The sequence below is a fragment of the Fistularia commersonii genome, chromosome 29, assembly GCF_037954325.1.
Source record: "Fistularia commersonii isolate RoL2024-O1a breed Wild chromosome 29, RoL_Fcom_v1.0, whole genome shotgun sequence".
NCBI classification, from domain to species: Eukaryota; Metazoa; Chordata; class Actinopteri; order Syngnathiformes; family Fistulariidae; genus Fistularia; species Fistularia commersonii.
This window is the reverse complement of record NC_141312.1, coordinates 6345455-6486651: the sequence shown is the minus strand read 5'-3', so window position 1 is coordinate 6486651 and position 141197 is coordinate 6345455. Positions and strand designations below refer to the sequence as shown.

Genomic DNA, 141197 nt, shown 5'->3' with positions numbered 1-141197 from the left:
GCGTATTTGTGCATGGGGGCTTCTGTCCACCAGCCCTGCATAATCTCAATCATCACATGTCTAGTTTGTCAGTGGCAGCAGACACATGGGGGCATGCAAACACCCACCCACACACACACACACACACACAAACTCACTCTCACGCACTTAGACACACACACTTTAGACTTCAGAGGTCAGCCTTGGTCCAGGGTCGGGTGTGTGGGTGTACGTGGACAAACGTGGAATCTGGTGATTGTTTTGGTGATTGTGACAGCAGTGTGCGTCTGTGTGTGTGTGTGTGTGTGTGTGTGTGTGTGTGTGTGTGTGTGTGTGTGTGTGTGTGTGTGTGTGTTTGTAGATATATCACACTGCTTTGCTGAATACTGCAAATGTTAGCTTGTAGCTGTAGCTATGTAGGCTATCACCTACAGGTTGGCCAGAAAACTAATTCTAATTCTAAGTGCTTCATCTTGATCTTAACAATCTAGACCAGGGGTCCCCAAACCAGACCGGTACCAGTCTGCAAATCATTTGATACCAGTCTGCAGAGAGAATCTTTCTTGGTACAAATTGTTGTTTTTTCATTAGACCTTCCAGATCTCTTTTGTGAAAATTGATTGTTTCTACCTTCGCCTTACTGTCGCACTTAACTTTGTCGTGCCATTTCACACACAGCTACCACAGGCTAGCCCTTGAAGAAAATGAACCAGAAACAAAAGTCGCTTGAGAGCATTTTCAGGAGGAAACGAGCAAACGATGAGGAGAAGCGTCGCAGACTAGCCAGCAAAAAGAAAGCTGCATTTAAAAGAAAATATCAAAAGTCCTACCTATAAAAAGATATCAAGTGGAATCCCTGCATTCAGATTAAATATTGTGAACTGACAAAACATTTTTATGCATAAAACTGGTCCCTGGTACAAAAAAGGTCGGAGACCACTGATCTAAACGATATCTGCAGGATGATACACTGAGTCGTCACGGTAACGTGTAGCGCGTTCCCAAGCTACACCGAGCCCTTCATCGATCCTGTTTCTTTTCTGCATTTTAGCCGTATCGATTAATAGGACGTTGCCTGTCGCCCAGCATCCCAGACCTCACAAGTATAGCTAAAACCCCTCGTGTTCCGAATACTGCAGGACGAGGAGGCATAAATTCAAAATACAAATTCTTGGCATGTAAGATTACACACACCTGGCTTGACGGTGAGTTCCTCTACTCTTCCGCTGTCAGATTCATGATCCAGATGTTTGTCCCTGTAATGTAAATCATGACATTTCTAGGGGGAGGGATAGGAGTGAGGATGAGGTTAGGGTTACACCAGTAGTGGTGAGGGTTAAAGCAAGTCTCCAGGAAATGATTGTAAATCAGCGTAATGTCCTCTGAAGTGGAGTGATGGAAACATGACTGTGTGTTTGCCTGCACATGTGTCCTTGTCGAGGGGTCTAATTGTAACTGGACCCAAAGAATGAAGTTTTTCAGAGTTCCTGTTATGACTCCCGCCGGGGTTCGGAAACTCATCTCCCACACAGTAACCCAAACAACAGAGAGCTGCGCAGTTCATGACGGAAAAACGAAATAATAAAACTCTACTTAAAAGTTAAGGGCTCTTTTTTTTTCTCATGGCAGATATGTTGACATGTCAAAGCGAAAAAGAAAAAAAAAAAAAAAAAAAAAACACGCACACACACATACTAGAATTATTTCCCACCGGCTCGCTGTCAAACATTTATCACTTACTAGGGAGCTGAAAAAGCACCATTGATTGGAACAGGCCTTCTCATGACAAAAAAATAATGCCGTCTTTTTCCAGAAACACTCGGTCTGATTATTCAGTCGGTAAAAAAACAAAGTCAGACAAATATACTCAAAAAAAAAAAAAAAAAAAAAAAAAGATATATTTTTATATGTGTCTTTGATAGGGAGAGATATGAGAGGGGGAACCCTGCCTGTGAACAAACTCTGCAGGGATGGAACATGAAATAATAAAGTGATAGCAGGTTTTCAAGGATGTGTTGCAAATGCAGTTTTTTCTTCTTTCCCTTTTACTCTCCGACTTTCTGATAAGTCAATACGGCCCCGTCTCTCTTGTTTGAACAGCCTCTGCCGCTGGTCGTCCAGTTTTCCATCCGGGGCCGCCGAACGTCAGGATGCAGAATAACCGCGCTCAGACCTCACACGCAGCCATTTTTTTCATCTTTATTTTTTAAATCAACAATCAAATTAATAACCACATCTCGTCTTGGTAGTACACAAGGGTTATCGCTTCATCAATTACCGAAACATAAACACATCCCATCTTTCTGTGGCTCAGCTATTAAACAAATGCCCACTCTTAATGGATAGCAAATCTGTACTAATTCCATCATCTTCAGTCACCCCCGACCCCTGTGCTCCTTTTTTTTTTTCTTTTTGTGGAGCATACATTCACACACACACACACACACACACACACACACTCATACACACACACACACTCCCTCATGAGATCTCGGAGAACGATTCAAAGCTGTAAAGATTGTCAGAATGAGTTTACGCCTGAAAACCAACGAGCTTCGTTTTCGGCTCGTCTTTGCGAAACTGAGAGGCGCCTTCACATGTTAAACAAGAGGTATATTTAGGTGTGTGTGTGTGTGTGTGTGTGTGTGTGTGTGTGTGTGTGTCAGCGGGTGTTATAGACTCTTCACATCACCAGTTCAGATGGGGGAAAAGCACATACAGTACTTTGTGAAGGAGTGGGATTGTGTGTTTTACATAATGCCATAGTTTTGTGTGCATGTCTGCTGTCAGAGAGGAAGGTGAAATGGGTTAAAAAAAATAATGATCGCATGTGTTCTTATGAAACACTTCAGTCGTACAATCAAATATATCTCCCATTCACTCTTTGCCTTTTGAAATTACAATATTTTGAGCTGTGTGCTACGATAAATGACTGACAAGGCGTTATTTTGCACAAACTTAACTGAAATAATTAGGAATGACTGGAACCCGCAGGAATGACAGGACACGATCTAATATCAGTGTGTTGAATAACACAGAGAACGGCATTTTGAAGGGAAAGAAATCCAGTGGGAAAGGAGAACGGGGGGGAAAACCCTGCGCGGGGGCAGCCGCCCACTCAGGAGGCTGAGGCCAAAATCACTTACAGTCAATTATTCGCTTCTTCAGTTTGCTTTATTTGGACAATGAAAATGTGAATGTCAGTTTGCCTGGCTCTCTCACTCTCTCTCTCTCTCTCACACACACACACACACACAATGTGCCTCGCACAAAATGAATTACATCAATCCTGTGATAGTTATTTATTTATTTTTTCATTTCTTCAGGGAAACAAAAAAAAAATCTATTAAAGCCATCAGATAGCCTCGGAGCTTCCCGCCTGCAACCAAATATAACTCTAAATAATATAAACGTCTAAATAGACGGCAAACAGGAGATTCACAACGTTTGGGAACAATTAATTATATTTTTTTATTCATTCATTTTTCTTTTTAAACCTGAGCAAAGGTCACAAGCGGGGCAAATCCCAACAAGGAGTCTGTTACGTAGTCGTGACGTTGTCTTCGCCTCGGAATCGGAAGGATGTGACGGTAAAACAAACGTGAGAATAATGATGACGATGGCTTAACCTGGAAAATGCCTCGTTTCAGAAAAAACAGGCAGTGTTTATAGTTTTATAGAAACGGAATGATGAGGTTGCAGGGGTTGTCTTGTGAGAGAGAGAGAGAGGCAGTCTTATAAAGTTTTAATATTGCACCAGTCCTGCCTGAAAACAAACAGAGATCCAAATACCAGACTGTCTGTGTCAGGCCTTTTCTGAGACTCTGAGCCAAATGGTAATGGCAGGTCTTTATAGCGGATTAATGTTTTTTTTAGTCGTTGAAAATGACCGCGTTCAAATCAGCATGTTCCAGCTTCTCCGAACGAGTTGACTTTGTGTTTTGTTTCTAGTTCGCTCTTCAACATAAACTGACTGAGAGACGACCGTATCCCGATTTGCTCATTTTGCCATTAGATAATTTATCATTCAAACGGCGGCTTGATGTCTCGTTCCAGATAAGGAGACTCGATGTGAACCGATATCGGTTTGATACGAAAAAAAACACAAACTACATCGTCGGCGGGTTTTAACCCGTAAATCCCATCTGCAGTAATACGTCATATTCACCCGCGGTGCATCAGCGATACACACAATCTCCTCGGCACTTTCAACCATCTACGGAGCGTCTGGCCTTCGCTCAACCTGCCTTTTGGACCACACAAACACACACAACCCCAGCTACCCTCCATCCCCCTCCATCCCCGCGATAACAGTTCACCCAACTCACGGGTGGCAGCGGCGTTTTACTATAATGCAGTTGTGGCTTGTGTTCCCTACTTAGCTCAGGTTAAAACAACACTGCAAATGACTTCAGCGTGTTCTACACATGCTAACGCTGGATGGGCTGGGCTGTATCTGATACAGAAGACTGGCAGGCTGTCAGTGTGTTTGTGTGTGTGTGTGTGTGTGTGTGTGTGTGTGTGTGTGTTGTTACAGTACCCCTGCACGATTGTGTATATTGCGCTGTTCCTAATTGTTTGGCAGTTTGCTGTAATGGCTGCGATGGTTATCGGGGGGAGGGGGGTTCCAGGTCAAGTCGGATAAAGATCACGGTTGCCAGGTTGGTCCCGAGGCCACAGGACGTGGTCTTATCTCCAGGGTCTCTCCTGCCCTTATTATGTAGCCTCCAGTGAGTGACAATAAGCACTTAATGGAGCGAGTCTAGTGGAGCTGCTCAGATTAGTTCGTTCCCAAGACGCTGACATTTTAAGACAAGGGAGGAAAAAAAAAAGGTTTTCAGATTTTTCCAAAAACAGGATTGAGTTTGAGCGGATCTCCAACAATACAGTAGACTTTGTCGTTGAATCACAGGATACCAAGAACATCTGAGGGCGACTAATCCCAGATAGGAAGTATAACCCTACACAGGTAACCTGGTGAGGCTATTTTTAGCATCATCCTCCATATTTTGGTCTACTTCCTGTTTCACCTGCATTATCTTATGTGGTGTGAATGACAGGTCATCCATATCACGACACTTCTTCCATCTAGAGAGAGTTATGGAAAGAGAGAGGTTTTTTTTTTTTTTTTTGTCACAAATATTTTGTTTGTTCTAGAAAAAAAAGTAAAAATAGCCCCGCATGAATCTATAGTTACCAAAATGCTGAATATCAGAAGGGAAATCACCGGTGACACATTCCTGATCCGCGCGTCAGATCACCGAGGCAGAGCGGCCCCCGCGGCGACATTCTTAAACCTTCGACCCCTTTTCCCACCCGCCGGAGCGCTAAGTGCAAACACACCACATCCACGCAGACACGGGGAGGATTAAACGCGACCGCCTAATGGTTTCCATAATGTGTTCATCAGTCTGCGGCCTGCAGGGAACGATTGGGAAGACATACTGTTGAACTTGGAGAGTGACTTTGGGCGAAGATCAGGTGCTGGGCGAAGTTCAGGGGCAGCTGCAGCTGCTCATTTGCGGCCACCCAGGACAAGTGCGTGTGTGAATGTGTGTGTGTGTGTGTGTGTGTGTGTGTGTATTGTGCGCTGGTGAGTGAGGCAGCGGGACAGCTGCGGAGGTCTATTCATAGTGCGCCGAGACTGATGTCTCATTCCTGCTCTGAGATCCCGCCATCATTCACTTCTAACATCATCATTCTGGCGTCACCGATGCTCATCGGGAGGAGGAGCCTCGGACACCCGGGAGGAGAGGACGAGTTTACAACTTTACATGACTGTTATTACGCAGATAATAAGCATGCCGTCTTATTAACCAGCGATGTTGGATGAGGCAGTCTGGGGCAAAATCAACAACAAAGTTTTTTTTTTCTGGTGTATGAAAATACACCAGAAATGTATACCTGAGCGCAGGTGAATTTTTATATTCCCAGCAGATAGAGACGCGGGTGTTTATTCATTTGTAGTCCGTCCAATGTTCTCTCCGCTCCTCCCTCCTCCGAATCCCCGCCGACTCCACAGAGAAATATCAGGCTCATTAACGCTCCCCTTTCTGCTCGGCTGGTCTGTGTGTTAATGAAGGTTTCGCCGCTTTGGTTGCTCGTTGATTCCGTCGGCTCCCTGTTTTTTTTTTTTTGTTTTTTTGGTTTTGTTTCGGGAATAATGGTGGAGTCCTTTGTTTGTTTGTTTGTTTGTTTTTGGGGAGCGGGGCAGACGGGCAGCTCCTGACAGAAAGCATATTGCGGAGATGGCACGACTGGAGAGAAGGTTCTAGTCTAAGGGTCGGCAATCTTTACCACTCAAAGAACCGTTTGGACCCGTTTCTGCAAAGTAAAGAAAACAGTGGTTGCCACACAAATTCAAAATGAATTAACACGACATCTAACTTTTTTTTTTTTTGCCTTTATCCAATGGATAAACAAAACATGTGTTGCATTTTTTTAAATCAATGAACAACTGCAGAGAAACCGAAATTGAATTTCTGCATGCAACGATGCATTTTGAGCTCTGAAAAAAGATTTTGGATTGAAGGTTACTTTTAACCGAAATACTCAATGTCTATTTGAGACCTTCTTGTATTTATGAAAAAAAGCTGAACTTAAATTATCCACCGGCAGCAAACCAAAAATGCCGTCCTCTCTATGTCTGCTGTCATCCTTTCACTGGCGCGTGCAGTCGCTTATTAAGAGCGACCAAAATATTCTATCATGTTTTATTTAGATGTCACAAAATCGCCATAATCTTCAAATTTAAAATTACATTTCAAAAATGAACATACTAAAATAAAATACATTTTTATTAAATATTTGTTTATTATTTCAAAACCCAGGGAGCCAGCATGCAGCTCGTTGAAAGAGAGTCTGATCAGTGTTGCACCTATTGATCGATCTATCGATTTATCGATCTATCTAGCTATCTAGCTATCTATCCAGCTGGCTCAATCCATCTACCCTTTTTTTCAAGTGTCTGTCTATCTGATGTCACCTATACATCTAAATACTTAGAAGATTTGGAAAAGATATGTGTAAAACTATCATCTCACACCAACTCACATGTAAAGACTAATTTTTTGTGCTTTAAGTGGCAGCCAATTTTAGACTGGGCTGAGACTGAGATTTTACCAAGACCGTGGATTTTATAGCTAAAGACTTTGAAAAGATCTGGAAAGGACTTGTGGAAAACTACAACTAGATTCTATCAGCACTTTTTCACCACCATGCAAGGTTTTCACCGTGTATTTTCAGAGCCTCTGTTATTTCAGAATCAGAATAAACTTTATTTATTCCCGAAGGGCATTTGGAGGGCACATGGGGTAGCAGCATCAAGTTATGAACATCAAAATAAAGTATTGTGCAAATTGTGACATTAGTAAGAGACTGTGAGCTAAGCTGCGCTCTGCATTCATATAATAAATATATCATGAGCCGCATTTACTGGTTTTCAGAGTGGCTCTGGGGACAAAGGCTGGGATTTGCAGGCGGGGCAGCGAAGTCTGTGACCTGAGGGGAGCCACTCGCAGGCCGGGTGGAAGATGTGGGGCAGATCCGAGAGGATCCTTTTGCCTGTTTTTAAAATTTGGCTATCATGGAAGCGGGAGAGAGGTCTGAGGGGTTGGCCGATTATTTTGGCGCAGACCAAGGCGGCGCGCTTCAGGGGATTACGGTCGTATTTGGTGTTGGGATGGAACCAACAGGTGAAGGAAAGGGTCATTACACTCTCAATAAAGGCATCGTACAATGTGGTTCAGTCCATCGCTTTTCCTTCTCCGCTCGATTATGATACATTGGAAAGTTGACGTCATGCAACACGGGCTGTTCGGCCCACAGCTCTTCTGGATGCTGATCAGGACGTCCTTCTCCGTTAGCGTTTTTGCGTTCATCCGTATCGCCAACAAATACCGCCATCGCCGCCAATACTGCTCTGGCCATTGTTTGTCTACCAGGTTTCCTGTTTCTGGTTGTTGATTGTGTTACAGCACAATAAAGACTCAAAGACTTGCGATAATATGTTTGATATTGTCGTAAACTCAAGACTCGGTAAAGGATTATCTAAGATTACCGCCTCGCACTTAACGGCCGAAATTATGGGACACGTTGCGACTCCAGTAAGACTTGCAGAGTTCCTTCTTACTTTCAGTTTGATATAAAATCATAAGCCCAGCATAACTTTCTATATTAGTTTCCAGTATATATCTATCCCGGGCCTCATAATCTTTACCAAAGGGTACACACACACTCGCTCACACACACACATACACACACATTTGCCACTCTCACTCACGGTCTCACACACAAACACACACAACTCACGGCCCTCGGAATTGTCTATGTTTCCATAAGAACAAAACCGCTCATTAGTTCCAACACACATGTACACACACACACACTCACACACACACACGCATGCGTACACAAAACAAGCCACAACTTGCCCATCAGACACACATTTAACGGTGACGCCTCGGGGGACAGCCGGAAGGTAGCCGGAGGGTAAAAAACAGAGAGCGAAAAAAAAAAAAAAAAGATGGAAGGAAAAAAAAAGACAAATGCAAACATCTGAGGTCACATGCCCGCCGGGGCTGCCGTCCTCACTCTGATTGAAATTGATTTAAGTTTTGCAACATCAATGATTAGTTTTAACTTTAAATCTCCCCGTGCTGTGCATGCACGCCACGACTCCGTGCCCCAGACCGGCGCCGGCCGCTGCGTTGCGTTGGTTCCCGCCGGCCTCACGTCTCTTGACAGGCGTCCTCCCGTGGACCGGAGCCGCGGTCCGCATTTGGACGACTGCTTCCCATTTCCTCCCATGAATATGGATGTCGGTCGGCGGAATCCAGTAAATCTGGACTCTCGTGTAGCTAAACAGGCACTTTTGGGTCAAAACGGAAACTCTGAATGTTGAGTCACACGGCTCTCTGCTTCTGTTTGATCGGAATGAAATGTTACGCAGCTGATATTATTTTTCTTACCTCTTTCAGAGGTAAAACTAGTGCATCACTAGTCGTGTTTTGTTAGTAGTGACGTGCGGTGAGGTTCATGGCTGTTGAGGCACTGACTTCATCACAATCAGATTTACAAACATATGAACCTTATTCGCCATTTGATTGGCTGCAGTTAACGAGATAAATGTTTAAAATCTCATATCAGCTTACTTCACCCATACAAACTGTAGCATACAAAAAAGCACATTTAATTTAAAAAATATTTAAACAGTAAATGTGAAAAGTTTTGCATAAAATCTTTTTTGAATCTAGAACTGCTGAAGGTAAATGAAAATGACCATTATAGTGAAAATCACTGATAAATATAACAATTTTTTTTTTTTTTTGCATTTTACATTTTTTTCTTTCCAAGATTGACAAGTGAGGCACAGCCTCTCCTGCCTCCCCTGACTGCACATCACTGTTTGTTTTTAAAGTGAACAAAAATGCGTGTTTTGTCGTGTTCACCTCACACCAAAAAAAGTCCCCGGTTCGATTCTGACAAGGGGTCTGCATGTTCTACCCCTCGTCGGTGTGAGTTTCCCCTGGGTTCTCAAGTTTCCTCCTTCCAAAAACATGCAAGAGGTTTAGTGAAAACAATAAATAGCCATAAATTTGAGTGAGAAGGGGAATGGTTGTAGACCTCTATATCAGCGGTCCCCAATCCCCGGGTTGCGGGGCGGCGCTGGTCCATGAGTTTGGTACTGCACAGAAAGAATAAATAACTTACATTATTTCCATTTTATTTATTATGCGACTCTGAACAATGTTTTAGTTTAAAAAAAGACCCGATTCTCTCCCTTATATCCGTCTGACTCGCTCTTGACATATGTCAAGATGGGTGTCTCGGTCACGTGATACACTAAAGCTTGCAAAAACTTGCAAAATGTTAAAAAAACAGATGTCTTTGGAAATTTTTTTTTTTTTTTTTGCAAAGGAAAAAAGGCCCAGTGAGGAGACAGAAGAAGAGGCTTTGACCACTCAGAAAAAGAAAGCTGCATTTAACAGACAATACAAGGAGACCTACTTAAAATATGGATTTATCGTGTCAGATGATAAACTAAGCCCGCTCTGCATAATATACGGCGACCGGTTCTCCAATTAAGCAGAGACCAAACATTCTGCATTAAAAAGCAAGCCTTTGGAGTATTTTGAATGAAAAAATCTGGAAATGTATATTTTTATTTATATATAAATATATAAATATTCCAGCTTTTTTATATATATATATAAAAGTTAGGGGATCGCTGCTCTAGATGATGAATGAATGAAGTAGTGAATGGTTCTATGTCTCTATATAACATGAATGAGAGGGTGAACCACACCTCGTGCACAATGAGGCTGCAACCCTCAGTGCAGGATAAGCAGTAAAGATAATGAATGAGTGAGTGATTGTGTGCATTCCCTGGAGAGATGTTATACTGCATAAATGTGTCTCTATGAAGTGGGTTCATTTAAAACGGTATCCTTCTTACTACATTTTTACTGTGCAATAAGTTACTCGCCGTCTGTACTGTTTTTAGTACGTCTATGCAAGCCGCCTCCCATACTGTTGTGCTGTCGCATTGTCTGGTGTTACCGTCAGTTATTGTTATCGCTAACCGCCTGGTGTGAAGGGAGTGGACGAAAACAGAATTTCATTGCATTGTCTCAATCACCACATTCTTGCAACGTGCATGACAATATAAATTTTGAATCTTGAATGAATGGTTGCATGTCTCTATACGACGTGAATGAGAGGGTGAACCACACCTTACGCCTAATAGAGAAAGACGCCAGCCGCCTACAACCAGGATAAGTGTGAAAGATAATGAATGAATGATTGTGTGAATTCCCTTAGGAGATGTTATACCGCATTAAAAGGAATAATATGAAACTGCAGAGTTGAAATGAACTTTAGTGATGTGTGTTGATACAGCAGTCGAATAGTCGTGACAAGTTTTCAGCGCTAATTTTTAGCTCTTAGCCAGAAGCTAAGCTATGTCTCTCGACTTTCTCAACTCGCATTGTGTCGTCTCTGAAGTTGTTCTCATTTAGCTCGATATTCTACCTTTTTTTTTTTCTTTTTTTTCTTCCCTTCCCATCCCGGGGACGTGACTGGAGACTGCAGGGGCCGCGCGGCAGGGAGCGGGGGGGGGGGGGGGGGGGGGGGGGGGCGAGGGGGGTTACGCGTTCCCCATTGTCAAACAAGCAAGCGGAGGAGACAGGGAAAAAGTGCGAAAAAGTTGGAAACACCTCTGACATGTGAACACACTCGCGGGCTGAGGTGAGTAACCACGGCTTGCATTAGCGGAGTCGCACAGCTGGGAGCTCATACTGTAAAAAAAAAAAAAAAAAAAAACTGCAGACGAAATCCTTGCCGCAATAACATGCAAGTTGCACATAGTAAGAAAAAAAACAAATATACTCTGTTATGCAGTTATTACACAGTAACACAAGCGTCATTACACAGCCTGAGACAAAGCAAACTATTTTTGCCCTGCAAGAACAACACAGGATCCGACACTTTGTAGCATTCTGTTCGAAGACAAAGTCTAAACAAGCTGTATAATTATGGGCTCATTTTGAGACAAACAACCAATGTCTGTGTGTTTTTACATCTGTGCACATGTGTGTCTGTGTGTGTTTGCGTTTGTGTGTGTTTGTGTGCGATAACACAAGTACACGCTCTTTCAGGGGAAGAGATGAGAGGAAGCGGATGAAAGATTTTCTGTCTTATTTGGCAGATGACAAATAAATGACAGTACACATACTCATGTATACAAACGTGTAAATCCCCAACACACACACACACACACGTGTGTAGACACACACATACACTCCAAACATATTTGTTTGAAAAGTGACAGAAGTCTTTCACCGGCAGTAGCACACTCACAGCTGTCATTTTAGTGTTTCTCATCAGTACATCACCCACACTCGCACCAAAAAAACAATAAAAACAAAAAAAAAAAAAAATGTTTCACACGCAGGCTCGCGCCAACACGCCCAGACGGCACTAACACACACCGCTAAGAGGAATATCATGATTGGGACGCGAGGGCCTCACAGCAGCCGCCGGTGTGTGTCTCTACAAAACAAACTGCCTTTTTAGTTTTGATGAAGACCCAGCAGCAGGCGCTAATAAATACAAACACAAATATGATGGATGAAGGCTCGACGCCACTACGGGGTAATATTAGCATCAACAACTGTCACTTCCTGTCTCTCTGGGGAAAAAAAAAAAAAGACACCATCGACTTAGATTTGATTTTTTTTTTTTTTATAACTTTTTATTGTAAATATCATATACAAATCTCATACGTCAACTGTGTTTATCGCCACTGAGGGATGTTTATTCCTGAGCGAGGACGACGGCATCTCGTTTTGAAAGTCCGTCGGCGTTTCAAGATTAATTACGACTTAAAACCGCCTTTTCGCAGCCACGCCGTCTTCGGCGTTTGAAATTTGTTGGACAATCTCTTTTGATCACTTTGAAATTCCTGCCTCGGCTCCCCTTCCCCTCCCCCCGCCGGCGAGGCGTGGACGGATTAATCAGTGCTTTCGGCCTTAATCACGTCGAGCTTTTGTTTTTCTAAACATAGAAAAACATCGACTTCCTCTCGTAGATTTGTATCCACAGGGGGAAACTCACATTCGTCCGGTAAGAAAAATTCAAAATGGACCTCGTTTTATTTGTTTCTTTAATTCGGATCGGTTTCAGCTTCATCAGATTCACACCTTTTATAAAAATATCCAGAATGGAAAATCCAGGCGCTTAAAATGATCTCTCTGTTAAATGTTTCGCTGGAATCGCTGTTTTTTTTTTTTAATGGTTTTAAAATCCCATTTAATTAGCCATTTTTACTGAAATTATTTAAGAAAAAATGCACTGAATATGTTGAATTAGAGTGAACGATTAAATGGTTTGCCCATGATTTCACTTGCAACTTTCCCATCAGTACCTGCGTGGGTTTTCTTTTTCCACCGCTCGTCCACCATTTCAAGTTTCCCGTTGTGACGACGGAGCCTCGTGTTTCACGAAGCAATTATTTTGATCTTACTTTTTCGAGAAAAAAAAAAAAAAAAAACGTGTAAATCAGCATCAGCCTCGGCGGCGGTAACGGCCTTTATTATTTTATTTTTTTTTCCTGAAAGCGGCAGTTGAAAGGGAAAAGCGAGCTCATTAGAATCTCCACTCGAGCATCCGATGAATCGACCGCTGTCTGTTTTCATCACCGGAGTTTATACACTTTAAAGTAAAATTACGAGAGATTTAAAGACAGGAGGGGCCTTTTCCTCGCATCTGGGAGAGCGACTCCGGCGTTATTTCTAATTTGCTCCTGTTTAATAAGGTTTTCCTCGCCGCCTTTCGAGAGACGCATCCTGCTTTTATCGAATGTCTCCTGCTAAAGTGTCAAATCAGAGGAAGGTGTCAGAAGAAGGTGATGGACAAAGCCATACTGCCCCCTGTTGCGTCAGACGAATCATAGCAGGCCGATGTGCCTGATCCCGGGAGTTGACCTTTACCTCCATGCGGTTAGATGCTAGTATCTCATTAGAGAATTAAAATAAGACTTTTTTCTCTTGAGTACCCCAGTGGTTATTTTCTGTCCCGTTTACCTGGAGTTCGCTCACGCCTTTGCCGACCCCGTTTCAGGCCTCTTTTTTTTTTCTTTTTCTTTTTTTTTTTTTTGTTTTTCGCCATATCTCTGCTTTGTTTTCTCGTCGTGTTACGCGCGTCTCAACCGGGGCGGGTAACGTCCCGCCGACACGAGGAGGAGGGGGGGGGGGGGTAGACGCTCGGCACGGAAAACGAGGTGAGAGGAGAGAGACGGGCGATGGCGGCCCGTGACGGATGAGCGAGGGAAGGGATCCGAATGACGAGATTGATGGCGCGGCGGAGGGAGGGGAGCGGGAAGAGAGTCGAAGCTGGCAACAAATATGAGTGATAGGTTGAAAGAGGAGATGAAAAAGCGGAAGGAAGGTTCATCTCTCTCTCTCCCCCTCATCCTCTCCGTCTCGTTCTCTTTTTCTTTCCGTCTTGGCCGGTTGTCAACTCAGTAGGAGTCAGACTACCATCTGTCTATCGGAGAGGAGTGAACTGCCCTCCACCTACTTATTCTCCTCCTCCCCTCCTTTTCCTCCTCCTCCTCTTCACTATCCTCCTTATCACCCCCCATTTTTCTTCCTCTGCCTCTCACGATGAAACCTTTCTTTCAGACGAAGTGTGAGAGAAAGAGAAGCAGACACAGCCAGCCGAAAGACAGGATGCTAATATGCTAATATACTAATCCAGCTTTGCACTTGTATCCTATCTGAGTTGTTTGAAAGTGTATGTGTGTGTGTGTGTGTGTGTGTGTGTGTGTAGGTGTGTGTGTTCACGCGTAGATACGTGCGTGCATGTGTGTGTGGCGAGGCCAGGCCCCTGGGTAATAAAACAATACAAAGAGAGCTTTAGGCCTGCTGGGCCTGCAACAGCACTTGAATACCAAATCAGCCTGCAGAGATCACTTGGGGGAAAGTGTAGTGTGTGTGTGTGTGTGTGTGTGTGGTGTATGTGTGTGTGTGTGTGTGTGCGTGTGTGTGTGTGCGCACACGTGTATCTGTAGGAGTGAGACAGATAGGAGAAAGAAGCCTTGTTTTTCCAGTGGTGACCGTTGTTTAGTAACTCCTGCTTCTAAAAGTAGCAGAGTAACTTTGCAACAGTTCTGGGCACAGATGGAAGAAGTTCTAAAAAAAGTAAGATTGATGATGGTGGGGGGATGATGGGGGGGGCAATAAAAGCAAACAGGGGGTTATAAAAAGCCGTGGAGGGTATGGTATCGTGGACTGAACAGTTCAGATGCTATTTCTACCGGTTTCACTTCTCTGTTGTGGGACACACACACACATATGTGTGCGCTGATTCATACACCTGTCTTTTTTTTTTTCACAACACCCTTGTCTGTCAGCTACCCTTCGCCTTAATGGATCATACACACACACACACACACACACACAAAATTACTACTGATTAATCTCCCACTTAACATCTGAACCCGATCTGGCGGTAAACACACACGTACACGCTACTTAACATTCTGGCCTCGCCCAGGTGTCGCCTGCTTTCTCAGGTGCCCAACGTGGTGCTTCGGGACTGCGGGGCAGGCCCGGTGAGACCGCCGCTGTCTGAAGAGGAGAGGGAAGGTGTGTGAGTGTGTGTGAGAGAGAGGGAAATCTAGAGAGAGGAAGATGAGAGTATGCCAGTGCCAGCCTCCTGTGGGACTATCATCCAAACCACGTCCTCAAGGGAGCCCTGACACTTCAGGAGTGGCACTACAGTCAGGCGGCAACCTCCGGCGAGGGGCCCCCAGAGGGACGCTCGGAGAGATTGCGGCGGCCCGACTGGGAACGATGAGGCTCAATTATCTTCATAGCCTCAAAGGGAGGATGCACTGATGCGCTGAGGGATTGATAAAGGCATTAGCAGCCGTAACGAAGGGGGGACGGATCAAAAACCAACCAGACGTCTCAAAATCGACGGAGGATTCGCCTCAAACGCGTCCAAATTAATCGCGTCTTAATCCGGGCAACAAGTGTTGTGCTTTCCTTGTGAGTGTGACAGAGCGCGACGCGGACGAGCCTCTCGTCGGCGAGATCAGAACAAGCGTCCAGGCCAGGGGTGGCGTTTTCTAGTTTTTGCCGTTTTCAGGAAAACCTGCTAGGGAGGTGGTGGCTTACGCCAGCAGGTGAGACAAAATCCTCAAGTCTACTTGTTTAGAAAAGTCTAAATAAATAGCGGTCTGTGAAGGGAAACTGCAACAGCGCAATAAGCTGCAAATTTAATTTCATTTTCAGTCAATATGATTATAAAGCTGGATATTTTTCGGATGAAGACCATCAACCACCAAAAAAAAACCCAACTTTTTTTTAATCCAGGAGCATAAAAATGTTCTGTTACAAAGAATTTCTCAAAAACAATAAACCCCCCAAAAAATGTAATGCAACAGATGTTGCTCCTCCAATGTAAATAGAGTTTACAAAGTCAGTGGAGAAGTACTTAAATGGTCTTCTATGTGTTGTCTGAGTGAAAGTGGACGTGTGTGTGTGTGTGTGTGTGTGTGTGTGTGTGTGCGTGCGTGCCAGAAGCCCTGATAAGGGTTTTCGATCAGGGAGCAGCAAAAAGTATCACTTGTTGCAAAACTCGCGATGAAAACGAACATAAATCCCAAGATCATAGTGAAGCAAAGGGTGTTTAAACATCAAGAGGTGAAGTTTTTATATATATATATATATATATATATATATATATATATATATATATATATATATATATAATTCATAATTGTCACAGTAGTTTTAAGAACAAGCATGATCTGCAAGCCAAAGATAAAGAACTGCTGGGGGAGTTTGATATCTAAAAAGAGAAAGTGAAATGACGAGCAGCGAAAAAAAAAGAAAAGCGTGCGTCACAAAAATATCAGATCAAGGTCGGTCGCGAGCTGAGGGGAAAGGCGGTGATGGAGAAAGACGGAGCGAAGGTTTGCGTCAAAGGGACAAGCGAGCGGCTAAAGAGAGGGATGGGTACTAATTATTTCCACAGCATTGATGTGAACACTCTGTGGAGCTGATGCTCTCATACTGGAAACATTAGGTGTACATGGCGGACCCCCGGGAGGCTCAAGGGAGCCGTGGCGGTGTGACATGTCGCTCGGTAGACGAGCTCGACTTGTTTCAACTCATCCGGCTGAGTCGATTAGAATTTTGATTTTTACGGACCGCGGGGCGCGCACGTGGCTGTGCGATGGGGTTTTTAATCCCACTATTCTCTCTAAGGTTTTCAACTGTCATCCCCGGGGTCGGATCAAAAGTTACAAAAAGGTTAAAAGCAGAAGTGGTCTGAAACTTATCCGGTACTCGCTAATCGTCCGCCGTCAAGCAGAAATTGGTTTTGTCCGAGCTCTACCTTGAAGACAGGGTGAGAAGCTCGGCCGTCCAGGAGGGTTTCGGAGTCGAACCGCTACTCCGGGATCCGTCCTGAACGCATCCATATTGAGGCACCGGACGGATGGGTGGAATCTGTCGTTTCTTTTGTAAACCATTCTGATCTATTCAAAATTTCTGCGATGAGCTATTTAGTCCGGGATCGCCAGACAAAACATTAGCTAATCCTCTTTTACGTCGTGCGTCTTCAAGCCTGGATCCCAAACTCGTGAGCGAGGCTGAGGGTAGGAGCAGTAAAGTCAAAAGAATTGAGAAATTCAATGATCCAATTGGTAAAGTCGTGAATCACCTTACTGTACATACATCTGTCCTTGTTGCAGCAACTCCCTTCCAACTTGGAGGCAGCTTTCCACCATTTTTTGGCACAAAACCACGTCCTCTGAATCATGGGTTCCAACCCTCATCTTGACCGCATTTCACTTTACTGCAAAAACCAACCAAGGCCTGCTGGAGGTCACGATGCGATGACAGAATTACGTCATCGCATCCGAGACTCCGGCACATGACACTCTACCTATAGCTCTGAAAACACTTGATTTACCTTCTCCAGTTTCCAGGTTGCATTTGATGTCTGATCCTACCCTTTACATCACAAGGCTTTGGAAAAGACTCAAGAAAAACTCATGTCACACCTGCTCATATCTAAAGGCAAGATTTTAATTGCAGCCCAGTCTCATATTGAGATTTTACAGAGACTGTGAATCTTACCGCGTCTATATTTACAAACTACAACTAGATTCTTTCAGCAATTTTTTTTTCCAGCATGCAATGCTTCTTAATGTATTTTCAGAGCCTCTGCTATTTCACTCCATTCGGTCGTGATATATTGGAGAGTTGACATTGTACACGCTGAGCTGTTTTGCCTACAGCTCAACCATCCGCTCCTCTTTCTGGACGCTCCATACTGATCGGGACATCCACCGTCATCACCTTTCATCTGTACCAGCAATAAATACATTCTCTGCTGACGTTAACATCGTAAGCCCAAGACTAGGAAAAGACTGACCCAAAGCAGCTCAGATCACCACCTTATACTCACCGATCGAGATGACAGGATGCGCCGCGACTCCAGTAAAACTCCTAAAATTTCTCCTGACTTTCAGTTTTTACTCCATGAATACCTTTAGGTGTAAAGCTTAGCATCAATGTATCTTAAACTGTGTTAGCAAGCTTGTTAGCATCTCTGAGCTAATATAGCTATAAGCATACTGCAGGCTACCACTGTAAAAATGCCCTGGTGGATACCTCAGGGGTCTTTTCTGGGACCACTGAAAATCTCTCTATCTCAATTATCAGGGGTTATGTAAGCTAAAGCATATTCAATTTGCAAATGCCAAACTCTTGAATACATAAAAACATAAAAAAAGAGCATATAGCTCCCTGTAAACTTTAGGAGTAATTTCACGATTTTATTGAGTACTTTTATGGGACTCGGTGGATTCATGCCCTAATACATTTCAGATCTTTTGTTACCTTATGTGCCTGCTCATAATATGAGGATCTGCTGCTAGGATTAACTATTCCACACACTAGATTGCGCTCCATGTAAAATTCTAGAACGTCGTCTCTGAAAAGATCAGAGCAGCCAAAATGCTCCGATAAAAACATACTTTATATGTTGTAAACAACCCGGAATAAGGTTTGGGGTCTGACTGCTCCATTTTCTGATCCATTTTCTGTTGTGTCACCACTGTTTTTATTATTGAGTGCTCAGTTTACAGCACAATTCAGTATATAGACACATCTTTATTTATTTTATTGTTTTGATTGTTTTGAAAGTCACGAGTTTTATACAAATAAAGATTTATTATTACCATGAGTTGGTGTTTAAGCGGTAATAGGAGTATTGCTATGATTATTGGTATTGAATTATTGTTATGTAATTAGATAGGATGGTCCTCGTGTGTGTGTGTGTATGTGTGTGTTTGTGTGTGTGTGTGTGTGTGTCTGTGTGTGTGTGTGTGAGTGTGATTATATAGGATGTTCCTAATTTTTTCGGGATCTGGTTGGTTTTGTGTTTTTTTTGTGTGCAGGCGCTCACGTGCATAGGTGTGTGTGTGTAACATAAGTAAGAGGTTTGAGCTTATATCTATATTTTGTGTCTTTTAATATCATTATGGGCATCTTCCTTTAGCATCAGAATTATATTTCACATTAAACTTTGACACATTATTCCATTCGTGTACGCGCAATGACTGTTTCAAACGAGACAAAAGAAAAATAAATAGATGGGAAAAAGAAAAAAAATCCCCTATTTTGCAAGGGGTAAGTCTTTTTCTGTTTGATTGCCGGAGTTTCACACAGCACATTCCTGACAATAGAAAAGTTGTGTAACTGAAATATAACTTGAATCCAAGTTCCAAGTTGTTTTCTTAACCTTAAGTGTTTTTAAACATAAACCTAACCGGCACTCCACAACTCAATCATCATTATGTCCGAGTATTATTTATTTTATTTTGGAAGGCGTTTTTTCTTACAGAACTGAAACAGATGTGACCTACAGCATCTCATTTTTGAAACAGAAAACTTAATTCAACTACCACAAACATGAACAGTTTAAACAAGGGGTATAAAGTGTGTGTGTGTGTGTGTGTGTGTAGTCCACTAATGAGATATTGACTCCATTGTGACTGTTGTACATTGTTGATTCCACTTATTTATTTATGAGCATTTGATGTGTGGGTTCAGCTGAGTTCCTGCAAACACACACACCCCGGTGCTCCCCCCATTGTTGTCGGTCCGCTGTGAATGAGCGGAGACGGTGACACACAGAGATCAATACGCAGCATCAACTCGGGATTGTCTTCAGCGCTATTTTCATTTGGAAATCACACAGCCGGTGTTTATTTCCAACTCAACGTTCCTCGTTTCGGTACGACTGATGCCGGCAATGTTCCCCTTAACTTGCAGCGCCTTACACCCGACTGCAAACACACACAAATACACACACACACACATACGCACAACACAACTTGTCCCGGCCCTCTCGCACTTCGCTCTCTCCCGGCTGCGTCAGCAGCAGCAGCAGCCAGCTTCACTTGGCTCTTTGTGTCTCCTTCATATCATCTTGTTAAAAATTAAAGTGATTCCATCTTTCTCTCTCTCTCATGCTAATCTGTTCCCTGTTGGACTAGTATGCAGATGAGACGCAAATACAGCGCAGTGTGATGAATAGTGATGAGCCGACACACACACGCACACACACCTGAGCGGGCTTGGAATGCCCTGTGGTTTACCTATCTGACTGTCAATCAAAGCGGTGACCAAGTGAAAGAACATTTTGTGCGCGCGTGTGTGTGTGTGTGTGTGTGTGTGTGTGTGTGAGAGATGATTGTACATGTATTTTGGAAATGAATATTGAATGAAACACGATACGCACTGTTTTTTTTTCTCTCAAGTGTTTCACACATTGTGAAAGACCCCCTTTTGATTTCGATTTGAGTTTTTGCATTTTTTTTTGTTGTTTTTTTTTTTTTTCATTTTCCCAACCGGTTTAATGTTCTCACTCATGAGGGGGTAAAATCTTAAATAATGAATCCTCGCGGTTAATTGAAAAGCCGGGGCTATTCAACGAGAAAAGCTGTTTGGGCTGGCGCCGGACAAAAAGGGGCCCCTTCCTCCTTCCCCCCGTGGGGGATTGCAGGGCCGCGTAAAGGAACATGGAACCGCTCCCTCTCTCATTCGCACCTACAGGCAATTTAGAGCCTTCAATTAACCTTTGGGACTGCGGGAGGAAACCACCGGAGCACCGGAGGGGGGAGGTTCCAGGCAGAACATTCAAATCCCACATACGCAGGCCAGAGTGGGAATCAAATCAGGGGAGCGCTAGCAGGCCACGCTTTGTAGCCCTGCCCCTCCTGCTTTTAAGGAAAGGTAGCGGTGACGGCTTATTTATTATTCTGCAATAAGTGTATCTTAGAAAGCATACCTGTTAGGCACAGCGATGCATCTGCAGACCCCGTGTAGCAGCGTCCCCCGGTCTGCCTGCCGTGATCGCGTGTCCTCCCACATATCTTCGCTCTCCGCTTCCGCGCCGGCTCCTCATAAGGCCGGAGCTTTATGCGCCATGATTACACTTAATAAAAAGACTATTAGCATCAAATCTTGATCGCGGTTATCATCGGTTACCTCCGGTAAGGTTTAAAGACCATTAACTGCTAATTCGCAGAAGTGACGTAATGCAGATGTAGAAATGTTCGTCGCGGTTCGGGCCGTGGCGCGGGATCCTCCCCGAGCTCGAGGTTTAGATTTGCAAGCGGAGCAAGCGGGGGGAGAGACAACGCCGTGATCGGACGCAGTTCGCAAACAAATCATCTCCGCTCGGCTCGACACCTGCAGGAATACATCAGTCATTGACAGCTGTTGGGCCGACAACAACCGACTGGAAACTTTTTTAACATTCTGGAAAACTATTGAAGATGAATGTATATATGTATATATATATGTGTGTGTATGTATGTATGCATTTTTTCTCCTTTTGACTTTTTGACTTTGCACTCCCCACTGCATTTTCACAGCACAGGGGAGCCCGATGTACTATAACAAGATGTTTAAATATTCTGGCCTATATGAAAATCTGTTCCCCATGTTTTCTCTCCAAACATTCACTCTCTCGCTGAGTATCTCCGACCAGGGACCGGGACTTCCCCTTTGTCCCTCTGCTAGATGTATGGTTTCCTGTGCCAGTGACCCAAGTTTGAATCGAGTCTATTCCACACATAGAGAGACAGGAAACAGAAGTAAAAGGAAACCCATACTGGGTCAGCATGTGCCAAAGTTTGTGATATTTAATTTTCTGTGATAGGAAAATCTTATTTATTTTCCACCAACATAGTGTGCGTGATATGTGCATTATACAGTGAACTGGCGCTGACTTTACACAATGTACTTACAGGATATTCGCTATGACAGCATGTGAAACACAAGCATATTAAATGTGTGCAATGCGGGCTAAAGAGTAATTTCGGTGAAACAGAAGATGACACAGGGGTTGTGTGAGTAATGAGCACGTATTAGTAACCTAGCATTTGCCGTGGGATATAATATTTGAGTCCTTGAACAGGACTGCCTCTGGGGATACCCGGAACGAAAAGTGACAGATATGTAAAATATAGTAAAACAATCCTGTATACCACCGAACAGTAGAGAAAGAGGAAACTCGGCGTTTTGTTGAAATGAACCTCCGAGATCAACAACTGGTCCGGGCTAACGGATCAAGGGTCAGGACTGTCTCAGAAAATTAGAATATTGTGATATCTTCTGTAAACCAATCAAAAAAACAAAAAATTACTTTTTCATGATATTCTAATATTTTGAGATAGGATTTTTGAGTTTTCTTTAGATGTAAGCCATAATCAGCAATATCAAAATAATAAAAAGCTTCCAATATTTCAGTTGATTTGTAATGAATCCAGACTGTATGACATTTTTGTTTTTGTAATTGCATTACAGAAGATAAAGAACATTATCACAATATTCCAATTTTCTGAGACAGTCCTGTGCTTGAAACATCAAGGCTTATAATAGACTGGAGGGAAAAAAAATACAGTTTGCAGAGCATCTTACACAAACACGTCAGACAGCAGATGTTTATAGATATTCCAACTGACTAAACTTGAAGACCCTGTTTGTTGACCTGTTCGCATGAATCGGTGCCAGGATATCCTCCCAGGATACCAGCTCCGCGCCCGCCATCCCAGCTTGTTTGTCTTGTCACAATACACAAAGGTGTAAAGCTATGCTGGTCTTCAATGTGAAGGTAAAATCTGTTGATTAATTGGAGCCCCTTCTTTAGCTTGGAGAGGGAAAATGTTGATGTTGTAGAATCTTGGAAAATATACCGTATGTGTCCACGTCAAATTGTGCTCAAAAGCCGAAGCTGATGGCGGACAAATTCTGACTTTAGTAGTTCAACATGATTTTAAATATTTTTTCAATTTCTATAGATTAGAAGCAAAACGAAGTGTGATCTTTATGATTTTAATACGCTCAACCTCAGCTTCTTCTGGTGTGTTCTGTTTCGACTAACTTGAAAAAGCAAGGCGTGTGTGTGAATGTTGGTCATGTCAAAATCCTTGGGGGTGTAACGGTCTTCGCTTTCGGCCTCGGCCGTCATCATATTGAATGGCATGTTTCCACACTTTAACTACGGCGTCAGATCACAGAAGCAATCTGGCTTCCAGTCTGGCTATAATCCTAAACAGACATATCAATACAATACACACACACACACACACACACAAACACACGCAGCTGCAGTGTAGGCTGTTTCCTGTATACAGTTTTTAAGTGTGTCCACATTACTGTTCCATCTGCGCAGGCATTTCCTGCGTGACCTTGAAATCAGGCCCTCACCCGCCTCCATTAGCACACACACACACACACACACACACACACACACACATTCACACTCTCCCTCTCTCTACACACAGTGCAGTTTGAAGAAAACACATCCTTTTTCGTATACAACGCATGTGCCAATATCCAAACGCAAATCACCCCATATATTCCCCGTAAATAATAAAAAGCCGCCATTAGCTGTGAAAGATAAATACCTCACACCTGTAATTATCGGTAACAAAGACTTAAGATTCTACGGGGGGAGAAAAAAAAATCATTGCGTTGTTTCCCTGATTATAACCCCTAAATACAGCGAGAAGTCCAGAAACTTTTACAAGCGCTCAGAGACCGTCTTAACTCACCCCGGGGAAGCGTGATGTCATCAATCAGTAACTCGGTGTTGAGCGGTGGCCAGCCTTCCCCAAACTGGCCACATGTTTTTATTCAGCGGGAAAGTTATAGCAGAAAAGGTTAGGTCACAGATAGTTTACAATAATATTATTCATGTAAAGGAAAGTGGAAACGATCTCTGCATGTGACTTCACTCTGTTTACACAAGCATGCCCCGAATACATTGATATCACCAGCCAGTAAAGCGAACCACACACACACACACACACACACACACACATGTACACACACGCACACACACATGCACGCATTTGCTTGCACAACACGTACACGCGCGCCGCTTTAAGCATTAATTGCACGAACTGGATTTCATAAGGTGATGGAAAGGAACCAAGCCAGAGTCTGACAATTAGCAAGGAGTTAGAAAAAAAAAAAAAAAAAAAAAACAAAAGCCTGAGGGGGGAAGTTTTAAAACAGAGGAGACATAATGAGGGTCGGAGTTATGATTCCAACTCACAGGAGGAACAGAGACACTGTTGTAGTTTAATGAAAATAAATAAATAAATTAATAAATAAATAAAATCCAAAAGCCAAAGAGTAACTGCTGTTGGATTGAAACTGTGCTCACAGTTTCCACAGACTTGATAAGAGGACCTATATTTGTATCATTTTTAATATCAATAATAATAACAATTTGATATAGTTACACAGATGTCACCATATTGTGCAATAGTTATTCATGCATTGATTTGGTTGCCTATTTTTTCCAAAATAAAACCCAGTCTGGGCAAGATCATGTCTCTGTGTGCCGGAACGCAAATTTCTCAGTCGTGGTTAAAGAAAATTAATCTAATTTCCATCTGAAAAAAAAAAAAAAGACACGTAAACGTACACAACTTCCCGAACTTCCCATGGGAGTTCGCGGCAGATAGCAGGAGGGAGGGAGAGACGCGGTCACGACTAAAGAACAACATTCACACGACTGTATCAAGACAGCCGACACTGTGCATCCCCAAAAATCCCATCATTTTCCCTTCCTGCTTTAGCTCATTTTTTAGCTCGCCGCCATCCCCATTGTGCAGGAAAGTTAATAACTCTGACGATTAAAATGTGTTTGGAGTCTGTTGTCATGTCATAAACTAGAAATCAGTGTTTTTCTCCAAAAAAAGAGTTATGTTCTGAAAGCCTGAAACATAATTCTTAAGGCCTGCTGGTGCTAAGGTCACCCTGAGAGGTCGCGGCCCGCCTCGGCAATCCCCCTCCCCGCCTTTCCCTCTGCTGGCCAGTCCCCAAGCCGCTGCTTCCCTCGCTTCAGAGGTATCCGCATCCGCGTCCGCGACTAATCGAGTCACCAGGCACGCATCCCACTAAAACGTCCGCCGCTAAGTGAGGGAGTGAGCGTCCTGACATTAGGTTTTCTGGCGCGCCGCCAGCACCGTGGGAAAAAAGACGAACCCAGAACCGAATACCAGGTCAAATTAGTAGCCATATATAGATAGATGTTTACAGCGAGAGCTCAAGGAGAGTGAAGACGCGGCGAAACGAACAATATCGGGCCTGTATTAGAGATGATGGAGTGCATTGGCATTAAAAACGGATCCGAAAATATACTCACAAATGGGCCCCATTAACCAAAGAGGTTGTTGTGTAACTGTTCTGAGTTTACACATAACTGCCACTGTCCAGCCGGAGTTTTTTTTTTTTTTTTTTTTTTAACCTTCGCCTTTGACACTGCCCACTTTTAGCTGGCAGACCTGTAAGGTCATCAAATATGAGACTATCTCAGAAACATCCACAAAAAAATAAAATAAAAAAAATGGGAGGGAATAGGGCAGCACTGACTTGCTTTGGTCAGACTGTTGCCAAATGCTGCGAAGCCTCTGGGTTGGCGTTAGGAGCCGAGATCAATGTCGGGGTGAGGGTAGGGTTATGGTTTTCAAAGAAAACAAGGTTTTTGATTTCGCAATATAGTGCCAACTTAATGCTAGAATTTTACTCTAGAAGACTCATAGTATAGCAAGCGGGGGTCGGGATGGTGCGGTTGGGTTTATATTTCCAAGCAGGAGTCACTACGTGGAAGAGGAAATATTATTGGCCTATATGTTTTTTTTTATATAAAACACCCTTTAATTATATCCTCACATATGAGAGCGTCAAACTGTATGAAATACGGGACCATGTCTTTTTCAACAATGCACACATTAATATAAACACACCCATTTCCATAAAAGATTAACCTTATGTCATTTTCCCAGTAGACCGAAGCATCTGCAGCAAATCAGCCTCGCCTTCCTCTCACCTCCATCTTTTTCCTATCAGTCTCCCGCTCAGCTTCTTCCTCCATTTTTTTTTAAGTCTTTCTGTTATTAGCAGCAAGTGGCCAAAAACATGCTTCCTCACTTTCTCACGTCCAAATGCACGGCGACCAGTCCCTCCACCGTGTGTTCGCGTCCGTTCAGGTGTTCGGCCGAGTTTAAGCTCATCCGTCACACCGATACCATAAACTGCCCAAAAGAAGAGAAACCATTTTTTTTTTCCTTGATACAAGCAAATCCGTTGTCTTTTGTGTCCTTGAAAAACATTTGTCCATGCGGATGCCAAACACACAGATGTTGAGTTATTTCTCTGCATTCTATCAAACTGTTAATTGAATTTAGCAAGTATAAAACAGATGCTTTCGGGTCTGACGCGCAGGATTGATGTGTATCACTAGTGTGTGCGATGTGTGTTATGTGGTAAATGAATTAATTGATCAGAAGTAATAGTTGGCCAGCCCGTCGTCTAGCAACTCAATTTTCAATTACACTGCACTCTGAGTGAATCAAAAAGACATTTTATGCACCGAAATACTTGAGTTTTGAGTTCACACAGAAAAGTAGCGGCTTGTTTGACTTTCGCATGTACTTAATAGAGTGGACCTGTGTATGCAATGCAGCGGATACATCTACACACAGGAATTTCCCATGGCTGATCATCATCTACAGTCACCCACTCCCCATCTCAACCAAAAGAAAAACAAATCAAACAATTCACAGTTTCCCATTATTCTCTGTCTGTCAGCATATGGTTCCAATCAGCTTTGTGTTCGTGCATGCATGTGTGTGTGTGTATGTGTGTGTGCGTGTATGTGTGTGTGTGTGTGTGTGTGTGTGTGTGTGTGTGAGAGAGAGAGAGAGAGAGAGAGAGAGAGAGAGAGAGAGAGAGAGAGAGAGAGAGAGAGAGAGAGAGAGAGAGAGAGGGAGAGACACCATGTGAATGTTTTTATTTTCCATATGTTTTTTTCTCAGATACTGAGCTCTTTGTCCACACTCTTTCTCCATCTCTTTGGCTCCTCCTTCCTCTCACGCCCTCAGCATCTCCCATCTCTCTCTCCCTCTGCCCACTTGTTTGACTCAAGTTTAAACTCCACTCTCTCTCTCTCTCTCTCTCACTCACTCTCTCTCTTTCTCTCTCCCTGTTTCACTATTTTAGACTTGCTTTTCTTGGCTGTAAGTCAGACCTCAAGCAGACCTCGAGGTCTTTTTCCCAAGCGATCTGCAGGATGGACTCCAGGGGAACACATACACAACGCACGCACACACACACACACACGCACCACACACACACACACAGACACATCTCTCCCTTCACATGCTCGATCCATTTCCGCCACCGTCCCTGCTTTCATTCCATATTGCTCCCTGTCTGCACGTCTTTGTTGAGTCACACAATATGTTTGCATTTACTTAAACACTGAAACACAATCATTTTTCTGAACATAATGTTCATATGTTGTCATCTTGGCTCAGATAAACTGGATCTACCTAATACACCCATCACTACGTCACATGCTGAGATGGTGTCGTAACGCTTTTTCTGTCCATGATGGTCTCAAAAAGATTAAGGATGGCACACCTGGTTAAAACTGCAGGACATTTGTTTTTGTTTTATTTTTTTTCAATTTCAATATGAACGCATTGGAGATGCCAATCACATACCGCATCTCCTCGGTGGTTGGATGGAATTATTTAAAAATTAATTGTAACCAGAGTTAAAAGAAGAACATTCTGCACTTCATTTGCAAAGTCACAACGGATGCATTTGAGACCAACAGTCACAGGATTAAAAAAGTTATAATAAGAATATGGTTACAACTACATCATGTTTGGAGGTTCAGGCAACTAAAAACTGGCTTAGATAATGTAAAAGATATGGTATGTAGGGTATATATAGATATGGTAATATGTCATATTTAATGTATGTGCCTGAGCTGTTGCAGGGGGGGAATCAGCGTAAAGGCTAACGGTTTTGCATAATACCAGACTTCAGGATGAAAATATGACTTTCTGTTCTTTTTGTAAGGCAAAGGCAAAAACTTAATATATGCAGTAACAACCATGTAACTGCTAGCGCTTTCAAAGCTCATGTGACAACAGTAGAATTACAGCACTATCTAGTGGTGAGTCTGCAATGAGTGCAGTTCCAAAATTTCTAGGGTCTACCAGAAAACACATTGCAATTTCCAGTATGTCATCAGAGTTTGATTATTTTTAATGTGTCACAAGAATGCAATTTGAAATGCAAAATGATATTGACTCTATATACCATGTCATTGTCCAAACATTGACATGGTAATCTGAAATAACGTTCACATCAGGTGCAGGAAAATGGCAGTTACTTAATTGTAAAGAATGATTGTGTGTCAAAGCAAGATTTTAAATCCTGGCACGAATATAAAATGAAATGAAACTAAATTAGATTACATTAAAATAATTCAAATATGAATGTGAACTGAAAGTTCAGTGGCATCCATGAATCAGCAAACTTTTATTTTGAGTCCTTGATCCAGAATTTAAAAAAAAGAAAAATTGGGACATTTCTTTCTTATAATAATTATTATTATTCTATAATTGTCAGCAAGAAATTGTGGATAGTACATTTATATCAAGAAAGGTTGAAATAATCTGTATTACTTCTTATAATGGTGATTGTATGTGTAAACAATGGAAACTGTCTTCATCTTCTGCGAATTATGTCATAAATTACATTTGTTAAGAAGAAACAAGATGGATCAACATCAAAACAGGAAGAATTGATACCTAAAATATTCTTTTTGACAGTTTCCATCACAGATCACAGAATAAAACATACAACTCCCATAAAATTCAGTGTTTGCTTCCCTGGATAAATGAATGTTTTTTAAATACATATATAATGTATTATGTATATAATCAGAATCAATAATTAGGGCTATTTTGAAAATATGTTGTATCTCCAGAGCATCTAACTTAATATAATTTAATTTTTCCTACCCACATCTCCTACTGTACACCTGTTATTTCTATAACCAGTCCCTGGACAAGACATTTATTTTATATCTTGTTTTTTTTTTTTTTTTAATCCTATTGTACATATTGCACACAGTCTTTGTTCATTTGTATCTACATCCTTTATTTGCATGTTCTTTCTATTATTGCTATGTGCATACTTTCTACGCTGTAATGCTGCTGTGAAAATTGAATTTCCCCGTCGTGGAATCAATAGTCTATATTATATTATATTATAATATTACTTTACACTCGATTATAAATGGCTAAATTTGCACAAAACGTTGTAGTTCTCCAATGCGCAAGCGGCAGTGACGCAGGCGCAGATCGTTTCCGTAGCAACTGTCGCCGGTCCGTTAACCGCAGCGGCCGCTGTTACTAGCGCTCGTCGCGGAGCGAGGCGAGGGGGGGGGTTCCGTCCGTCGGCAACCGGATACGGCCTCTGTCCGCGGGACGTAGAGAGACGCCGGAGGGGGGGGGCGACCCAGTATCAAGGCGGCGAGCCTGGCGAGGCCCACCGGGAGATGCTGAACATGTGGAAAGTCAGAGAGCTGGTGGACAAAGCGTGAGTACCCGCGCAGCAGGTGTAGCCGCCTAGCCGTTCCGCCGGGCGGCTAGGCGGCTACAGCCCGCCGGCATCCGCCGCTGCCGGGCGGGCGGGCGGAGAGGACACTGTCCGTGACGTCACGCCCGTAGCCCCCTCAGCTGTTAGCTGAGGGGGCTAACTAGCTGGCTAGCCGCCAGTCCCCGAACACCACTCATTTTTTTTTTGCACGAATGCGCGTCGAAATTTGGCTGCTCCCGTTGGACTCGGAGCGCGCCGGGCGTGCCGCGGAGGTGCAGTGCAAACCCTCACCGGGTTGCGAGCGCTTCCCCTCGCGGTACGAATGCACCCCGATTAGCTAAATTCCACTAGCACTGCTAAGCCCGGATCGGTTGTTATCAATGGAACTTAACGTCTGCACGGATAGTACCGCTGCAAAATCACTCCCTGACCCGCTCTGGGGATGCCTCATCCGACTCAAACCTACGCATTTCCATCTCCACGTAGAATCCGCTCATTATTTTGGCGAATCGCAGACGAATAGTAAGATTTCCACACGTTAGCTAACGTTTTCAGCGCCCCTCCACACAAGGCCCGTGACCCCTCCGTGGTAAGGGCAGGTCGACATCAAGCAAGCACAACAAACCCCTGCGGGATGCTTTGTGTCGGATGCTCAGCCAGCAGACGTTATATTCAATATAAAAATGTAATACAGCGCAATAATACATGACTGAATAACTGTGCGCTGTAAATATCGCAGGAAAAATATCCCTTGAAGAGGAGTATCAGCCTCTCTGTGCAACCCATCTCCGCAGGCCGGGGTATATGAATAACAGCTGCCCTAAAACGTACAATTTATTTATAATACTAAGGATTCACTCCTGTCCCTCTTTAATATTTGAGATTTTATTACATTATTCTAATCCCAAAACAATATTAGGACAACGATCCTTGAAAAGTATCCTCCATGCAAGATATATTTGTGCAACTCTTACCTGCACCACATTGGAACCAGATTGGACTGAATATCGACCCCAATGGTGATGACAAAAAAATCAATTTTGCATGTAAGCGGTCAAATATAAAACATATAGGGACTTTGGCAGTTATGGAACACAAGAAAATTGGTTAATTGGTCATTTCCTGACAAAACCCTATAATCAAATCTATTTTTAATCAAAAAGTCACAGTTCGAGTGCTTGACACGTAAAAGACTGTCACACTCACTCTGAGTTTGACTCTTGAAGTTTACACAGGATTCATCTGTTTGAAGTGTCATCTATATTGTTGGTGCACTGACAAAATAGCTAGAAATTATTGTTGTCAAAGGAAAAAAGGAGTAACAGGAAGCAGCTGAAACCAACCCCCATCAGCTGGGGGTTTTGCCTGGCCAGGCTTGATGAAACACAATTATTCATCTACCTTGACATTCCCCTTGCTAGGAACACTGGCTTTTTGGCTTTTTTTTCCCCGTGGAGAGGAAGATCCAATATTGTGCTCTTGCCGTCTGTCTCTATTCACAGGCGGTATCTGCAAAGTACAGGCTAACCTTTTTCCTCCTCTCTCTGTAAGAAAAGACAAAAAGACCATTTGAATTGAATAAGAGGACCAAGGATTAAAAAGAGGGAGGAAAACAGAAGTCAAACACAAAAATAAAGAGGAGGAGACAGAAATTTAAGACAGGCTGATGTGAGGAGATGGGGGGACTAATGATCTGCTGGTGAAGCTAGTGGAGGATAGGCTGGTGGAGGATAGACCGGTGACCAAGAGGGGTTTACCATGCTAAAACAAGCACAGCTGTATCCGAGTCCACAACAAACAAAGGCAGCCGGAGGCAGACATTGCACACTGGGAAGTTCGACTTCTGCTGCGCACACACACACACACACACGGCACTGACCTCATACTTCTCATTGATATGTGCCACATGCTTCACTATTGTGACATGTTCTGATGGTGTTATTAGCCACAGTCGCTCACAGTGCAAGTGTGGTATGTGCCTCATGGTCCAAGCATTACTTCTGGTCTGTAACTATATGGTTGTGATCACATTTTGTTTTTAAAAGGGGAAACCGCAATAGTTTCAACACTTCCATGCGTAGGCGTGAGCTTCACACACCCTAAAAAACTAAACTAGCTTTCAGGCCTTGGAAAATGAGAGGAAGTAATGTTTAAACTTTCCATTATAAATTTACAAGATCATACATGCGGATGGTTTAAAATGGTTGATTAATTAACAAAATAAACTGAAATATGCGCTAAAGTGATGAAGAAGTTGAAAATCCTTGAGGCTTTGGAAGAAATTGCTTTTTGTGAAGGGAATCTTTCTGCATCCACAGCACCAATGTGGTTATGAACTACTCAGAGATCGAGTCGAAGGTGAGAGAGGCCACCAATGACGACCCCTGGGGTCCTTCCGGACAGCTGATGGGAGAAATCGCAAAGTGAGTGCGTGACACAATCACACTTACTTTATGTGCAAGTAAGGTGTGGGTTATTGCGTTGACTTTTGACAGCTAGTGTTTCACTCATCCATTCAGGACAAACAAAGTAAAGCACATCTGGAGATGATCAGCAAAAGAGACCTAATTCTGTTTTGGCCTCATAAAAGTATGTGTTTTTTTCCATCCATCCATCCATCTTCCCCCGCTTATCCGGAGTCGGGTCGCGGGGGCAGCAACCGGAGCAGAGAGGCCCAGACCTCCCTCTCCCCCGCCACATGGTTCAGCTCCTCTGGGGGGGACCCCAAGGCATTCCCAGACCAGCTTGGAGACATAGTCTCTCCAGCGTGTCCTGGGTCTTGCCCGTGGTCTCCTCCGAGATGGACGTGCCTGGAATACGTCCGCCGGAAGGCGTCCAGGAGGCATCCTGACCAGACACCCGAGCTACCTCATCTGACTCCTCTTTATGTGGAGGAGCAGCGGCTCTACTCCGAGCTCCTCCCGGATGGCCGAACTTCTCACCCTATCTCTAAGGGAAAGTTAGGCCACCCTGCGGAGGAAACTCATTTCGGCCGCTTGCATGTGTTTTTTTTAATTTATGTCTATTATTGTTTGTTTTTTTTCCATAGATCTACCTTCATGTATGAGCAGTTCCCAGAAGTGATGAACATGCTGTGGACCAGAATGCTGAAAGACAACAAGAAGAACTGGAGACGAGTCTACAAGGTGTGGTGGTGCTCCCTAAGTGCTTAATTGACCATCGGATGTTCAACAAACCGATAATTCCGGCCCGAGCAAGATAAGTTCAGTCTTGTTCCTGGTGGGCTGTGTGATTTTTACCAGTGAAAATGCCCCTTTTTCAATATAATTGTGGGAAATTTGATTCTTGAGTTTCACAGTTCTAACTTACAAATGAAGACGGCAGGTTTCATGTCTACAAAGAAATTGTAAAATTATTCAGTCACATGGCTATAGGAAACCTGTGGATGTCTTAAGGACTCCAGTTTTTTCGATGGCAACCACAAAAGTTTTAACAGAAACATAAAAACATTTAGACAGTGGTATTAGTTCAGGAGCGAAAAATCACTAGCCCTGTAGAGCAGAGCAATAGTTCCATTAATATTATTTGAGGAAGTACCTCACTGAGTAATGTGTTCCTTTTTTCCTCTAATGCTTTGAGATTCTTTCTCCCACAGCAACATCTGTCTTTCTCTTTGTGACAGGCTCTACTGCTGCTGGCCTACCTCATCAGGAACGGATCCGAAAGAGTTGTAACCAGTGCCAGGGAACATATTTACGACCTGCGATCGCTAGAAAACTACCACTTCATCGGTGAGTGGACTAATGGGAGAGAGTCGTGTTACGGCAGCCTGGCTTTTTTTTCTTAAGGATTTCTAATATCTGTTCAAACTGGGCAATGTTTGAAGTAGGCATTAACCATTCAAAACAATTTGGTGAGTGAACACGAGTGAGTCACGGGGCTGTCAAACAAAGGCATGAGTGCAAGTGTGTGTTGCGCCTCGACAGACGAGAACGGCAAGGATCAGGGCATCAACGTGCGTCAAAAAGTGAAAGAGATGGTGGAGTTCATCCAGGATGACGACCGGCTGAGGGAAGAGAGGAAGAAAGCCAAGAAGAACAAAGATAAATACATCGGTGTGTCTTCTGACAGCATGGGGGGAGGAAGCTACAAAAACTGTAAGTATGTCACTACCTACCCTGAATCGAAATGATAAACTGATCCTGCCTCTCCAAATCGGAAAGGTTTCCATCTTGTCAGGCAAGGAAATATTGCATACCAAGCATGTGGCTTTGTGCATAAAAATGAAAAATTTGAATTGATTGCATTTAGCAAATGCATTTAAAATGTTTTATGTGCTGATTCATCTTCAAATTTCCCTGCAGTTAAAGTCGTTATCTTGTTAATAAAGCCCAGGGAAAAGGGCAAGCCTTCCCTTAAGGCATGGGGATTCCTGCAGGAAAAAACTGCCCGTTTGTCCAGAAAGTTCTCCTATATAAGTTTAGAAGCCGGTCTTGCTGTTTTGATCATGAACATGTTTTAACAGAAGATTTCTCCTTCCTTTTACCTCCTCTGTCTTCCTGGTCGCCTCTGTCATTATCCCAGCAGCTAATGAGTTGGATCGCAGTAAGTGGGACGAGGACTGGGATAAGAGCAGAGGCGCGTTTCCCTTTAGCGAGAAGCTCGGAGAGATCAGCGACAAAATTGGAAGCACCATCGACGACACGCTGAATAAGTTCAGAAAGAAGGAGCGAGACGACTCCCCGGACAGAGTCAGGTAAAGCAACTGTTTTATTGAGTCTATGATTGAAGGCTTTTATTTATCCTCTACTATATGCAGTACATTGTAAGTCCTCCAAAATCTGAAAGTATCCCGACAACATTTCCATGGCAGCTATTTGGTGTTTGCAATTTTTACTGGATTTTAGACATTCGAATCGTATCCTGGTTGAGTTTTGACATTTTGATTTGCATGGCTTACGGTCAGATGATGCGTTAGTGTTTTTGACAGTACAGATCTTGATGTGGTCTTTATGTGATTTACTCCTCTCATGGCTTTTGGTTTCTGAACCACATGATTAAAATATTTCATCACCCTGTTCTGTGTTTTTTTCATTACATAACACCGTGGCAAAGATGCAGACACAAATGTGCATATAAATGTCAAATAATGAACGACAACAAAATGTGGCATTTAATACGGCCTTCATATGGTTACCATAGTGACAACGAGGAGGACCGAGCATCAAGGAACGGTAGGCAGGATACCCTCGAGTTCAAAGATGAAGAGGAAACCGTCACAACAAAGAGCATCCAGATCACGCAGGCAACAGAAACCACAACCACCACCACCAGGAAACGCAGTGGGGCATCGAGCAGCAAGACGCTGGATCTGGGAGCTGCAGCCCACTACACGGGAGACAGCAGTCCGGAGGAGAAGGTAGTCACACACGCACACACAAACACCTGGAAACTTGAAGTAGTTTACCAGCAGAGTGTAACTTGCTTGTCTCTGCTCCTGTTTCAAGTCATCTGCCAGGCAGTCTTCCAGTGGCGGCTTAGCCGACCTGCTAGTGATTGACACCTCATCCAATCAGAGCACTTCCACAGGTACCCGCCGACTATCGAAACATTTCTCAGAAATGGGATAATGGTAATAGTAAAGTACACAAACAGAAGATCATTAAATTGAAAATGTAAAGCACAGGCAAGTCACGAAAGGAAAGTAAAACTATTAAGAGGCTAATCTATATATTTTTAAAAGACTTTTTTTCTAAAACAAATCACCAACTCAGCGCCTCTTGGCTGTTCTAATATTCAAGATGAGCTACTGCCAAGACCACAGTTACCTTTCAGTTTCCAACTGCAAACGCAGAATTGGAAAGATATCAATTGAAAGAGCGGAAGTAGTAGACAGCGACTCATTAATTCCGCTGTAAAAGCCTTGGAGCATCCAGGGAATACTTTATAAGTCTAAATGAGATATTTAAAAACAAGGATACAGGTAGTGTTTTTGTGTGTGTGTGTGTGTGCGTGTGTGTGTTCATAGACATTTGGCTACATTTTGAACCAGCTGAATACTGAAAAGTCTGGTCAGGAGTAAGTTACTGTGGTCTAAACGGTACTGTATATACCTGTACTGTTTATAAGTTCAGTGATTTGTTAGTTGGAAGGGTTTGACATTTGCCTCAATATATCACCTTTTTGGTAAAAAGGGGGGCAGCAGAGTGAGTAAACTCCTTCATGAAGAGGTCACTTTGATTAATAAAATCTTCAGCTTTGTCAGAGCTGAGATGGCAGAAACTTTGTGATATCCAGGTTATAACAGAGGTTTGGCAATCATGAACAAAAGAGAAGACGATCGAGGTCCTTTATCGAGCACCAGCTGGACGTCATCGCCATATATGAGTTATATGAGTGGAAACGTGTATTGAAAATAAAAAATTAAAAAGGTCACAGTCGACCCTTGAGGAACCCGTGAAAACGAAAGGGAGATGTGACAGTTTGAAAGCCATGTCTGAAAAGACCCTTCTCACTCATTTGCATTTTGCAGGCGCTAATTCAGACCTTATTGGGGGTTTTGCTGATTTCTCCTCTCCGGCTGCGTCAGCCAGCCTCCCAACCTCCACTGGTAAGCACACCGGTTTTTCGATTAGTTATTCAGACCATTCTTGTTTATCGAGGATGTGACTGAAGTGAATATATCAGTCATGACTAAACCCGCTAAACTTCTCCTGCGGGCAGCTGCTGCATCATCCAATGGGAATGGCGAATTTGGCGACTGGAGCGCTTTTGCCAATCCACCTTCTTCATCGAGTTCGGGCACCCACCAGCCGGTCACCGATCTGTTCAGCAACATCCAGGCACCGTCGGTCCCGACATCTTCTCCTGCCCCCGTCCCACCCTCTGCCGAGCTCTTCGACCTCATGGGTGGAGTCAACCATCAACTTAATAATCAGCATGCGACCCTGAGCGCCTCTCAGAGCTTGACTTTCTCCCTGGGGGGAGCCGTACCGGGAACATCGGGTTCCAACATGCCGCTCTCTCGCTCCCAGCAGGTGGGTGGTGTGCAAGTCGACAGGCGGCAGAGATTTCATTAAACCCGATGAAAACCTGGAGAGTTATCTCTGAGTCACACCGGTACAAACACTGATCCTGAAACTTGAAATACATCAATACCATTCAACTTTAATGTAATAGAGGCTGCACACAACTTGAAGAAAATGTTTTTTTCATAGTATTATATAGGAGTTGAGTCACCCTTTGCTCAGTGTGATTCATAGATGCATTCTGTATTTCACTTTTTGTAATAATTGCGTCGTGCGTTTTGCCCCAGAGTTTGGCAGGCATATCTCAGCCAGCGGGACAAAAGCAGAAGCTCGGGATGGGGGGACAAGCGTCGCTTGGGTCGACCTGGTCCGACCCCTCGGTGAACATCAGCCTGGACTTCTTATCTGCAGGCCTCAACCCCACTAAGTCACCACCTACACTCAATAATATCATCCAGCAACAAGGTAAGCTGTTCATTTCCAATTTTTAAGAATGAGTCGATGGAAATGAGACATCCCAACATTGTTTGCAATTGACTTATCTTGCCATTATCAGGAGGGCCCTCCGATACCCTCCGATAAATAAAAAGCAATCAGAGTGGTCACATCTTGCCTTGTCCGTCTGGATTTTGCAGGAGTGCCTCCTGTCAATCTGTTGGCTCAGAACTTTGGTGGACTAAACCTCACCTCCCCTCCCCATGTGACAACCATCAGACCGCCAGCCAATCCCATGATGGCCAACAACACCATAACAATGGGAACGCCTGCATCAATGACAACTGGCATTACGTCTTCATTGGCTGGGGGGATGCCACCCTCAATGACCACGGGGACCATGGGAATGAGTGGAATGCCTGTAAAGCAAAGCATTGTGGGAATGAACATGAGCATGAATATAGGCATGGCCTCCCCCATGATGATGGGTGGAATGACTGGCATGGCGGTGCCAGGGGTCGGAATGGGCCTCGCACACTCCGTCAACCCCGGCTTGGTCCCGCCCAAACAAGATGCCTTTGCTAACTTCGGCAATTTCGGGAAATGAAGGAACGTAAACATTTGTGTGTTCAGTGTGAGTGTGCATGTCTGAAATCATGAGTAAGAACCACTGGCAGACTGTTCTACTTGAAGACAATTTTTGCATGTATCTTCTCTCTCTGTCCCTGCTCTTATCGGTGAGCCGGTACCAGTGACCCTCCTGGTCGATTGACACTGTTTAGACCCAGGGGAGAGCAACCGCAGTTGAGGGGAGGGAGGCGTCATCAAATCATACCCTACTTCAAATTCCCTCTCGATTGAAAAGGTCACCACTAAATGTCTTCTCAGATTGAAATTGCATCCCTTCTTTCATTCTCCGTCCCCGCCTGAAATGCGTTCTCGTTTCATTTGAATTCATTTAAACGTTTGAACCCCACACAGTATTGCAAGAGAGCTCTTGCCACGGTTGTGTCTGGAGAATTCAGTTGTCCGGCAGACATCAAGGTCGACATATGTGGTGATGACATGTCATCATCCCATGTCAGGGAGGTTTTGGATTTCTTTTTCAATTTATATACCTTTTTGTTTAGATGGCTTGTAGCAGTTATCAATAGATGGACACAAAGTAGGACTTCTCAGGACCAGCATCCATCAATTACCCCGAACGCTTGCGATGGAAACATTAGTTCTTATTTGAATTGCATCAAATTCCACGGCGCAGAAATGAGCAGTTCAGTGCAAGTATTTTAATTTCTCTCCACGTCCCATTTGCCACTCAGTCACATCAAACATTCTCTTCAGCGCAGTAAACCCTAAGAAAGTATCTCGGCATCATGGTTTTTACGCATAGATTGTTTATGTTGGAGGAGAGGGTAAACGCTTTCAACTCAACCAACCATCATGATCATTTAATTTCCCCCATCTTGAAGGCAGCACCTCACAGCAGATTATTGGAGACAATCCAGAAATTATCTTTTAATCAAAAAGGGGCTGCATCCCCAGCTTACATGGCGCAACATTGAACAAGCAAATTATTCCACCCAACCCCAGGACTTAAGACATGGATCATATTAACTGGATGATTGGACAGATTTTTAGTTGAGTTGTAATAAATGACTTACATGGCTCATTGAGACCGATTCAAAGCGTTTGGAGGTCTTGAATGGTGTGTGTGTGTCTATGTGTGTCTGTGTGTGTGCGTGGATGACAGAGCGAAGTGATAGTCAAGGAGTGTGTGTTGCTTTGTTTAATGGGTATAGTTTACTTTGTTTGACGTGCAAACACAACTAAGCAGAGCCTTTTGTCATTTTCCTGTGGCACTGCACTCCAAATGACCAAATCTTTATTTTGTTACTCTCAGAGAGATGATTCCATTGCTATTAGTTTAATATTTTTTATTAGTTATAAGGTTATGTTCATATGGGAGAGCTACTAATAACATTATTTAGTTGACAAAATCCTTTTTTTTTGTCTCTTTTTTTTTTTTTTTGCACAGCTAGTTTCTTTTGATTGTTCTCTATATTTTCTGTACGTCATTCTGAAATAAATTAACTTATAACATAAAAGATCTTTGTTTGTCCTTTTACCGAGGTGTGTCACATCTGATCCTCAACCAGGTTGTTGCAGACCTTGTCTTCTGTCTTTGGCTTAGATTTGAAGTACAGCGGAGACCTCGCTGTGCATTATATTGCAATGCATCTCCAAAACTCAGGTGGCTGTTCAACTTAGACACAGTTATTTTGTTTTTTCTTCCTGTTTGAAGCACAATTGTCTGACATTTGTAATTGGACTAAACATTAATTTGGAAAAACAAATAGACTGTATGTATGTCTGTGTCAGTACATTTTTCTTCTCAGTGCAAGAATAGTTCAAATGATTTCAATTACAAATAGTTTACCGCTTTAAAATTCCCGTTAATGAGAAAATGTTCTCATGCATTCCTATTTTTTGTGGGGAGGTAACATAATTTACAGCAAAACTGCAGTCAACCCAAACCCTCCCCCAAATTATTATGGGACAACCAACAGATACTGAGAGACAGCTCAGGATATTGACCTGAACATCTGCCTCGGGACCACATTTTAATGAAGTGATCATTGCTTGCCTGCAATGTTTTGAAACACTATTTTGTTTATTTCACCAAGGGGATTCTCATAAAATATATTCCCTCCCTCCGGGAGAGAGATGATGCAAATCTTGTCAGCTTTAAAATCAGTTTCGCAATGCAATTCACCCACACAGGTATTTCACTGAAAACAGTATCTTCAGTAGTTTAACCCACAGTTTTTGGATTCCCTTAACCGACACATGAATAGAACTACAACGTTGTAACAGCTCTCATATATTACATCTGCACGGAATTTCAAAACATTTAATTAAGGTCAAACACGGTTCACCTACAGAAATATTAAAAAGAAGTATATCAAGAATGCACTTGACATTTGAATTACATTAAACATCTGAAATATCAGTAAATATCCGTGCCCCTACCTTGTACTATCAATCTGTTACTTTTGAGGGTGAGTGTGTGTAACTGACACATGCTTTTAATTTGGTCTCCCATAACCAAATAAAGATAATTATAATACATGTTCACTGTTGATTTATTTGATCATTAATTAACTCTATCATCCACATACCCACAAATATTTAATTGTTCATTATATAATTTATAGACTACAACTTCATATTCCAGTAGGATATTGTGCAAAAACATTGTCATCTTTGTTCTGATTTCTCTTGACAGCTACTTATATCTGGCATAACTTAAATTCTTAGATAAAATTGGTTCAGAATGTCCAAAGAGAGCAAATGAAACTATGTTGCATCTGACATGCGACATGGGTGCTCAAGTACCACCAAAATCAAATTTAGACTGTAATTACCTCAATAGGACAGCAGTTTTTCAGTAATGTCTTTCTATTTGTATGCATGACTGCTCAAAAACAAGGCCAAACGGCATTGCATTTGTGAAAGTCTGGAGAAAGCACAAGAGAATTTAATATCACTAACTGCTTAATAACTGCTGCTCTTCTTCTTAACGTGATTCACTTAAACACTTGATTATGATGGATTGAATTGCAAAAAAAAGAAAAAATATTTTGTCAATGGACATTTGATGAATTCATATATAATTGTTACATTCTCTGTGGTAGAGATCAACAGATACAATTGAGATACAATTTGATAACATAATTGATAACATGAAGTAAAACTACTGCACTTGCCATCCCAGTTCTCCTGTTAAAATGTATAGATTAATTATAATATAGAAACGTAAATCTTTAGCTATCTGCCAGTTTATTTAAAAAATAATGAATAAATTAATTACTTTTATAAAGCGACCTCATATCTTAGCAGTGTTTTCAGTCTAACCTATTGGCATCACTTTGCATGCTGACCGAACAAAGGCATCGTGACAAATATTTGCCCGAACTGACCAATGACCCCCATGGGCAACCCTCTCAGTGAAGCGCTTGTCCAATCAAAACTCTGATAATGCAGTCTGCACTGTGATTGACAATGCGTCTCATCGAATCGCTGAGCTTAAAACTACTTTGGGGCGTTTCCAGGAAGACACCCGCTACATGTTCCTGTAATGGCGGACCAGACAGAGAGCGAAACTATCGGTTTCAGCGACAACAGGTCAGATAACAACGAATATGTTTGTTTGACTGAATATCAGATCGATGCGAAACAGAGCACACGCTGTTGCTTCATCCAAAGTTCAACAGCGTTGTGTTTGGACGGGGGAGTGTTATAAATATTAGAATTACTTGTGAATGTAGCCATGCTAGCTAACTAGCGTTTAGCTAAGTAATTAGCCTATGTTGCCAAGCGGTTTGCTGCTCTCCGTTCATGGCACGCGGCAAACAGTCGCTGCCAATAAAACCCAAACCAGACTTCTCCCCCAGACTTTCGGACCAAATAAGTCACTACACACTGAAAATGCATTTATCGTATTTCTCGTTAATGCGAAACTGCTAGCTAACTTCATGCCTTTTACGGCACTTTACTTAGTCTGGGCAGAGGTTGCAAATGCCTGTCTAGCTCCGATCTTAATGGGCCACTGAGGCAGAGGAGTGGTAATTGTTATTTGGATCGATCTCCGTGTCATTATACAACAGTTGATATTCAAGATCATCTCTAAACGTGATATAGTGTTTATGTAAATTACTTCATTAAAATTCCCATGTGCAGCTCATTCATCTGATGTGATTACGTCCTGCTGTCTAATCAGCATAGTCGTGCATATTATGCAGTGCATGTATCCTGTATGCAATTCATTGTGGACGTATTTACTTCCAACTATGTGTATTTGTTTGAGACGTGTGTGTGTGTGTGTGTATATGTGTGTGTGTGTGCCTGCAAGCGAGCTGCGTGATGCTGAGTGTGAGGTGTATGCAACCCTAACACAGACTAGAGGTGCGCCTAAATTTCGTCCATATTTACATGATATGATCACAAAAGATCTGTTCTATTGTGCTACACTAAAGCAATGTAATAGCAAAAGTAATGCTCGTCAAGACGCTGTGAAGGAGTTCAACTTTCAGTGATGTGTCCTTTGTGCTAAAGCGGTCTTTTTCAGAATGTATATGGGGGAAATTGTTATCACATTTGTGATTTTGTATAATATGCAAGTAATGTTGGGGTACAGATATGACAATATGGTGGCCCATTACTTCTCAAATAAATTGTTTATAACCCGATAATGTGATTCAATATTCATTTCTACCATTACTTGACTTGTAGAGTAGTTTGGGAGTATGTTATAATGCCACTATAGATGGTTATAGTAATGGTTAGTGGTCAGAGCTTGTAATATCATACTTCTTTGTATTCCTAGAATGGCACAGCAGGCCGTGAGGTTTCGTGGCCCTGTGCCTGCCCCTGCACCTGCACCTGCTCAGACTCCTGTATTACGAGGCCCACCACCTCTACTAAGGCCACCGCCACCGCCTTTCGGAATGATGAGAGGACCCCCGCCACGACCCCCGTTTGCACGTCCACCTTTTGACCCTAACATGCCTCCCATTCCACCACCAGGGGGGATGCCACCACCCATTGGACCTCCCCACCTACAGGTGACTTTTACAATCATGCATATTGTGGCGAGCTGGCATTTAGCAATGCAACAATCGGAGTGCAGAATGAATTCCTCTTTAGAAGATGGCTCTAATTTAACAGACCACGAACAGTGGAAACCCAGGGGGTGTCTCTCTCAGCGTAAACAGTTAGCCTGAAGGTGCACTCCCCCATTATGGTAACTAACGGCGCAGGTTAGTGTCCCACATCGAACACAACATTTTACAGTCATTCAACCATGGAGTTGTTAAACATAGAATGACTATAACTGCCAGTTAGCAAAGGTAAAAACCTAGTTTGTAAAGAAGTCTTACTACAAACTTAAGACCTCTGAACTAACTGAGCACTTCGAGTTGGAAAATTACTTATTTGTCAATTATTTGCATAATTGTAATAATAGAACTCTTAGATTGCTACATGAATACATTGGCGGACTTGATAGTTTAAGACACAAGTCAAAATATAGTCCAAAAGTATAGTACAAACTCCAGAGAATTACCTGATATATATACATCCATGCTTCAGCTCACATTTGTTCTGCCGTCAGATAAATCCTTTCCCTTTAAAAACACAGTGCAATTTTTGGCCAAATTAAATATTTCCATTTGTTTGAAGATAACCTTGTCATTTTATATTGAGTTATTGTGTTTCTCAATTATTTTGCCTCATACCATGGGGCATTTTACTGCATATAATCTGCCATCAGGATCTTGGCTGTTTCATTGTCTTGATTTAATTTTATGTCCAGCCTCAAGAGTGATACTGAAGGAACTTGGACGTTAATGGAACCATTACAAGCTAGAAAAGTTGTCCTGTCCATTAGCAACTTCAGTACTCCAGCATCTCCAAGCACTGTTCAGAGAGGCTGTCCGGATAATTAATTGGATAACAGTGAGAATGATTGTCCAGCCTGCACACTCCTGTTCTTTGCTTCTGCTACACTGTTAAGTCATGTCGAGAGATGCAAGGATCAGGGTATGCTTGAGTCAATTTGAGCAGACTCCTTTTTGCTCATGCCCTGAACCAAGATCAGACAGTCAGTGTAGTCATTGTTTGCATAAACACAGATAGTATTAAAGATTCAAATGAGGACTGCAATAAAATCAAGTGAGGGAATATCAGTGCAATAGTGCACTATACTATTGTGAGATACTGTGCAACTTGTGAATAATACATGAATCTCTTTATTTGTATTCAGAGGGTTCATTCAGTGCACCCGGGTTTTTTTTTTCCCTCAAGTGAAAGAGGACATTTTTGGTTTGTTTGGTTCCTTACCTCAAAATTCAATATTCATCTTCTTTGTCGGCAGAGACCCCCATTCCTTCCCCCTCCCATTGGGAACCTCCCACCTCCTCCAGGAATGCTGTTTCCTCCCGGTATGCCACCGGTTCCTGCATCAGGGAGTCCAGCGCTCAATCCCGCAGAGGAAATCTGGGTGGAGAACAAGACACCAGAGGGGAAGGTAAGCTGGGAGTTGCCTATAAGCAAGTATCAGGGTTTCACACCCTAGAAAACTATGTAATAGGAATATTAAGTGACCGAGACATGGAAAAATGTTAAAGGGCCCGTCATTTCATTTGAAAAGAATCCTAGTTGGCGTCGACTTTTAGAGGAAAAGAGAAATAGTGCCAGTAGAGGGCTATTTCCCCTTGCATTTTTGATGTCTGCAATTATTACTATATTGCACTGAAGAGTCTAGTCAGCTGTTATTCATGTTGCTTTGCATTCCTTAAAACCCATATTATTAGGGTGAACCTTGACAATACAGACTGGTAAATAGACTCTTGTGTGAACCCTTCGCAGGCTTATTATTACAACGCCCGGACCAGAGAGTCTTCGTGGAGTAAACCGGAGGGTGTGAAAATCATCCAGCAGTCTGAACTCAACCCGCTCCTTGTTGCCGGAGGTGGGCCCGCAGGGACGGGTACAAGTGCTGGCGTGACAGCAGCTGCCAGCTCAAGCAGTGTTAACACTACAGCAAGCACAGCGGCGGTGGCCTCCCCGACTCACGCCGTGTCCACAACCCCTTCCCGCACACTCTCCTCAAGTCCAGACTCCACTACTACCCTGTCTCCTTCTGTGACAATGGCAGGTTGGTACACGTCCATATCTTAGTTAAACAATAACTTGCACAGGCATACATGTCCAGAGTAGTTAAACCAAAATGTATCTGTCTCCAAAAGCCTCTGTTGTAGCAGACCTGACACCTGTTGCAACAGTTACCTCAACTGTTGCTGTGTCCCCAGTCACTGTGGTCACGGTTTCCACGGTGCCATCACCGGTCACAGCAGTGCAGACAGTGCCACTGCTCCCCGCTGCCCTGCCTCACAGTGTGGCCCAGCCCACCGCCGCCATACCCGCCTTTCCTCCTGTCATGGTGCCCCCTTTCAGAGTGCCACTGCCAGGCATGCACATTCCTCTACCAGGTAAGGAGCTGATGTTTTTGATCCTGCAGCTTATATACTTTGGCCTGACATAAGGGATGTTGATTTTGGTGCTGAAGAACTTGGTAGATCTCACAAACCCACAGATTCCTACTTTTACTGACTAGCACAATTGCTTAGATTCTCACTCTTACATATTCATACCTGCCCATATTGTGGGCACTCACTCAAAACCTGCCCATGTAGAGGGCACTCATTCAAAACCCCAAATTTCATTCTTAGTCTAACATTTAAAGTGGGAATGCAGTTTGGACAATTGGATTTGTGTGAAGGGCAGGCTGGAATTGTGGGGGGGCTAAGTGCAGCCAACGGGCTCCTGTTATTAGAGGAACAACAACATTAAAAGGATCATCTCCTAAAGAGGGGGGGGGGGGGGATTAGAGATAAAATATTTTTGCTACTCTTTTTTTCAGGACTTTAATGAAGGCCACACACTAACAATCTCCAGTGTGATATTTTGAATTTATATGTATGCAAAATGTCGCAAATGATGGTGACTGTCCTTTCTGTTGGTTGTCAAGGCATTTTTCCGTCATTCATAATTTGCTTGTCATGATTTAGGTCCTTGTTACAAAGAAGCTGATCTGGTTTGTGATTTTTCTTTGTATTTTGTTCTTTCTGGACAATGGTTCGAGTTAAATGGTTAAGACTTGTGTGTTCAACTGCCAAATTTCAGTTGGAGAGTTTCTTGATTGATTCGGTGGTTTAGTTTTGACTCATTCGTGTATCCTTTTTTTTACCATTCACTTTAAAAAAAACAATTACAATTGTTGTAATTATGATAATCACTGCATATTTTCCTAATGGCCTCAAAAACATAATCTGATTTTAGTTTTGACACCATTGAAACATGGTGCTTATTTTAGCAGGGTTCCCATGCCTCCTCTGGGGATACGCAGAAAATTAGGAGACCAAGAGGTAATAGTAAATTTGGTATTCTCCAGTAACATTTAAACTTTGCCTGACATCATCTCCCAATTCTCCAAAATGAGACTGCATCTCTATCTGAAAGGCCCAACTTACGCAATGGTGTGTCTTTATCACAATATTGGTGTTACATTATAAAATAGCTAATTTTTTTTCAAGGAATTCCATTATCTTGTTATTTTTAAATAAATCATTTTAAATAAATGTTTTTTTTTGTTGTTGTTTTTTTGTTTGTTTTTTTGTTTTTCCATAAAGAAAGTATCTTTCTTTTAATCAGAGTACATGATTATCCACTAGACCACTGCTTGAAATACCACTTTTGTGGCACAATAGAAAGTCTCACCTTCTGTGATGAAGTTTGGGTCTAAGTCCTGTCTCTTATATGAGCAGATTCTGGCTTGGGTGCAATAACAGTGCACTATAAAAAAACTACATATTTTGGGGAAAAATAATGTCAAAATTCTGATCAATAATTTTCTTGTCTTTATCCCGCTATCAGCCAAACACAGATGACTCATTAAAATAAATGCCATTTTGTATTGACAAGTCCTTGCTATTTTTTTCAATTTTCTTCCCCATTCAATGTAAATCCCCCCACCCCCAAAATCACAGTATAAGTCATACGTAAATTTCAAGTTTATGCATGACTTACCAAGCAGGTAGAATCTTTAAAAATGTCAAAAATCTTTCAAATGTTTAAAATCATCCAGAAATAACCTCAAAATTAACCAAACACATGAAATTAGGGGAAAAACAGAAACTTAGAAGACCTTACACTGAGAGGAAATTAGCAAGCAATCGCAAGCTAATGACAAAGACAAATGTGGGGAAAAACATGACAAACGTTTTGAATCATTGATTTAAAAAGTTCATTCAGTGGTGCATGAATTCTGACTTCAGAAGCTATTCTTAAACATTTAAATAAGGGGAATTCCATCCCCGATCACAGAAGGGCCACACTCATCAAAGGTCTTGTGTATCTCACATGTGAGTCCGCCTTGCTGTAGCAGATTTCACACTAAAAATGTGGATCTGCCGGGGGAAATGATCATCAGCAGGAAGTGGGAACCCTGTCTAAATGGATTACCAGGTGTCTTGAGTATCAGCCAAGACTTGAGTATCTGTCTGGTCCCCAGGAGCAGAATGCAATGCGCAAACGTGAGGGTGTGTATGTCCGAGTGGGACGGTACGCACAAACGCTCACAAATGGTAGCTGATGTCCAGTGTCCTGCTGTATTCAACCAGATGCTTGCTTGTCCGTTGTTCTTGCAGGTGTAGCAATGATGCAGATAGTAGGTGCACCGTGTGTAAAGACAGGCCCCAGCGCTAACGGTAAACACTCAACCGCTCGCCTTTCAAACCTAGATGGCATGGTAGTGAATGATGTCTACATGAGTCATATGGTATACATGGGAACTCTCAGAAGTGGCATGGTGTTGAATGCTGTGAACATTATCCATCCGGTGTACATTGTGGTTTTCCTTCTTTTTTTTTTTTTTTTACATTTTTTTTCTTCTGTTTTTTTTTTTTATTTCTGCAGATCAAAATATGATATGCAGTTTTTACCCGGAAGCACATAGATAGCTTCAGCTTGGTGTGTCTTTTGGTTTTGCTGAAACTGCAGAAGTTTGCAGAACTTTTTTGTTGTTGTTTTTTTCTCTAACTTTATTCAGGAGATATATTATAATGGAAACATAATGGAAATACTAGGACAACTATTCCTTGTTGAAATTTTCAATATATTGTTGTTTGGCTGCTGTTTTTAAGAACTGTTGCGTAAAGCTTTCTATCTGATGTCTGTGACGGGTGTAGGGTAAAACTGAAGGTCGGGACGTTTGTGATTTTGGCAGAGGTAATGTGGAGACTGAAGTAGATAAAGTTAGAAAAGTTGGAAAACTCCAGTATTTCTAGATTATACTCAGTGATTATACTCACTTCATTTAGAAGTGCTGAGAGGCACATTGTTCATCCATACAGCCATTACTAGTAAATGTATTAATTATAATGTCTTTAAATTGAGCTGTCCCTCTCCCTGATGTTGATTTGGCTGTTCAGTTTCCACTTTTATGTATATATGGCATTAGAATGTGATAGAAAAAGTGATTCAGTTGCAGGCACAGAGATATTTTTGAGAGAAAAAAATCGAATTCCTATCATTTGGACGACTTGCTGAGTTGGTGTGGGCCACACTGAAGTTCCCCGAGGTATAAGAACAGGTGGATTCCGCCTGCTCTTGAAGTAACAACATCTGTGCTCCTAGGCAGGCTGCAGGGTTTTAGTTGGGGATCCGCCCGTTACTGATGCTGCCCGAATACCTGGCACCTCAGAATGGTGGAAAGCGGTCCGTCTCACTTCCCACCCCTTGCGCCTGGCTCCGGGATCCATGTTTACCACTGTGTCCTCTCTGCGGAGACAGAGGCAGGAACACCCTCACTCAGCCTCCTCTGCCAGGTCCTTTAGAGCCTTCTTCTGCTTGGAGCCTGTGATGCCAAGGGACTTGAGGAGCCATTTAGGGGATGGCCCAGTGTAGACTCTACATCCCCCCCCTGGGTAGGTGAAAGCTCTTCCCCCAGCTTGTGTCCATACAGGTGCCAACTGCGTGTTCTGGGCGTTTTTTTTTTTCCTCTCAAACCCCGTCTCTATTCCACACGGACACTCCTTTCAGTCACGAGGACTGTTATAGTAGGGGGGGCTGCCCAAAGGACAAGGTTAGGCCTGTAAGGAGTTTGTGGTGATCTCATTGGAGACTTTCAACCGTGGGGTCAGGGTCAGCTGCCATGTTCCACTTGACTGCAAATGACAGGAAGGTCCACTCTAAGGTGGCTGGTTTGTTGACTTGGTGTAGTTACCTTGTAGTGTTTCTCCTCAATTTTCACTACCTAAGGGGCGACAAGGTGTTTCCTGTCCTTCTTTGCTGCTTATTGTGATACATGATGCGTGGCTTTCCATCTAAGACCTGTTTTTATCGTCTTTTTCTTCTGACTGTGGTAATCCAATAATCTCCTGGCGTTTCGGACAATTGATGTCGTGTTCTACTGTCTGTGCCGCGCTTTGCTCGACTCCTGTGTGGCCTTGGGGTTCGGTGTCTCAGTGTTTTGGTTTAAACACGAGCCTCACTTCCTGTTTCTTAGGGCTCGGCTGTTGGAGCTCAGCAAGAGTTAAAGGATGTTTCTCCCCAAGAAGTGCCACATTAGTCGCTGGCCCTTGTGTCCAATTTAAGGCTGTTGTTGAGGTGATGTTGAACAGTTTCAGAGGCCACAATAGATGCTTATATAAAGACACAGCAGACCTTGAAATTCCCTGTAAGGCCGCATTGATAGATCAAACCATATACAAGCTGGGATGTTATGACATTATTACCTTGTCTAAGAAGAATTTGCAGAAATAACATTCATTTATTTATGAAACAGCAGAAAGCCCACAGAGAAATGGCAAACACCACACCCCATCTGTTATTTTTTTTCTCTCCTTGTCCTTCTAGTTTATCGCTGTAGCTGTATCTTACCCACAGGCGCTTATTTACACGCGTGTGTTTATCTTGACAGAAATTTACAACTTGAAAATGTTTAGCAATTCAAATCTGGCTCAACCATCACTTGTACTCTAAGCTGTACCCTTGTATTCAGATCACTCGGCACACGTGTGATAGCGAGGTGCAAGCATGGCCTCATACTTGTGACTTGACAGCTGCATCTTCACTCGGACTTGAGTTAAAAAAAAAAAAGGCAAATAAACTTGAACAGGACCTACAGAACCATCCCTTTGTCCAACCCATGGAGTCAGTGAGGTGGGGTTAGGGTAGCTGAATACGCCAAGGCAAAGAAAATAAGGGAGGAGGATCACTTGCCGAGCAGAAAAGGTGAAACAAAGGAATCATACTTGTGGTGTGAAGTGTCCTTCGCCATCTGGACTAGTAGTCAAGTTGTAGCTTGTGTCGGGGGAAGTTGAAGGTTGACCCCTGACAGGACATCTGTCTTCGTGTTGTCTTGGCCAGAATTTCCTTCAGCGGTTGTTTGTAGGGATTCTATCACCGCGGCACAGTCAGAGTTCTATGTTGTGGTCTGGTTGTCGATTTGTGTGGCATGATTGTGTATGTGTGCGTAGTCACTGCTTCGTTTGTGTATGTGGCCTCCTGTCTGTCGTCAATCAGTTGTGTTTGATTGAGGCGCCTCCAGAGTTGTTTGTCACAAAATGATTCTATTCCTTTTAGTCCATTCATCTGATATTCAGCCCATCTGGATGAGCAGGCAAAAACCGAGTCAGTATTCTTTTAGCAGCCAAGCTCCTCTACACGATTTCAATCCTGCTTCACCTGGGAAGTCAGAATTGTAAAGTCCACCTGTCCCACTATTAGCAGCTGAGACATAAAATGACAACTGCCAGTCATGGTTTGCCTCCTTTCCTCAATGACAGGTATGCTTCCTGGTATGGGCCCGCCTCTGGTTTCCATGATGCACCCACAGCTGACTCTCTCAGCGGCCCCAGCCTCGATGGCCGGCTCATTGCAGCTACCTGAATGGTCAGAATACAAAACGGCCGATGGGAAAACATATTATTACAACAACCGGACGCTGGAATCCACTTGGGAGAAACCGCAGGCGCTGTTGGAGAGAGGTAGGGGCGTGTGTGCATATGTGTGTGTGTCTGTGTATCTGTTTATTTTTTCGCACATGTAAGTTCTCAACTTGGGATCAGTCGCTGTTTTGACACAGATAGAGAAGTTATTCTCTCATAACAACTGAATATTTGATAATGCCAGGATAGTTGACTTGCTTTGGTTGCTGGGTCTATTCCGAGTAGTTCACGTGTGTGTGTTCTTCCTCAGAAAAAGAAGCAGAAAAGGCCAAGGAGCGTCTGACGCTGGAAGAGGCAGAGGCAATGGAGATGGAGGACGAAGATAAAGCAGAAAACATGATGAATGAGAAGGAGGTGTGGGAAAAGTGGTTCTCAGCTCTAAACTATGTCGTTGTAATGAACTTTGAAGTATAATTTATAATTACACAGAATGCATTTGTGCTGTCACACTTTAAGATATACATGGATAGCATTGTTTTTTCAGAATCAGAAAAAAAAAGTTATACCAAAGGGGTAATTGGGGCAAAGTAACCAAAAAAAACATTTTGATTTGTTTTTGTTTTTTTTAGTAGAGGTATCTAATAATATTGATGAGAAACTTTTTTTTTCTTTTGAAGGAGCATAAAGAAGAGGAAATGACCGAAGAAGAAAAAGCAGCACAGAAAGCCAGACCAATTGCAACCAACCCGATTCCAGGCACACCATGGTATGCAAAACACACCACAACCTTGAACCGCTCTTCTCTTCCCACTTTCAGGCAATGAATCGTGTCTTTTTGTTGTGTTTTTGACATGGAACAGACCTGCATCAGAGAAATGGATTGTGCATACTGATGAAATTGCATAATTTTTTTGGCTAATTGACTTAATTGCCTGGAGTGCCACTCCTTCAAAGTGGAATAGCAAAGCCATGGCCATTTTACATTAAGTCATGTTGTTTATTTTCTTTACCCTCTTAGAAATCTGATTAAATTAGAGCATTTATAACACCTCATCTGAATTCCGGAGCCAATAAAATAATGAGATTTGAAAAATATATAATATATATTTTTCTAATTTTTTTTCTGCCTTCAGGTTTCAATGTATCAGCATGATATATGTATATCTTCCTGTGAAATAATCTGTAGTTTCCCTGCAGATGTATCAGTCTTTATTACAAAATCAAAAATGTTCATGGTCTAGACTGCAGCAATTAACAATCAATTGCATGTCAGTGTTTTTAATACAGCAGTAGCCCTGCAACCCTATTGCCTATAGGCTCGGCCGTTCACCAGTAATGCCCCGGCCTGCCAATGGAGCGCTGTCTGCAATGGTCAAATCAACAACAAAATATGGATTCCGCAATTGTGTTTGCAGCTAGCAAGCTAACTGCTTCTACTCCAGGGCTGATTATCACAGCTGAGATGATGTGCTTTTGCTGGTTATCATTTATAAATTATTGTATTAATTTACCAGCGCATAACAAACATCACATTGACCAGCACTCAAAATTCCAGGCGGCTTCTATCCCCCGCTCTGCTCGATTCTAAATCTGGACCTGTCGATGGATGTGTCTGTCTGTTTGTCTACCAGGTGTGTGGTGTGGACGGGTGACGACCGCGTGTTCTTTTACAACCCAACGACACGGCTGTCAATGTGGGACCGGCCTGAGGAGCTGGTCGGTCGCGCTGACGTTGACAAGCACATTCAGGAGCCACCGCACAAGAGAGGCTTGGAAGACAGCAACAAGAAGACTGGTAACAAACACACTAAAATTCAAATATCATCCGAGGGAGCACAGTATTCTTGATTATTGACATTATAGTATTGTTTTTTGTTTGATGGCATTGATAATGTACATGTCCAGATTCAGTCAAAGGCAGTTCCAGATGAGAAGTTAGTGGGTGTCATACTCCTCTACACTGTATCCTGCAGAATATGTCAAATTTATTCTTTTGGTGGTGTTTCTTTTTAAGTAGTTGTCATGAAGGAGGAGCCAGAATTAGCCATTGCACTGGATGAGAATCAGGATGAGGAGCCCACCAAAGCCAAAAAACGGAAGTAAGTTGTGTGTGTCCCCTTCCCTCTACTACAGTAAACCCTTTCCCAGAGTAATTTCTCTGCATTCATTTGTCATCCTGATTTTATTTTTCGCATCGTCCACCTTTCCTGACCTTTGTGATTCCACCCACGTAGGAAGGAGGATGTGAAGGAGGCCGACTCCGAGAAGGAGGCAGCGATGGAGGCCGAGCTCAGAGCAGCCAGAGAAAGAGCTATAGTGCCTCTGGAGGCCCGGATGTCTCAATTCAGAGAAATGCTGTTGGAGAGAGGGGTGAGGAATGCTTTGAATTTCTACTGAATACTTCAGCACTGTTTTAAATTTCTGATTGGAAGTTTATAAAGCGTTGAATGAATACCAAAGCAATGGTATTTATATAGAACAGGTCTAGAATATACTCTGTATTACTTAAAGAGACCCTATAGTTACCACTAATTTCTTAAAAATCACAGAACAGTGATTTCAGGCACATAAATGGTTAAACATCTACTTGATTTTTCGCTGAATAAGAAGCTTTGTGAGATTTTCCAAAAGCATGTCTCTTTTTTTTTTTCTACTACTGCTCATTCCTGCATGTTTGTTTTTGTAGGTGTCTGCTTTTTCAACTTGGGACAAAGAGCTTCACAAGATCGTTTTTGACCCACGATATCTTCTGCTCAACCCGAAGGAGAGGAAACAGGTTTGGTATTTCTTTTCTAGTTGCCCCCCCCAACTGTCATGTTCCTCAAGTTCATTTCTTAATAGTATCGTAAAAGGTGCTGTTTGATTAAGGGTCCTTTAGTCCTGAGTTTTGTTTTTCTGTGCTTTTTCAGGTGTTTGATCAGTACGTGAAGACGCGGGCTGAGGAGGAGAGGAAAGAGAAGAAGAACAAGCTGATGCAGGCCAAAGACGAGTTCAGGAGGATGATGGAAGAGGCGAAGCTCTCACCCAGGTGAAGCAACATTTACCTGATCAAAGATTTAAGACTACTTTGAATGTTCATTTTCCAGCTCTCAGCTTCTGCCACTGTAAGGCTCACGCTGTGCTTTTGATGTTGGCAGAACAACATTTAGTGAATTTGCGGTGAAACATGGCCGGGACCCAAGATTTAAGACCATAGAGAAGATGAAGGACAGGGAAGCCATCTTTATTGAATTCATCACAGCTCTGAGGAAGAGAGAGAAAGAGGATTCCAAGTCCAGGGGAGAGAAGGTATGATTCTGTCACCGCCATTGTGTATCTTTCCCTTGTTTTTGTTTTTTTTTTGCTGAATGAATAATGACTTCTGGTCTCAGTTGCTGGCTTTGACCCGTCTTGATTTTAATGTGTGACTGCACACAGGTGAAACTAGACTTCTTCGACCTCCTGAGTGACCAGCACATAGAGGGAGGCCAGCGTTGGAGCAAGGTGAAGGAGAGGCTGGAGACCGACCCAAGATATAAAGCTGTAGACAGCTCAGCACTCAGAGAAGAACTTTACAAACAGTACATGGAGAAACAGGCCAAGGTAGGAGTGTGTCTATATTTTAAAAAAAGAAGAAGCATGATAGTTGAAATGCTGGAGAACAGCTGAGGAGTTAATATTCAGTCGTGGCTACACTTTATTTAAGCACGGCAGTGACAGCTGATAACGCATTTTCCTCCCTGGGCTTTTTTGTTTCTCATCATGTTAGTGACAGAGATTCCCAATTTTTTTTTCTTGAAATGGATTGATAACAATCGCTACAAGACACTGGTTTTAATTTAGTCCGCAGCATCGAAGTCACATGACAGAATGCGCCGTATCACTGTGCCGCAGAGCGTGGACATCGAGAAGGAGCGGGAGATGGAGCGGCAGGCTCGCATCGAAGCCAGCCTCCGGGAGAGGGAGCGAGAGGTGCAGAAGGCACGCTCCGAACAGACCAAAGAGATCGACAGGGAACGAGAGCAACATAAAAGGGAGGAGGCCATTCAGCATTTCAAGGCCCTCATGTCTGATATGGTAGGTTACGCATGAGGCAACATTGACATTGTGAAATCATTGGACAAGGTGTCCCAAGTTGAGAGATTTTAGTAACTTTGCAGGCCTCTTCAAGATTCAAAGTGTTTATTTTCATGTATACACTGTGGAAACCTGTTTCAATGTTCAAATGTTCAATGTTCAAATCAGCCGAACGATGAGAAGTGCCTGTTTTATTCTTGATTCTATGATCTTTGCTCTTTTTAAGAAGGGGTTTATTGCTTTCAAAGTCAAGTCAAAGTGATCTTAATTGTCAATACCACCACATGACAGACATTACATAGAGGGATTGAAATTTCATTTTTCCAAACTCCAAATGTACAGTTAAAAAACTAAAAACAAACACACTGCCACTCACATGAGAGTGGACTTCAACAATAAATAGATATAAGGTATACACGCAGACAGACATAGGACATACATGTTTCAAAGAAGAAAGAAATGTTGTATATTAGTGAAAAGCTTGCTAGATTTTGCCACAGTAGCATGTTAAGGTCTTAATGCCTTTGCCTATTCTTAAAAATTTGCCTTTTCATTCAATCCATTTATTTATTTTTCTGGTTCACCAAGTACCATCTTTGTTTGTTGTCTTTGTCTGAATCATTTAAGCAAGCCCCCTGAGTAATTTAGCAAATATTTACCTTGCAAAAACAGAGGGTAAAAGTAGAAAAATACCTGAAAAATATCAAGATCAATTACTTTGTTGGAAGTCCCTTACACTTTCTGTTTGAAACCATTTTAAAAGCACAGATGGTACGTCAAAATCAACAGAGCATTTATAAGTTATGAGATTACCAATATAGATTAGCTAGAAATGAAGTGAATGTCAACAAATACGTGTCCAGAAGAGTTTAATAGGAAATAGCCATTTGAATTTATTATAGTTGTGATCATACGTTTGAAAGATCAGTGTTGTACGTGTGCCAGATTAAAAAAAAAAAAGAAAGAAAAAAAGCCTCCTTATCTCCCTTTGGATAGACATGATTTATTTGTGTTGCACCGGCTTCTAGGTACGCTCTTCAGACGCAACGTGGTCAGATACACGCCGGAACCTGCGGAAGGATCATCGCTGGGAGTCGGCGTCCCTCTTGGAGCGAGAAGAGAAGGAGAAGCTGTTCAATGAGCATGTAGAAGCCTTGGCCAAGAAGAAAAAGGAACATTTTCGGCAGCTACTGGACGAGACTAGCACGGTGAGAAGATATTTCCAACAAGCGGATGTCACTCATCTCCACAGCACTCATAAAGTAGCGTGACTGTGAAAGAAGCATGGCGTTAATGGGACTGAAGTTGTGTTCGTGTTGTAGATCACTTTGACAACCACGTGGAAGGAGGTGAAGAAGGTCATCAAGGAGGACCCGCGCTGCATTAAGTTCTCCTCAAGTGACAGAGTAAGGCTTTCCCTACTTTACCTCCCCAGCAAATGTAATGATTCCAGTGTCATTGTGAAAGAGTACTAGGATTGCTAAAATGCTTCCACCAGCTTGATTATACCAGCTTGAATATCCTCTTAATTAGTCTGTCTGAACAGTAGCAGTATGCATGTTGTTCCTCTGCCATAGCACAGCCACATTTGTTGTCAGGCTGCTCTCCAAATAAAACAAAAGAATTTGCAAACATTAAATAGTAATAATATGAGTTACGTTGATATGCTAGATGGTATGTCATTGTTAATCATATATTAGATCATGAGGTCATATTCAAACACTTTATAGATAGAATTTTTCATCCTTGATCCTACTGTCTACTGACAGAGATCATTGTCAGGGCAAAATCTCGCCTGTTGTTTCGGCCACCGCTGTAACCTGGAAAGTGGCTAATTCTATAATACTGCTGTGCTATGTGTTTGGTGTAGAAGAGACAGCGGGAGTTCGAAGACTACATCAAAGACAAGTATATCACAGCCAAAGCTGACTTCAGGACTCTGCTAAAGGAGACAAAGTTCATCACCTACAGGTCTGTGCTCTGACAAACGCCACTGCATAATCAAAACGAGTGTCTCCACTAGCAACAAGCAATATCACATACAATAGTCCCTCGTTTATTGTGGGGATTACGTTCCAGAACCAGCCATAATAAACAAAAATCCGCAAAGTAGCGACCATATTTAGATATATTTTAAAGCTTTATGACGCTCCCCACACTCTTACTAACCTTTCCCATACTCTTATAAACACTTCCTATACTCTTAATTGAGTAGCAATTGCATTTGGATGTGAAATGCACAATGCAAGATGCTGAATGCACACTATGCGCAGGAGATGCAGAGAATGATGCTAAGGTCGCTGAGCAAATCAGAGCCATTTTACCCTAAAAATAATTGAAATAATTAGTACATAAAAATACATTTATACTACAAAACCTGTGGTATAGCGGAAAATCAGCAATATGCAATTGTATGATAATGCCTTTAATCCGCAATACAGTTTTATATCATTGATTTTTAATCCACAAAACCGTGAGACTGCGAAAGGTGAACCGCGATATGGCGAGGGACTACTGTTTTGGGCTCTGGTTACATAGCAGTCATTATGTTGGCATTAAACTTACAAGATTCTTAATAACAGTATATCTATTCTGTATGGTTCACTATTCTTCCCAGGTCTTGAGATTCTCTTTAATGTGATTACTCACTGTATATGTATCATTCAAACGCATAAATCAAATTTTCAAATGTTGTTAGTTGTCTCACTGGCGATCATATTGTCTCCAGGTCAAGGAAACTAATCCAGGAGTCAGAGCAGCATCTGAAGGATGTGGAGAAAATTCTCCAGAACGACAAGCGCTACCTTGTTTTGGAGTGTGTCCCAGAGGAGCGCAGGAAACTCATTATGTTCTATATCGAAGACCTTGACCGCCGTGGACCGCCACCCCCTCCCACAGCTTCTGAGCCCACCCGGCGCTCCACCAAGTGACCAAACTGATCACCTTCTCTGCCAGCGCCCAACTCTTCCTTGCCCCTTTTGGCCAGAGCATGCCCTTCCCTGTGTACCTCCAGAATCCTTCCCTCCTCCCCACCTGCCCCACGGCTGGCCTTGCAGTGTTATTGCTGGGAGTAACGTTGCTTATAGATATATCATAGAGATGAATGGTTCAGATCTCTGTGTTATGTCACCTGTTAGCCCTGAAATAGCCCAGCATTTAAGAACAGGGAACTGAGGTTACCTGATGTCAAGGTGACCCTTGACCCCTCACCTCTTGACTGATCACGTTGGAGGCCGGGGTTAGTGATAAGGCTGCTGCCTACGCAGTCAATGATGTGTAAGATAGCCGATGTAAATGAGGTCGAGTGTGTGAGAATGTACGTGTGTGTATGTGGTGCGTGCATGTGTCTGAGGCGGTCTCAAGCCTTACTGCTCCACTGTGCCAGTACATGTGTCAGCGGCTCAGTGTGAATGTTAGTTTCTGCTCAGTGGTTTACTCCGATGTCGCAGTTTCTCTGGTGAAACGAAATAAAGGCAACTTCCACTGTTTTTCAACATGTCGTCTCGTGGATTTTGTTTCCTTATCTTGATCGCATCGCATGCCTTTTTTTTTTTTCCGAGGATTCTGCCCCGCAGCCCTGCTGTGGATGCAGCCGTGACCCGACGGTGGTACTCCGAATGATTAGTTGACGTCCCTACTTCCTCGGCCGTCCTGATTGGCTGAGGCAAGCTCGAATGCCAGGTCACGTGATATTGCCGGACGTGATGCAGGATGTCTGGCATCGCCACCATCTTCACCCAGCCAGCGCAGCATCCCCCTACAAATACCAAAAATGATGACGCAGCAGCCCGACATGTGAACCGCCCTGCTCTGAATATGCTCTCCACGTACAGGAAATAGCTCACAGACAACCTTTTCCGTCGTTACGGTAGACCTAAGTAAACAGAAGCATCCGCTTCCGCGGCTCCCCGCCCGGCCCTCTCCGAGCTCCGGCCACTATGGGTGGCCCCGTGTTTGCATCGCTTCTCCTCCTGCTGATAGCATGTTCGGCTGCCGGAGACCCCGAGGGAGCTGCTCACGTCGACGGAACTCCGCCTTCGAAAATAGGCAAGACATGCCGTGTGTTGAAACCTCGCCTTCGGGTGAAACTGTTTACCCTGCCTTTTTTTAGGGCGTAATCATTTAGAGGCGTGCAATTGCGTGCCTTGGTTGCACTGTTAGCATCGAGCCTTAATGAGAAGACAATTAGAAACCTGTATCAGATTAGCTAGTTAGCTGCTATTGTTTGCCAGTACACACTTGACCCTACTTATTTGTTTATTTATTTTATCAGAATTCTCCGTGAAAACCCAATTTAACAATTCATATACATTTAATTTAAGGGTAGTCGAGAGGTGTCCCCATAATACTTGGATACTGTGACCCCACAGACCCCCCAGTGACCGGACTGTTTCCACCCGGAAGTCTTTCAAAAAATACCATCTCGGCAGAAACAGCAACATTAAAATTTAGTTTTGACTTTTCATAATGTCACCTTAGTTCTTGCTAGTATTCCTTATTTTAATTTCTCCCTCACTTTCAGAGTCATAGGTTGAGTTTTTAACATTTCTAAGCCTGTGTGTATTATTTAACTTGTTTTTTTATTAATTCTCAAAAATGACAAATTAACAATTAATTCTTGTAATTTTCATAAAATTGTGTTATATATATATATGTGTGTGAATATATATATATATATATACACACTCACAAACCCACACACACGCAGTATATCAAATACTATTTTCAAAATGATGTTTTCCCATTTTTTTGTTAGAACCAAAATATTTTACCAATTTTTACAGCCAAATTTGACTGTTTCCTGTTGAGAAATATTCTGTTTCAGTCTGTCTTTTAGCACACTTACATCATATTTCAGATATTTCAGATTTCACAAGCTAATCAAAGGACAACAGAAAAATCGCAATATGATGGGCACTAAATGTTTTTATTATAGTTTCTTCGTACAGTGTAGTGATATCATATGAGTCTATGTAGTATCCCCAACCGTAACCCATGGATCTTCATAATGTTGGCCATTTAAAAGCTAAATCCTTCTCTCTGTCATTTGTTTTTCTGCTCTTAATCCAGCGGTGGTTGGAGCAGGGATAGGAGGCAGCGCGACAGCGCATTTCCTCCGCCAGCACTTTGGCCCGGAGGTCCAAATTGATGTGTATGAGAAGGGCGAGGTCGGGGGGCGACTGGCCACCGTAACCGTCAACCACAATGACTATGAATCTGGCGGATCCATCATTCACTCCCTTAATCTACATATGCAGGAGTTTGTCAAACAGCTAGGTGAGCTGCAGACACCCACAGTTTGTGCTTTTGAATGACTGCACAAGGAATGAGACGGCCTTGTTTTATTCTTAATCACAGTAATAATTATTTAGTATTCACTAAAATTCACAATATTAACTTCTCCCTGCTCGATGGTATGTCTCTTTCCCTTAATACAGGTTTAAAGTATCGTCGCACTGTGGCTGGTAAGACAGCCGTGTTTAACAGTGAGGAGGTCATTCTCGAGGAGACAGACTGGTATTTGCTGGACCTCTTCCGACTATGGTGGCGTTACGGCATAAGCTTCATACGCCTGCAGATGTGGGTGGAGGAAATTATGGAGAAGTTTATGAGGTAAGCGCACATGCGGCAGAATGTTTTTGTTTTTTAGGTCAGCGGAGGCCGTCCTAGTGCAGTGCAGCCCCCATGTCACTCGGTGAAACTGTACTAAACGCTCTTGTCGAAAACTTCTTGTCTTGGCAACTGGAGTTGAGTTTCTTCACTTGAAGACATTTCACCTCTCATCCGAGATACTTCAGCACTTCAGAACTGAACCGAAGAAGCTTCTCTTTAAACTCAAGTCCAGTTGCCAAGACAAGAAGATTTCAACAAGAATTCACCATGACCTGGATGACTGAGAACCTCAACAGACATGTAGTAAACATTCAGTGCCTTTCATTCACGCTCCGTAGTCCCACTGGGGGAAACCTTTGGTTGTATCCTTTATATCAAGCTCTATTTTGTCCAATTCACCATTTTGTTTGTTCGTTTTGAGCTATGACTAAACGCACTTGTGTACTGTTATACCTCAGGTTAATAGAATTAAGAAAAAAACAAATTGGAAATTCAGTGAGAGAAATGTACTCCTTAATATCGTCAATAATGTGCACCTTTGTATTGTTTGTGTATGCATCTTGTAGAATTTACAAGTACCAGGCCCACGGCTACGCCTTCAGCTCAGTGGAAGAGCTGCTGGACTCTCTCGGGGGGAGTGGCTTCATCAACATGACTCGAAGGCCGCTCTCCGATTCACTGCTGGAGCTAGGCGTGTCCCAGCGCTTTATTGACGAGGTCATCGCGCCCATCATGAGAGTGAACTACGGGCAAAACGTCAGCATCCCTGCCTTCGTAGGTCAGGTGACAGTGAAGAAGTGAACGCTTGCACTGTGTGAGGAGACAATGGGACGCAGCCAGTTAGATCAGAACACGCTACAGAAGTTGAGTTACAGCAAGAGGAGGGACAAGGACAGTGTAAGAGAAGGATATTTGAGAAGTGAAGAGAGGAATGAAAAGTGAGACAACAGTTAAGTCTGTGTGCGCAGAAGAACAGTAAAAAGTGTGGGCAGCTAATAATTGGTTCATAGCAAGCGGCGCTGTCTGATGTAACTGACAGTGCGTGTTTGTGTGTTTGTGCTTCATTCAGGTGCCGTGTCTTTAGCTGGTGCCCAGAATAATCTGTGGTCAGTGGAAGGAGGCAACAAGCTGGTGTGTTCTGGCCTTCTGAAGATGGCCAATGCCAACGTGTGGGAAGCTCAAGTCACCTCCATCTCCCCTGTCCCCTCCGGTACTTTGCCCTGAAATTGGCCAAATGCTTCTCATACATTTCATTTCTTTTGTTTTTACTTGCTTTAATTCAGTTATGAGTTAAAACCTGTAGAAAAAAAGGTTCTCATAACCCCAGTATATCAAATATTGGCTAACTGTGATGTAATGAAAAATTCTTACATCATTTTCTTGGTGTTATCCAGTGAAAATTTCATCTTGTTTTTAGTTTGTTGGTTTATCACATTCTTCAGCCAAAAATAGCCAAGCGTTCTCTGAAAAAACAGACGTTTCTCTAAAAATGACAGAATCAGATGGATTATTGCTGTTGAGCATCAATCATGATTTTCCATTTCCAGTCAGACAATATGATATTCTGTGTTTTGATAGGCAGGAAAAGACTGACAAAAATAATTTGATACTCATTTTCTTCCCAGTCCAAGATTCGTCAAATTAGGAATTGGTTGCTGTTGTTGCTGTCATCGAACCACTTCTTCTTTTGTTTTTCTTGTGGCGCATCAACAGTCGAGCTTTCTGGTGTGACTTTTTTGACAACAAAACAGAAGCGAAAGTGAAAATCATCAATTTCATATTCCCTGCTTAGAAACCATGAGATCGATCTAAAAATAAAGCTTCAGACGGGGAAGCATTTCATACATCACACATTTAATGAACTGTGCCCGTCACCTGGCATGGTGCTGCACTTAGTTCCTCACATGTCATTTTCCTGCTGCTGTGAAACAAGAAGCATCAGATGGCTTTTCAGCCTCATGAAGCAGTTTGAGCTGTCGATTGAATTGGTTTTCGAAGTATTGTTGATAAAATAGTCAGCACGCTTATGTTATTGACCGTATGAATGCATCCATTTGCGGCAACATTTTTCTCTCTCCTCAAACAGGTTGTAACAGAAACAGTGAATATATTAATAATATATTACTTGAATATTTCCATTTGCATTATGTAGCAGCTTCTAAAACTAGCAGTTGTTGTTTTGAGGAGAAGACTCAAAGGTGAGCTTGTTTTGATTCAGGCTGCAGGCAGCAATGGAAGGGTGGCGGTGGGGTTTGGGTTGAAGTTATTGCAAAATATGAACATATTTCTGGCATAAATTCTAATTTTGTCGCTTAGAGAGAGACTGTAATTCTGGAGATGATAAGGAGAGGGACTCCCCCGACTTGCCGTTATCAAGTCACATTTTAATTTGCCAGTTGCACTGCAGCAAATGGGAGAATGATTTCTGTCTGACTCCTTGCCATTGATGAGGTGCATTTGCTCCACAGGGGAGGCGCTTCAGTACCAGCTGGGTTTCACCACAGCAGCAGGTACCACTTCACAGATGTACGACATTGTGGTGCTGGCAACGCCTCTCCAGGCCAGCGTCAAGTCGGGCGTCACTCTCCAAGGTTTCACCCCTCCCTTTGACCAGCTAAGCGGCAGCTATCACAGCACCGTTGCAACCATCGTCCACGGCTACCTCAATACATCCTTCTTTGGCTTTCCTGACCCCCGCCTATTCCCATTTGCAAGCATTTTGACAACTGAGACGCCCCATCTGTTCTTCAACAGCGTAGCTAGTGTTTGTCCTGTCAACATCTCAGTGGGCTTCCGGCGAAAACAACCACAAGAGGCGGGAGTTTATAAAGTGTTCTCACCACAACCTCTGAGCAAGGCTCAGCTAAAGACTCTCTTCAGGTAAGCAGTGCACTTTAATTCTGAACACTTTGGCTATGTTGACGACTAAAACGTTGTTTTTCTGATGGAGGCCTGTTGTCTGTTGTAATGCAAGGAATGCTGAGACTCTACAAAAGCAAAATCAACTCTTCAGAAAAATCAGACCAATCTCTCTTCTGTCCTTGCTCTACAGAGCCACAAGACCCCCATCGCTAGTTAGCGTAGCACAACGAATGGTAGTCCATGGAATTTGCTGTCCCAAACTATGTGTTACCATCAGAGCATTTCCCCTCAAACCTAAAAAAAGCTCTTGGTTTAATGTTGTGAGTCGTGTTTCCACATGCATGAAACCATGTGCTGTCGTTTTTAAAGCCAATACACAGAACCTACTTTCTGGCAAAACTGACGGACACAATGATGAGAAAAACGACACAAGGCAACGACAGCAAAGTGAACAGAAGCACATCTATAATTTCAGTTAGCTCGGGGGGAAACATTAACTTTCCCTCTGTTATGTGCTCGATCTTTAGGTCGTACTACTCAGTGCAGGTGACTGAGTGGCAGGCCTACCCCTGCTACGGCAGCAGCCAGGGACTTCCGCCTGTGGAGCTCCACCCCAACCTCTACTACCTCAATGGCATCGAGTGGGCCGGGAGTGCCATGGAGATGAGCTCGGTGGCTGCCAAGAACATTGCTCTGCTCGCCTACCACCGCTGGAACAGACAGACGGACATGGTTGACCAACGGGATCTGATGCACAGGATCAAGACCGAGCTATGACCCCCATCGAACGGAGGAAGCAAAGTCGCTCTCGCTTAACGCGCTCATGTCGGGAGGCAGACAGCGCTTCTGGGTAATTGTGGTTAACAGGAAATCTTTCATTTCGACAGGCGCATTTTTATGCTTTTAGCCAAGAGGAGCAGGCTGCATTGGTTCAGGAGCTCACCAAGCCTTCTAGTGGACATAACCGGAAGTGCATATTTGGGAAGTACAAGTCTCTTTCTCATGAATGAATCATGACTCACTCAATTAACAGAAATAATGTAAAAGACCGTTATTAACCCAGGAAATGGGCTTTGGAAAATGGGGAAACTATTAGAAGTCACTGAATGTAACTGACAAAAAAAACCCTTTTTCTATTATAAGGTAGCAGTCATCAGTGTTCACCTCAGCCTCTTGCACACCTCCCAAATTACTTAACCTCTTAAATAATTTGTGACACCCCAGCTGTAGAGTTCAAATCGCTCCTCTGCTTTATAAGCACATACATATGCATGTGGTATATCTTCTTTTCCTTTTTTGGCTGTTCCCTTCAAGGGGTCGCCACGATATATCCTGCTGAATTGCTGAGCCGAGAAAAAAAAAGCCTGTAATGGTTTGTTTAATTGTTCGTGTAAAGATTTGCCAGTATTTCAACTATTCAAACGGGTTAAGAAAAAGCCAAGGTGTTCCCAAGCTATATGCATAAATACATTTATTACTCCCGACAGACAGAAGAACAAGAGGACACTGGAAATAATTGCAGCACTGAAGCCTTTTTTGGCATATGCATTATTAGCTGAAGGGCCAGTGTCCTAGAAGATATGTTCTTTGAATGGTCCTCAGCACCGGTTCAGGATTTCATATTGATGACAGCTGGATTGAGAAATGCAGCCGCTTTCAAATGATTGTCGACAAGAAATAAAGAAGGCATTGGAGCGTGGAATACGCAAGTATATCTTGATCTGAGGTGAAAATGAATGCGCGTGTTTCAGATCTCTGCTCCTTTAGGTTTTCCTTCCGAGACAGTGACAGTTTTCCGCTTCAAAGGGGCGAGGGGAAAAAAAATAGATAATTTCATCCCAATTTAGGAAGAAAAAAAAAAATCTCTTTCAGATTCGTATCATGAATTGCAGTTTGAAACAGCTGAGTATTCGACAACCCTCCTGGCTCACAAACCAGCTGCTCTGGAGAAAATAAAAGGGCAGTGATCACTGTCAGTAACTTTAATGGACTTGCTGTTAGCTTGAACTTCACCTAGGAGATCTGATTAAAGTCATCTCAGTAGGATTTTTTTTTTTTGTAAATTAATACAATCATTACCCAGTGACTCATAGGAGAAACCCCTGGCATGCACTCTTACCACCCTTTCATCAGACTATTTCATTATCTCCCCTTCCTGTGGTTTTTGTTGCGTAATCCAGCGGAAAGAATTTATTTGAGCGGTGGAGCCAACAAGCTTCCACCCTGGACAGAATCAAAGCCGAGGACAGATCCCCAGAGCTGCTGGTGGGGTCGACGGCCGCTCCCTCCCATCTCAAGTCCTTAAGCCCCACTGATATCACGGATTTGTTTGTTTTTAAGGCTATATTTATGGCTAAAAGGGCATGGAGAAGGCCTTTCTGTATCCCAATATGTCGAGCAGAATTTTTTTTTAAAGCGCAGTCTATAGAAAACCACGAGAGTCCAAATGCCACCGTTGCTAAATAAAGCAACGAGGTCACACTTCAGGTTAATTTAAATGATGGTGGTCGAGCCGATATTAAGGCGGTATGTCGGTACTTTATTCATCCCACAGGGGGAATTCACAGGTCATTTGACTTGTCATCTGAGCATCTGTACGTGCGTTGAATTCGGTTAACAGCGACGCCATTTACTGAATAACACCCTTAACTAGTAAACATCGAGACATTCATATTTGATGGAATGAGTTGCGCTCAGTCAGTATGAGGAAGTCATTAACATTAACATTTATTTTGTGTGTTTCCATTTATGATGTTTCCTTACCTTAAATGTCCAATTGACAACATCATTTCACATCTTAACAACTTCAAGGTTGATGTGTTTTTGGTTATGAATTCCAACGCTGGATTTTGATTTTACTTTCCAGCTAAAATGCCACGTCGCTCCAATTTGGATTCTGACATCCTCTTGTCTAATATTGTATGTCAGTACTCTTGCGTACAGCTCAAAAAAAGTATAAGTAAACAGTGTGCAAAGAGAGTTCTGTTTCTACTGACATAACCTTGGACATGGACTTTTTCTTTTTTTCTTTTCCTCTCCCAAAGATTGACATCTACTCCAAAAACTGGTTGGGCTCTCAAAGTTGGACCTTTTGAACCCTCTCATGGCTTTTTATAAATTCACTCAAAAGCGTATTTTGCACTTTACCTAAATTGATTTAGGTATCAAGTTGAGGAACCATCATATATTTGAAAATTAATTACAATTAAAATAATCTGTATCTGTGGAAGGGTCCTGGCTAACTCTGTAACCTTGGTAAATCTCAAAACGTGATGCCATATATTGTTCCTTTCAAACCACCTGAAAACAAATCCCGCCTGGTATGAGACATCTGGATTGTGGACGATTTGAAAAAAAAATCAAGAATTCTCTTTGGCGTCTTGCCTTCATGGGTATGACTTGCAACAAATGTCCTTTGGCCAAAATGACTAGTCATCAATCAAGGTTTTAATTCTGTAATCTTTTTTTTCCAGCTCTGTAATTTGCCGAGCTGTCATCTGCTCCTAAAGTTGCAAGCAAACACCCCGAGCAGCTTACTGCAGATAAAGACCATGACATTGAAAAGTAGAAAGTCTATTTCCTGGATATTAACAGTATTTCATCTGCGGATTCACGATGACTGTAAACATCGAACAGCTTTTCTAGCAAATTGAATATCTTGCTAATTTCTACATGCCCCTACAACTTTGATCCACCCAGTGTGGACGTTATTTGTTAGAATGAAGTAAATTTAATGGATTTGTTGTTTTCCAACCCTGTCTGCCAGAGATGCACCTCAGGCAACAGTGGCTTATTGAACAGCCATCAATAATTACAACAGAAGAAAATAACTTGGTAAGAATATTCCTCAGAGCGCTCTCATTTTCCCCGCCAAAATGTTTTTCTTGCTAGACCTTATTTTGCCACTCTTCAGTCATTCGAAGTTAAATTTTGTATTTATTTTTTTGTTTTAGAAAAGGCAAGGAGGAGAAGGCATAAATGCACACATTCCAACTGGCAAGACATTACTTTTTTGCTATACTCCAGTTTGGGGAAAATTTTCAGTCGGTCATGGAATTACTGATGTGGACTCTTATTATTTATCATCTTGAACGCAGTGTTGACAAATACCCATTTGTCACGAACAATGTAGCACACACAGATGTCAAATATCCCACAAATAATAGTTTTATGGATGAGTCTGCTGCAAAGTGGCGGCCAAATCAGGATGTATCAGTCAGGATTATCTATTTTACTTGGGGTCAAAATTGAAGGAAGATCCTTATCTTGTGGTAAAATTGTATGAAATCTTGTTATGAGCATGATTCTTGGGATTTTTATGGCCTGTTTAATTCAAGCGGTGTTAACTTCATTTGGAACAAGCAGCTGTGCCAAGGTTATGCCAGTGTTTTTTTTTTGTAGCTATTTTCATTGCTGTTTTATTTTGCCTAGGAGGCTATGTTTTGAGTGTTATGCCTTGTGAGCTCTTTTGAGTGTGTGTTGATCCTTCCACGTTTACTCAATTTCATGCCAAGCACTGATCAGAATGCTGATTCCCTTATCATATCTTTATGTATTGACGGTGCAAAAGTTGAGGTAGAGAGCCCGGCAGCAGCTGAACAAATGTTCACAACCGCACCTCCGAGCAGTACCACGGAGGACGCAGCGCCCCCGGTGGACGGAGCTGTAAGGCCAGCTCGGGCAGGTGTGTCTCAGACGATGCAGTTTAAGCACAGCCTAAAAAGAACGGATGAATCTGCTGCTGTGCAAAAAGATTGGCTGCTTAGTGGCAGTTGAACAGCGGTACAGATCTCCTGAATGCCACCGTGCAATGTGCAGAATGAGTAAGCACACAGAGGACACAGTGCGGAGGCACTGCTTCTAGCTGCCAGTGCAGCGAGGAAGCAAGGGCTTCTGTCAGGTTTATAACCCTAGGTCTAAACGAGGAGGTGGAATCCAGTGTCCACAAGGACAGATGGGTGTTCTTATCGCCTAGCAGCACACACACGGACAAAGCAAACACAGTCCTACTCTCTTGGCTCCAATAAGGCACAGGCGGAACAACACTTTGATTGACACATGCTCCATCAGCATGATCCATCTACCAAAAACGCAGCTGTATTTCACCGTCTCGCAAAACCTGCTAAAATACCGGCACGCCGGTATAACTAATTCCAGAATCAGACCTTCACCTGCCACTGGGTCTGTAATTATCTCCCTTGTAAGAAATTCTTCAATGACAACAATTATCTTGTGCACCTTTTGCTGACAACCATGGCCATGTCTTGGTTATCCTTCTTATTCTACTCAGCCTCAGGTAACACCGGAGGTAATGCAGACCAAACAGAACGGCATTCATCCTCCCGTAGACGCTACCGGCCGGGGCCGGAATTTTAGCCACCGTCTGGGAGCATCAGGGGGCCTGAGCACAAGGTACTGGACTGGCTACTCTCAATGTGCTTGCAAAGCAAACAGCAGATGGTGACAAAGCCTCCCATTGCCTTCCAAGTCTCAGGTGGCCAAGCGATAAAAGGAGACGGCAGCAAAGGGTCGAAGAGGATTTTTGAGTGGATGTGTTTCCAACGTGCTCATTCTTGTATGGAGGTCCACCTTATCGCCCGAAGGGCAGGTCAATGGCAGAAGCCAATCAGAGCACTGTGCAGATATGAAAAAATCATAACATGACTTGACAATATTCAGGATGCTTTGGAATCACAGTGGATACACCGAAAAGTTTAATGCCACTTAAATCGGAAAATCCTGGAAAGGCACAGAAACACGGCCCATATTTAATTTTCCTATGTCTAATCGTCTCCCGTCCTCGCCAATCTGGCAGTGCTCTCTCCAGGCCGTCTGATATGCGTATGATCCATTTACTCACAGACTGATCCTGAAAGCAGAAGCCTGCGGGCCTGCTGGGTTCCAACTGCCACCAGCGCAAGACAAAAACCTCCAGACAGACAGACAGACAGACGGATGGGGCAGATGGACAGACAGGCGGACAGATGGATTGGCAGACAGGAGAATATAAATGCGCCCCCTCCAGCCACTGCAATTGTTTAAGAGAAAGAGTTGAGTTTCCATGTTCTGTTGGCAGACTAATGGAAGTCACAGTTTACTTTGAATGTTCCTGTCTTGTGATCTTGTTTTCTTTCACTTTGGCTCAGGAAAACGTTCAGACCCAGAAGAGTACTAATGTTTCATGTGTTTCTGCCGAGAATGAGAACAATGTCAGCACAATGTTGTTTTATGGTTTGTTTTGTCATATTTTGTTTTGTTGTTTTTTTGGGTTGTTTTTTTTTTGCAGGACGGGACTATGAACTCATCTTGGACAACCATTTATAAACAGTGTCTACAGGCATGCTCGTTTGGTCACTTATGAGTTTTATGGCCATGTTTTCCCATTTGGTAATACTCAGTCACAGTCCTGGTTCAAGAGAGAAGCCTCAAGAATATTTACCTTTTAAACTATTTCCAATATGAAGTGTAGGTTGGTTTGTTTGTTTTGCATCTTTTCAAATGTCCAGTCTTATGTTCTGTACTTGGTTGCATATAGTGATTATGACTTTTTGGATCTTGTTTTTTGTGATAATTTAAGCGATATTATATTTTTCTTGTAGATTGGAACCGCGGCCCCCTGTTACTCAAATGTGGCGGCTGATGATTTTATGTCTATTGTTATATTTCACGGTAATAGTGAAATATTGAATCAACCCTTATGGATCTGCGCTCCCATTGGCCCCACGGCACACCACGTGGTCGGGCAGTCACGCGCTTTCCAGGAACCCGTCAGGAAGAAGAAAAACAAAACAAACCCGAGAGAGCTGTAACAGCGTGTAGACTCCATTGAAAAGGGGGCCTTGTTACCTCCAACCCGGGAACCTACACGAGGTTGGAACACATTACCAGGCGTGTGCATGAGTGTCCACGAAGTAAGTGCGCTGGTTTTGGGTGGGTTCGGGGGAACTTTGCCGAGCTGTGTTTCGGCGTTATCGCCGCGATGGAGGATTAGCTCCCAAGCTAACGGCAGCTCGTTTATTGTTGTGCGTCGGGCTTCAGCTGGGATGAGGAAGGGGCGGACGGAGGGAGGCCATACTGACTGTGAGCTGCGGCCGAAAAGGAAGCAGGAGTCCTCGGCTCTGAGCTAAAATAAACCCCACGGACACAGGCAGAGTATGCGCGGTTACACGGATAGGGCGATCGAGTTTGTCGCGTTTTTTCCCCCCGCTGGTTGTTTGCGGACAGATTTGTTGCTAGCCGTCGCTCCGGGGCGAGCTGGGACTGAATTTCGGTCACTGTCAAATGTCAGTCCTCTCGCCGTGTTATTTTTAAGTAACCCCCGGTGGTTTTCCCCGAAATAATTGAAATGATCTTATGTATTCTTCCTCACATATGGTGGGTCCAATGACGGGTCTTCGTGGTTTATTGAGCCGCATGTAAGAAAGGTGGAAGCTTCGCTGTGTTTTATCATCTTTACAAGGTTATACATTGCGTTAACCCGAACATAATAAATGTCAGTTGTGGCATTATTTGTTGGAACCGAACATGTCCGGTTTTAAACCTGCATTCGGGCCAGTGAAATGCCCAACACGGACTTCTCAGCAGCCCGAGCTGTCGGTGAGGTACACGCCCCCCAACAGCAAACATCCACGGCTGCTCCGACCTCGGCGGCTGTCTTTCTCTCCCTCGCTGCTGCAGAATTAAACCGCACTCTCGAAACACCTCGACCTGAACAATGTTTTCTTTAATGATTAATTTGGATTTTCGCCAAAAAAAAACAACCTGGTGTTTATCAGCCGATTCGCGTACATCAACTTTGGTGTTTCCTTTGGTGTGCGTGAAAGCAAAGCGCACGTCACGGATATTCGTCAAATCCCGTGTGAAGCGCAGAATTGCGGCGAGTAAATAATTTTATTCGAATATAACCTGGCTATCTAGGCCACGGGCATGTAGGCCTCCAACTTGTTTATCTTCTGCCTCAACCTACAGTGAAACGGGCTATTTATTATGAAGCAGCTGCGCTGATTGACGTTCTCGCCGACCACTCGGATTGTTCTGGAGGTGGGGCGTCGTCTCCCTTCAGCCAATAGGAAAGGAGGATTACGTGGGTGTTGGCACAAACAGGTTAGGTTGAGGTTTTGTTTTGCTTTGCTGAGGGTCCGTGATGAATGCACTGTCTCAAGAAGATAATGACATTTATGAATGTATAAGCCTCCCAAATGATTATTTTGTAATTTGAATGGCAACACATGTTTGGTGCAAAATTTATCACTTTTTTGACGCCTAAGAATGAGGCGTTTAGTGCTTTTTCGGAGTGGAACGTAGCATTTCACATCGTCTCCATCCTTTTTCTTTCCTCTCTCTTGTAAGCAATGTTTTTGCTCTGCTCTCGGATTTGCCTTTCTGCACCCCACTTCTTTTGTTAGCAGTATTCAGAGTCCCTGTGCTCTAGTGTTTTTAAGTGTTTTGTTATCTTTTTTGCCTCTAAAAGTAACCTTTTTTACTATCAAATTATTTTAAAGCTAAGTCCTTGTGTTACAGGAGCACATTTTGATGTGAAAGACCGCTTTATACAAGGAACCCAAGAAAGGGAGCAATACGTGTCTCAGAACCCAACATTATGGCTGGAAAATGGATTAGAATATAATATGTTATTACTCTGTGTAATATCCTGAGTGTGTGTTCATTTCAGTTTATTAACCGCAATCAGGAGGTTGATTCTGCACTTACCAGACAAAAGGAATAAAAGAAAACAGCTATCAAATATCTTTAACTTGTTAATACATCTCACCTTTGCTCTCTTGTTATCTGTTTCTTATGCTGCTGTCGTGTTGGTTTGAGTTTCATTTCATCGAAACAATGTAAGGCCCTATGTTGTAATTTGCCTGTGACTTAAATATAGCTGGATTTTTATCTTTTTAGAACAATGCCCTTCATTTTTTCTTGAAGGGATGCTCTTGCTTTTCTTTGAACATCCCTATAAACGCAAAATGACTGCTTGGGTTCTGGTAGAATTCCTCCCTCTCGGTTTTTATAATTTAACTCCTCTCCGCGTCTCCCCAAATTGCGTTACCTTGTAGCTTAAGTTTTCTACATAGCTCGCTCAGATTATAAACTCTCAGGAGAAATGCTCCAGCTAGAACTCAGAAATGAACATTTTCCATTGAGGAAGTTGTGCTTTCGTTTATCTCTCAAGCCTCGGATGAATCTTACCTAAATTATATAATCACCAGGAGCCTCTTTTGGATATTCACAGAGCACTCCCATTCAACTGAAAAGCTTTATTAAATGCTTCTCCAAGTTTCATTCACAGTATTAAAACTTGAAATGTTAATTTGGTGTCTGACTAAATTACTAGGAATCTCCAAAGCCACGGTGTTTAAACAGAACATCTGTTTCTCAACAGCTCAACATTATCAGAGACAATCATCGCCTGTATTAATGTTGTTGCAGTCAGCGAACCACAATACACATGTTGAATGTTACTATAACATAGCAATTATAAATATGATTTGTAAAGTGTAGTTTCTGCTGTCACGACTCTTGGTTATTGGAAATGAGGGGGGATTTTTTGTGACTTTTGGCAACTCGGTTGACTAATCTTTCAACCGTGACCTGCCCTCTGTTTGTTGCGCCTAATAATGAATGACTCGATGAATTAAATATTAAAAGCCCAGAGATGAGCACAAAAATGTGCGTCTAGTTAATATCAATACTCTCCGCACAGTCCGGACTAATGGCGTTACATGATCGAAGAGATTCTCACACATGTTCTTTTTTGGTTCTCTGTTGGGATTAGGGCCCGGCTGGTTATCAGTAGACAACTCATTCCAAATCAGGTCCTGGTGATTGGCCTACTTGGATCACATCCAGTGTTTTGAGGCAGAGAATGTGGGCTGTTTGCATGATAGTGGAATTATGAGTCGGAGCTGCGCAGCCACAACACAAACCCCCGCTTGAGTCAAAACTCTAAGCACCGGGGCTGGATTGAAATGTGATGCTGAAGATGAGGATTTTCATACTTTTCCAAGATAAAGTTTCTTATGTTGTGAGAAAGTCATTATCACTTGTAGCCATGTGTCATGGAGCACCAATGTCTTGATCTTACCCTTTTCTTTTTTTTTTTCTCAGTCAAATTCTCCAACATTTATGATTGACAATTTTTGGACTTTTTGAAGCATAATGACAGCAACGCAAGAAAGCAAAACAGTTATTGGATTTTTGGGCAAGGATGTAAACAGTGGAATGTGCTCCTTGTTTTGTATTGTGAAATTATTCTTAGAAGGCTGTTCTGTGTAGCTAACAGCTGTTAAGATATGCTTGATATTCTTTTATACAATACCACCCTAGTGATATCTGTTTGTCTCCTGCACAACAATTTGATGTATCCATTAAATGATCCTTATCATTCATATCAGCAAACCAACAAATTAGTATCATATGAGTAATGTTCTGTGCAGAATATGACAGGCTTTTTGATGATACGGTTTATAGAATCCGCTCTTGACATTTGCTGGTTCTCCGCTGCAAGCACAGAGACTTTTTTTTATTTTTAACGTGAAATCATCCATCTCAAAGCGTATTTCGCTGTCTTCCATCACTTACCCGATGTTTTCAAACACAGAAAAAAAACAAAGCGGCCCTCCGTGGAGTCCATTTTGAGATTATCATTGCAGTCAGCCGCATGTGTGAATCTGACATCCGCACAGGAAACGGCTCATTTACATTTTGGGTCTGCTGAAACCAGAGTGTCAAACTTAGCTGTCGATGAGAGCCCTGATGAGTACAAGCACGGTTTGTTAGTTGTCCCACGGGAGGGTTGATGTGTTTGTGTTGTGGCCATGACCGAAGCGGCCGCGGAACGATATAATGGTTCAATCAGAACTCAAATCAGATGACTGTGAGTGAGGGCAGCAGGCTTACCATTGTTTCAGGCTCGTGTAAAACCGTCCTCCCCTGCCCCCCTCCCGTGCATTTCTGAAGTGTAATCATGATGCTGCAAAAAATTTGTGCTGTTGTGCAACTCCTGCCCTCATGAGTTTCCTTTGCACATCTTTCATGAGCATTGCTGAAAGCTATGGTGGGATTATCTGTCTTACAATTCGATAGAAACATAGATTGCCTTTAACAACTTCAAAAGGAGCAGAAATAGGGCATTCTCGACCTTCTCAGTCACTCAGTAATCCTAGGCCAGTGTTTTCAAACCATTTTGACCCTAAACCCTTATAAATTGTATGAGGGCTAAAAGAAAGTTTTTTGTTTTTTTTATTGCTCCTCTGAGCCACCCAGGCCTTTTATAGGTTGCCAGGCTTAGTCATAAATATCCAGCTGTACATCATAACCTGTTTCAGCTACACAGCACCAAGTTGGATTATATAAGATTCTGCTCCTGTGAAATGTTTTGGCAGCTTCGCCTAGATGGGTGAGGAGCGTCGCGGTGTGCTTCCCCATGCCTTCCCCAGCACTGCCGCTGTGATTCTTGTGTTCAGGCTGTTACCGCACATGCAAGTGTGAGAGGACCCAGCTGCTCGGGAAAGAAGCACGCAATTCAAATTTTGGATGTCTTACCTGCTTGATATCCAGACTTTTTGCGCATCAAAAGTGCTTTGCAGTCAAACGCCAAAACCCACGCATGGGTCGGAGTTTGCCGGCATCGCCTGCACAGTTGCCGATTCGCATATTTGTGGTTTATGCAACTTCCTGTCCCCGCATCGATTGTATTGGCAGACAGGCTGATTTCAGAGGTGAAAAGTTTAAGCGAGTGACTCTGCAGCCACTCAGAGGAAAGGACATCGTTCGCCAATCCCAGGCGAGTCGGGTTGGTTTTCGGTTTTGCGAGTGTGTCAGCTGTTCGCAGCAGGGGTCATGTCTCCATGTGGATTTTCATTTATTTGCTTTGCAAAGGCAGCCGAGGGACGGCGCATTAGACAGCGTCTTACGGGCATTGAGACCCACAGGAAAGTGAAAGTGTTGCAAAGGCCACTTCGGGAACCAGTCGTTACCATGTGAAGATGTTGCGTGTGATGCAGGGGAGATCTGTGAAATGGGTTCTCATGGAAAAGACGATATACACACACACACACACACACACACACACACACACACCTGACAGAGCTGATGTGTGTCAAAGGCTAATGGACTTGGTTTTGTTAGCGACTGGACAAAAGGACAATGACAACCATTGTGTAAATCATTTAGATGCTCACAGACAAACGCATTACCCGACACTGCCACCGTGAAACTGTGTATCAACAATTCCCGTGTTGTCCTTTTTTGATCGGTGAGCTTGAACACACTTGAATACTAGAAGTAGGACTCATTTCTACGTTTTAGGGATCTCTGATGCTGGCCATCAGAGATCCACAAAGCTCGGAATGGTCTGACATTTCTTAACTCCCTGTGGGCATATTCATGTGAGAGAAATATCCTTGACACAGACGTCCTCTGAGCCATCAGGGAGGTAAATAAAAGGACATGGGACAAGATGGCGTCCACAACAAACAGTTGCTAGGAATGTAATGTTTTGGACGAGCTCGGTGTTGACATTATAGGCCGTCCAGCGCTGGAGAGGCAGAAGGCGATGTGGAGGCAAACAGGACAAGAAGCAACAAGGAAGCATTTTTAGAAGCACTAGAGCTATGCTTCTTAAGATACAGAAGCTATTTATGCGGCAAACAAAGGCCTGCTTGTTGTTGTCCTTGAGGAGGACCCGTAAATGCAGAAAAGGGGTAGGGACAAGTTCTGATCGGAAGACCGTAAGTGACCCAGAATTTCAAATACCCTCCCCGTTTTCAGATTCGAGGGAAACGCGTGTGACCTGCAATACAGCGCGGTGTTATCGGGCCCCGTGAAATCACTTTGAATTTAACTGAAGCTTCTCTGACCATTTTCGTGAGCTAGACCTTGGCAGGTCTGCAGCGCGAGATTAACCAAACACTTTTTATCACGATGGAAACAGTTTTCCTTAAACGTGATAAGCCCGTTCTAGGCTCGCCCTGACATTTGCAAAATTGCTGTCAGTTACCCACATAAAATACCAAGGTTGGGGGTCTGGCACTGACAGTAAAACTTCATTCATGAAATTGCAGAAGAAGAACTCTGAGAGCTCATACAACGATGATCCGCTCTCAGAACTAGAATGGAATCAGATGTTTATGTTATTCGGTTGTGTAACTAGTGGTACCAAAGGTCCTGAGAAAGCCGGGAACCAGGAAAAAAAAAGCGTCCGTTCGATGAATGCCATCTACTGCGCACACCGCCGTGCGCAAGAGAATGGTCAAACAAACAAATAAATAAATAAATAAACAGTCTGACATGTAACCCGATAGCTGGAAGCGTCTCACCGAAGTAAAGAGATCACGACCGCAACTGGAGGGGCAAGATGACATGCGAGTTTTTCCGAGCGGTGGCGAGGTCCGGGAGAGGCGGTTGAATCGGGACGGGACGGCGCTTCTCAGTGTGTCACTGCCACGGGAAGTCACAGGCATCCGGCGGTCGCGGCTCTCCTGAACTGGAGAGTCGGCGGTCTACGGATCACTTTGCACCGCAAAGTTCTTCATTTCAACATGTATTTTGGATGCACTCATTCATTGATCTGCGCATGACCCATAAACGGAGTATTCCAAAGACCCTGCAGAGTGTTACAGACAGTCTCCCCTGCTCACACTCATTTCGTACAATACGGCTCCATGACTTTGTTGCTTTTTGCTTCAGGCTTATCAAGATGCCGTATCTCCCTCTCTTTTGAGTGTGATTGTCAGAAACCCCTCCGAACTGCTGACACCCTGTTTCTTTTCCCGATCCTAATCGTCCGTCTCCTTCTCCTCTCCAACCACAGACCTGAAGCTGACAGAGACCCACCTCGGATCACGACAGAGCAGACCAGGTTGAGCCCACTCGCTGACCCCCCCCACCCCCACCCCACCCGTCCCCACTTCCCCCCCCAACCCCCCTTCAGCGCCGCAGCCCCCAATCTGCATCTGCCTCCCTCAGCAGTGACTTACCGTGCCGTTCGAACGAGCTCAGACCGCTGGGACTGAACAGGAGGCCCAGAGGTTCCCCCCACTGGAGCTCGAAGCTGTGCCTGGCAATGCCTCAGGTAAGAGCGGCGCCTTGTCTCCCTTTGCAATTGGCTGCTCTTTCAAATACTCACAAAAATCCGTCAGTTTTTTTTTTTCCTCAAGGGCCTAGATAATACGGATAAAGGAGTCAGCCTGAAGCTGTAAAAAAAATAAAAAATAAAGCAGTTTTCACCAAGACTAAAGACTTTGACGTGGCTATTAAACTATCTTTATGATAGTTTCTCCAGGCTTGGCATTAATAAGAAAATGCGCTACTCAAAAAAATCTACAAAGTCAGTGAACTGAGCGGGCAAAGGAGGTGCTTGGCAACGGGCAACATCTGAGATGGAGGTTTGCGACTAACGTCCGGTTCACCGTCGGGTCTGAAGATCCCGACCCAGCAACCGGCCACCGGGACAGACGTCGGTTAAAGGTTAACCGGTGAACTCCTGAATCTATTTTTGGGAAAGAAGAAATCTTTCGACTTTTTTTTTCTTCGAGTATTTTTCTTTTTCTTTGTGGCACTAAAATAAATGGACCTATTACACAGACAGTCGCAGGACAAGATGATGTTGGCCCCTAAAGAGGGTTTCCCTCTCAATCGATGGTGCTCTTGTTTTCCACTCAGCTCTGCACTGATCTTATTATCAACCTTATTAGACCCTGCAGGGACACAAAAGTCAATTACTCAATGATTTGTTGTATAATTATGATCATACAGGAAAATACTGTGTTAACTTCCTGACTCCTGTTTTGCTGACATAATATTCAGATTTGTTCTAGCCTTTCCTTTTTTTTTTTTAAGTAAATATTTTTTCTGGTAAACCCATGTGACCCGCAGCAAAATCTTCGCTGTACTCTGTCAACATCAAAAACGCTCGCCACAAATTTAACCAGAAGATCGACGCCACAGCACTGAAAAGGTTTCATGATCTCAGGTCGAATAAATCGTGGTTCCCCCGACCCCCTTCCCCGCCCAGAACACGGGAAAGTCCCAGAAGGACCGACCTGTGAAAAGAGGAAAGGAAAAAAGGAAGTGGAGTTCTTAAACAAATGTGTGCTTTATTAGGTGCAATTTTGAAAAAAGCAAGACTACAAAAAGGTCAACCCTGGTTGTTGGATATAATGTGATGTCCATTAATGTTTACTTACTTCGCTGTGTGTGTGTGTGTGTGTGTGTGTGTGTGCGTGTGCGTGCGTGTGTGTGTGTGTTCGTTCGTGCATGTGACTTTTTGCAGCCCAGCGTCAGTGGGATGGAGCCTCCCTTTGGGGACGACTTTCAGAACTACTCCTTTGCTGACCAGGCCCTGACCAGCACCGAGCTGCTCGCCAACAGCTCTGACCCAGATTTCATGTATGAACTGGTAAGTGTGCAGGCACACACACACACACACACACACACACACACACACACACGCGCGCACAGAAACCGTGGCCTCGCTAACCACTCTTTGAGGCTGGCTTTTCTTTCAAATCAGTCACAGCTGCTCACGCTGCCTGCTACTGACTAGCTTTCAAGTGAAGGATCTACATTTAAAGGTCAGAACCAGATAATTAGGTAATATAATCGATTAGGTGTGGGAAATAAAAGAAAAAAATGGAACTACACAGATGAAATCTTGGGGTTCTATAATATCGATTTTGTCAGTCGGAATCTGATTTGAGAACCGATGGCTGTCAACGACTGCTTCCTGTTTATCTGTGTCGAACCACAAAACAGGAAATTCTAGTGCAATTTAAACCCTCTTAACCACGTGCCGTGTGTTGCAAACAGAAAAATGAAAACGTTTCACAGACAGCCGGTTGCGCAGGCAGACCAGAACGTGCACGGCCGTCATGCCTTTCTGTTAAGCCCTCAGTGTATTCATTAGGCCCTAACTCCATCCCTGTAGCGTGGAGGTTAATTTCACAGCAGGGCTGAGCAGCTCATAGACGTGCACACACAGCCTTGCTGTCCTTGTTTGTGTTGAAACGTTCCAATTCTCACAAAATGATATCTAACATTTTTAGAGTAAGACTATTTTTTTTTTTTTTTTTTTTTTAAACTCATTCCCATTGGTAAACGGCAGGGGAGTATTCTGCTTCTCTGGGCCTGAGCTCTTAGCTTTCCCCCTGCTGTCAGAGGGGATTTTATTTTCACGTCAGCAAAACCTTCTCAGGCAACCCGCTCGGCTGCTTGCTTGCTGTCTGAGGCAGCAGATTGACACCGGCCAGGTGATGCGATGCCGTTCACCTGTTCCCGCCCACACCGTCAGCTGCAGCCGCCCCCCCAACCTCTCCTTCTGCATTTGCTGTCAGTTCTAACCATAAAGTAACACCTTAAAAAAATGAAAGTCTAGTACAAATTGTCCTAATTGACTATTCGCAATGGCAGATCTGTTTATGCCTTTTCATCCGTTCCCCACCTGTGGCTGGACAACAACAATATACCGTAGTTTCCGGACGATAAGCCGCAACTTTTTTCACGTAAACAACGATGCGGCTAATATATGGACCTTTGGGGGGAGCTAAGGAGCTTCAAGCCGCTAAAACATTTATCCTCGTCACATCGGACTGATGAAATGACCGGGAAATTCTGTGGCCGTTCAACTCCGATACCGAAAAGACGACTTTGACGGTTTTAGTGCGCAGGAGGAAGCCTGAGATAGCAACCGGGTAGCCGGTGCGGCTTATATTGAGGTGCGCTCAATAATCCGGAAATTACGGTATTCTGTATTCTACATTCATTCATTCATTCTTTGTATCCCAGCTGTCATTAAGCGGCCACAGGGCCTCATACAGATACAACCATTCACTCAGTTATTGACAGATTCGGGGTCTCCAAAATATCTTCTACATGTTTTTTGGATTTTGGGAGGAAACCCACACAGACACAGGGAAGAACATGCAGACTTTGCAAAAAAAGGTCAAACCAGGGGACCTTCACTGTGGCATCCATGTATCTTTAATTTTTGCAAAAAACTGAAAAGCTTCTCATTCAGATTGTTTCCTGTTTTTATCTTCAAAATTACCGTTCCATCTTTTAACCGGTGAAATTAATAAATCGCTGGTGCCCCCCATGTTTGCCCTGTGGAACATCAGAAGCCACATGCATTGTTAATCTCAAGAAGTGAACCGTCTCACACACCGTGACTCCCACCAGGACAGAGATATCACCCATCGGCAGAGCCCCTACAGAGACAGCGTGGCGGGAGTCGGGGATGGAGGCAAGGAGGCCGAGGGCTGCGTGGACCAGCTCATGGGACTGGGCGAGTCCGAGACGGTCTGCAGCAGCTCAGCTTTCGAACAGTGGGACTCTTACTGGGAAGACCTCACCAGGTACTGGATGGTTTATTTATGAGCTGCGCGGCCTATTCTTAGATCAATATACCTACCAGGTGCGCTGTGACTGTGTGTGTCTGTTGGATGAAAAAGTCTGGTCTCAAATGCAGGCTCTTTCGAAAACACAGGTTAACACAAAGATAACACAATCAGAGAGACATTCTACACACCGATGCTTTTCTAAGATTCCAACATCGTCAAGTGTTTTTTTTTTTTTTGTTTTTTTTTTTAAAAAAAGAAGAAAAATTCTGGAACGTAATCTCAGTCTGTGAAAAATGTCAAGAAATGGGCTTCGCTTTTTGCCCGAGGCGGTTACTCGAGATAAAACCCATACGAGCATCAAGCGGCTTCACTCCTCACAGCATCCGTTAATGATTAATACACCTTTTAGTTAAAGCCAATTAATTTTCTGTCGGTGGGGACGGATCGATTTTTGTGACTAATTGCCTGAGCAGCGGCTTTATCGCGTAGCTTAAGTCAATAAAGTGGGCTCTGGAGCAGAGGAGGAGGAGGAAGAGGAAGAAAAGGAGAAGGAGGAGGCTGTGCTCCCTGTGGTTCCACATCACGTGGGCTTCAGTATAACTGACTTTACGAGACAGGACAGGTGCTCCGAGGTTTTATTACAGTCAGGTTTTCCATGCGCGGCCAGTCGTCACCGAGGCAGTTCATCTCTGACGCAGACGTGACGGCTGATGTTTTCATTTTTTTTTTTTAAACTCATGACAATTAAATGATTTTTAAGGGCCCGGTGAAGGAGACAGCATCAGGCGGTGATGCTTGCTTGGTTGTGCCCTGCAGCTCACGTGAAGCCTTAGAGGGCTGCTCAGTCTCAGCAAACAGCCTCCAAGCCTGGTTGCACTTGCATCTTGAAATCACAAGAGACACTGCATCATTTGGCTATTAAGTGAGCTGTTCTTTTACCTCTTACGACCACTTTGACAAGCTTTACTGGTTCGGGTTTAACCGCGATACACTTTTATATCAATTACTTTGGCAGCTACACATTATTTGTTGATATTACAAAGCCTCACCTGTTACAGTTGTTTCACTTCAGGAGTCTACAAAATGGAAAAGACCTTGAGACACATTCTTATCAACTAAAATATCAACGAGATCTAATTGTTTTCTCTAACATTTTAATATGATACAATCTAAAGCAGGGGTGGGCAACTTTTTGGGCTAGTGGGCCACATTTATTATTTAATTTTTATGCACGAGCCAACAAGGTGTCATGTAAATTGAACCAAATGGAAATTGCAATTTCAATATTTACATTTTTGGGCATTTTATATTAACTTTAAAATCAGTAATTATTCTAAATGTACCAATATTACTTTGTATGGAATCATCCTTTCTAAATTAAACAAAAAGAAAAAATAAGGAGTTTGTAAATTCGATATGGATTGAAAATATTCAAAGAAAATCGTTTGGCGGGCTGGATCAAAAAGCAAGACGGTCCGGATGTGCCCCGCCGGCCGCAAAATGCCCGGGTCTGATCTAAAATGATAAATTATCACGCGACCAATTCTATGCGCCCCCGTGTGTTCATAGTGCGGCAGTCGCTGACGTTTGCAGTATGATCTCTGTCCCCACAACGTTCGGGGTATTCCTGGTAAAGTTTAAAACTTGGCGGGTCTCCGAGAAGTCAAATAAAGAGACAAAATACCATCAATCAGCAGTTTCAAACTGCTTGCTAAGAAAATACTCGTGCATTCAAGCACATATTAAAAAAGACGAATCGTATGTATCTTAACACTGATAATAGTGAAATTGTGAATAATACATATCATGTTATAAGAACTTTGCAATGTTATAATGTTACTAATTCATGAGTAATGACCAGTGTCTAAAAGTACTTTTCCCACAGGCCTTGATCGCATGTTTTCTCTCTAAACAGAACTGTCTGTGATATTTCCTGCGTGTCTCTGCCGGACAGATACACACGGCTGGCCAGCTGCGACATCTGGGGCACCAAAGAGGTGGACTTCCTCGGACTGGACGACTTCTCGAGTCCCTACCAGGACGAGGAAGTGATCGGCCGAACCCCGACGCTGGCGCAGCTCAACAGCGAGGATTCGCAGCCGGTGTGTGAGGCGTTGTGCCCCCCCGCCGACTTAACCCTGGCCGCCCCTCCGGCGCCGCTGCCCCAGCTCCCCTGTCACAGCAAGAGACCCCTCATCCCAGGCCAAGGCTTGGGCGCCGGTATTGCACGGCCCTCCCCGAGCTCCACCTCCACCTCCCGCCCCGCGCGTAACCTCCTCCCAGACTTTCCAGAAGGCTCCCAGAAAGCCACCAGGCCCGTCCCCTCCAGCACCGAAACCATGGCCAAGACGCAGAACCACTTGGCGTTCAACCCGGAGCCGACACTCTCCCAGAGCAAGAACCAGGGCCGCGGAACCAAAATGGCAGCTTCGTCCTCCATCAGCTCTGACTTTGTGCGGAAGGCGAAAGTCCGCGTGAGTGCCGCGCAGAGAGCCCAGCCCGACGCGCCTCCCCAGGGCGATTTTGAAAGGCCCGATCCCCCCCTGCCTCTCTCCCACGCCCAAGACGAGAAGGCATCCACCTCAGCCGGCGCCGCCCTGGTGGGACTTCCGTGCGGCGCAGTGAGCGGCTCCGGCAGCTTTGAGAGGAAGGCGGAGGGCCCCGGGAGGAGGGACATGCCAGTAACCTGGTGTGCTGCAGTGCCTCAGCTGGTGGAGGCCAGCCAAGACCTCGAGGGCTGCAACTCGGGGCCGGCGAGCAGCGTGGAAGGTGTGGCGGGGGCGAGCGGTGGCAACGGCGGCGGCGGCGGAGGCGTCCTGGTCATCGAGGGAACGGAGAAGAGCAAGGAGGAGGAACACAACTACTCTCTTTTCCTGACCCGCAACAAACTGGCCAGCCGAACCCACTCCCAGCTGGAGGAGGAGGAAGAGGAGGAGGAAGAGGAAGAGGAGGACGCGGAGGAGGAGGAAGAAGGAGACGGGTTGGAGCTCGACGACGAGGACCACGATGAGGGTTTCGGTAGCGAGCATGAGCTGTCCGAGAACGAGGAAGAAGAAGAGGAGGAGGAGGACGAAGACTACGAGGCCGACAAGGACGATGACATGAGCGACGCCTTCTCAGAGCCGGGTACGAAACCCCCGGAGCCTCCCGACTCCGCGGAGCCAGTAGTATCGGTATTTTCAAATAACCGCCTCGCATTTTTTCCTCCCCTTCCGCCCCGCACCAGGCTGCGACGTGGAGCTGATGGACGACATCAAAGGGCTGACGGCCGGCGTTTCCAGCCGGAAGCGAGGAAAGCGCCGCTACTTCTGGGAGTACAGCGAGCAGCTCACCCCCTCCAAACAGGAACGCATGCTGAAGCCATCTGAGTGGGACAGACACACGCTGCCTAGCAACCTGTACCAGAAGAACGGGCCTCTCCATGGTATGCAAGCACACACACACACACATATAATCCACCCATCTTCTTGTTCAGCCTATTTTGCCTCACAACTAGAGTTATAGACGAGGGGATGGTGTGTCTTTTACCGGGTCCCAAACCTCTACAATGCTATATTATAACTAATGAGCAAGGGTAATTACAACTGCAATTCTGAGATTATTGGTGTTTTTCCCAGTGCAGTTTGTTTTGGGTATCGTAATAAGTGAAAATCAGGAGTCAGAATGAAAGCGAGTGATCCGCGTCACACGTCTTCATCGTCTGCTATGAACATATTTAGCGACAGATTTGCGAAGCGAAAGCTGACAACTCATTTCAGTTCAATTAAAAAATGATTTGTTTCATGCTCCACAGTTGTTTACAGAACATTGAAAGAGTCATTCATTAGCCGATGTTTTATAGTCTCTCCCCGGGATCGCAATGATTTATTCTGTCTGAGAGATAAATTGGTAGTGTATCGAAGTGGAAGCCTCGTGTCATCTGTTGAATCAGCTTTTGATCCGACTCAATCCCGACTCCTCAGCTTACAAGTCTAAAATAGCAGTCTCGTCTTGCCCCCCTCCCCTTTTCCCAAAAGGGAAGTACATGCTGAAGAAATCTCGCCGCACCGACGTGGAAGACCTCACCCCCAACCCACGGAAGCTGCTGCAGATCGGCACCGAGCTCCGCAAACTCAACAAAGTCATCAGCGACCTGACACCCGTCAGCGAGCTGCCGCTGACGGCGCGGCCGTGGTCCCGCAAGGAGAAGAACAAGCTGGCGTCCAGGTAAAGCACGCAAGCCGTTTGGAGATGCCGGAGTCGACCCATCATGCTCAGCCTGGTTGTTACCCGCTGAGATCTTTTGGATCGCGATTGTGTATGTCCGCTAACAAACCAAACGCGCTGTGTTGCAGAGCTTGTCGTTTAAAAAAGAAGGCCCAGTACGAAGCAAACAAGGTGAAGCTCTGGGGACTCAGCACAGAGTACGGTACGTCAACTTTGTGCTCATATGATGTGATAATGTCTTCACATCAGTAGTATGTGTTAAAGTAATCATATTGATAATAATATTCATACATCTACTATCCTGCTCCTGCCTTTCGCAGCACAGCTTTTTTAAATCGGACATCCGATCAGTATTTTCCTGCCGATTGAACAATGTTCACGTGTCCCGTCGCAGATCGGCTGCTGTTCGTGATCAACACCATCAAAGAGGAGATCGTGGTACGAGTAGAGGACTCATTTCCCCGCCCGACCAACATGACGGACACCTTGGAGAAGCTCATCCAGGAGACGCTCGGTGAGGATCGCGCCGTCGCCTTACCAAGCAGGGTGATTGGATTGGCAGCAACTTAAAATTCCCTCAACGTTAGTCCCGGTCCCGAACTGACTCCTGTGTGTGTGTGTGTCGGCTCAAACCGAAGGGAATCCAAGCTTGCTCGAATCTCTAAATCGCTAATTCACTCTTTGTGACTAATTCTCCGCAAAGGAAAACGTGGCGACAAAGGGGCGACGGTATTTGGTCAAAGCGTCTCTTTTCGCACAGGAAACGCTCGGAGCAGCAACCTCTGGCTCGCGGAGAGCGAGTGGCACAGCAGAGGAAGGAAGTCTGTTTTGTTGCTCTTTTCCTGACTTGTTGCTCGCTGAGGCCTCCAGTTTTGGTCGGGACCGAAGCACCCCTGAGCACGAAAAGTCTCAAAAGCGCTCAAATAATAAGCTAAAATCAGAATGCCACCGCTGGATGTCGCAACGGAGCCGACTGTTTCCATCCAGAGGAAGCTGTGTTGGAATGTAATGCACTTTTGTGAACATTCTTGCCTATTTCCTGTTTACCATTATTTTTTCACATCTGCAATGCCCCTTACAATGTTAATATTCCCTCGCTCGTGCAAAAGCGTCTCCGCATTCAACCAGTTTTAGCACTTAGCCTTAGAAATCCTTGTAGCTTTGCATACACGCAGTGGCGCGCTAATAATACATGAAAAATGTGCAAAGAGTATTAATAGAAAGAATATTCAAATCAACGATATAGACACAAATAAAGAAAGACTATATAATATAACACAAAATGTAAAAATATAAAAAATAAAAGGAATGCTTTGTGCAGGGAATGGTTTTAGGTGTTACAGGTATGGATAGTGAAAACGATAATAAGTTAATTGTCCTGGAGAATGTATAAATATAAATTTGCACGGGTAAGAGTGGTAGTGCAAAAAAAAATAATTAGGATGCCTGTAAACAGCATCTACGCCGCATTGTGCTACTTTCAAAGACACGTTTGTGTATTTTTGGTGTGTGTTGGATATCCCCCCCCCCCCCGAAATGTGTAGTGACGTGAGCGTTTCGACGTCGTGAAAAAAAACCGTGACAGCCCGAGTCTTTAACGACTGATGAACCTTTGCGCTTGTCCCTGTGTTTGTGTGCTCAGTGGCGCCTCCTGTCGCGGGACAGACATCGGACTTCGTCAACAAGATCTTGGAGAACACAGGACGCGGCGACCCCACTGGCGGACTAGTCGGCCTGCGAGTACCCACCTCCAAAATCTAGACGTACAGCGGTCCACTGAGAGGAGTGGACTATATATTACCACCGTGCTGTCCCGTTGTAACTATGCTCCCTCTGCATGCCCCTCCCACCCAGAGTACATGCACATTTTTAGTCACACAAGCACACATACCACTCCCCAGTGTGTATGTATGTGCGCTTGTTTCAGCCATGCAACCCGTATGGCGTACACCTTAGCTTTTGTCTCCGCGCACCGCGTGCGGAGCCACTCTGTCACTGTCTCCCCGCCCGTCGTGAGCGTGTGATGGCTAAAGTGTCTCCCAGGGCAAGCGGTGGTTATGTGTTTAGCTAACAGCGCATCCTAGATCCAGTGGCGAGTATTAGAGTGGCAGAGCGTTGCACGGGACAGGTCCCGCAGGAGGCGCCGCTTCCTGTGCGGTGCCTGTCCGGGTCCGAGACGGAGACAGTCACACGAGCGTAACCACTGGAATGCTTTCACACACGTGAGGAAGAAGTGTTACATGAGCAAACTAAGCGAAAGGCTTCAAAGAAGTTCCAGTTATTTCCCAGCGGAGGTTCAAAACCGACGCAAACAAAAAAAAAAAAAAAAGGATGTTTAATTGACTCACTCGGTAAAAGCACTTTGACGGTGACGGCTTCGGTCGCCGAGAGAGCTGCAGAGAGACAAAGCCAGATGCTTTCAGGCATTACGGGATGGCGGGAGATATTTTGCGGTGAAGGCCTAAATATGTCCACGCCATCTCGCCATCTGCCGCTCAGCTCTGCTGCTGTTAAGCATCTAGAATGCTCGAAACAAATCAAAATCATTAAGTATGTTTTTAAAAAAAAAAAAAATCAAGCGACAGGAATCCTGCTGCAAGTCCAAGACAAGAAGCTAACTGGCTAATCCAGAGAAGGCGAACCGAAGCAGCAGGAAGTAGTCGACTGCGGTGAGAGGACAGCACATGTTGTTCGGTGCTTTTTTTGTTTTTTCTTTTTTTGGTCGTTTTCTTTTTTTTTTTTTTTTTTCTTTTTTTTCTTTCTTTTTTTTCTTTTGCCCGGTGCTGGTTATAACTGGAGTGGGTAGTTGAAATGGGCATTTTGCCGGTAACGGAGCAGACCGTGATGAAGGCGACGGTGGTGACATAGAGGAACGTGATGACAGACAGCCGTCCGTCTCCTCTAAAGACGACTGTACATAAAGCGTCACTGAAAAAAAAAAAAAAATACGCGAAAAAAGAAAAAAACAGCACCGGCTCCCCTTTTTGTACAGTAGAGATGACCAGGCTAACAGTTTGGTGTGTTCATACTAGTGTTTTGATCAGAGTTCTATTCATTGTGCCTTGTGTATGTATGCGTGTGTGTATTTCTGAGTCCGAGCGTGTGTGTGTCTGTGTGCGCGTGTGTGTGTGTGTGTGAGAGAGAGAGAGAGAGGGACTGAGAGAGACGAGATGATCAGTCAGAACTCCAGAGGTTCAACCGAGGAGCAGACTACTTTACACTGAGCAAGATCGTTAGTTTGCGTGGAGGGAGACGCCTGCGAGTGTTGTGGTGTATTTCAGTCGTTTAAAGATATTCTGAATGTACATAAAAAATGGAAGCTCTCGTTGCGTGATGCCACAGAGTCTGTGTATATAGGAGGGCTCTGCAATAGATTACTTATGGTTTTTGGTACTCTTGTCTTTGGGGATCGAGGGGAGGGTTAACAGATATTTTTTTGTTTTAGAGTTACAAAAAAAAAAAAATATTTGCACACTATATTTTGATTGTTTTTGTACCAAAGACACATGCAACAAAAATGGCAACCAGCCAGTTAAAGTAAGGTTTTGCACAGCTTACCTGACGCCGTATTGAATGTAAGAAATGTGGGAGGGTCAGGGAACTTCATAGAACTGTGAAATTAGCTTGGGTCCAATTCTGTACAGAAAAGGAACATTCATCCATTTTATTTTGTTTTTTATTTTTTGTTAAATCAAGAAAAAAATCAGTCCCCACCTATGGGCTTCCCCGGTAGATTTGTGGCGTAGGAAGCATTCATTCCTGAACAGATTCCTCCCCTGCACAAGCTCATTGTGCTTTTGGCGCTATCTAGGACTAAAAAAAAACAAAAAAAAAAACCCAAGAGCGCTAGTAGATAAGCTATGTTACATTTTTGCTTGTATGTTAAAATGTCACCAACAATAACCAAAACGTTATGTATTTCTGTTTCACTCGTTTCATTTCTGTATGTAGACCAGGTCTAGTGCTTTGACAAATTATTGTGTTTTTAAGTACTGTATATAGACGCATTCATTATGTATCTACCGATGGTGAAATGCCACTTTTCATGACAACTGATTCTATTTCAAGCATGACACATTTCTAATGCCTATCCTTACAACGAGAGAGTTAGAGTTCAGTGGGGGAGGGGGGAGGGGCAAAAAAGCTTCTTGTTATATTTTTATATTTTAGTGGTCTGCTAGCTCGGTGGTCTGGAGGTATTATTTGATCAAATATACAGAGGGACAGGAGGAAACTGTCAAACCCGATAGCCTGATTACCCCTCGGATTTTTCTTTAGCAAATCAGGCCTGGGTTTTATTTGAAAGAAACTCCGAAGGACGGCGGGGTTGTTTTTTTTTGTTTTTTTTTCTTAAGACGCGTGAGAAGCGTTGCAGTCGGAGAGCCAAAGCCATGCGACCCGAATCCAGCACACTGTCGGGCTGTCTTTACACGATGAAACTTTCACATGTTGCCGTTTGCACGAATCATCTCCATGCCTCTTGACCGTCACGTTAAGCTATTACAATGTTGTAAAAGGTCTAATGCGGCACCGCTGATTTCATAGTTTAGGTCTCGCTAGCTAAAAACATGTTTAACATGTAACTTCTATCCTCATAACTACATTTAAATCTTTGTCGTTTAAGTTTTTTCTCTCTCGTTTTGGCCAATTCCAGAATGTAAACTTTATCTCAAGGCAATGACAGCAGTGGCCAATCGAGACATAAATGACGCAATTTTGTACATATATGCCGTTATTTATGACATCGCAAAACGTCCAGGCGACCGTCGTCTCCTTTCAGCTGGACATTTTGGTAGGCCGTTGTATAAAAAAATCGTGTGGAAACAGAGCGCGTCTGCAGCCCGCGTTTTGACCCCAGGTTTTCAAGCAATGTAAAGTTGCGTTCCAGCGTGAAAAGTCAACCTCAGTCATGTGGAACTGAGTTTAGACAAGCTGACCCCCCCCACCCACCCCCCCACCCCCGAGACTGACACTGACACTGCTGCCTTTCAGCTTATTTTTTGGCCTCTTTTTCTTTTTTCTTCTTCTTTAAAAAGCTATGTTATAGTCACAACCACCGGAACACAAGCGCACAGTGCGGTCAACCTTCAAACAGCGCATGATGCTTACAGGCTTCCTCAGAGGAAACACTGTCATCCCCAGGAATTTCAGGCGGAGCGGACTCGGTTGGCAGGCAAAAAAAACGGCAGTGAGCGTCGGAGGAGGCTGGAGTTGACTTAGTTTGAGGTGGAGATGTTCTTCTTCCTGGAGAGAACTCTTGATTACTGATGTGTCTTTTGTTAGTTTGTTTTTCGTATCATGTGCTTGAATAACAGCCAGTGCTACACACAAACACAAACATACAAACACACACACACACTTATATATAACTTTTTTTTTTATTCCGTCTATAAAAGGGAGAAATGGTGCTTTTTCTGAAACTAGAATGATGATCCATTATTCTTATTTGACTATTTAGTCTAGTTGTAGCCTAATGACTTGCTCCCGTCCATAGCTATTTTCTTAGTAGTGATTTGTTTTTGTAAATAAAATAGACTATAAGTTAATATGTATCTTCTCAATGTTATAGATATATGTAAAGAATACTCTATCTTATATGTTTAAAAACAAAAGCACTTTGTCCAAAAAAAAAAAAAAAAAAAAAAAAAAGAGAAGCATTTTTTTCTTCCATTTGCTGCTAAAAGGCCTGGTGTGAATGCTGCAAGTGTACTTGACGACTACTTGCGAGGGCCAGTCTATCACCTGACTTGTCTAGGTCTGTATACTAGCAAGGGATAGGTCTACGGCCTGATGAGTATTTGTTTGATCTACATGCGTCCGGAGCCAGGCGATAATAAGAGGCGTGGTGCGGGGGGAGCGTATCGTTGCTCGGCTTCGGGTAGCCCGTCGTCCCGGATGAACCTGTTACTGTGACAGAATAGGTCTGCGTCCCGGTCGAGGGCCTTGTGGATATAATGTTTGTGGTCTTAAAAAAAAAAACGACAAAAAAAAAAAAAAAAAAAGAAAAAAAAATAGAGGGTTTTGATTCCAGGGCCCCTACGTTGATCCTGATGCTGACCCCCCTTGGCGTCTCGACTTCATTTGCCTTCAGTAGAGGTTTCCTATGGAAAAACTGATTCTGCTTTGACTTCCTCTTCAGGGTGATGTACAGTGTAGACACATTTCTCCAGAGAGCTATATTGTTATCATTTGTAAACTGATTTCTACTTGTGACTTAAATGAGGAGGGGGTTTAGCCTGGGGTGGCCAGGAAGAGCCCGTTTCGAAGACGTTGTTCCTGGCCGCCTTGGGGGAAGTTACTATATCACTGTACTGTATGGCAAGCCAATTACAAATGAAGACTCAATCCGGACACTTATTGCCTTCTTAAACAGCTTCTCACATACACACCGACTAAAATAAAACGTACGGACCGGTCAGTTTCCTCAGCCAACAACCCACAAACCATTCAGCCTGATCAACTCGAAACAACCTTGACTGAAGTAGCAGACAGAGAAAACACGGCTTCAAATGTTTTGACCTGAGGGAGAAAGTTTGAAGCAATTTCTTTTTTGTTTTGTTTATTTTGTAAATTTGCCCATGTCTGTAACGGGGGTCGACGGTGGTTTCATTAAAGGGCCGCTGGTTGACCGACAGTAGACTGGCGCAGATGAGAGGTGTGTGTGCGTGTGAGTGAGCGCGGGTGCGTGTGTGAGTGTTTGTGTCTTGTTGTCGATCACAAGGCTGGAGAAATTAAAGAAAAAAAAAAAAAGGAAAAAAAAAAAAAAAGAGAGTCCTCACAGGTTTTTACATTTAACATGATGGGCGCAAGCTGTGCAACTTTACATTCACACCAGGAGACTCTGTGGCATTTCAACAGTCAAAGGAAATGAGTGAAAATCCACGCCAGTAAAAAAAAAAAAGAAAAAAAAACACAAAAAAAAAAAAAACAACTATTCCTTATTCTTTTCATTTCTGGTGACATAAATCCTATACAGTCATTTAATGAAGCTAATAGAGTGTGTAACTTTGTGCTACTCTTGTCCAATAAAAGCTAAGTGGATCCGTAAAAGCTCTTCTTCAGCAAATCAGGGTAATATCTTTTTTCTTCTATTTGACATGCAATGACATATTCAATCAAAGGAAAGTATATTTATGTATTCCAAGTATGGTCGCCATTCTTTACTCTGTACAAAATATTGTGCGTGCGTGCGTGCGTGCGTGCGTGCGTGCAGGCGTGCAGGCGTGCGTGTCATGAATTGTTAAAAAATGTCAATCAACACGGGACGGGGCGCTCTCTTCACCAACTCCCGGGAAGGCCAACCGGCGTGTTTCGCGAGAATCCGCGAAGCTCCTCGGCCTCGCGTAGACCCCGGCTTTTTCTGACACGCAACACAGATTTTGACTCCGGATGGGATCCACAAGTGTTTGTCACATGGTGCTGATTACTTTCTCCTGAGAAGTAAACCCGAGATTCAGAACTGGTTTCCCTACTCAAAGCTACGCGCTGATCATCCTGTGACCCTCCCTCCTTCCCCCGAAATCGTTTCCACCGAGTCTCACTGTCTCCCGTCGCGCCAAAATGATTCCTGCTCTCGGTGGGGACTTTTGTTTGATATATGTTGTAAAAAACAAACACACACACACACACACACAGGTTTTCTTTGTAAAAGCGATGGCTACCTTGATGTGACAACACTAGCCAAAGTCGAAGACGAGCCAGATGTTTAGCCCGAGTGAGAATACTTGGGTCGAAAGCCCCTTTTTATCCCGTTTGAAGAAATACAAAAAAACGGAAAAAAAGCCCTTTCTTTTCCGAGACCACGATCACGGCCACGTCACTGGACTTTCTGCAGTTCAATTCAATTTGATATAATCCAGAAATTAGCCTTGAATTCCATTTGTAAAAAAAAAAAAAAAAAAAAATTGCGATGAGTCACAAAGCAAACCGAAAGATAATCACAAAGTTGGCACAAAAATGGAAAAAATTGAAAACTAGAATAAAAAAAAAATATTTTAATTAAATGGCAATCACAAATGCACTTTCGATGGCCTTAAATAACCGCTGATTATTTGAAATAGACGGAGAGACGATAAAAAGAAAGAAAGAAGATTACCCGAGGAGTAAAAACAATGTTGAAAACATGGAAGAAAATATTATATTAATAATTAATATTAATATTATTATATTATAGTCCAGCGACATTCGGCGAAATAAGCTTTATCAAAAATTCTGGTTGAGTGACAAGTGGAAATAAAGAGAGAAGGAATTGTCCCCGGCTCCCGTCGGCCGTGTTGTCCCATCTCGGAGTCTTTCTTTGAGGGTTTTTTTTTATTTTGTTTCCTCTCAGATGTTTTCCTGTGCTGTTTGAAACCTGTCGTTAACGTGTATGTACGGGCGATGTGCTTACTAACCTCACGATGATTCCTCATGTAAATCCGCTCCGTGACACAGTAGGAATACTGTTTTTTTTTTTTTTTTTTGTTTGTTTGTTTTGTTTTTTTTTCTTTTTTGCATGCTGACTCTCTTTGTACAAGTGAGAGGTTCAAGTGACGTCCCGAGAGTCAGTCGGATCAATCGTTGGAAAGTGTCTTCTTCATCAAAGTGTTGTTGCATGGCTTTTTAGGCTCTCGATTGAATGAAATTCATATTTGCTGCTATTGAATGAGCACAAAGACTTCTTTATTTTTCCTTTTTTTTTTTTGGTTTAGGGTTTCCATGACAATTATACTATATTATGACCTCCATCCCCTGTCACCCCCCCCCCACACACACTTTTCTTTTGTGCGATGGTCAAAAAAGACCCACACAGCTTCTCACCTTGCACTTGGTTTTTTCATATAAGGAGAACAATATTTTGAATATGATGCCTGCTGAACCAGGTGCCTTAATCAAATATACAAGAACACAAATCTGCACCTTCCGTCAGTCTGGAGGGGTTTTCCCCCCCGAATACACGAAAAAAGAGCTGGGTTTCCCAAAACTGACACCTGAAATGCAGTGTGACTCAAAGAGGAGAAGATTTTTTTGAGTTGGACACCCCAAGTCAATTTTTTTTTTTTTTTTAGCGTGTGTAGCTCCGCGTCTGGAAGTTTCACTCGAGAAAGACACACGTGGCATATCGGCCGAAAAATATCAACAGGGTTTTGGGAAGCCCGGTTCTGTTCAGAACACTTTCTCTGCCCACTATGCCACGTTATCGTGTTTTCTGTATCGGCCGCCGCTGCAGCTGCTACAAACTTTGCGGGTGTGTCTGCGTGGACAAGAGAAAACCTTACTTCCACTGTGTCCCAGGCAGAAGGGAGAGAAGGCCCCGCTTTTCCACTCCCGTGGCTTTCGATAATGTTGAAACCGTTTTTCTTTTACCCGTAGGGAGAAAAACAAAACTTTGCTATTATGAAGTGCCAGACCCTCCTTGAAGTCAGCATTGGTGCCGAGCTGGAGGTCCAGAGAGTAAAAAAAAATAAATAAATAAAATGAATAAATAAATAAAAAAAATGAGGAGGGAAACTGTGGTGCTAACCTGTCAGCAGCTGGGTGCTAACATGGCTAACGCCACAAAGGCGTATTAGCCATATTATTCCTTCTGCTGACGACTCCGGTCAGTCTTGTGTGCACGGCTGTGTGCAGACATAGCGAGGTATTACTGCTGCTGCTGCTGCTTTGCTGATGAATGTAGACTAGTCTTCCTCAGCAGGATCATTCAGACTGATCCAAGTGTTGTTCCACTTCCTGTCGGACGGAGGGAGACTTGTCATCAGGATCCAGAAAGATCATGAATGTCGTATCTTTTGTTTGGCTGCCGTCCTGCTTTTGTGTTTGAATTAATATTGCGGTGTAATATTTATGCTTCGACTCAGATGTTGCACGTTTAAATCTTGTTTTCAAAATTATAATTTATGGCCTTTTCTTTTCTGATCCCCTTGTTCGTACCTTTTATTTGTTTGACAATGTATTGTTTTCTACGTATCATTCATGAACCTGTAAGAAGTAGTTTTAATTCAGATTGCCCTTGTTTTGTCACAGTGGATGGGCTCATCCGTCAGCGTGAGCTTCACCGACAAGAGTCTAAAGTCACAATGCTGTCTCAAATGAGCTCCACCCGTAGGGTTATAACCCATTTATACTTTTAGAATTAAAATGCTGTAAGCCACGATACTACATTTTGTTTATTAAATGTATTTATCACTATTCATCTATGAAAACACAAATTGAAAACCTTAAAATTTGACCGTAAACTATGCAGAGGGATAAATCAGTCAGGCCACAAAGACTGCCTTTGCACTCCAAAGCTATGCTAAATATTGAGGACAATCAATATTCAAGTAGAAACATAAAGATTAATGTAACACCTAAGACACTTTAGATAACAAATTAAGATGCATACAAAAGAACAAATTAATGCAAAGTAACCAAATCAAACTGTAGATAAATCAAAATCCCACTTTTTACGCCTTGTGCGCCCCCACCCAAAAAAAAAAATGATTTCCATTTCTATTCAAAGCCATTCTGTATGAAAGTAACAAAAAGGTTATCGCATCGAAGTAATGCTTTTTCCTTTTAACCCCTCAGAATCTCCTTCCCACTTTCCCCCCTCCACTCCAGGTAGAAGGCTAGAGACGCATTGTGAACCGATGACCCTCGTGCTTGTGAAGTGTTGCGATATCGCAGGTCCGAGGCGGCCGGAAGGTTCGGTAGCGAACGGCCTCACGTTAGATATCGTCTTATTGGGACTCGCTGGGCCGCGTGGCCCAAAAAAAAGCACTTCTTATAATATCACAGCTCCACAATCCACTATCCGGCCCGAGTGTGAGCCACGGATGTCTCTCGTACCTGGAGCCAGAGGAGTTAGGAGTTGGCTCGCCTCCTCCGGCTCCGTGATTGGTCGGAATATCCCCCCTCCCCATCCAAAGAAAAAGATGAAATGTTATTGAAAACCTCACCGCTGCACCAGATGTTTTGTCATTTCTAGGTGCATTTTTTTATTTGTTTTTGTTTCCCCCATTCTTCTCAGAGGGGCTTTGGTTGGCAGTCGTCTTGTCAGGGAAGCTCCTTATAAATCCGGGGTCACTAAAGGCTGGTGGGCAGAGACCCCTGACCCTCCTCGTGGGAGGAGGAGGGGGCGTTCATTTCCTCTTCTATAAGACTGACCTTACTAAAGCAAACGTCAAAATAAAACACCCTCCGTAATAAAATCCAAACCCTCTCCCCGTACCCGTACGGACACAGCAATCGTCAAAACACTGCAATGACTTACAGTACATCTCCTTCCAGACTTGCCAAAACGCACGGAGACACTCAAACGCAAAGAAAAGCATCGGTTCAGTTTTGTTTTTCCTAATATGGATGAGAAAAACGGCGACAGACATCGATTTTTTTATAGGAAATCCATCGCAGTGCGAACATGTAGAGGATGTGTGAGGTATGGGTCACCCTGAGCTCCACAGCTACATGCCATTGTCTGATGCTTCTGGTCACGTATGGTAACTTATTTGACTTGATCAACAGCATGGGATCTTTCTGTAGTTAGTCCTGTGTGTGTTCCTCTTCCCAGTCTCAGTAGGAAGGCTGTAATTCATTGCTAAGTGCTCTATAATAGAACTCTTGGTGATTTTAGTTTCATAAAGAAGCAAAACCTGCAGAAAGTGTATCCTGCTGAAACTAACTTGATCCTCTCTTTAGCAATGACGTCTATATTTGTAGTTCACATATATGCCTGTTCAAATACAATATCTTGACAGTTGTTATATTTATGTTGTGTAATAAATGTCGTGCTGGGTTTATACTATTGTTTCAAGTTTTTCTTTTTGTTTTACATTGTTGTTGTTTTTTTTTTTTCCCAGAGGCACAGTGAGTGGCTTTATGCACAGGCGTGGAAATGTAAAATGTTTTTTTTTTCTTTTTTTTTTATGATTGTGATGTAACAACTCATTCTGATTCAGAGCTTCTGACAGTTCTAGTGTCTGGCTGCTCGACATCCTGCAGACACCTGCCCTGAATCTCTGTTGTGTTTTTGTGCCTCTCTTTCTTATTTTATTTTTATTTTTTAAATCATTCTTTCTCTGTCGGATCAGCCAGGAGTTGATGCCGCAGCTCTGCTTGTAACCACAATAGTCTGATTATGTTTATTGATTTTAATATCAAAATAATAAAACCATTAGCACCCCACCTTGGCTCCTTTGCGTGATGTAAGTGTAAGGAGTTGAATCCTTTGACAACCATGACCATCGAAAAAGATCTGCTAATAACTTTTACCATGACAACCTGATTTTTTAATTTTTTTACCTTTGAAACTTTCTGCAAAGTTGGAAATGGACCCTAAAATTTCGCAGTCTGGATTTTTATTTTATTTACACAGAGAAATGCCACTACGAAAAGAAAAAAAAGGCTCAGCTCGGCTTCATGTTGCCGGCATGCCGTCTCGTCATACAGGGGAGAAAATGTGCTCGGATGTATTTTTTTCCTGGTGTGGCAGTTGTCCTCCATAGAACTTTAACTGATCTCCCAGAATAAAAACCCTCATAGGTTATACACCAATACTGACATTTTAACTTTCCTCCACCAAAAAATCTTGAAATGAGTAAACTTGAATTGATAAGTTTTTTCTCCAACCTGAACAAAGACAAAAATCTGCAGGTCTGGGCATCTTTTTCTTCCTACGTGCTTTTTTAAAGAATGATCCATTTATCGTTAGAGACCATCAACCACATGCTCACTAGTTGACATAAAATGTTCCAGTTATTCTAGATAAGGAAGAAAGCTGTGTCAGTGTTTATCCATCTGATACACTCATGGACATGAACTAGCTTAATGTGGCAATATTTTCGGTTGAAAACATCAATGTGTGTGTCGGTATGTACTGAAATCAGGATTTACCTTAAAAACTGCAGAAATTTACTTATAATTGCCTCCAAATTGATTATTGAAAATATTCAAATTTTTTTAAAAAATCTGAATATTACAAGGAAAGTGTTTGAAAATCGAGGTAGAAGATAATAATCACCAAACAAGAAATGTGGGAATAAAAACAAACAACTTTTCCTGATTGATAAAAATAGTGCTGATTTTTATTTTTTTATTGGAAAGTCCATCTTGAATGTCTTTTTTCAACACAGCTACTTCATCATTCAATAATATTCCCGTGAAATGGCATCTAACCATGTAAACTGTGTTGCGCAGACATTAATATGACAAATTACTTTTTTCTGTAATGAACTATTAAAAATAGAATTAAGCTGTCATATTCTCATCCATACACTAACATTATCAAAGAAAAAAAATTGTTCTAAAAATAAAATACATATATTCTTTTCGGATGGAAGTGCCAATTTTATGTACTGTTGTAAAGTAACACGCAGACATACTACTGAATTAACACACAATGTCTTACGTTAACGTTTCAGAAACAGGTCACTTGTGAAAACATTTAGATTGAAATCCTTGAGAGTTTAGGGAATTGTACTGTTCTAAGCATTTCCACACAAATTAGTTGGTATACCTCTTTCAAAGGACATACAGTTGTATTAAGTCTTTATCTTTTCTTTTCCGCGAAGCGCGTTCAATATGGCACTTCCGGCTTTCCGTCGGGAATCAAATATGGCGTCGTTCGGGGACGTACATGTTCGAATTTGTGCCCAAGAAATTATAAAATATGACTTGGACATCAAGGCTGTCATTCAGGTACCTACCAGGACAAAAACTTGTTTTTGCTGATAATTGTTTTCTGCCCTCGAACCAGAGTAATTTTTATTTCTTTTATATGAAAAATGCCCTGTAAAGCAGCGAGCGTTAGCTTACATTTATCGACGCAAAGGTACAAACGTCCTCATTTCCGGGGGGATTATTTCTATTCTGGTCTAAAACATCATGTTGAATATAAATAATGATGGATAAATAATGACCAAAAAATATCGGTTGTATAACACAATAAACGACCCAATTCTGTATAACAGTAATTCAGCTAATGTTCAAGCCGACACATTCAAATTGTGGGTGTTTCAATACCTTACAATACACATGTAAATTAAATCAACACATAAAGTCATATAAGTAGTGGTAATTTAAAGCAGCTAATGTAGATTTTCAGTTGATTACTTGTTACTGTTTGTTTCTTGATTCACTGTAGCGAGTGTTAAATGGAAATGCTCGTTTCAAAAATGCAGTCAGTGGTTCGCGTTTTTGTTGAAACCCCATTAAAGTAGAACCTATACCTATATAAATCAGAAATTCAAAGACATGTGTTACAGTTTGAGGAACTTGTGGAATTAGAAATAAATTCCTCAATATATTGCTAACAATTATAATCTCAATTAATGTGATGGATTGTGTATTTTAACACTTTCCATAACATATTTGTTTGGTTTATTACTTTACACGTGCACCTCAATGTGTTTGCTTGCATATGTGTGCAAATTGGTCTGTGTGTGTGTGTGTGTGTGTGTGTGTGTGTGTGTGTGTGTGTGTGTGTGTGTGTGTGTGTGTGTGTGTGTGACCCCATTCGTCCGTCCGTCCATCCATCCATTCGTCCTGCAGGACATCCGAGACTGCCCTGGACCCCAGTCTGCCCTCATGGAGCTCAACTCTCAGGTCAAAGAGAAGTTCAACAAGCTGAGACTCCGAATTCAGGTCAGTGATACATCCTGCTTCTGCTGTGTGCCGTCTGACTCTTTCCCTGATTTAAACTTAACGCTGTCGTCAGCAGGACCTGGAGCAGATGGCCAAGGAGCAGGACAGAGAGCTGGACCGACTAGCGATCCAGGCCGAAACAGAGAGCCAGCGACGGCAAATGCTCAGGTGAATGGAAAGAAGCACTCCTTGAATTGAACACTGTCACGGTCCTCCATGAGTGTCTTATTTTATAACAAAAAAATTATTATGTGTTGTGTGTTTGTAGAATTTGGTTTGTTTACAAGTAATCACAAAGACTACTGTTGGCCAAAACACTATTGAGGTTGGCGGGCAGTTTTCTCACAGGTCTCTCTTGCTTCTATTTTGATTCCTGCTTAAAAACACAGCCAAACAAACAGTGTCACCATTGATGCATTGTAGTTTTACACAGGTGACTCTTTAAACAGGTGCTTCCAGGTGAATGAGATTTTGTGGTTAAGTGTCAATCACTTCAGGTTTATCTGGTTTACTCCTCTGAAGAGACATTTTTCCCATGATGAGTTTAGTAGTTTGATTACTGATCCACGATTTACTAGTTATGCTGTTTTTTTTTGTAAATCAAAGCACTGGAAAGGTCAGTGAATTGGAGCTAGTTTCAGGTGACTATGTTAACTACAGGTGGTCCTCAATAACAGGATTATGTTTCAAGGGGTCTGTGGTTAAGCGAAACACCATTTCTCCCATATCAACGTACAGTATTTGCATACATATGGGCAATTTTTACTGTGCTATTTTACCTTTTTTTCCCTTTAATGTTTATATTTGCAAGAATATAGACCAATTATAAGCGCGGGTAAGTGCGTACAATACATACTGACTCACAACACCGCTGCCAGCGCATTTTAATATTATCACAAAGCCTGTCGTAACTCCGTGTCGTCATTAAGTGAGAACCACCTGTAGTGATTCATGTAAATTAACCAAAAGGTTGCTATGTTCCTTTACGATTTAGTCACAATTAAATCATTCATTTTAAACGAATCAACCAGAAATGTTCAAGAACCAAACTTTACCTCAGTGAAGAAAATGAGTATGCACGTATTCTTTGCTTTCCAGTAACCAGACAGCATGGCGGAAAGCCAACCTGGCCTGTAAACTGTCCATAGACAACATGGAGAAGGATGAGCTGCTGCTCGGAGGGGAAGCCCCCAGCACCAGGCAGAGGTCAGGTATTCACATTGCTCTCACTCGCACAATGATAAACATTGTTCATTCTTCTTCTCCTTTCGGCTTTTCCTTTTAGGGGTCACCACAGCAAATCAACCTTCACCATCTAACCCGATTCTCTGTATCCTCCTCTCTCATACCAACTACCTTCATATGCTCTCTCACTACATCCATAAATCTTGTCTTTGGTCTTCCTCGAGACCTCCTGCCTGGCAACCTCTAGCTCTGCCTCCTGTCTTTTCATAATTGTAACAGTTTCTAGGCCATCCAGCATCGCTGGTCTCACCACTGTGTTGTAGATCTTTCCTTTCTGGCTTTCTGCTTGAACCCGTCTCTTCACCTCTTTTCCACACTCTCCACTGCTCTGGACTGTTGACCCCAAGTACCTGAAATCCTCCAACTTCTTGATGTCCACTCCCCGTAGCCTCACCGTTCCACCCGGGTTCCTCTTATTCAGGCACATATACTCTGCTTTGCTGCGACTAACCTTCATTCCTCTCCTATCCTGCACATACCTCCACCTCTCTAGATTTTCCTCAACCTGCTCGCTGCTCTCGCTACAGATCACAATGTCATCTGCAAACATCATGGTCCATGGAGATTCCTGTCTAACCTCATCTGTCAGCCTGTCCATCACCACTGCGAACAAGAAGGTGCTCAGTGCTGATCCCTGATGGAGTCCCACCTCCACCTTGAGCTTCTCTGTTACCCCTACAGCACACCGGTCCACTGTCTCACAGCTAGCAAACATGTCCTGCACCAGTCTAACATATTTTTCTGCCACTCCAGATTTCCTCATACAATACCAGAGTTTCTCTCTTGGCACCTTGTCATATGCTTTTTCTAAGTCTACAAAAACGCAATGCAGCTCCCTCTGGCCTTCTCTGTACTTTTCTATTAGCATTCTCAAAGCAAACACTGCATCTGTAGTACTCTTTCTAGGCATGAAGCCATGCTGCTGCTCACAAATGCTGACTTCTGCTCTCAGCCTAGTTTCCACCACTCTTTCCCTTAACTTCATTGTATGGCTCATCAACTTTATCCCTCTATAGTTTCCGCAATTCTGCACATCCCCTTATTCTTAAAAATGGGCACCATCACACTTGGTCTCTCTAAGATCCTGTTGAATAATCGAGTCAGAAACTACTGCTGCCTCTCCACGACACTTCCACAGGTATGTCATCAGGACCAACTGCCTTTCCACTCTTCATCCTCTTCAATGCCTTCCTGCTTTCACTTTTACTAATTTGTGCTACTTTGTGGTCTACAATAGTCACATCTTCTACCCTTGCCTCTCTTTCATTTTCCCCATTCATCAGTTCTTCAAAGTACTCTTTCCATCTTCTCATCACTCTTTTAGCATCTGTCAATACATTTCCCTCTATCCTCATTCACCCGGACCTGTTGTACATCCTTTTCATCTTTATCTATCTGTTTCGCCAACCTGTATCGATCATTCTCACCCTCCTTACTGTCCAACTGAGCATACAAGTCATCATACGATCTTTGTTTTGCCTCCGTTACCTCTATCTTCACCTTATGTTGTATCTCCCTGTACTCCTGTCGGTTCCCTTCAGTTTTTTCAGTGTCCCACTTCTTCTTTGCTAACCGCTTTCTCTGTACCAAGTACTCTCCTACCTGTCTCCCTGATAACACTAGCTGTTGTTGTTCAATCATCTGGAAGCTCAGCCTGACCACCCAGACACTTTCTCAACTCCTGCCTGAAAACCATACAACATTCCTCCGTTTTCCGCTTCCACCACTTTGTCCTCTGTTCTGCCTTTGTCTTCTTGATCTGCCTTTGTCGTCCTTGTCACCAGAATCATCCTACAAGCCACCATCCTATGCTGTCTGGCTGTGCTCTCACCTACAACTACTTTGCAGTCACTGATCTCTTTCAGGTTACCTGGTCTATACAACATGTAGTCTACCTGTGTGCTCCTACCTCTGCTGTTATAAGTTATCCTATGTTCCTGTCTTTCTGGAAAAAGGTGTTCACTTCAGCCATTTCCATCCTTTTTGCAAAATCTACCACCATCTTTCCCTCTGCATTCCTATCCCGTGTACTGAATCTGCCCATCACTTCTTCATCCCCTCTATTGCCTTCACCAACATGTCCATTGAAGTCTGCTCCAATTACCACTCTCTCATCTCTGGGGATATTCTGCATCACTTCATCTAACTCATTCCAGAATTCCTTCTTCTCTTCAAACTCACATCCCACCTGCGGGGCATAGTCACCAACAACATAGAGCATCACACTTTCAATTTCCAGTTTCAGACTCATAAGCCTATCTGACATTCTTTTCCCCTCCAGAGCATTCCTAACAAACTCCTCCTTCAAGATAACTCCTACTCCATTTCTCTTCTTGTCAGTACCATGATAGTACAACTTAAAGGCTGCTCCTCAGCTTCTAGCCTTACTACCTTTCCACCTAGTCTTTTGGACACACAGTATATCCACCTTCCTTCTCTGCATCATGTCGACCAACTTTCTACCTTTTCCTGTCATAGTCCCAATATTCAAAGTCTCTACTCTCAGTCCCAGACTCTTGCTTTTCCTCTTCTGTCTCTGCTTCCGAACAGGCCTTCCTCCTCTCCTTATTTGACCAGTAGTAGCCCAGTTTCCACTCATTGGTCAACACGGGCCTCGACCGATCTGGTATGATCTGGTTATTAGGTTTGATTCGCATGTTTGGTTTTGGCTAATGTTTTCCACCGGATGCCCTTCCTGACGCAACCCTCTGCACAGGCCAACTTTTTTCCACCTGATCCCTGACACCACACAATAAGGCACTCTATCTTAAAAGTTTTCAATCGTATGTTTTCATTGCAGGAAGGCAACTAAAGAAAGCCTGGTGGAGACCAGCAGCAACATTACCGAGAGTCTGATGTCAATCAGCAGGATGATGGCTGAGCAGGTGAAGCAGAGCGAGGACAGCATCAGCACGCTTGGTACGGCCGGACCTCTCCGCTGTGTTTGTTCACTCTTGTCCGGTTGATGGTCAAATTCCGCTCGGGATTTTCCAACAGCTTACTCAGAGAATTTATCACTGATTTAAAGAGAAATTACAGCAGTAACATGTTGACGTTTGGATTTTTGACGTTTCGATCCGCGGTCAGAGTTTTGTTTACTCCTGCCTCTTAACACTGAATGCATCTCCCCCGTCATGGCAGCCACATCCTCTCGGACGGTGCAGGAAACCAACGAGGAGTTCAAAAACATGACGGGAACCATCCACCTCGGAAGGAAGCTGATCCTCAAGTATAACCGACGGGAGATGACAGACAAGCTACTGATCTTCCTGGCCCTGGCGCTCTTCTTCGCCACAGTGCTTTACATACTGAAGAAGCGACTCTTCCCCTTCATTTAGCTTAAGAAGCCATTACATAAATCGGGCATGGCGGACAGGAGAGACTGGACTTTCACGCCAAGTCATGACATCTTCCCGGGCAGCCTGAGCAGTATGCAACACATCGGTTTGTAAAACGGGTAATTACAAAAATGAACCTACAGAGCACCAGCTGAACCCTCAAGTAAAAACAACGTCACAATTAGAAAACAATTAGTTTTCTGTGCCACTTTCAGGAGATATCCCGGCAGTTACAGTTACTGAGTGTACCTTGTGCCTTGTAAACATGGATCACTGACCTACTAATGTGTCTAATTAACTAGGCATCTGGTTTGTCATCTTAAACCGCGTAAAAAAAGGGAATTTGAATCAACGGACCAGTAGGAGGCAGAATACACACTGACGCCATAAGTGTATCGTTTACAGGACAGGTCTCATTTAATAAACACACCTCTGTCTAGTCATATTGTTTAGGTTTATTTAGATTTGCTTATAAATGTATTTTTTACAGTCATTTAAATAAAAACTTACAAAACGTAGCTTGAAAACTGGGGATGTGAATGAAATGTGATAGAACTTAAAAACATATTTATAACACGTCATAACTTAAAAGAGTGCTTTGCTCCTTGCAGACTGTGCCGGGACTGGGCAATATATGTTAAAAACAAAAATCAGAATCACAGCACTCGGACCTGCATTGTATTATCAATACATGTTGTTACACCTGTTTAGGATCACATGTCAGACACAAAAACAAAAATAAGTTAACAGATGTGTGTTGCCATATCAATTATCAACAATTAATAAGAATTCTGAAATTCTTAATAATAAATTATTAATAATTTTCAGATAATATTTTGTAATTATATGTATTTTACCATTACTAGTTACCGCTATTTATATATACGTCATGTACCAGGTTTTTTCGTGTTCATTTATTTTGTTTCTCATTTTCAGAGATTATTAATTAAATTTATTAAATAACAATGAAAAAAATTCATGGGAGTCTAATCAAATTAGACACGTGTAACAAGATGAGCAAGGATTATGCTAAATTAAAAGGCATTGTTTACTACCTGAAAATGACTCATACCTGGATGTGAACAGGGGAACTGCATATCTTTGTAATCAATTGAAATCTCAGGATATCATATAGACAATAATATATTTTCCAACTATCGATGAGTTGCCCAGCCCTTAATGTTTGTTTTAAACTACTGCATGATGCACAACATACCCTATAATACATATATTATTAAAAAAGAAAATTAAATAGGTAGGATTCTGACGTCAAGTCATCAGCTGCACTTAAGCTGGAGACATAATCTTTATAAACTTTAGTGAGTCTGTAACTTGTCGAGGCCACTGTGGTTGACTGTGAGGTAGCTTATTGATTTTCATCCGTGTATAGTCAGCTGTAAAGAAGAATATTAATAAAAAGCAAACCCTTTACAGATTAAATAAGACGGCATCTCATAAAAACTCTACTTCTATTTCTAACGTTATTCATAAAATAAGATTAAGTGCATGATCTGTGTGCACCCTGTCTGCACTGTCATTGTAACTCCTAACTGTCTGAGGCAGTGACGTTGGACCCCACAGACCCAGACCCGTGTTTGCCCTCTGCCTCAGCCGCTCTGGTTGGCTGCTGCAGACGCCTCTGCGACATGACGGACAGGAAAGTGGTGGGCGTGGAGGTGGCGGCGGGCTGCGAGGCTGCCGGTTGGCTTTGGGAACAGTTGCTGGTGAAGCTGCTGCACAGTGCCCCCCAGTGTTGCTCGCATTGCCCCTGCAGGCGCCGGCTGACCCACGACCTGACCTCGTCCCCGCAACTCAACAGGAAGTTGATGAGCTCTACATAAGGCCTGCTGGCACACAAGTAATAATGCTTTGAAAATTTATTTTGATTCAACAAAATGTCCTCATACCTGGGGGCTACTTTGGTAATAATACAAGATTGAAGGGACATTTTTAACTACTGGTACAGTTTGCATTGGTTCAATGAAGCTTGTCTCAATATACACTCAAGGATTCTTCCTTGTATAGAAACATCAATAAGCACCTTAGCAATGAATTGAATTGTGGATTTTACTTTAGAAAAGAAAATATTTGTAAATATATCTTAATTACATTCAACTTTATGTTCCTGCTTATTCTCCGGCCAATCTCCATTTATTTTTATTTTTTTCAGAATTTGAGATATTTCATAAATTGTGGTAGATAATGGGCCAAAGCCAAGCTGTGCTTCTGGTCCTGTCACGTTTTGATAATTTGGTGCTCTTGCTTTCCATCAGTTTGCAATCTTGTGTTCTTAAGTACAACCAGTGTTTTTTTTTCCCAAAGGAACTTATTTACTTGCTCTTTGAGCTATTTTCAGCTGAAATAATAAAGTGAGATTGAGGTTATATGACAATTCACTAAGAAACTGTTAGATTTCAGCCGCCACTTTTATCTTTGTGGTCATTGTTTGAAGCTTCCTGACAGCGTCCTTGCGTGTGTGTGTGTTTGTGTGTGTGTATGCATGTGCGTGTGCGTGCATACCCGGGGGGGAACAGCAGATGAAACTGGACCAGACTTCCCATGGTGTCCATGTGGTCCCGCAGAGCCAGGCAGAGCTGGTGTTTGGAGTAACACTCTCTCTGGAGGGAGAATACCAGTTCCTTCACCGCTAAGCAGCGGCGGCTGACGCAGCTGAAGCGTTGCCGCAGCCCCAGCGCCATGCAGCGCAACGCATCCTTCACGAAGGACTTACCCTGAGAGGAGGAGGAAGAGGAGGGGCGTCAGTGGAACAATGGTGGCTATGTCTGTCAAATCTGACCCAGTAAACACTTGTTATTAAATGCTGATTTAATCAGCAATGCAGGAGTTATAGATGATGTCACATTTTAAAGTGTATCCACCAATGAAACCAGAAAAAAAAAAGGGTTTTGTCAGAAGAATCATTGAAAATCTAGGCAGAAGGCAGGTTTTCTTCCAGTAACCCCATCACCTTTTCTGTAAAGCCTTGAATTATGTGAGTGCGGCATCTTTTCCTGTGTGCTAGCAGGCTGTATGGTCACACCGGTGCAACACAGTATTTACATGCTGTTAATGTTTTTGGGGCTGGCAGGTCAATCACTGCAAAATCTTACATAAGAAAACTCTTTGCCGTTCACAGAATGACCGGGTGATTTTTCTTTTAATTTTGCATTTACTGTCAAGGCCGCAGCTAAAAGAGGGAAATCGTTGTGTATGATATTGAATATCTTCGGACCAACAACTGTTCTTTACTGTTTGCGAATGTAACAGCTGCAATATCTACACTCACCGCTAGATGTCACTAAAGCACAACATTAGACGCTGGTGTGTTTGTGCCTCCTGGCAGGGATCCCCAGAACCTCTCACTCATCCTAACAGATACCTGGCTACTTTAACTTTCCAAGCAGAAAGATGAAGCAAAAACATCACTTGCACCTGCATAATAAGATAATCCATACCAGTGGTTATTTTAAACCGTAATCTATGTTTTTTTTTTTTTTTTACAGGTATTTGTTGCTGACATGTATTTCTATTTTTTTTCATGTATGGAGATTATGCAACAACATCTCTGCTAACCTTGGGGATACTTCTGACCTTCTGCACTTTCTGTGATGTTTCCTCTGGTGTTTTGTCAACGAATGGTGAGTTTGATTAAAGAGATTATATATTTCGGGACAAGATGTTGGCTCCTTCTAGTTGAGGATAGACAGTCTAGTGCAGGCCTGGCCAACCTGTGGCTCCCGAACCACATGCGACTGTTACATCCATGTCGATTTTTGTCTTTGTGTGTTTCTTTTTTGCTGTGCGGGAAGAAAACTGGAGCGGCACGTGATTGCACGAGTAAAAAACACATAAACACAAAATTCAACATGAACTTAATAGCCGCATGCAGCTTGGGAGCCACAGGTTGGCCAGGCCTGCTCTAGTGATTCAAATACCGGAAAGAAGGAAAGTGTATGATCCAGGCCACTACGAGATTATAATTGTTTTTTGTATAAACTCTGGTTTATTGAGAACATTAAGTCTGTTGGGGAAGGAACACACTCTTGAAGGGAGTTTTAGTTTTGTTTTTTTAATTTCGAAAACTGGACAAGAATTTATTTTCAATGTGCTTGGTTTACAATTAAAGTAACAATAAGGACATTTTTTTGGAATATAGCTTGACTCATACACACACTTTTGGCTGGGGACTAAGAGACAAATATGAATGCGCTTGAATACTGCTTGCCTATAACTTTTTATAGCATCATGACTGTGTGTATCACACACACACACACATATGCCTGCCTCCAATCAAATCACAGAAGGCTGCAGCGTTTTAGTGACTTATCATTTCTACTGACCCCACATGTGTTATCACTCCTTCCAGCCTTTTGCCTCCAAGCACTTAAGGCGCCCTATGGTCAAAAGAAATGTCTGACCTTGAAATGAAAGTCGTGTGTGTGAGTGTGTGTGTGTGTGAGGTCACCTGAGAGTCATAGCGCCCAGCATTGTGCAGCAGAGCCAGACAGATGTGGTGCAGGCCTTGGATTTCACAGGAGTTGTTGTTAAAACACTGAAAGGTCCCACAGCCGACATCCCCTGAACCCACCAGACAACTCTGAATCTCCGCTGGGGAGGAGAGGGGGGCAGTCAGACTTATGGTCCACTACACACACACACACACACCCACACACACACACACACGCCAAAGGAGAATGCGCCGCATCCACTTTGCAACCACGTTAACTCCTAATGTATTTTGTAATTTGAACTGCGGGATTAAATCGTATTTTTATGAGATGTTAAGGGGACTCCCGCCAGACGACACATTTTAGACTTTCCCAAAAAATAACAATGTGCGATTTCTGCTTCCCGCATTGTCCTGACTGCAAAAGCGTAGGGAACGGAGAGGCCGTGCTGCGTTCACGGTCACACTTCGACCGTCCCTCCCCGCCGCGGCTCTCTGGTGCGCAGCGCGGCGGGTTCAGCCGTGGGACGCGCGGCTGGCACGGAGGGAATGTACCGGAGCCGCGCATTGAATTACAGCCGCCGACGGGAGCAGGAAAGACGGGGATCATCCGACTGACGGCACGGAATGTAAACTATCCGGAGGATGCGGTGAAAATTCCCACTTTGTTTACAGTAGAGTGAAGTCGCAAAAAAGAGGCGCATGCGTGTGTGTGTCATATTAAACTGTAATCAAACTGAAAGCCACGTGTCCCCTTTTTTTTATTTTTTTGGGTGTTTTTTTTTTTTTGCAGGTGTTCACAAACCAGTAGAATCCCGAGGACGTTTCTGGGCCGCTCCGTGCCATCGATACAAGCCGGCCCAGATTCAGAGGCAGAATGGATAATAACGCAAAATGAGAAGAGGGTGTGTGTGTGTGTGTGTGTGTGTGTGTGTAAAGCGTCCGGATCCCACCCCCACCCCGCAAGCTGGAAGTTGCTTGGACTCACCGGCGCTCTGCAGCGACAGGCGCTTCTTCGTCGCGGCCACTTGTTTCTCCTGCACGTCGTAGGGATCCAGCGGGAGCACCGGGCGGCAGGCCGGCAGCAGGAGGCACACCGTGAACACGGCCGGTAAGTTCATAATCTCGGGGGGGGGGGACACACCGGGGGCGGGGGGCGGGAGAGAGGCTGCCTGCTGGCCGCGCGTCTCTTCGGCTGAGCTCGGCGCGCCTGCAGCGGCAGCGCGGGTAAAATGTGCGGCCGGTAGTGCGGCCGCCGCGCGGAGCCCGGAACTATATAGCCTATAAGAGCTGCGCGTTCACGGGATCTTGAGTGAAAGGAGCGTGTGTCTCTACCAATCACAACGCAGCGGCGTGAACGCGCTCGGCAAAGGAGTCGATTTCTTTTTTTTTTTTTTTTTTTTTTTTTGTTATCGATCACAGAAAACGGATATTTTATTTATTCTTTAAATATGAATAAAAAATTTGGATTAAAAAAAAATGAAAGGCAGTTCGGTGCTGACACCACCACCCCTCCAGAGACGGGATTTATAAGGTGCTCGTCCACGGGCGGGAGGCGGGGGCACACGGAGGTCAACCACTCGAGACATCCACACTCAATTAGCCCGCCAGCCTGTGCGCGTGCGTGTGCGTGCAAAGTATTTCTGGTGTTGTGGGGACACACATGCATGCGCACGCTTCCAAAATACACACACTCACTCAGGGGACACGAAAGTAGGGCCCGCTGGGTTTTGCGTCCGAAGCATAGGCTCAGGATCGCTCCTTATAATATTATTCCAAGGGTAATGTCTCGTGAAGTCGAGAAAACCCAGCTTTACAAATCAGACCGGACAATCTGAGGATTTAATTTGGAATCAAAGGTTGGACTCGGGTGCAGGTCAAGGTCAGCCTTACGGTTAGAAAGAGACACTTAACCCTATGGCTTTGGGTCAAGAGAACTGGATTATGTAAATGAATGTCCTCACTATAATAGCTGTATAAGCATGTGTTTGTGTGTGTGTGTGTGTGTGTGTGTGTGTGTGTGTGTGTGTGTGTGTGTGTGTGTGAGTGTGTGTGTGTGTGTGCGCGCAAGTGCGCGTACTTGCTCGCCCGCGTGCGTTTGTGAGTGTGTGTGTGTGTGTGTGTGTGTGTCCGTCCGTCTGCAGCGATAGAGAGAGAGTTTGAGAGTTAGCAGCTGCTTTTTTGGCAGGGAGACGTGCTGTGAGAAACGTATCTGGAGTACTCTGAGTGAAAGGGAGAGCCAGAGTATGTGAAGCAGTCCTGGTAAAATATCATTATTTCACGCCATGACTGCCATCTGATATTATCTTACTTACTTTTAAATAATAATTCCTTTAACCGGCTCCCGATAAGGCTCGGAGGTTTATAACATGTAAAAAATGCATTTTATTAGTTTCTGTATCGTTTGCCTTCCTTCGTAGAGCTGTTATAACACATTGACAAGAACACCCTTAGGATAAGGTTGTGAAAACTAATTTAGTCTGCGAGAAAACCGAGAGCCGTCGGCTTCAAGGCTGCACTAAATGCTGACATACTGATGATTGCTAGCTTCACTGTCTTAATTCAGCGCCTCAATATGCCAATGTTTGCATATTTGGTTTTAGTGTGTCTGAGGCTGCTAAGAACACGGCCGGTTTTGAGGGTCACAAAGGTGGCATCCCTTTCGTTTGTGTAAACACATCGGTATTTTCCTACCCGAACATTTGCATGACTGCGATGATCAGCCGGTTGAGTCCTGACATGTTACATGAGTTCAAATCGGAGGTTCGAGCCAAGCCGTCTGACCCAGTGTCTGAGCCTAAACCTAAACAGCCGTTACCGAACACCAACCCAAATGTGTTTGAGGTCAGCCGAACCGAAGTTTAACCAATGAAGTTTGCCCAAACTGGGTCAAGAGTTTAAACGACTAAACCTTACCAGCAGTAGGGGAAATATAAATCAATGATTTGCGCTGAAATCTAATCCACTCGAAGAAACCTAGCAGAGCCTCTTCAGGCCTTTCACGGAGTGTTTTTGACCTAATCCCAACTAAATGTTCTTGTGTCCAAACTCAGCCGAGTGTTTTTCAGGATAAACAATGAAGACCGTTTCCAAAACCCAACCAAGTCTGATTTTGTGTCTTTTTGTAAAAAGGAAAAAAGAAAACAGAAAAGTAACCAAATGTGTTTGTTGTATAAAAAAAAAAAAAAAAAAAAAAAAAAAACAGGCGTCACAGAAATCACCCCCGTGTTTTTGTGCCAGAGTTGCCAAACCCATAGTTAGTTCTTTTTTTTGTCCCTCTCAGTATAGAAGCCGTACAGAATGTCTTTGTGACTAAACCTTTGTGCCTAAAATCGTACCAGGAGGTTTTGTGCCCAAAACCCAACCGAGCACCACAGAAGCCTAACAGAAGTATTTTTACGCATTTTTTTCGTCATCAAATCTATGCTTAGCCTCAAAAGGTGTTTTGGAGCCTAAACTCGACAAAGGTGCTTTGGGTGATGTTTTGGCAAGAGACAGAAGACAGAATTTAAATATCTCCACCGATTACCGGTAAATAAAGCCACTCTTGTTGTGATAAAACAGATTTTGCTGATCGGCCAAGGATCCTGAAAATCTGATATCGGACTTCATGTCACTATCTTAGGAGCCTTACGATCCACCCCGATTATAAAAGGAACATCTGCTGATTAAAATTGACTTAACATTGGTTTCTCTTACACGCTTGAAGATGAATGAGAAAATAGAGCTCCCACAAACTTGATAAAATATGTCATAGTGTTTTTAAGCATTTTAACTTGACGTTCGCTCTCATTGACGTCTTATGAACAGCTATAGAGTCGCAATGAGCTAGTTTTGTTGAAAACATTGTGCGGCGTCTCTCTCCGCAAAAAAAAATAAATCTTATTCTTCAGCTTATATTGGTTGTTATTGTATTACAAACATGATAGATGCATCTTTATCTAGGTTTTCCACTGAATGGCAAGGAAAATATGACTTGTATATGTTTTCTCTTTATTTTGTGAGAAAATTACCTTTCGAAGCTGGATGTACCGAAATCACGAGACAGCTAAAATAAACAACTTAACTGGATAAAGGCACCGTATGTCAGACATATGGCTTAAATACAATATTCTATACCAAATGAAATATGTTATTAGCTTAAACTCCTATCTATCCTTGGAAAAACTGGCATCAACGTGCAGTATGTGTGTCCAAGGTCCGAGTTCCTTTCCAAGCATGCAGGCTAATTGTGCGGTTGTATGTTGTTACTTTGATGGCCGTGACCCCTGACCCTGCACATCCAGAAGGGGACAGGTGACACGCATGTCACACGATGACCTCCGTGTCTCCCTGCCAGCCAAACAAATGCGTCATACATCCATCGTGTCAACCCAGCATCCAAGACGCCTGAAGTGAACGTGGTTCAGGATAAGTGTGTGTTGCGGTGGAAGGTCAAGGTAACAGGAAAGGGTCTGCGTGTGTGTGTCCATGTGTTTGTATGTGTGAGTGTGTGTTGTGCGTCCCCGCCCGCCTGCAGGGGCCCGGTTGGGAAACGCACATTCGTCCACTAGTTTGTGTTTGGACATTTGTAGGACTTTTCCCCCAGCCTCTTTCCCGTTTGCGCTGTCTCATCCTGCTTCAAAACAACATCCCACTGCTTCCCTCAAACAACCCCTGACCACCACCCACACAATGACCCTTCACCCCGAACACATATACACAAACACAGACGTGCACGTGCATTCACATGCCCAAAGTGGCACATCGACGTGCACAGACACCGCTGTGCAAACAGTACACATGCAGGACCCCCTTGCGCTCTCACATGTTCATGTTGTAAACAACCATCTACATATTTGCATCGGTGTGTGAGCATGTGAGCGTGCGCGCGTACGTGTGTGTGTGTGTGTGTGTGTGTGTGTGTGTGTGTGTGTGTGGCCATCTTGCTCAAAGTGATACAATTGATCTGACTAGAAACCTGACAACGGCCAGGAGTCCATTGCTGTTTTGCTATTGTATCGCCATTGTGTCAGCAAGTGGTCATGTGACCACTGATGTCTACAAGGACAACAGTGTTGGTTTTTAAGTGCAAATCATTTCCCTTGATTATAGATATGTAAACAAATGTACTCACACATACACGCCCCCCCGTCACCCTCCGAATAGGTGCAGAGAAAATGGAAAGCAGACAGATTACTCGTTCTACTTGTTCAAAATTAAAAAAATATAAACACGTGATCTTTTCACAGTGTTCTTAAACAGTCTATCAATTTACAAATGCTGGATGTAGTCTTTTTTTACTTTTACTTTTCTTGGAAACATCAAATTATTGATTTCTATTAATCCTGCATCACTTAATCCAATCAAAAAAATTAATATTAAGGATGGCTATAATTAATGTGGTATGATTTTATGATAACACAGTACTATAAAAACACGCATTCCAGAGAGGGGAACATTTACACACACACTAACATACATTTGTCTGGACATGTGGAACAGTCTCCAGCCAAAAACAAGCAGTTAAATCAATATCTCGCAAGCAGTTAAGACATACATAACTAAACTATGACCCACTGCAGTATAAGTCTGGATTTAGTGATTGATGAATGTTGAGTAATGCCTTTTTTTGTTCCTCGGGGAAATAATCAACAACCATTTTCATCTCCAAATACAGAAAATATGTACTGGATACTTAAGATAAGCAATTTAATTATTAATTGGGGAGGAAGTTACTTCGTCTATGCCGTCGTTTGTTATAGACTTTATTTTGCAACTTTGTTTTTCCGCGATGGAACACTGAGGTTATTTTCCATCCAAATCCGATTAAGAATTTCATCTATTTTCTTAAGTCCACAATACTCCAGAGATGTGTGCACAAAGTGTTCCTGATGTCAATGTTATGATTTCTGCATCAGGCAGAACGTGGATCAAAATCACCACTTTAAATATGACAGTCTAAATGAAAAGACTGATTACCAGGTAGCAACAGTGCTATCTGGTGGCACTACTAGGTAACAATCTTATTTTTCCCCTTTATGGATGGATTTACACACACGCACACACAAATCACATCACAAGGGAGGGTGAAGAATTGCGGTTCATGGTACCATTGATGGGTAAAGTTTGGAGGAGATGGGAAAACATCTCTAAGCTTGTTTAACGAATTTTCTGCCCTGAGGATCTGTTGGGACCCTCTGCACTACAGGGTACTTGTTATTGTCAGACCTTCCTGTTGCAACTGGAGGATATGTAAAATCTCTATGTAAAATTGATCTGACTACATTCCTTTGCTAATTTTAACTTAGTTGGCATATTTTAAAGTTAAAAAAATAAATGCAAACACTCAAAAGAAAAACAAAAAATATAGAATATTGAAGAGCAAAAATTCAAGTTCACCTCTTCATATTAAAATGATTTAACAGTAAATATATATGGATATGTGCACACATATACACACAGACCTCTAGGCAACTTTTACATGGGTCTCATTACTTTTAATGACAAATCTTTATAAGACGGTACAGAACTTTTGGATGTACTCATCAGATCTTCACATGAAAAAGACAGTTCCTTCGAAAATAATTATCAAAGTCGCCCCCCCCCCCCCCCCCCCCGAAAAAAGTAGTCCTGTACAGCACAGTCATGATGCTCTGCTCAAAACCGTCCAGTTTCTCCAGTGGCAGCAGCCTCGTACGGCACGCACATGAAACAAAACAACATCTCTGCTCGGCGGTGAGAGCACAGAGGCGCCTCTCTAAACAGAGGAAGCAGGAAACATCCGTGTCTTTATCCGATTCCCCGCCTTTCAAAAGGCGAGCGGCGTAGACTTCCCTGACTTTATTTATGTGTCGAGAACCATCAGACCGCACTCCAGTTACGTCCACGTCTCAAGGGGTTTTGGGGCCAGGGGGCAACTGGCTCTCCTGTGTCTCTGTTTGTTCAGGTAGTGGCGGGGCGTTGGAGGTCGGGACATTCTCGTCCTTCCTCTCTGCCGACAGAAAGTCATGGATGGCGGTTTCTATGTGTGGCCGGAAGGTGTGGTTCATCTTTGGATCCACGACCTGTGCGATGATCCTGTCGACGCCAGACTCCAGCATGCCAGATCTGAAACAAGACAAAAAAAAACAGAACAGATGGTTACATCATGATGTCGGGCAGGTGCAGGAGAAATTCATCTTCTTTTCAGTTCACGATCACGATGCCTTTTGATGGCCCTCTGTATTATTTAACTGAACTGTTGGGAGATTTTACTAAAATTAAAATGTGCACCTCATCTTTAACCCTAACCCTGTCTGGCTTCACAGCAAAATCCGAATCCGAATTTCAACTTTCTTAAATGTGAATTTGACGATAAACACTTTGAATCCTTGAATTCTGTATCTTAAGATGTTGACATGGGCTGCAGGATTATACCGAAGTTATGTTTTTTTTAGTTAGGGATTGACAGATCGGTGAAAGACAATATGGGAAAATGATACAAAATAATGATTCAGTCCGGTAAGACACTCAAAGTTAGACATTGCAAATAGTGTTAGGGATTTCGTGGTTGTTTTTTATTTCCTCTATGAAATGAGAAATACTTGTAGAAAGTGTGCATAATTTCCCCAGAGTTGGTAAACCCTGCGTGTGGAGTTGGGTTGTGGTTAAAGTAGCGCACAGTGGCAGCAGAGCGTGTTTGCAGTGGAGACACTGACTGAACGACGCTGTGTCTCAGTCCGTTCCTCATCTGGTTCTTGTTGATCGACGGCTTCCAGTCCTGGGCGCTCAGATGCGACGTGACGAAGTTGTCAACTTTCTGCCGCAGGTTCTGGTAGGCAGGCTGCCGACGAGAACCACAAAATACGAACCAAACACAACGAAACAACTGTCAGTTATAAAGGAAAGTGTCAGGCGTTAGCTCGGGGCATGATCAAACTTGACCCCGACGGGTTCATGAGGGGTTAGCTGGTACCTTCGTGTCGACGTCTGCGAGACAGTCCCGCCGGAATTCGTCAAAAAGTCCCCGGCTCTTCAGATGCTCAACGATCATAGCAATTAGCTGTGGGTCTCCGGGTGGAAGGTTGACTGGACTAACGTTACCGCTTCCCTCCGCCATGACAAAAGTGTGTCCTAATTTTCAGACGAGTTAGCACCATCGGGCTATTGGGGGTTCATTCCCGGGCGCTCGATGTATGTTTCTCGGACAAATTGCGGGCGGGGAGACGTTTCTAAAGTACACACGGCCGTGGGGAGTAAGGAAAAACTAGCATAAATCGAACGCCTCTAGTTCAACTCTCGCGCATGCGCGATGTCAGATTGACACCGGAAGTATTTCATTCAATCGTCTCCGCGGATGGAAACCTGAGCTCAAACGTAAGCGGGCGGATTTTTAAAATAAACTGATCGAGAACAGTATATTCAAAGCTGGAGTGAATTATACTGTTTAGGCTCCAGACTAAACGGTTGTTTTGTGATCCTTCCGGCCCTCGATTCGTAATTTGTCTGCTTTAGCATTGTAAGGCGTAGCATTAGCTAGCGTGGCATGTCGGAAACACTCAAGCTCAGTGATCCTAATTCTCTCCAGCAGATCTTCACCTGTTTCTACATGTCAGTAAATTAAACCACGTTACAACAGGTTCAGCTTTTTATTACGTTCAAACTTGCGTGTATTGGCTAGTTGAACACTACAGAGCAGACCAAAACAGTTACTTATATGCTAACGAGACATTAATAAGCACTATTTGACTCTGGAGAGACGAAACATCAACGTCGACAAAGACCTGGCTATTTAATAAATACATTAGATTCTTATCATACGGCTTTTAGTGAGTCTTTTTTCATTTTGAAACTGGCAACTGCGATATTTTCTGCTTAAGTCAATGCAGAAACAGCCAAGTCCAATTTATCACCGGGCGACATCAGAAATTGTCAAGTTGATATTGCATGAAGAATCAATAGGATTAGCAGAGATTAAAAACTCTAATGTTGTTTTCTCTGCCTAAACAGTTCTACATTTTACAGTAAAGGAAAAAAGGAGCTTTGTTATTCACTTTTTCTACAATGTCACCCTGCTCTCAATTGTTTGATATGCATTGTAATGCTATGCTTTGCTCCTTTTTGATGTGTTGGTGATGTAGATGAGCGGTGATTCAAAAGCCAACCAAGAGTTCGAGGAGCAGCTGCGGCTGCAGGAGCTCTACGGCCAGAAAAATGCTGATGGTTCTGACCCGTACACCTACACAGACCCAGAGGACGGAACAGTGTATGACTGGGACCATGAGAAGAAGGCCTGGTTCCCGAAAGTATGGCCCTCTCTTCTGGCTACTTTTATTTTAAATCAGACTATTCTCAGCTGTCAAGTGTCTTGCTGTAGTTACCCCTTGCCAAAGATACATACGCTGTTCTCTGATACTTGACGATGTTTAAAAGTTCCAACGTTTTCACAGATGATTGAAGATGCCTTAGTTTTTTTGTGTAATATGTAATTGTCCACTTATTATGACAGTTCATGAGAGTGAAAGGAAGTTCAGTAATTTGTTAAAATAAGACAGCAGGCGATGGAAAGAGTGCGCTATGAATGCAACAACAATAGAAAAATGTCAGACATTTCAATGGCTGGCCCTTAAGTGTTCATTGTAATCTCATTAGGATACAGTGGAAGTCATGGTTTCCAATTTTATAAGTCACAAGTTGATAGAAAGGGGAAATCCAGTCTTAAGTGCGTGTGCTTTCTGATTTCAGCTACGGGTATTATTTAAGTCATCTTATGCATTCTATATTAAGTTCAGTTGTGAATGAATTTGCACTGGCTAGGATTCAGTGTAGGACCTTGCATAGTTCATCAGAATCCCCTCTGGTGTTGCTTCAATTTGCGTTTTCTTTAGATAACAGAGGACTTCATGGCGGCCTACCAGGCCAACTACGGCTTCGCTGAGGAAGAAAATCAAGATGGTAACAAGGCTCCACCAGCTGCCCCAGAAAGTAAAAACAAGCCCCCACAAAAGGGGAGTTCGGGGGACTGCACCACAGAAGTGAAGCCAGACCAGCAGGAGCCTGCTGCACAGGAAGCCAAGCAGAAAGGGGAAAAGAGGAAAGCAGAACCAGGTAGAGATAAACTGACACAAAGTAGAGGAGGCGTTTTTGTCATTTTTTTTCCCTCTTAGAATCAATTCTTCTCACGGAAAATTTCCACCTTTTTCCTTGCGACCAAACTGATTTGTTTTGACTACAGTTTTATTTGTGTTTGAATTTCTTCGAAACATATCTTGAAAGAGAATCTCTTCTTTTGTCCGCAGGGTGGTTCAACATTGATGAAAACAAAAACACGAACGTCTACGTGTCAGGTCCGTGCTGCTGTCGTGTCACTCTTGTTGGGAAGAATGTCTTCCCTGAGTGCCGTCTTACGCCTTTTTTTTTTTTTTTTTTGCTAAATTTCCTCCTCGGATCTCTTTTTGCCAGGCCTGCCCCCGGACACCAGCACTGAGGAGTTTGCGGAGTTGATGTCTAAGTGCGGTATCGTAATGCGGGACCCCATCACTGAAGAGTACAAGGTGAAACTCTACAAGGACAGAGAAGGAAATCTGAAGGGGGATGGACTTTGCTGCTATCTCAAGGTCTGTTTTTTCCCCCCTTGGTTCTGTTTCAGTCAAACGGTCCTTATCTTTGTGACCCCCCCCCCCCTCTCCCCCCCACACACACACACACACACACACACATTATTTAAACTACAGTTTGGTCTGACGATTAAAGGGCGGCGGTATGAGTATTGGATGAATTCTCATCTAAAGTTTTTTTTCCCCCGACATCAATAACTCTTCACAATCCTCGTGGAGGAGATAAAGCTGTGCCAGGTGAAGCCCCTGGAGAGGACAGTGTGCATGCAGTTACCATAGCAACAGAGTCCTCTGTGTGCCTGGTGGCCCAGTCACCCATTGCAATTATATCAAACCAAAAGCACAGGCCTATAGCTGTCAACAATCTGCTCTTCTTTACTAGTCATATTTAACTGATAACAGATGAACCTGCAAGTATCCTTCTGGTGTGCTAAACTATATTTATCATTTTATATTAAAAATATAAAAAAAAAAAACAAATCATACTGAGCAACTACTCCCACCGCCCTCTCAAGGTAAAGGATTTTTTTCTTCAAACAACGCTTGCGCAGCATCGAAAGCCGTTTGAGGCCTAGAATATCAATTTTTTTTCCCATCGGTCTAAAATTACCACAAAACCACTCTAAGACACGCTGCCGGATTGTTGACTGTTCACTCGTCTCCGCTGCTTGGGATGTGAAACCTTTCAATTTCAGACACTGTTTGCCGGAGACCTCTGCAAACTCGCATTGTCGTCATCAGCGTATTTGAGCACGGAGGTGCTGTTTGTCCAATATATTGATTCCATCCGTGCCACCCGCTGCGTTTCTCTGTTCGGCCTGCCACAGAACCGGCGTTTTTTTTTTCCATTCAAAGGATTCTGACAGGCTTTAATGGAATCGTCCACTTCTCCCACCTCAAATCCACGACCACTGCGTACCAACAAGTAGCTAACCGTTCCCTGATTGGCTTCACATGCAGCTTGGTGATGTTCACAGTTGGGACTTTTCAAAGAGTTGCATGCTTAACACATCTGTCAATCTTGAAGTTTGTCATTCCTCTCAGTTGATTCTGTAATCATTTCCTAATGACCGCAACCAATATTCCCAGAAGATGCGAGCACTGAACAGACTTTTCATAGAATCCCTTATGCACCATTTCACCCCAGGAGACACGATCCATATTCTCAATTTCTCATCCACTCAGTCCATTAAGGAAATGGGAGGCAGTTGTTTACACAGAATTCGTTTGCGATTTGTCCCATAGCCTTAAGGCAAATCCTACAGTTTTATCACCCCATCCATTTTATAAGGTCAACTTAGGCATAGTTGTCGGACTGAACAAACACGCCATTGTCTGGTGCGCCACTGTGACCCGACTGCCGTCTGCACCCACTGACCACAGGAGACCCGACAAGTCACGGTCCTCACATGGTAACTCCACCCGGCCGATCGTGGCTCAGCCATCTACGTCCGCCACAAAAGTCTCTTCACACCGTTTCGTCAAAACTGATTAAAATGTTCATTAAGTCCGGTCTCCGAACGAGCAAACAATTCAGTAGAGCTCAGTGGGGGTTGCTGACCTTCTTTACGGTTGTGTACATTTCTCTTTTTTGGAAGGATCCAACGCCATTTTTCTGCAAAGCTTTTTGGATTTCTGAGACAAAACAAAAGAACCGACGTTCCTCTCTTTGATGATTTTCAGTCTCCGCCGCAATCGGAAGTCTCGGCCTTTGAGTGCTGCTTCCTCGGCCTGCCCAGTCTCACAGCTGGCGTCCTGCACGCCCTCCCTCGGCTGCTTCTAAGCGCCATCCTTCTCTCCTCACGACGATCCATTAACCGTCAAGCCGAGTAATGTCTTGACAGCAGCACGATTGCCTCCAATATCGCTCATCCCATCCACTTCTTCCAGAGCCTTCAGTCCGTCAGAGGCAATCAACCAAGCTATCTCACAGTCAATTGCAGGCGAACGAACGGCCGGCAGATGTGACCGCTGATCAATATCTTTTTGACGGGTGATGTTTCCTCACCGAGCTCCCTCGGGCAAAGATGCCCGGGAGCCCAGCAAAACTAATTACAATTTGACACGGCCGCTCGGACGCAGAGGTATAAATGTCCGCGCTAGCAAACACCCGCGTAAACCGCGCAGAGCGAAGCCAAGTAACCGTGAACCCATAAACCTAAAGGATGTGTTGAACCCGAGTTTTGTTTTTTGTTTTTCCAAAGAACAAGAGTGATTACATGAATTATTGCAGAACAGCAGGGTAACGTCCGTGTCCGTCTCCTCCCTGCCTCCTTAATCAACAGATAATGTAATACCTCGGGACCGAAACAAGTCATTACGTTAGCTCACAGCAACGTAAACAAATAAATAACACGAGTCCTCATTGGACCCCCGCACAACACATTCTCCTGTCAAGTATGTTTTTATAGAGCACGGGTCCGGGCTACTCGTGTTTCAGAGCTGCGGATTCGACCTAGATGTTTGCGTTAACACACCGGCCGTTGTGGAAACATGTTTGTGCGTCTGTGCAGAGGGAGTCGGTGGAGCTGGCCATGCAGCTGATTGACGAGTCCGAGGTCAGAGGTTACCGGCTGCACGTAGAAGTGGCGAAGTTTGAGCTGAAGGGCCAGTACGACGCCAGCAAGAAGAAGAAAAAGAGTAAAGACTACCGCAAGAAGATGCAGCAGCAGCAAAAGTACGTTTGGCGTCCCGGGATTCCCTGATGGGGATCAACGGGAGACAAATCCATCAGTTTTTCTTGTTCTCTGTTCCTGGTCGTAGGCAGTTGGACTGGAGGCCAGAGAAGAAGGGAGAGCTGAGGAAGAGACACGAAAAAGTTGTCATCATTCGGAACATGTTCCATCCCAGTGATTTTGAGGTGCCCAAAGAAAAGACACACACACACACACACACACACACACACACACACACACACACACACACACACACACACACACAGAACTCCCTCTCCCAGTCTGACACTTGTCTGTCGATCTCCGTTGCCTCCGACAGGAAGATCCCCTGGTGTTGAACGAATACCGCGAAGACCTGCGAACGGAGTGTGAGAAATTCGGAGAGGTCAAGAAGGTCATCCTGTTCGATGTGAGCTCGCAAGAAAAACAAAAAGAGAAACAAAAAAAAAAACAGCACCACGAATCTTGTGTGAATTAGATTATACAGCGACGTACATGTTTGTGCCGCAGAGACATCCAGACGGCGTGGCGTCCATCGCGTTCAAAGAGCCGGAGCAAGCGGATGCATGCATTCAGTCCTTCAACAACCGCTGGTTTGGAGGAAGACAGCTTTCTGCTCAGATGTGGGACGGGACGACAGATTATCAGGTATTCAAAAGAGAAAAGACGAGAACGAAGCGCAAATGTGAAAATGGTCGTTAGATAACTGCAGAAAGGGGATTTTTTTCACAGAGCAAATGAAATGAACATTTTTTACGACCTCTGTAACACTGCAGTTCTCCGTTCCAGACTTGTACTGATAAAAGATAGGGAACATCTAACCTTTTCCAGTAAAAAAAAAAAAAGTCACAAGAGGTTTGTGATTTGCTTTCAGTTTAGATGTCTTCTGAAAACCGATCTGCATTTCACGCGAAACAATTAATAATTAGGCCCAAAAAAATGCAATCAGTGTTTATTTGGTGCACTTCACATTGTTGAATTAAAATACATTCAATTTATCTGTGATTATATATCCAGGGTAGATGATGTGATACCAGGTGTTGATAACAGATTGTGGTATTTAAATGTTATTACGCGTCTTATCAGGTGGAGGAGACGACGCGGGAGCGGGAGGAGCGCCTGAAGGGCTGGTCCACTTTTCTGGAGGGAGACGCTCCTGGCCAGCAGGCAGGCAAGATCCAGCCAGCAGAGGGAGACGCCGCTGCAGAACCCACAGAGCGTCCCAAAACGGAGCAGCGGCCTGTAACGGAGGCGCCGCAGTTGCCGCAGAAACACGAAGAGGAAGCAAAATCCACAGATAGCAGCCTGGCAGGAAGTGACGAGGAGGAGGCATAATGCCGACCCGTTTCTCCGGTACCCCTGGCGACCGTTTAAGACAGTCCTGATGGAGGTAGAACTGATGCAAAGCTGTGCCGAGCTGACAAGGAACCGACCCCTTGGACAGCTTGAGGTTTTATAAAATATATATTAAAAAAAAAAAAGTGTAATAAATTGTGACTTTGCCAAAACCAGGATTACAATTTAATGAAAACCTGCTCTCCGCACGCAAGTTCTTCAAAACCACCTTTTCAATCCTGCCTTGTGTTCGATTCAAAGGGAATTTTCTCTGATTTTTCACACGGGAGCCTTCTCTCCAGGTTCACCCACGCGTCGCTTTGTGTTTTCCACTGACGCTTTTTCCTCGTTCTTCCTCTCCTTTTTCTCTTTTTGTTTTTGGACCGTTGACCTTTTGTTCTTGTTGAGCCTCTGAGCACGAGTGAGCCTGGAAATACTTTACATACGTAGTTATAGTTCTATTTTTTTGACAAACTGAACAAGTGTGTGCAGTAAGGCTTTTCAAATGTGTGTGTAAAACATTTGAAAATATGTCTATTGGATATTTACTTTAGAAAGAACTAAACTTCAAAATAGTGTATTGCGATCTAAAGTGTGTGTGTGTGTGTGTGTGTGTGTGAGTGTGTGCTTACAAACACTATCAAGTTGATATCCATAGCTTTAAGAATAGTAATTTAATCATTGATGTCACCACCCAGACATGTAAGGGCTCCTCTGAGCTGAAATTATAACCTCTCAAGTGCTAAACTTGTCAAATTAAAGCAAAAGAGAAGTCATAGAACGTTTTTTCTTTTGAATTTTATTGGAGGCTAAACCCAACTGCTGCGTGCACGTACGTAGATCTTTGCATGTGTTTAGTATTTAGCATTTCAAACAGTGAAGTAATTAAAAAAAAAGAAAAAATGTTTTTACAGCTAGGCGTTCTTTATAAAGTTTCTTACGAAATAACAATAAAGTTGCGGAAATAAATTTCAAAGACTTTCCGAAAAGCACAAATTGGCAAGAAACAAAATCACTTACGGGATCAAACCTTACGAGTCTCAAAACACTTTTCATCGGTGCAGATAATTAATAGACTTCCCAGCAATTAAAAAAAAAAAGAACAGTTGAAATTGAAAAAAAAAATTGTAACCAGTCAAACCAGTGATGGATGGGAAAAAAAACATGGAAGTGTGTTCATGCGAAGAGAGGGATGTGATATCCATCATTCTCAAACCTGGATTTCTAAAAGCCTTAAATCACAGCTGACTGTCAGACAGAAACACGGCGGATTGCAAACCCCGGAGTTTTCTAAAGCCCGGAGGAAAGGAAGGCATTTGGCAGCGAGGCGATGGATGCTCTTCGCCTGATCGCCGGCCAGACGTCCCACGTCGATCCAGATTCTCCTGCCGCCAGAAGACGGCACGGAGGCGGGGATGGAATGAGGTTCTAAAGGCTGGAACTGGAAGAACGAACAAATAAATAGACGTAGCACGCCGGATGCCAACGGCCCCGAAAAACATTCACCCGGGGATAAAGAAGAGTGGATGAATTCCTGCTGCCTTCAAGTTCTCTTTTCTTTTACAAGTTGCTTCTTTCTTTCCAAGTCTATTCCTCTTCATCCTGTTACAGCCTGTGACAGGATGAGTCATTTAAACACAATTCCAATTACATCCTAAAACGGAAACTGACATTTCTACTGATGAATCAGCTGAAATTCATCACCCCATGTATGCCAGTTTGCATTTAGTATGAAAAAGGGATCCTGCCAAAGTTATCTTTTATTGATCATATATATTTTTGAATTTGGTGCTGTGTTGGTTTACAAAGGGTTCAATTCCTTTGTGTTTTGAGTTTGCGTGGTTTCCTCCAGGTTCTCCAAAAGATGCAGAAGGTTCATTGGAGATTGTGAATTGTCCAGACGTGTGAATGAGAGTAAATGGTCAACGGTTACAGTGATCTGTGCTTCGAACATTTTGAATTAGATGCAATAATCAGGATCTGGTTGCAGAAAATGTTTTTCCTCGGACATCTTTTGCTTTCATGCGGTCGTTTTTACAGTAAATGCTCCAAAGAGCCAGGGCTTATTAATGTCTTATTAATGTTTACCGGCATCACATATGTAGCATCTCGGCCATTAACGGCACCAAGATAAATGTGTTCTATCGGCCCGCCTTCTGCCTGAAACCACAGCTTGTATTATTGATAAGTTGGCAAGTTTTTATTTAGGTCTTCAATCCGGCTGCGATCACAGTGAGGTGAAAAATGATAGAAAAACCTCTGGGTTGTGATCAGACTTTTTATATTATGAAGTCTTTTTCATTGTGTGTGTTTTAAAAGGGACTGGAAATAAAAATGAAATTACCGCATCAACTACCTAATTATAAATGTATTTTTCTCCTCGATCCAGCAGTTGGGTGTTTGAACTTCAGTATGTATCATCAAAATAATTATACTGAATAAAGGCTTTGAATAAACCTTCATAATGAATAGCCATATATTCAGAATAATATATGTATATATATTATCTTTATAACATATATGTATACATATAAGTAAGATAGTATAATATATTATTATAATATATATATCTATTATTTTCATCTATATATTTTTTAAATGCATTTATTCATTTATTTGTTTGTTTTTAAATTTATTTTCAACATTTCAGCTACATTTCCTGAGAACAGACCTGCTGTGTGTTTGAATAAGGGAGTAGAATTGCACACTCTGAAATACTGATAAGGGACACAGTACTTGGGCACTTGTGTATGATAAATCATAAGCTTTTAAATATCTCAAAACAATTCAAAATGCTTTTTTTAAAGTTTAAAAAAAAAAGACCCACGTTTCGACTGGTTCAAGCCACAGTTGCACCTGACTTGATGGCAGGTGGCACGCCATTTAAAAAAGAAAAGTCCCAACCATACGGCGAGGTCTTTGTGTCACTACAGTGTCTAACAGTGTAGTTACAGTGTATTTCCAAATCAGGGTGAAGGACTGGCACGATTCTCTCTGCATGGGTGGGAGAGCCGTCACGCCCCCCCATGTGGAATTTAGAGTGGGAGCTCCCCCACTTCCTTCCATTCCTCCATGACTGCCTTTGTTCCCCGCTCCTTATTTTTCTTTGTTTATTTGTTCGTTGATCATTTCCTTCGTCATTTCCTCTTTCTTCCCTTCCTTCCCTCCTTTTTTAACTTTCTCCAAATGATAGACATGTTGCCATGGTGACAGGCCCACAGCATGGCAACAACATCAGCACCGGGCTCGGCCCAGAGTGGCCTCCGCCCTCGGGCGCCTTGGGCCGGGCGGGTCACACGGCGGCGGCCGTGGTCCTCGGCTTCATCCTGGTCCTCGGTTTCCTGGGGAACTCCGTGGCTCTTGCCGTTTTCTCGCGCTTCCCCAGCCTGCGGTCACCCGGCAACCTGCTGCTGATCAACATCAGCGCCAGCGACATGATGCTTTGCATCCTCGGGACGCCCTTCAGCTTCGCGGCCAGCGTCCGCGGCCGGTGGCCGACGGGGCCGTCCGGATGCCGCTGGTACGGCTTCTCCAACGCACTGCTCGGTGAGTGTGAACTTTAAAACCCGCTAGAGACCAGCACATGTATGAATTGTTAAAAAAAAGGTGGTAACTGGGTCACTGGCAGGCTTTCAGATGAAATGCACAGATTATTTAATACAACTAGAATGAAGTCAGAAGGGATTATTATTGAGTTATAACTGTTTATTACATCTGATCTGCCTTCACTGCTGCTGGAGTTCAACATCTGACTGTAGAGATGAACGTTTGATTCGCCCAGAAGAAAAAAACATTTGTCAGTAAATTTACAGTGCCAGCAGAGTGTGTGTGTGTGTGTGTGTGTGTGTCTTCCTAACATAAATAAACTGACTATCTATCTATCTATCTATCTATCTATCTATCTATCTATCTATCTATCTATCTATCTATCTAAATAATCGTATTAGTTCTGCATTTTTTGTTTATAAATCTATATCTATTTTTGTGAGCTTATCTGATTAATAGCCTCATTCAACATTTGAGCCCATTTCTAGATGTCCATGTGATTTTTTTTCCATTTACATTTGGTGAAAAAAATCCTTGCTGAGTGGAGGCAAAGTTGCTTACAATAAAACCTCAGTTAGTCAATAAGGATGTATCCGTAGCTGTCATGTGGTTATTACACAGTTACGTGCCGCCTCCCCGGCAGGTATGGTGTCCTTGGTTTCTCTGTCCCTGCTGTCCTTTGAGAGATACCGTGTGGTGCTCCGCAGCTCCAAGCCGGACTCCCGCCGGCTCCTGAGGGCCCGGATCTCCGTGGTTGCCTCTTGGATTTACTCCCTGGTCTGGACCGTACCGCCCCTGTTGGGCTGGAGCAGGTCTGTGTGTGCCAGTGTGTGTGTGTGTGTGTGTTTGTGTTTATGCAATGAGCTGCATTTAAATTGTCTTTAATTTTCACGATTTGACGTCTCTAAGATGGGTTGTTCTTCTGCTGCATCAGAGGTTGAATATGAAGTTCTGTATGTTCCAACTTGAATTTTGGGCCTCATGACGGGAAAAGAGGGAGGTTTGGGATACAAACCGCTGAGCCGCCCCGCCGCCCTCACGGGGAGGTTTGGGTATCTGATAAGGACGCCTCCTTTTGGTGGCATTTGGGGCACGTCCGGCTGGCAGGACGCCCCGACAAGCTGCGAGGATTGAATGTCGCCCCCCCCCCCCCCGGCCTGGAAAACCCTCAGGCTTCCCAGGAAATGCTGGAGCACATGGCTGCCCATGTGACCTGGCACAACATCAGGAGAATGAATAAATGAGTATAAATGAATGATTGTTTACTGCCCCCTTTTTTCTTTGTTTTTTTTGTTTTCATACTTCATGTTTTAAACTTCATTTGAGCGGTGCGTTCGGGTGACCGTGACACGGTTGGAATCGCAGGATTGGGGGTTCGATTTTTTTGCTTCTCCTATGCGTGTGCTAAGTGTAGAACACTTTGAAGAGCCATAATAGTGGAAACTATTTACCATTTTAGACTTAAAATCGATTTTCGCTGTCTCGTGTTGAAATGTTTTTGTCGCGTCAATGACTTGTGCTTCTTTTGCTTGAATTACAAGAGTGATGTGAACGGATGTTTGATCGATTGATTGATTGATTGATTGATTGTGGCCCAGCTATGGGCCGGAAGGCCCAGGCACCATCTGCTCGGTGCAGTGGCAGCAGCGCTCGGCCGCATCTCGCTCCTACATCGGCTGCCTGTTCGTCTTCTGCCTGCTCCTGCCTCTGCTTCTTATGTTCTTCTGCTACGGCCAGATCCTGCTGGCCGTTCGGAGGCTGGCCAGACAAGTGAGCGGCCTCGCCTTCTACTTCTATCTCCCACCCCGAGGAGCGTCGCTGTGTGTCCATCAGTGGGCTTGTATTTTATTTATTTGTCCAGGTCACCAGGATGGAGCCCATCGCGGCAGAGCGGAGGGAAGGCCGCGTCCTTTTGATGGTGGTCGCCATGGTGACGGCCTATCTGTTGTGCTGGATGCCGTACGCCGTCGTGGCGTTGCTCTCCTCCTTCGGGCGGCCCGGTTCGGTGGCGCCGGCCCAGAGTTTAATCCCAGCGTTGCTCGCAAAGAGCAGCACCGTTCTCAACCCCGTCATTTATGTTCTGCTCAACCACCAGGTAACAGTTCCCTGCTGCTTGTTTCCAAAACCCCCAGTTTATTTTGGTCAAAATGCAAAGTTTCTTCTTGAATAAAGACAAACTTTTAAAGGAGAAACTGCAAACAAAAGCTTAGCGCGTTTATAAACTCATCCTCGCAGTTTAAACCACGTCTTCTATCTTATATCTAGTTTACCAGGTGTTTCCTCTACATGATTGGGTGCAGCTCAGAGTTCCTGCCGACAGACCATCACATGCTGCCGGGCGTGCAGCTTCCAGACAAGAACCTGCCGACGGAGGTGCAAAATAAACCGCGGGCCATGTTAACTTCTTCAGTCTGAATCATTCAGGTCAAATGTTGAATTCTTTTTAAAAAGTTGGTTGTTTCATCTGATATTTTGCATGAAATCATGACGAACTTCCCCTCCCAACTTCCCAAGAAGCGAGCGTTCGAGGGTTTTACATCTTCAGAATATGTATATGGTGTTTCGGAGCGTGATTGCTTGATTTCTAAATCAAGCAGTTTTTCGGTGGAAAAACTGGCCTTGATTGTAATCAGTGATCTCAATTCTGCAACGTGTCATTTCTCTGACACTAGAGGGCGCTGATACTGACAACTAAATCTCCACTGATAAGATCTAACCGAAGAACGTCCGAACAAAATAAGGAACCCGCTTCATTAGGTGACATTATTTATTTACGTTTGACAACGTTCAACAATTCAAAAGCCTCGGTACATCATGTGAATGACCTGAAATTGCTGAATGAATGATCAACACCAAAATAATTTATTAAGAAAATAGACATACGTAGGTCTTTTAGAAAATATACAGTCATTATGCTTCATGAACACTGAATGAAGTTTCAGTCAAATGAAAGACACATTCACATTGGTGATGAAGGCGTGTTACTTGTGGTTACGTGGTGAGAGGACGCCGCCCGTTTCACTGGCGCGCCGAGTGTCGGTGTGAGAGTGGCGACGACCTTCTCTGAGCAGATTTGTCCACAGGATGCGAGAGCCGACGTTTTTGCTCGATGAGACGAAGTGTATTGACATGGACACGGCGCACGATTTTATTTGTTTGTTTGTTTTTTATACACACACAGTTCAAAAACACTAAAAACTTCCCCGTGAGATGAATCATTTCCGGCCGGACTTTGAAGTCTCGAGTATAAGGTGCAGTCCACGTCTTGGAATGGTAAAAGCCGCTCTCCTCTTTCTCTTAGCTGGAGTGTTGTCTCTCTGTTGCTTTCAAACCCTGAGAGCAGAAAACAAGGGGTGAGGCGAGGGGGGGGTCAGACTTTACTTTCAGCTTCTCAATGTGTACTGTTTTATAAAAATGTGATACACAGATGGGATGTTTTGACTAAAAGTGGAGTTGCTGCAATGCCCTTTGTGACTTCAGTCATGCGCTCGCATTACTTTTTTTTTTTTTAAGAGTCAAGCGCAGCCTCTGAGGAGTACTTACATTAAAAGAAAAAATAAAATCAACCACAAAGAACCCTGCGGCTCCAGGAATAGACTGTCACTCATCCATCCACACCCTTCTTCAATCACCCCACCGGTATTTCTCCTGCTCACTGGCATTGTTGTGCGAGGATCCACCACACTCACGAGAAAAACTGGTTCATGTGATCCCAGTTGTGTGAATTCATACCTTCGTGGACGCTGAGCCTGCAAAACTATTCATTGTGCTGAGCTCTGTTGGAGCGCTGACTTATTATAGCATGTCACTGTGTGTGCAGACTTTTGTCTGCAGCTTTTTACAAAACAGATTTTAAAGTACAACCGCCCCTCCCAAAGAAAACACCATTGCAAGTAAATTGCTGTCATATAATACTGGTTGCTTCCTAATTATTTAATGGATTTGTTGTAATATTCATTTGATTTTGTTTGTCATTTCCCACATTGTGCATCATCATTATCAAGCCTCATTATTCAACCACTTACTGTGAGCCAATAAATATTTAAACATCGGTGCCTTCCTTGCATTTTTAACCCGCTCGGCAGCAAACCGACCGAGGTTTCACTGCTTCTCTCAGTTTCACCTCACAGGTAAGAGACTGTATTGAGGTTTTGCATAATTCTCGAACAAAACAATGGGTGTTTTTTTTCTTCTGTAAAATCAGTCAAACACAGTAGTGTGCATTCTGACCTGTAAGAAGCTGTGCTGGGATAATCTGGCCTTTAGTCTTGTGTAGTCCGGGGGGTTGGCCTGGGGGTCGTAGCCCAGGCGGGCCAGCATGGGGGCAATTTCAGCCATGTCGTTCATAACATCTGGGGGAATGTGGCCCACCCATTTGGAGAGGGCTTCTGTGTTCACGGGTTTCATCACCTGATCTGTCGAACGCTCGACCCTGAAAAGGGAAAATGGAAGGTCAGCTTGTGCTTTACTGGCAGAAAGTTTTAAAATTTAATAGTCCAATAACAGACAGAGTCCTTAGATAAATCCCAAACAACTCTGTAAATGCCCACTGCTGGTAAAAGAAAAATGCTTTAAAACACATTTCGGTGATAAATCACATTTCTGACGGTCTAACTAATCAAGCGCCAAGTCTTGCATAACCAATCCACGCAGGGCTGCTTATTCTCTAAGAACTTGGCCTAAATCCTCTAAATGCAAGTTTGGATTTTGCGGCATGAAGCCGACGCATTTCAACTAAATCCGCCGAGCTCCCATCTTACCAGCGGCTGCTCGGCCCGACACTGAAAGATAAGTGGAGCGACTCAAATTAAGAGATCCACACAGGGATGCCAGAAAGCTCGACATGACCTTGAAAGGTTTGGCTGGGCTGATAAAAAAACAAAACGAAACAAAAAGAAAATGGCACCATCCCGGGTGGTTTCGTGGTTTTGTCCTGTTAGGTGTGTTATCAATAGCGAGGAGTGAAAACACCTTGCCAAAACGTTGAATGCTGCTCCGGTAACACTCCGTTACACTCATTGTAGGAGAACCTGAAACCATTTTTAATGCCACACATGGTTTATGGCTCAGTTGATTATTGTAATGTAAACTTAAACCAGATCGTTAATATATTTATTTGTTATTATTAGTATGATAGCTAATATCATGCCGGGGATAGCTGTCCAATTGAAATGGAGTGAAGTGACGTGGGGCCACTGCTATATCTGCAGCAATATATTTTGATGGCACAAACATTTTCAGCCTTTTAAAAGATCAATGCCTGTCATCAGGTTTCGGCGTGTGTCCCAGGCAACCAAAGACCTCACGGGTCAGGCAGTGCCAAAGTCAAGCATACAAGAGGTCCAACAGAGGCGCGGGCTGCGGTGCTCAGAACAGTCGTTGATCGTTCAACTGGCCTCAGAGATAATCACGATCAATCGAATTTATATCTCTACTGTTGTTTATATTTTTATGGCAGAAAAAAAACACAAATAAACCTGAATGTTGGATAACATGATTATTTGAAGTCAGGCCAAACGTAAACATGAACTGTGTTCTCTTCCAATTAAGAATCCAAATTGTTTTTAATTGAAAAAAATTTACCAGCTATTTAAAAATAGTAACTGACCGTCACATGACACCGGGTGCTCTGAGAACAAGGCTCTTCTTTAACTGTAGACAACTGTGACTTGTTTCGTTTATCCAAACATTTCACACTAGTGGGCAACTCTATGAGAGTGTGTACTCAGAATTAGAATTGGGTTTCTGTATTTGGATGTTTTAATGGAAATCAGGAAATGACTTGAACAACATTGTTTGTTTCTTTTAACACGCCGAGTCTGAGCGGTTGAGTCCTTGAACGGGGAGTTCATGTTAGTAAATCTGTGATCTGTGCAGGTCACTTAATAGAATGCGGACGGAGTCCAGTGACCAGGCAGGCCGCCCTGTCATCAGCGCAAGGCTGTTAGAAAAACAAAAGGATTTCTTTTAGGTCAATCAATAAATGCTTCAAATTTTCCGTGTCACTCCAGTCACATACTGTACTGCCAAACAATCCAGACCCATTTATGAACCTATTCCAAGTATTTTCTTCACACCTATTTTCGGTTGCCAAAATCAAAAAGTATTTACGACCAAATATTTTTGGTATTATCATTATCATACGGTAGAAACCTATTAATGTGAGTAGTTCTGGAAGAGAAAGCCTGTTTATTTTGAGTTAAAGATTGCAAAGCTGGTTCATTAACAGCACTCATGGAATCACCTTGGTCCGTGCGCCCAACATGCACGTGTCAAATACTCACTTGGACAGTGACACACCACCAGCTTTTCCAATCAGCTCTTCGTGGTGCAAGACTGATGGATCCCACTGCAGATCTAGAAAGTGAAGCAACTTCCTCATTTCCTTCTCGGGCTGGAGGACAAGCTGCTCGTAGTGGATGGGCAGACACCTGGCCTCCCCAGCTGCCAGGCACTGGCTGAACATGGTCTCCACAGCGCTGCTCCACTTAGTCAGACAGTCCTTGTAGTTGTTCAGGTCAAACCCAGAGATTGTCACCTGCGAGCGAAGGAGGAGACACATGAGACTGGCACAGGAAGGCGAGGGGGGGGGGGGGGGGGGGGGGAATCAATGGCTGCTGTGAATCGAATACAATAATCACACCTTGCGTGATATCACAGAGTGGATGGCTGCTCGTCCGTCTCGCAGCATGAGCACAAATTTGGCTTTGGGGAAGAGGTGTGCCAGATATGACAGCGACTTCAAGGTGAATGGATCCTTGTTGCAAAGGCGAGGAGCCGGCTCCCCGTGACCAACTATCACCTGCACCACATGAATAAATGCACACATAAACATACAATACAACACACAATGAAACATCCAAGACTTTGAATAGCTGTTGTGCCAAATACAATTCATTTGAGATCTGTTTGTACTGTGAAATACTCTAGCTAGTGATGCTAAATAGCCTTTAAATTTCACTTTTCCTTACTGCCTGCGGAGCAAAAACTGTTTCATCGAAGTCAAAATTAAATGTGTGTGTATATAATATAATGCTAATATATAGCAGAATTTAAAATATATAACTACATATGTAGATAGTTATATATTCTGGTTTACGGGTGCACCGAGCAGATTGTACCTCACCTCTAACAGGAAAGCTCGGACGGCTGAGTCCAGCACCTGGTCGGTAACGCCGGCCTCGTCTAGTCGCACTCTCTCCTTAGCCGAGCGGATCCAAGAGGCCCGCATAGTCAAGAGGCGAGGAATCACTCGGGTCTCTTCTCCACAACGCACCGCATTGTGAGCATCAAGCATGACACGCATAAGTGTTGTGCCGCTCCTTGGAAAACCACCGATGAAGATAAGAGGAGTATCCTCAGGAAAGTGGTCGTTCATGGTCAGGCTCTGATTGGCTGAGGCCATGTTGAGCTCCATCCAACGGTGACGGTGGCTTTTAGGAGGGCAATCCATTCCACTCATGCCCAGGTAGAGCAGTGAGGCCGAACACAAGAGAATGCAGCCCAGCAGCAGGCTCGATCTGGTGTTCCTCATGGCTGCTGAGAGGTTGCGATTCAGAACATAAAAGATTTCTCAGGGGCACGGGGGAGACTTGACCGCGACGATGAGTGCAAGCAGGAGAGCCGGGAGAGTACGGAGGGAGAGCGAGAAGATGCAGGGTCTGGCTGAGAATTTCAAGTGGGAGCCGAGGGGACTTTTGTATCCTCTGTAGCTCCTCAGCTCTGGTATTTGAGAGCAGGATCCAGACCTGCTGTGTATCACAGCAGGCCACATGTCTTATCCATGTTTTATACCTGAAACACAAAAAACAACACCTTATACCTCTGCAAAAGCCCCATACAGGACACCATTTCCCTCCAGGACTGAAAATCTTACAAAAAACAGGTTTTCCAAAGAAGAATTTCTGCGTAAAAGAGTAAGAACTGTTTAGATGCCATCTGAGTGTTTGAGTCAAAGTTCAAACAGCCCATTCATCTGCTGATTAGTTTTTAACTCTTAAATAGTTAGTCTTCTTTGCCAATTTTGACAAATCATTAATTTGAGGTGAAAGGAAAAAAAAATACTCATTAAATGAAATAGAGATAATTTTAATAAATAAATAAATCGTATATGTGTATAAATTATATATATAGATATATATATATAACTTCTGGTCTCTTCATCACCAAACAAGACCGCCCTAAAATATTTGCTTTTTAAGTTTGTGTCAAGCTTATCTTTTATAGATGATTAATCATAACTTCTGAATAGAATATTATTAATTTTCCCCAATATTAATCAATTTGCCTGGAGTGTAACATGTGTTCAATGCTTTTCAAAAAAATATTCAGAATAGTTAAAATTTGCTGATACTGTTTTTTTATTGAAATTGTAAACATTTTCATCACAACTAAGTTAACGCTTTCATATCATTATGATGGTGATAAGTAGCACTACTACTACTACTACTACTACTAGTAGTAGTGGTACTTCTACCACTAGTCCCGCCACCAGTACTACTACCACTACAAGTTTCAGTAATGGTATAAGCAGTAGTAGTAATAAGTGGTAAGGGAAGTAATAATAACACACAACACATTTTGGATGATGATGTAAGGCTCAGCTGGTATATTTGATGTCTTCATATTTTCCCTGAATGCATTTATAGTCATCTCAAATATAAAGTGTATCCTTCTGTGAGTGCATTAAGTCTCTTATGCTACTTGCTGAAGCCATTTGATACTGCAAGAAAAATAATCAGAGGATCAAAACAAACATGCTAAGACTGCCTTTCAATTTCCCAATAAATGAACCTTTATGGTTTCCTGCACCAGGAAAGGGGATGTCTGGAAGCATTATGGAACGGTAGTTGTTTGTCACTTTGCCAAGAATACTTGGAGGAGCTGAAACTCATCACTGCTTTGTTTTCAAAATGCTCATTTTGCATCGTTCCTCTGGGGAGTCACTGGCCGGTCAGCCATATCAGAGTTCAGTGCAGCATGTAACACAGACACACTCTCGCGCAGTGTGTTGCAGGCCACTAATTACAGATTCAGCATGTTTTTATTCCCATTGACAGCTTCTGCCACACGGAAACACAAAGCAATCTTTATCAGATCGGATTACTATTGACCAAATGAACCACTCAGAAACATCCCCTTTTTCCATCTTCAGTGACAAAACAAGAAGTTTCATTAACCTCCATTTCCTCAACCATAGAAGCATAGAATTATGAAATCATCTGAGTAGAGTTAATTTTAAGGACTTGATTTCTCTAACGTGTCAGAATACTTATTACACTGCAGTGGGGACTCATGTTACAGGATTTTTTTCCTTGTTCTTAGGGAATTTGGAGGGAGTCTTACATCTGGATGCCACGTGGGGTACACTCCTTTCTCCAGGCTAGAGTAGCCCGCCTTCAAAAAATCATTTCGAAAGCAAAAACACGGGGAAAAAAAAGGAAAAACATCTGGAAATGAGGACAGTCTGACCTGGAAGGAATACTTAGACGTAGCATTAAGTCATGGTATGTCTAGTAGCCAGAAGATTAATATGGAAATGTAATGGGTCTTCTAAGAGAGATTAAAACGCTTCCAGTACTAAACTACTATGCTGATGCTTTAGGTTGACATGTTACAAGTTAGTCCGATCTAAATGGCCACTTTATAAATTGAAAAACAAAGAAACGCCGCATATCAATAGTTCTTATGAGGACAAGCAGGAAAACAGCAACAACAGAGCAACAACATGATGGTAAATTAGATCGAATGGTCAAAACTCCTCTATATCAAGTGTCCCTTCAATGCATAGCTTCTGTGAGGGTTCCCAGTCATCCAGGGATTGGGCCTATCGTAGACGGGACTTTGTTTAAATATATGAATGTTGTAAATGAATTCAAAGGTTACTGCCAGTGTTGGTATTAAGAGTACCACCTCATCCTCTATCTAACTGACGTGAAGCTTAGCATATTTTTTTTCTTACGACATGAATCCCTTTACTCCACTTCCTTTCTACACACGACGTGGCCTGTTTTCTCTCTCTCCCTTTATCCTTCATCCCTCCTCAGACGTGACTAAGTTTACCCGATCAGCCCCGTTTTTGCAGACTCCCTCCCAGGGAGAGAAGAAAAAATACGGCCTTGCGACGTCATGGCCTTTTTTGCAAAACACGAGGAGCAACTGAACTATGCGTTCAGAGGATGGATATTTCCCGGTTTACCTCTACTCATGGTAATCCAATCTCCCATTATCGGCTACATTTTAATCCCGCATCTTCCCATTGACACAACATAGATCACCGATCACCAAAAGCACATGCACTTAATCCAGATACTTAGCGTTACGGTGGAACGGCATTACGGCTGACATTGAATATGACACAAAAACATATTTCCATGATGTCAAGATCTTAACGGATCCGTTTGGGAGTCGTGGATTCATGTAATGGGCCATTTAGGGGGATGTCATTTGCGTTGCCGCTGTGATGCAATCGATCCCGCCGGGGCGCCCATGCCATTTACATGAATCAGCCTTTTGATGGATTTCCTTTAAGAAGCTAATAATTAAATTTAGCACTCCAGACGTTTTGAAATGATCTTGCCATTTGTAGGACATATTCGCCCGTTTTCCCGAGAAATAGATCATTCAGTCGACTGTTCTTTTCTGTTGTTGTTGTTGTTTATGCCCCGTGCAGAGGCGACTGTTTGTGTGCAGACACAGGCTAATACCGTGGTTAAAAAAAAAAAAAGAAAGAAAGAAAAAAAAAAGGAAACCCAGGCCCAGCGGCCATGAACATCTGGCGAGCTGGATGATCCGTCTTGTCATGAAAAATGCACCGCAGGCGGGCGGGCAGCCTCCAGGTGAATGACCTACCCGCAGTCAACACACTCCGTGGAACCCGCGTCCACCTCCACACCGACGGCCGCCTGCGGGGCAAACAGCCCGCGTCTAGCCGGTGACCGTTTAACGAACAGCAAACACACAACATCGGCAAACGGGGGTTCTCACTCACCAACGGTCGAGAAACTGCCAAGAGACAACGGGAGGGGAACCATGAACCTCGGACAGAAACGGCTGAGTCCGACGGCCGCGCTGTTGTTTCTTCTCATGGGGAGAGCGTGTGGCCGGGAAAAACCGCGGGACGCGACATTTAAGGCTTTAAAACGACGTAATAACGGGACATTTTGACGCCGAAATCGGCAACTTTACCTCCGCGAGTAGGCGAACGACATTCACGGAGGAGACGGAGAGGGAAGAAAAAGATCCGTTGACACGAGCGCAGCCTAGCGGTGAGAGAAGAGAGACGATTGGTCAAAATTCTGCCTCGCATATGTTTTGATGATTCCTATTGGTCGAGACGTTAAAGGGCAGGTCCGCCGTATTGAAATGCCCGAGTTTTCCTTTCTCTCGTACTCGCGGCTAAAATTACTTTACCTCATCGATTGTTACGTTCACACTAAAAGCCCACCGGGGAGATGGAACAGGAGGCAGAGACTCAGCGGATATCAACACCTCTTAAAGTGTTTTACTTATCTATTCATCAGTAAAACGGATTCTGATAACCTTCCCCTGACATGTGGGAGAATGAATTACACTTAAAAAGATGGGAGAATCACCCAGGCCATATATTAATAAAAGCTGCAATGTAAACACAGAGAGCTAATGCTCGCATAATAGTATGCAATAAATGTGCTCACCTTCGGCTTATAAATTATAAATATTCACCCATGAGATGTGTGTATGTCACATCGGAAGTGATGTAAATACTGAAGATCAATAATGGCCTAACTCCAAATGGCTCCTTCAGTTTCAGGGTTCTTGCACTGCACATGATGGCGATGAACCACTTTAACTTCCCTCATGTTTTTCTCACTATTTTAACTTTCTCACTTTGAAAGGCTTGCCTCTATTGCCTGACATGTTACCTTAGATTGACGATTTGTAAAAGTTTCCAAGTAAACACAATGTATTTGAAAAACAGTTGGGGGGGGGGGGTCAATTCTCACAGTAGTCTAAAAAAGCAGACAGTAAATGATAACGCTTGACCAGATCAACCCTCCTCTGATAATATGTGATTCGGAGTTCCATATTTCAAATGTGAGCGTTAATTATTAATATAAGCCAGGAAACATAAAAGGTAACACGAGTTGTCAAGGCCACATTATTGAATTGTAAAGCCCCCTTGGTCACAAGAAGACTAATAGTCTAATAGAAGAATAATACATCAACTTATCAATATTTATACAAGCTATCAGAAGCAATGTCAAACAGAGATAGATGTAGGCTTTTTTTTGGTCCTAGAGGGAGACTGAGTAAACTTACTAGAAATCAATAGTGGTCAAATTCCAGTTGGCTGCTTCAGCTTTTAGGTCCCTTCATTTGGTAGTCAAAATTCAAAATTTTCTCCCACCAAACCCGTACATTATTACGTATAAATACATAATACAAAAGGCTAAATCAAAGTATTGCATTGATACACTTACTTTTTAGTACCAGTAAGGTCAGCTGTAGCTCTGGCTGGCATGTTTTCTATACTCTAAATGTCTTCCCTTGTAAGGTAGTAAATCATAACAGGAAACAAATGAGACATACTGACAGGAAGACCCAGACAGAGAGACGCACAGCGCTACAGAGAATATCCGTCCTGAGTAAATTCACAACATCCCTGATAAGAAGAGTTGACAGACTGAATAGAATCACAGCGGACAGGTGATGAAAGTTTTCATATTTAAAACCATGACTGGTAACAGATGTTTGACATTGGAAACCTTGCAGATGCCCTGATTTTATCTGTGCAAAAAAACGCTACAAAACAAAAAAATCATGCTGACTTTGTGAAAAAAAAACACAAGGTATATAGGTTCTTGTACTATTTTCAGCCTCCTGCTGCTCAGACAAATATGTTCCAGTCTTCCTCCTTTATATGTCTGTGCTATTTACAGTTCTTTTTAACCTGTTATTTTCTTGTTTTCCTTTAATGCAGCCTCAAGGCAGCACAGACCAATGTCTCCCTGAGCTGGTCCCTTGCCCGGATAAATGCAGAGGGCTGTGTTAGGAAGGGCATCCGGCATAAAACTTTTGCCAAAACCAAACATGCAAATCAAACCTACGGGTAATAACCAGATCATACCAGATTGGTCGAGGCCCAGGTTACCAACGGCCACCATTGCTTTCGATGACCTAGAGGGTACCAATGGACACTAGGCTACTGTTGGTCAAAGAAGGAGAGGAGGAAGGCATGTTCGGAAGCAGAGACAGAAGAGGATAGGCAAGAGTCTGGGACTGAGAGTGGGGACTTTGAATATCTGGACTATAACAGGAAAAGGTAGAGTTGGTCGACATGATGCAGAGAAGGAAAGTGGATATACTGTGTGTCCAGAAGACCAGGGGGAAAGGTAGTAAGGCTAAAAGCTAAGGAGCAGCTATGCTCGGTTGGATAGTAAGCAGGGTGAGAATGATCTATACAGGTTGGCAAACAGAGATGAAGAGGGAAAGGATGTACAACAGGTCCAGGTGAATGAGGATAGAGAGGGAAATGTATTGACAGATGCTAGAAGAGTGATGGGAAGATGGAAAGAGTACTTTGAAGAGCTGATGAATATGGAAAATGAAAGAGAGGCAAGGGTAGAAGATGTGACTATTGTAGACCACAAAATAGCACAAATTAGTAAAAGTGAAGTGTGGAAGGCATTGAAGAGAATGAAGAGTGGAAAAGCAGTTGGTCCTGATAATATACCCATGGAGGTGTGGAAGTGTCGTGGAGAGGCAGCGGTAGATTTTCTGACTCGATTATTCAACAGGATCTTTGAGAGTGAGAAGATGCCTGAAGAATGGAGACAAAGTGTGATGGTGCCTATTTTTACGAATAAAGGAGATGTGCAGAATTGTGGCAACTATAGAGGGATAAAGTTGATGAGCCATACAATGAAGTTATGGGAAAGAGTATCGGAAACTAGACTGAGAGCAGAAGTCAGCATTTGTGAACAGCAGTATGGCTTCATGCCTAGGAAGAGTACTACAGATGCAGTATTTGCGTTGAGAATGCTAATAGAGAAGTACAGAGAAGGCCAGAGGGAGCTGCAACGTGTTGAAAAGCATAGATGAAGAAAAAGCATATGACAGGGTGCCAAGAGAGGAACTCTGGTATTGTATGAGGAAGTCTGGAGTGGCAGAGAATTATGTTAAACTGGTGCAGGACATGTATGCTAGCTGTGAGACAATAGTACGGTTTACAGTAGCGGTAACAGAGAAGATCAAGGCGGAGGTGGGACTCCATCAGGGATCACCACTGAGCCCCTTCTTGTTTGCAGTGGTGAGGAACAGGCTGACAGATGAGGTTTGACAGTAATCTCCATGGACCATGATGTCTGCAGATGGCATTGTGATCTTTAGTGAGAGCAGAAAAGAGGTAGAGGAAAATCTAGTGGTGGAGGTATGCTTTGGAAAAGAGAGGACTGAAGGTTAATTACAGCAAGACGGACTATATGTGTGTGAATAAGAAGAACCTGGGAGGACAAGGAGGCTACAGGGAGTGAAGATCAAGAAGCTGGAGGATTTCAGGTACTTGGAGTCAAGAGTCCAGAGCAGCGGAGTGTGGAAAAGAGACAGGTTCCAGCAGGTTGGAGTGGGTGGAGAAAAGTGTCAGGGGTACTATACAATAGAAGACTACCAGCCAGAATTAAAGGAAAGTTGTGCAAGACAGTGTTGAGACCAGTCATGCTGTATGGCCTAGAAATAGTTACAATGACAAAAAGACGGGAGGCATAGCAAGAGGTCGCAGAAATTAAGATGCCAAGGATCTCTTTAGGAGTGACCAGGATGGAAAGGATCAGGAATGGGTCTATCAGAGGAACAGCACATGTTAGACATTTTGGAAAGAATGTCCGAGAAGCCAGACTGAGATGGTTTGGTCATGTAGAGAGGAGGGATAGTGAGTATATTGGTAAAACGGA

At 43.3% G+C, this 141197-nt stretch overlaps 9 protein-coding genes across 17 annotated transcripts; 7 read left to right on the top strand and 2 right to left on the bottom strand.

The window, feature by feature from the left end:
- Positions 1-29324: 29324 nt before the first annotated feature.
- On the top strand, positions 29325-39015 carry LOC147216846 (clathrin interactor 1-like). Of its 2 annotated transcripts, none has more exons than XM_086177108.1 (12): positions 29325-29486; positions 31805-31909; positions 32536-32632; positions 33130-33238; positions 33434-33604; positions 34032-34203; positions 34650-34866; positions 34955-35036; positions 35980-36057; positions 36171-36484; positions 36763-36940; positions 37111-39015. In XM_086177108.1, the coding sequence occupies exons 1-12, from the start codon at positions 29446-29448 to the stop codon at positions 37515-37517; spliced, it is 1971 nt and encodes a 656-aa protein (XP_086033234.1). In that variant the 5' UTR covers positions 29325-29445; the 3' UTR covers positions 37518-39015. The 2 variants fall into 2 exon arrangements, with proteins under 2 accessions (XP_086033234.1, XP_086033235.1); XM_086177109.1 differs by having other exon boundaries at positions 29330-29486; positions 34035-34203.
- Positions 39016-41048: 2033 nt separating this feature from the next.
- tcerg1b (transcription elongation regulator 1b (CA150)) lies at positions 41049-57971 on the top strand. Of its 4 annotated transcripts, none has more exons than XM_086177105.1 (21): positions 41049-41095; positions 42297-42534; positions 43845-43997; positions 44339-44627; positions 44719-44961; positions 47179-47238; positions 50320-50520; positions 50732-50835; positions 51099-51187; positions 52053-52216; positions 52439-52520; positions 52656-52791; positions 53108-53197; positions 53331-53449; positions 53559-53709; positions 53839-54003; positions 54295-54477; positions 55506-55685; positions 55800-55883; positions 56348-56448; positions 57206-57971. In XM_086177105.1, the coding sequence occupies exons 1-21, from the start codon at positions 41049-41051 to the stop codon at positions 57405-57407; spliced, it is 3081 nt and encodes a 1026-aa protein (XP_086033231.1). In that variant the 3' UTR covers positions 57408-57971. The 4 variants fall into 4 exon arrangements, with proteins under 4 accessions (XP_086033231.1, XP_086033230.1, XP_086033233.1 ...); XM_086177104.1 differs by having other exon boundaries at positions 52436-52520; XM_086177107.1 differs by lacking the exon at positions 47179-47238.
- A 185-nt stretch (positions 57972-58156) lies between these two features.
- On the top strand, positions 58157-64654 carry pcyox1l (prenylcysteine oxidase 1 like). Its single transcript, XM_086177103.1, has 7 exons — positions 58157-58524; positions 59548-59754; positions 59916-60090; positions 60657-60868; positions 61160-61300; positions 62559-62970; positions 63480-64654. The coding sequence occupies exons 1-7, from the start codon at positions 58416-58418 to the stop codon at positions 63727-63729; spliced, it is 1506 nt and encodes a 501-aa protein (XP_086033229.1). The 5' UTR covers positions 58157-58415; the 3' UTR covers positions 63730-64654.
- Positions 64655-64794: 140 nt separating this feature from the next.
- crebrf (creb3 regulatory factor) lies at positions 64795-96647 on the top strand. Of its 2 annotated transcripts, XM_086177101.1 has the most exons (12): positions 64795-68133; positions 68243-69863; positions 76769-76816; positions 76927-77029; positions 78230-78355; positions 80134-80309; positions 82249-83420; positions 83521-83718; positions 84311-84500; positions 84629-84702; positions 84895-85014; positions 86143-96647. In XM_086177101.1, exons 4-12 carry the CDS (start codon positions 77021-77023, stop codon positions 86259-86261), a joined length of 2184 nt encoding a protein of 727 aa, XP_086033227.1. In that variant the 5' UTR covers positions 64795-68133; positions 68243-69863; positions 76769-76816; positions 76927-77020; the 3' UTR covers positions 86262-96647. The 2 variants fall into 2 exon arrangements, with proteins under 2 accessions (XP_086033227.1, XP_086033226.1); XM_086177100.1 differs by having other exon boundaries at positions 64795-69863; positions 76924-77029.
- A 1423-nt stretch (positions 96648-98070) lies between these two features.
- Positions 98071-105352, top strand: bnip1b (BCL2 interacting protein 1b). The gene is made up of 6 exons (XM_086177099.1): positions 98071-98159; positions 99012-99104; positions 99181-99272; positions 100203-100310; positions 103150-103268; positions 103491-105352. The coding sequence occupies exons 1-6, from the start codon at positions 98076-98078 to the stop codon at positions 103685-103687; spliced, it is 693 nt and encodes a 230-aa protein (XP_086033225.1). The 5' UTR covers positions 98071-98075; the 3' UTR covers positions 103688-105352.
- On the bottom strand, positions 105162-116390 carry LOC147216841 (uncharacterized). Its single transcript, XM_086176622.1, has 7 exons — positions 116071-116390; positions 115814-115938; positions 115009-115223; positions 109123-109344; positions 108153-108295; positions 106208-106419; positions 105162-105531 (listed from the first exon to the last, which is right to left on the bottom strand). The coding sequence occupies exons 1-7, from the start codon at positions 116212-116214 to the stop codon at positions 105234-105236; spliced, it is 1359 nt and encodes a 452-aa protein (XP_086032748.1). The 5' UTR covers positions 116215-116390; the 3' UTR covers positions 105162-105233.
- On the top strand, positions 108998-125175 carry htatsf1 (HIV-1 Tat specific factor 1). Of its 2 annotated transcripts, none has more exons than XM_086177098.1 (10): positions 108998-109245; positions 117236-117400; positions 117983-118202; positions 118394-118441; positions 118557-118711; positions 121225-121388; positions 121475-121571; positions 121706-121795; positions 121897-122034; positions 122473-125175. In XM_086177098.1, exons 2-10 carry the CDS (start codon positions 117236-117238, stop codon positions 122719-122721), a joined length of 1326 nt encoding a protein of 441 aa, XP_086033224.1. In that variant the 5' UTR covers positions 108998-109245; the 3' UTR covers positions 122722-125175. The 2 variants fall into 2 exon arrangements, with proteins under 2 accessions (XP_086033224.1, XP_086033223.1); XM_086177097.1 differs by lacking the exon at positions 108998-109245 and adding an exon at positions 116408-116471.
- Positions 125176-125815: 640 nt separating this feature from the next.
- Positions 125816-129546, top strand: LOC147216839 (pinopsin-like). The gene is made up of 5 exons (XM_086177096.1): positions 125816-126267; positions 126911-127079; positions 127866-128037; positions 128129-128362; positions 128533-129546. The coding sequence occupies exons 1-5, from the start codon at positions 125925-125927 to the stop codon at positions 128680-128682; spliced, it is 1068 nt and encodes a 355-aa protein (XP_086033222.1). The 5' UTR covers positions 125816-125924; the 3' UTR covers positions 128683-129546.
- Positions 129021-138776, bottom strand: tpst1l (tyrosylprotein sulfotransferase 1, like). Of its 3 annotated transcripts, none has more exons than XM_086177094.1 (6): positions 138729-138776; positions 133394-134061; positions 132911-133069; positions 132552-132805; positions 130498-130699; positions 129021-129600 (listed from the first exon to the last, which is right to left on the bottom strand). In XM_086177094.1, exons 2-6 carry the CDS (start codon positions 133799-133801, stop codon positions 129565-129567), a joined length of 1059 nt encoding a protein of 352 aa, XP_086033220.1. In that variant the 5' UTR covers positions 133802-134061; positions 138729-138776; the 3' UTR covers positions 129021-129564. The 3 variants fall into 3 exon arrangements, with proteins under 3 accessions (XP_086033220.1, XP_086033218.1, XP_086033221.1); XM_086177092.1 differs by lacking the exon at positions 138729-138776 and adding an exon at positions 137258-137517; XM_086177095.1 differs by lacking the exon at positions 138729-138776 and adding an exon at positions 137455-137473.
- Between the last annotated feature and the right edge of the window lie 2421 nt (positions 138777-141197).

Excerpts from the sequence above, each read along its gene's own strand:
- LOC147216841 (XM_086176622.1), bottom strand. The coding sequence starts at position 116,214 with ATGGCGGAGGGAAGCGGTAACGTTAGTCCAGTCAACCTTCCACCCGGA. Across the intron at positions 115,939-116,070 it reads TCGCAGACGTCGACACGAAG|CCTGCCTACCAGAACCTGCG; the intron begins GTACCAGCTAAC and ends TCTCGTCGGCAG. Across the intron at positions 105,532-106,207 it reads CATCTGCTGTTCCCCCCCGG|GCCTTATGTAGAGCTCATCA; the intron begins GTATGCACGCAC and ends GTGTGCCAGCAG.
- LOC147216839 (XM_086177096.1), top strand. The coding sequence starts at position 125,925 with ATGGTGACAGGCCCACAGCATGGCAACAACATCAGCACCGGGCTCGGC. Across the intron at positions 127,080-127,865 it reads CCCCTGTTGGGCTGGAGCAG|CTATGGGCCGGAAGGCCCAG; the intron begins GTCTGTGTGTGC and ends ATTGTGGCCCAG. Across the intron at positions 128,363-128,532 it reads ATGTTCTGCTCAACCACCAG|TTTACCAGGTGTTTCCTCTA; the intron begins GTAACAGTTCCC and ends TCTTATATCTAG.
- bnip1b (XM_086177099.1), top strand. The coding sequence starts at position 98,076 with ATGGCGTCGTTCGGGGACGTACATGTTCGAATTTGTGCCCAAGAAATT. Across the intron at positions 98,160-99,011 it reads ACATCAAGGCTGTCATTCAG|GACATCCGAGACTGCCCTGG; the intron begins GTACCTACCAGG and ends TTCGTCCTGCAG. Across the intron at positions 100,311-103,149 it reads GCCCCCAGCACCAGGCAGAG|GAAGGCAACTAAAGAAAGCC; the intron begins GTCAGGTATTCA and ends TTTTCATTGCAG.
- tcerg1b (XM_086177104.1), top strand. The coding sequence starts at position 41,049 with ATGGCGGACCAGACAGAGAGCGAAACTATCGGTTTCAGCGACAACAG. Across the intron at positions 42,535-43,844 it reads TTGGACCTCCCCACCTACAG|AGACCCCCATTCCTTCCCCC; the intron begins GTGACTTTTACA and ends CTTTGTCGGCAG. Across the intron at positions 50,836-51,098 it reads ACATGATGAATGAGAAGGAG|GAGCATAAAGAAGAGGAAAT; the intron begins GTGTGGGAAAAG and ends TTTCTTTTGAAG.
- pcyox1l (XM_086177103.1), top strand. The coding sequence starts at position 58,416 with ATGGGTGGCCCCGTGTTTGCATCGCTTCTCCTCCTGCTGATAGCATGT. Across the intron at positions 60,091-60,656 it reads ATTATGGAGAAGTTTATGAG|AATTTACAAGTACCAGGCCC; the intron begins GTAAGCGCACAT and ends TGCATCTTGTAG. Across the intron at positions 60,869-61,159 it reads CAGCATCCCTGCCTTCGTAG|GTGCCGTGTCTTTAGCTGGT; the intron begins GTCAGGTGACAG and ends TGCTTCATTCAG.
- crebrf (XM_086177101.1), top strand. Across the intron at positions 80,310-82,248 it reads TACTGGGAAGACCTCACCAG|ATACACACGGCTGGCCAGCT; the intron begins GTACTGGATGGT and ends TCTGCCGGACAG. Across the intron at positions 83,719-84,310 it reads GAAGAACGGGCCTCTCCATG|GGAAGTACATGCTGAAGAAA; the intron begins GTATGCAAGCAC and ends TTTTCCCAAAAG.
- htatsf1 (XM_086177098.1), top strand. The coding sequence starts at position 117,236 with ATGAGCGGTGATTCAAAAGCCAACCAAGAGTTCGAGGAGCAGCTGCGG. Across the intron at positions 117,401-117,982 it reads AGAAGGCCTGGTTCCCGAAA|ATAACAGAGGACTTCATGGC; the intron begins GTATGGCCCTCT and ends CGTTTTCTTTAG. Across the intron at positions 118,203-118,393 it reads AAAGAGGAAAGCAGAACCAG|GGTGGTTCAACATTGATGAA; the intron begins GTAGAGATAAAC and ends TTTTGTCCGCAG.
- tpst1l (XM_086177094.1), bottom strand. The coding sequence starts at position 133,801 with ATGAGGAACACCAGATCGAGCCTGCTGCTGGGCTGCATTCTCTTGTGT. Across the intron at positions 130,700-132,551 it reads GGTGGTGTGTCACTGTCCAA|GGTCGAGCGTTCGACAGATC; the intron begins GTGAGTATTTGA and ends TTCCCTTTTCAG. Across the intron at positions 129,601-130,497 it reads CCCAGCACAGCTTCTTACAG|GGTTTGAAAGCAACAGAGAG; the intron begins GTCAGAATGCAC and ends TTCTGCTCTCAG.
- LOC147216846 (XM_086177108.1), top strand. The coding sequence starts at position 29,446 with ATGCTGAACATGTGGAAAGTCAGAGAGCTGGTGGACAAAGC. Across the intron at positions 29,487-31,804 it reads AGAGAGCTGGTGGACAAAGC|CACCAATGTGGTTATGAACT; the intron begins GTGAGTACCCGC and ends CTGCATCCACAG. Across the intron at positions 33,239-33,433 it reads AGAAAACTACCACTTCATCG|ACGAGAACGGCAAGGATCAG; the intron begins GTGAGTGGACTA and ends GCGCCTCGACAG.